At 37.5% G+C, this 123,790-nt stretch overlaps 2 protein-coding genes across 3 annotated transcripts; one reads left to right on the forward strand and one right to left on the reverse strand.

The window, feature by feature from the left end:
- Window positions 1-1,446: 1,446 nt before the first annotated feature.
- Window positions 1,447-96,969, reverse strand: BTAF1 (B-TFIID TATA-box binding protein associated factor 1). Of its 2 annotated transcripts, XM_030865075.2 has the most exons (38): window positions 96,668-96,969; window positions 84,506-84,629; window positions 81,054-81,168; window positions 79,178-79,324; window positions 72,899-73,062; window positions 70,044-70,180; window positions 67,616-67,745; window positions 67,271-67,339; window positions 66,090-66,179; window positions 65,300-65,395; window positions 65,024-65,200; window positions 64,184-64,324; window positions 63,243-63,367; window positions 60,416-60,536; window positions 40,926-41,030; window positions 39,665-39,814; window positions 39,203-39,345; window positions 38,763-38,937; window positions 37,220-37,423; window positions 31,568-31,994; window positions 30,417-30,607; window positions 28,543-28,696; window positions 28,014-28,123; window positions 26,428-26,629; window positions 24,894-25,042; window positions 17,628-17,780; window positions 17,278-17,399; window positions 17,021-17,188; window positions 15,005-15,082; window positions 14,744-14,873; window positions 12,440-12,581; window positions 12,169-12,299; window positions 10,188-10,313; window positions 8,585-8,737; window positions 6,546-6,757; window positions 5,134-5,293; window positions 4,577-4,747; window positions 1,447-3,068 (listed from the first exon to the last, which is right to left on the reverse strand). In XM_030865075.2, exons 1-38 carry the CDS (start codon window positions 96,679-96,681, stop codon window positions 2,925-2,927), a joined length of 5,550 nt encoding a protein of 1,849 aa, XP_030720935.1. In that variant the 5' UTR covers window positions 96,682-96,969; the 3' UTR covers window positions 1,447-2,924. The 2 variants fall into 2 exon arrangements, with proteins under 2 accessions (XP_030720935.1, XP_030720937.1); XM_030865077.2 differs by lacking the exons at window positions 79,178-79,324; window positions 81,054-81,168; window positions 84,506-84,629; window positions 96,668-96,969 and adding an exon at window positions 78,565-78,589 and having other exon boundaries at window positions 1,448-3,068.
- Window positions 96,970-103,860: 6,891 nt separating this feature from the next.
- On the forward strand, window positions 103,861-105,209 carry FGFBP3 (fibroblast growth factor binding protein 3). The gene is made up of 2 exons (XM_030865563.2): window positions 103,861-103,982; window positions 104,350-105,209. The coding sequence occupies exon 2, from the start codon at window positions 104,439-104,441 to the stop codon at window positions 105,207-105,209; it is 771 nt and encodes a 256-aa protein (XP_030721423.2). The 5' UTR covers window positions 103,861-103,982; window positions 104,350-104,438.
- The last annotated feature ends 18,581 nt before the right edge of the window (window positions 105,210-123,790 follow it).

Consider the following 123,790-nt stretch of genomic DNA (forward strand, 5'->3'; position numbering starts at 1 on the left):
TTTTTTAAAATAACTTTATTAAAGATTATTTAATTCTTGGCTGCACTGGGTCTTAGTTGCAGCACGCAGGATCTTCGCTGAGGCATGCAGGATCTTTCGTTGTGGCACGTGGGCTTTTTGTTGTGGCACGTGGGCTTCTCTCTAGTTGTGGCGTGCAGGCTCCAGGGCATATGGGCTCTGTAGTTGTGGCTCGTGGGTTCCAGAGCACGTGGGCTCTGTAGTTTGTGGCACGCAGGCTCTCTAGTTGTGGCGTGTGAGCTCAGTAGCTGTGGCGCGGGCCTAGTTGCCCCGTGGCATGTAGGATCTTAGTTCCCTGACCAGGGATCAAACCCTCGTCCCCTGCATTGTAAGGTGGTTTCTTTACCATTGGACCACCAGGGAAGTCCCTATTTGCAGTTTTGAAATAACGAATTTTCCTATTTGCATCTGCTGACTCTTCCTCCTGGTAGTTCATTGCCTCCTGTAGATTGTGTGTGTGTGAGTTTAATCTTAGAAGCTTTTCCCTGTGGCAATCCTAAGGGACCCTATCTGAAACTGTTCCTATAGGGCAGTTTTGTTTGCTTCTGCTAGGGTCCCAGAGTTGATATGTTATTTTCTTAATTTGTGGTTCTTATAGCTATACATTTAAAATAACCCAACCTTACTTACCTTTGGTACAGGTATTCTGGGATTCTGATTTCTCACAGATGACTTTGTGATTCTGGGCTCTTGGACAGTTCTACTAGTCCTGTTTCAATACGTGAACTCTTTGTGGCTTTATGGAGAGGATTAAGTTATAGCTCCACTTTCTCCTGTAAGCCTGAAACCATGGCTGCTGTCCCTACACAGATATCAGCCCCTATATTCTTCAACAGAACTTCACTGGTTTAAGGGAACTTACTAGAGACCGGTGGGAACCCTTTCTTTAAGCAGGAGGTAGTTTTTGATGTCTGACACTGATTTGTGTGACTAGCAAATATTTTGTTTATTGACACAACTCAAGTTTTTGCTTCGTAGATTCACACTGAGTACTCTGACACTTGATAACAGATGTTCCTGCAATCAGTTTCACTTAGAGTCCACTGATGCCAGCATGTGTTCTGGGAAATTAGGAGGTCTACCTTTAATCGGGAGGTATACGATTGTACTGGGATTAAATATTTGGAACAGATATGTGATGCAACGCTGTTACTTTTCTGTAATTTCTATTATGCTCTTATAGTCCCCCCGCTTTTGCCTCTGAGTGGTCACATTCTCAGACAGCTTCTCTGTGCTATGTACAGTGGATATTCTATATAAAGTCAAGAATTTCCTTTTTGTCTTCCACCAAATTTGACTATAAGTCCTAAATAATGAAAAAATAACCATTTAATTAGTAAGAAAAAAGATCTTGAGCATTTTTTGACCATATCTAAACTAATAATCTTTTGCTTTTTCTAGTGATCACTTCCTACAAATAACACACAGTTGCACATATTTTTACAGTTAAATCTTTTTTTATTCTCTTGTGGAATGCTATGTTTAATGTTACAGTATGGTTGTCAAAGCTACTGAAATGTGACACATATCCATGTCTAAATGCTGCAGAACAGTATAACTTTATTTTAACAAAAAGTTATTTTACAGCTGAGGTCTGATGGTTTTGAAACCAATGCCTATGTGTGTGTATGGCCAGCCACAAACCTGGGGGATGTTTATTTCCTGTACATGTATATACAAATATATCCCATACATATATATGCACACAGGCATGTATTAATTTATGTGTGAAATATATAAAATTATATACATACACATACATGCATATCTATATACATATACCCACCCTCACTATTGAGCTCACTTTTCTAACACTAATCAGCTTCATGCCCAATTACTGCTGCCCAGTATAACTACATGATTTTAGTGCCAATACCAAGCACCCTTTCGGATGCAGGATAGGTACATCTGTGCATATAGATATGTGTATTTATGTATGTTTGTGTGTATAAAGGAATCATTTCTCCCTTTTATGCTACAGTCATGCATTACTACGATAAACAGTCTTTTCACCATAGGTTTTGAAATTCTAAACAGTGTAAAATCTACTTCTGGAAAACTGTATAGGTTCATAGTTACAAAAAATATATATTTTATATATATATATGTGTATGTGTATATATATATATATATATATATATATATATATATACACACACACACGATTGAAACCTATTGAGTAGATATGTCCTCAGAATCTGGCTATATCCTAGCCCTTAGATAAATTAAAAGAACACCCTCTTAATAGGATGTTATGATAGCCTTAAATAGAACATTACCTGTATTTAGAATAGTTGATGTTTTAAAAGTTAACAAAATGATGTTAAAGATTTGAACAACACTATGCCTTTGCATTAAATATATAAAGGTTTCCACCAAAGGTTTGGTTCAATTAATTGTCTAAGATTTTCATGTTCCAAGAGTGACCAGTATTGTAGTCATTATTCTTAAAATTATGGCTCATTAAAGGCTTTTATACAAAAAAAAGCCCTAGTTTTAATCATTTATAAAAACAAGTTCTCTTTAAAAGGAAAAATGTACATGAACACTAACGTACTCATGGATATTATCCTGTACAAAGTGACTACTATGTAAAGATAGGAGGCTTGTTCCCAGTAAGAACACCTCATGGTAGCACATGTAAACCTGGTTTGGTTCCTCTGCTCTGCAGCTATTCAGCATGTAAAATTTAAACCATTTCACATTAACATTTAAATTTAATACAGTGCAAATGTTTGAGAATAACTTGTTTCCCCCCCAGTGAAACAAGAACCAGCGTTATGCTGAATATTCTTCAGATCTATTTACACATTGAGCTAAAAAGTTCACCATAAACTTTGAAATTTGCTGAATATCAGCAGAAATGTTACTGAACTAGCAGCAATTGCATTTACAATATCTGATAGTTATTTGAGAGAATGCATGAAATTTTCCAGGCTGTACTCTGAATCGTATTGCTCTTGATCCCACAGATCGCTCAGGTTTTCAAGAACTGATTTCATACTTGCTTTTCCAGAAGTAGAGGTGTCAGCTTTTTCTGCTTTGCCATCCTTAAGAAAAATTGGCAGAAAGATAAAATGAAAGATTAATTTCAGAAATTTTATTTTCCTTTAAAATATCATAGTTGTTTCTAACATTGCACTTTTTCAACAGAGTTAAATACTTCAAAATATGGGGAAGTTCGTGAACTCATAAAATAGCCTATTTTCCCACAGCCCTAATAATTTATCATTTTACGCTTTTTATTTGAGAAGAATTTTAAGAACATTGCAAAGAATTCACTGTTAACTGTGTCATTTGGCTTTGTCATTCTTCTCCCCTTGTGTGTGTTTATGTGTGTGTGTATGTGTATATATATATATATATATATACACACACACACCTGTGTATATGTTAGTATTAGATATATAAATTATCAGCCTTTCCCAAAACCATTTGAGAGTAGGTTGTGGATAGTATGCCCCTTTATCCCAAGAACAAGGACATTCTCTTACATAACCCAAGTACAAAGATCAAATTAAGGAAATTTAATATTGGTATATTAACATGATCTCATATGTAGGCCATATTCAAATTTTGCCAATAAGATCCTTTATGGCAGTCGTTCTTGCTTCCTTGGAACACCCCTTGAGCCCAGTTTCTGCTCACTGAAAGTCACCCATAAGAATATTCTTTCAAATGGAATAAAATACATTTGAAGCAAGCCATGTTTCTTTGAGCCTTTTTTTCTGGGTTACACAGATCCTGTTCTTTCAATCTCCCTTATGTGACATGATTGAAGAACTTTTCTCCATTCTGGCCATCTTTTGGGGATTCACTGATTTGTTACTGTTTGTTTAAAATGCAGCACCCAGAACCAGACAGTATTCTAAATGTGGCTTAACACACAGAGTCGAGTGGAACTACTTTCTCTCACATTTGGACACTATAATTCTGTTATTACAGCTAGTTTAATTGCATTATATAAGGCCATTTCTCACCCTAATTTATACTGAGTGTACAGCTGATTTTCTGAACCTACACAGGACTTTAAATCCAACCCTATTAGTTTTACATTATTAGACCAACCAATATTTCCAGCTGGTGCACCCTTTGATAATGGATTGTTATCTGATATATATTAGTTCCATCATCCACATTAACAACAACAGCTACTATTTATTATTTTCATAACTCTAGTAATATAGGCATTGTTATTCTGCCAAGGCTGAAGATGGTCAGAGAAGTTAATTTGCCTAAGGTCGCCAGTTAATAGGAGGCAGGGCAAGAAACACAGACCCAGGTCTAGCTGACTCCAGAAACAGCTGTCCTTTAGCAGGTAGGGACTAAGGAAAGAAAACCTGGGGAAGACACTGGAGACATCAATCAGAAAGTCAGACCTTCAAACATGCCCTAGTATCCTGGAGAGTTTTATCTGGACATCAAAAATTCCCTCAAAGGGTTGTCTAGGTGATACTGAAGTGAATGACTTTTGCTGCTCCTTTTAATACTTTTACCAAGCAGTCCCAGGAAGTCTGTGAATACATTAAAGATACAACAAATTGTATAAGTTCTTTACCTTATCAAGAGTAAACAGATCAAGGAGTTGATCTGTCCCCATACTCTGCAAACTAGAATTCTCTTGGCTAATAACAGTATTTGCTATGTTCATCTTGAATTTCTGCAAACCCATTATTTTCTCTTCCAACGTTCCTCTGGTTATCAATCGGTACACATTAACCACACGTTTCTGAATGAGAAAAAGAAGTTAAGCAACTGTAGCATGAATAAATGGGTAAGTAAGTTTTGAGATTTACCAAGTCAGAGGGCTTGCATACTTGTACTAAGTACTTAACTACCACTGAATTAGGATTGTGTTTTCTTTATCTGTGCCCATGACCTTAAAATGTTTGTAGACGATCACAGAATATTAGGAATGGACAGTTTCCCAGGTTTTCTTAGCCCAGGCACCTCACTTAGCGCATGAGGAAATGGTGCCACAAAATTAAGTGACTTGCCTAACGTCACAACCCTTACTAACGTAAGAGCAGGAACTTAAACCAAGGCTTCCTGTCTTTTGGGGGGAGTTATTTTTCCCAGTGCACAAGTTAACACTTGTGAGTGCTGACTTTTTACCTGCCCAATGCGATGGGCCCGGTCCATGGCTTGTAGATCACGCATGGGATTCCAGTCATGCTCCACAAATACCACTGTGTCAGCGCCTGTTAAGTTAAGCCCCAGGCCACCAACGTGAGTTGTAAGTAAGAGAACGTCTATGGATGGATCGTTGTTAAACCTAAAAACATAGATATTAAAAAATAAAATTAGTACATTTCTTCCTAAAGTTCAAGTAACAGAAACTGAACTGTTTAATAAAAATTAAAGAGCACAAATGAGAACACTGCTTTATAATCCACGACATAGACATTTCTGTGACCACCTGAGTTCAGACTATCTTCTTTTAATATACATAACATCTTTAGTAGTAGAAAGAAGGTATTCTAGAACATGTCAGAAATTTCATACCTAGCAATTAAGTCCAATTGCAAAATGGATACAAAAATGGAACACTAATTATAATTAAGACAAAACCCAACTATGAACATTTAACATATGGAGACAGAAGAGTGTAGAGAAAGGTTAGATCAGTCAGGGAAGGTAGAAGATTAGCGTGCTGAGGGTTGCTAAAATTGTACTAGTCCTAGAAGATATTGACAAAGGACATCTGGTAGCTTCTAGGAAAAAGAAAAACTAACATTACTAAGCTACCATTTATTACTCACTGAGTCAGGCAATGGGCTTTGTACTTTATATGCTTTATGTTATTTCTTACAATAGCTCTATAAGATATTATTATTGTTATTTGAGAGACTCTCAGGCTGTGTGGATAAGAAACAGGCCCAAGAGAACACTGCCTCAATGGTAGAGTCAGAGTCAAACCTGGGTTCAAAGTCCCTTCGTGGCTCTCTGTTTTGTGCCTAAAAATCTCTTAGGGATGCTCGTTAAAAATGCTCACTCTTGAAGTCAGCAGGCCTGGGACAGAACCTAGGAATATGCATTTTAAAAAATGAACCCCTGCGATTTCCAAAGCAGAGGGAGCAGACCACACGTAAGAAACACTGTACTCAGTGATTCTGCTTCCAAGCTAGGCCAGCTTCCAACTTGTTTTCAGCAGAGACAGAGGGATCAGGATAAAGAGCTTAGTTAAGCCACTTGTTTGCTTCCTCCTGCCCCAACTCCCATAAACAGATGAGGGGAAAGTAGTTATCTCTATTTTTTGTTGATGCCTTAAATTTCTTTCATGCCCTTAGGAGTGCTTTCCTAATACAGTCACACTTTTTTCCCCCTAACTAAACAAACTATTCAATTATATTTCTGCAGTTCTGTATTTTAAAAAGGTAAAGATTTAGTTGGGTTGAATTATACAAAAAAAACCCACATTTGCAAATATCTAGCCAAAGAAGATACTTCATGAGGCAAACTTCTATGTAAGTAATAATAATAAATTGACTATAACTTGATTTGTAAGATTTTTAGAAGCCACTTACCGTGAAACAATGGAATGCCTCTGACCAGGAGGTATGCTACCATCTAATCTCAAGTAAGTGACAGAGGGTAAGTGAGGTTTGAGAAGATCATGCTCTACTATATCAAGCATGCTTTTAAGCTGACAGAAGATCAGTATCCTGTGCTGGGCTACAACAGACTCTGTGCCACTCTCGGAAGTGCTGCCATTTCCCAAACCACAGTCCAACAGCAACTTGAAAAAAGAATCACTTGTTACACAGATGTCCAATAAAAGTAGGCAGTCAGTCTCACCAAAATAAATATTTCTCTTTGTGGTGAGAAAAGGTTAACTTACCTGTGACCTGAAAAGCAGATTAGCATTTGGGGCTCTCATTTATAACATTTTCTACACTAGCCCATGTGAAATCTAAAATCTTCATCCGTTATTTATTCTCAATAAAATTTAAGCCAGAATAACTACAAAAAGCTAAAACAATAAAGTCCAGGTTTTACAATAAGATCTTAATTTTTAAGGCTAGAAAAACTAAATGGTATTAACATTTACATTAACTTGAAATTGGTTCCTTTAATTTAACCTTTCCAAATTCCAGAATTTTTTAAAACTCCATTTTTAAAAGCTATACCAAGAGTGACATGAGCAAATGGCAGAGCAAGCAGTTCCTAGAAAAATTAATTCCAGTGATCCACACTGACACATATAATCAGGCTGTTCAAAGACAAAGACAAAAAGCGAAATCTTGACGACAGCAAGAGAAAAGTGACCACCCCACCACCACCACACGACCTGTGGGATCTTTGTCTCCCGACCAGGGATCAAACCCGGGCCCCGGCAGTGAAAGCGCCAAGTCCTAACCACTGGACTGCCAGGGAATTCCCAAAAGTGACTTCATGTAAAAGGGATTCTCAATGAGATGAACACCTCTTTTCTCATCAGACACCATGGAGGACATGACCAAGAAAGTTAAAAGACAATCTACAGAATGGGAGAAAGTATTTGCAAATCATGTATCTGATAAAGGCTTAATATCTAGAATATAAACTCCTAAAACTCAACCAAAAGACAACCCAATGAAAAAACAGTCAAAGGACTTAAACAGGCATTTCTCCAAAGAAGATATACAAATGTCCCAATAAGCACATGAAAAACAACATCATTAGTCAATAGGAATAGCAAATCAAATCAACAGTGTGATACCATTTCATACCTATTGTGATGGCTATACTTAAAAAAAAGGAAAATAAGTGTTGGTGAGGATGTAGGGAAATCAGAACCCTGGCACATAGCTTGGGAATGTAAATGTTGCAGCCACTGTGGAAAGCAGTTTGGCAGTTCCTGAAAAAGTTAAACATAGAATTGCTATATAATCCAGCAATTCCACTCTTAGGTCTAGTATCTAAAAGAACTAAAAAGAGGGACTCAAACAAGCCAATGTTCATTGCAGCATTATTCACAATAGCCAGAAGGTGGAAACAACCCAAGTGTCATCAACACATGACTGGATAAACAAAATGTACTGGTGGTGGTAATAACAACAACAACAAAGGACTATTATCCAGCCATAAAAATGAATGAAGTGCTGATATGTGCTCTAACATGAATGAACCTTGAAAATAAGTGAAATAAGCCGGCCACAAAAGAACAACAATATGGTGCCACGTACATGAAATATTTAGAACAGGCAAATGCATACAGACAGAAAGTAGATTCGAGGTTCCCTGGGGTTACAGAAAGGGGAGTGGGAAGTTATTGCTTAACAGGTACAGAGTTTCTATTTGGTTGATGGAAAAATTTTGGAAATAAATAGTGGTAATGGTTACATAACACTGTGAATGTTATTAATGCCATAGAATTCTACACTTAAAAATGGTTAAAACGGCATATACTATGTTATATATTTTACCACAATTTTTTAAAAAGCTGTATCAAAAATTTAACAAACCAAATTTTAAAATAAAAGAAATAGTAAACACCTCAGTAATCTTTTGGAAAAGCAAATTTACCTACTGTTACAGACCAAGAATGTACAACACACATCTAACACTTAGAAGACCTACTTACTTGTTTCAAAGCCGAGAGTTTAGGGGCATGCTGAATATCATGGAGAGAAGAATTCTGAACCGCAAGTTTCTCAGTAGTACTCTTGAACTCTGGGTGTTGAGGTGTTAAGACTAATGCTGGATGGTTGCACAGTTTACGCAGGTACTGTAATGCCTTTAAGAAAGGGGAAGAAAGTATACACAAGTCTCCTTCACGTGCCACAAATGTTCATGTCAGTATCTTTCCTATGCTAGTCCATCTATCTAAAATGCCTTTCTTCTCCTTCTCACTACTCCTCTGCTCATTCTTCAAGAAACAGTTCAAGTACCTCATCTGTGATGTCTTCATCTGTGTTTCTTACACGACTTGTATTTATTTTTGTGACAGCATTTATAACTTGTATAAATTGTACTGTTTATGTCTGTCTCCCCCACTAGACAATGAGCTTCTCGTGAAAGAATGTCTTATTTATTAGCTTCTAGCTAACTCTTTCCCACTCAAAGTGCCTGATAATGCTGATAGATGATTCTAGAACTAGACATCATTTTCTAAAGAAAGGTTTCTCAAACTTCAGTGGGTATAAAAACTTCTTGAGGACCTTATAAATCTGTAAATCTCTCCCCTCTACACAGTATTTTGATTCAACAGGTCTGGTGGTGGGAAAGGTAAGGTGGAACTAGGTGGTTGTGTTTCAAGTGGTTGTGTTTGAGAATCAGAACCCCCTCAGGTCTTTTTTTTTCTTTCTCTGATTCAGCCATACCCTTTGTCTTTTGTCATTTACTTGGCTTATAGTTTGGGTCTCAACTGTATCCGTAAGCACTATGACAGAAACTGTGGGAGAGGTATAAGCCTTCAAAATCACCTTTCCCCATTTCTATCTTTAAAACTGCTACAAGTATTTAATTTATTGGTGACAAGGGGGTTTGGAAAGTATTCTACAGTGGAATATTTCAAAAGGGAAAGAAAAAAAGTGAGTTGATACTCTTTTTTCTCAAGCACATCCATCACGTGTCTCAGGACTTCTGTGCTTTATGTATCCTCTGCCTGGAATCACTCCCCCCCTACACACATATCTGCATGCCTCAATCTTCCTTCAGATCTTCGCTCAAATGTCACCTTCTCAGTGACATCCCTGATCACTCTATTGAAAACCACAACCTACCGTGACTCCTATACTGTATAACCCCATACTTGCCTTTATTTTCTTTTACATGATATATATATTTTACTTACTTAATCAATTTTCACCTCTACAAGGGAAGGGGTCTGTTTTGTCCACTGCTTTAATTAACCCCTGAGGTTATAGAAAAATTACTGCCTTGTTGTAGATGTTCAAATATTTTTTGAATAGAAAATAAAAGTTTCTCTATTTTAAAACCCTTCTTTTAATGTAATATACAAACATATATTGTGGGTTTTACTTTAATTTTAATATTAAATTACTTATTAATTACTAATTATGAATAATGAAAATAAATTAAATTGGTACTTTTACCTATCTTCAAGAATGTATACACAATACCGAAAAAAACCAAATAAATCCGTATTTCAGTGTTCCATGTAAAAATTGCTGCACTGAAGAACATTGTTCAACAACATTTAAAAAGTGGACTGTAATATATACCTGGAATACATGGCCTGTAGCTTTAAGCTTTGGTTTTTCAGTTTCTTCAGAAAGTGCAGCTGAAGAAACTGTTTCATCAACATCACACTTGGCACGAGACTTAGCAAAATCCTCATAGAGCTGAACCTGTAAAATTCCCCCCATGAAAGCAATAAGTATAATTATTTTCAATTGTTCAAAACATAACTAGCGGGCTTCCCTGGTGGCGCAGTGGTTGACGGTCCACCTGCCGATGCAGGGGACACGGGTTCGTGCCCCGGTCCAGGAGGATCCCACATGCCGCGGAGCGGCTGGGCCCATCCGTGAGCCATGGCCGCTGAGCCTGCGCATCCGGAGCCTGTGCTCCGCAGCGGGAGAGGCCACAACGGTGAGGCCCGCGTACCGCAAAAAAAAAAACCAAAAATACCCCACATAACTAGCAAAGGCCAATAAAAGCAGTAATTTAAATCAGCCCTCATCAAAGAAGATAAATTATGATACCTATATTTCACTACTTGATTACAGATGATCCACTGCATCTTGGTAAATTCCTTTTAAATTACATTTAGAAAACAAGTTTAACACATTGTTTGGCTGCTAAAATATTTAAATAAATAGTCAAATAGTCCTAGACCCAATTTTTCCACTCTGTTCAAGAAGAGAAATACATTACCAATAAAAGAGAACTTTAACCTTTACAAGTAAATGAGGAAATCTTCCTTAAGTGAAGTTATGTGGTCAAGACCCTAATAGGTATATTTCAGAAGACCAAGTTTAAAAAAGGATACTAACTGCAGAACCCATACCAAGTTCAAAGTATTATCTTGAAGTCTGGGTTCCTGCCTTGTATATGCTAAAACAATGTGAAAGGGAAGAGAATCTAGAGTGCTAGAGAACAGAAGTCAGAGAATAAAAACCTACAGATGCAAAACGAACCCAAATGTCACTTCCCTCCCCAGCCCCCTTCCTCCAGACTGCTTAAGCATGTTTCATGAAGTGTTACAGTGCCACCCCCAGTATATCATCTCAGGTTTCTTCACATGGCACCTTCTCTTTATTATACTTAACTTTAAAAAGTCTTGATTTCCTTACCTCTAAAAATTTTTCCTTCAAGAAATATTAATCCAATTTTTACAAATGAGGGATGGAGGCTCAGAGAGATGAGGTAGATAATATAAATGATCACAGAGCTCTTAGCATCTAAATTAGTGTGCTGTCCACTAAACTCAGGTTGTATAGATAAATACTAAAAGGTTAAATGTCTATACACTGGAGGGAAAGAAGCAGTTTTCCAGGTATGTCTGTATATCTTTTTTTCATTTGACCATACTAAATCAACTCTAATACTGACAGACTGATGCTCACTAACCTAGAACACAAAGTAAACGTTCAAACAGAAAATTCTGCTTATAGGCCATATCTTACTAAGACAAGAGACAGTTTCCCCTTACAAAAATACTGCACAAGGAAAGGCATACAATAAATTCCTTTGATAATGGTCTCTATGTACGAAATCAGAACTGTGCAGAAGCCAATACTTATTTTGGAAATTTACTGGCAATACTTTAAAAGGGACAAGGTCCCACTTCCCAACTCAGCCCTGATGTATACACCTATAATGCTGCTGCAAGGATATGACATTATAGGCAGACTTCTTGCCCTTATAAAACACTGGCTTACTTCTGTATCATTTTAGCCTTCCAACTTTTTCAATTAACTAGACATATATAACAAAGCAATTATGATACTGGATTTTGTTTTAATGCTATATTCAAAATGCACATACCCAAATGTGTACTTACATATCCAAACAGATTCATTTAGGTTTTATCTACACCTGTTTGAAACTGAGTATTCCTGAAGTCTAAGGAAGTAGAAGCTAGATTAGAGTGACAAACCAAAGGCTAAATCCCCTTTATTCAATACTTTTGTGGCTTGTTCAAAACATTCCCCTAATAAACATACCACCACCAACCACAATTGCGATCACCAGATTCCTAACCTGGAGAGTACTAAGAGTACAGTAATAGTCTTGAATAATTTTGGGTGGTAGATCCTGCAAAACATCTTCTTTCATTCTTCTCAAAAGAAATGGCAGGACTTGGCGGTGCAGTGCATCCATCGCGAGAACACCTATTAATAAGAGAGTTAACTTAATTCTATTTATTATTATTATTAATTTCTCTTAATAATAAGATTAAATGGCTTCCCAAAAGTTAGATATAAATTATATTCACTTGCACAGAGTATATAACTGTATCTCTTTTTCATACCTGCTTCTTGTTCACGACTGGAGCTTCGAGCATCCCTACTTGCTAATATAGGTTTACCATATCGTGCAGCAAACTGGCGTTCAGTCCCCAAAAATCCTGGCATGAGGAAATCAAATAATGACCACAGCTCCAAAACGTTGTTCTGAATATAAGAAAGGAACACCAGTTATCTTGTGTACTAGGATTATTTCCTTATACTTAAAAATGGAACATTAATGAAAGCCCACTGTGATGACATAGATTATCACCACATTTTTGGGTATAAGTCTATATATACACATATTTTAAAGATTTTTTTGATGTGGACCACTTTTAAAGTCTTTATTGAATTTGTTACAATATTGCTTCTGTTTTCTGTTTTGGTTTTTTGGCCATGAGGCATGTGGGATCTTAGCTCCCCGACCAGGGATCAAACTCGCACCCCCTGCAAAGGCAAAGTCTTAACCACTGGACCGCCAGGGAAGTCTCTATAAGTCTATATTTTAATGTGTAAAATTTGGAGAAAATACTCTATCCTATTTGGAGGAAACTTTCAAGTCTCTTCCACCAGAATAAGCCTTGGTCCATGGTATTTAAATCCTACTGGTAGGTTCCATCAAGTAGTAAATAGAAGAGGAGAAAGATGAATACATGTCTGATTCTTTCAACTTTGAGACTCAGATTAGCAGCAAGATTTAAGAAATTTGGCCAATACCACCATTTCTTCAACACAGGAAAACCTAGAAGAGTTTGGTTATAGGTCAAGTCTACCCAGTATTTATGGGGCATGAGGAACAGGCACAGGTTCTTTCCAATTCTGTTGGAGTTTCATGAAAAAAGAAAAAAAGAAATCAACACTTTTTCATTTTAGATGCTTTCCCAGTATGTGTGGATCCTAAGGTACCATCCCATCTGTTTACCCCTTCCAGAAGGCCTCCTCACCAGGCTCAAGCAGTGGCTCACCATGCTGGGCTGCCATTCTATACTGAAACCCTTCTAATCCCACCTAGGCTCTGCCCCATGGCTCATGGGCTACCATGGCTGTTTGGTGCAGAAACCCACCCACCTTACAGCTTCAGAGCTAAACTGTTGAGGTGTGGAAGGGGAAAAGAGAGCCTTTAAGCAAACAAATACTTCTTTTGTTGTGAAAGCTATAATCAATTTTAAAATACTGTGAAGTTTCCATATAAGCAAAACAAATCTTGATATATCAAACCTAAAAAGTATGCCGCGGAGCAGCTGGGCCCGTGAGCCATGGCTGCTGGGCCTGCGCGTCCGGAGCCTGTGCTCTACAATGGGAGAGGCTGCAGCAGTGAGAGAGGCCCGTGTACCACACACACACAAAAAAACAAACCTAAAGAGTGATTTTTTCCTCTTATTTATTTATCTATCTATTTATCTATCTATTTATTTAGGCTGTGTCATGTGGCATGCAGGATCCTAGTTCCCAACCAGGGATCAAACCCATGCCCCCTTTACTGGGAGGGCAGAGTCTTAACCACTAGACAACCAGGAAAGTCCCTTTTTCCCTTTTAAATGTACTTTTTCTTACTTCCATTAAATTTTCATATGTTTGTAATTACGTTCTCTCTTGTGGTTATTAAAATCTGAAGTGTTTACTTAATAGACAAAACCATAATACTTTAGTAGTCAGTCCATCACCAAAAATAAATTTAAAAGAAAAGTAACAAATACATAAAGAACCACCATTTTTTTAAGAGTCAGAAGCAATCTTAGAGGTCACTTGGTGTCTACCCTCCTACCAACTGGAGAATGATGGAGGGTATCTTCCCATCAGACTTGGCTATCCAAGCTAGATGTGAACATTTGCAACCAATTCCTCTGGAAGATAAGAGAATCTCTCAAAAATATCTAAAGGCATCTACATACTCAGCCATCTCCTTCCTTTTCTAAGATAAACTGTTACAATCTCTTTCCTTCAATTGCTTCCTAATCTCAGGTATTCATACCTCTCCTATATGATGAGTCACCTCTGAATCATCTCTAGCTTTTCAATGTTAAATCAGATTGTATTATACTGCAGAAGGAAGATGGCCAATGTGGAAGACTTATGTCTTATGTTATAAGACTTATAAGACTTATGTTTACATAGCCTAAAATTACATTTTAAATATGAGATTTAAAACCTAGTTTGCTCACATACTGCTACATACCAAATGAACCATTATAAAAGCAAGATAATTATTGGAAATTATCATTCCTATAAACTAAAAAAACCTCTTTAATTCACTGTCAAATGCCAAGCCTTCTCGCCACATGGCAAATATTAAAAAAAAAAAAAAAAAAAAAAAGGTAAATAATTACCTGGATTGGTGTTCCAGAAAGAATAATCCTATAATTAGCAGTCAGTTGTTTTACTGCTTTTGACAATTTTGTTTTTCCATTTTTGATGACATGGCCTTCATCAAGAATACAGTAGTTAAATTTAATATTTCTGAAGAAAAACAAAAAATGTTAGCATCTTTTACTATATGTCAGGAACAATATGAAGTCTTTGAGGCAGGAAAATACTAAGTCTCTCTGAATTTGATACTAAGTCTTTCTTTAAGAAAGTTTAATTCTTACCTAAAGAAATCTATGTCGTTTCTCACAACATCATATGAAGCCACTATCAGATTGTGCCTTTTCACCTGATGCTGTAACCTGTATTTAAAAATACATAAGATTACAAAATGGGGAATCTGCAAAGTTTATAATATGCTTTCAAGGGGAAAACCACAGATGCCATTGTATAAAGTGCTTTCAATCTACCTACTAAGCCCAATATTCCCTTCTGCTTACTCTACATCCATGACCCTGATACCTGAAGGCCATTCTTCTTATGACTTGGCCTTGTTGCCCTAACTCAGTCTGATTAGAAAAGAGACAGGTACCTGACTCAAAATGTGGAGGTCATTTTAACTTTATTTGCCAACACCTCTTCCTTGGAGGCACTCACTATTCCTTCACCATTCCATGTTGTGCTGGGGGGTAGAGGGGGAGCTATCAATCACACATCCTCATAGTCACCAAAGAGATGAAGCATTTTAATCAGGTCAAGCCATTCACAATATTTTATCCCCTGACCACAAAGACTGGTTTGGGGGCATGACCCAGTCAAGGCCAGTCAGTCATCTCAAGTACTGATATATTCATGATGGGAGAGAAAAGATTTCTGTTTATTATAGTTGCCAAGCTAGGAGAATGCCCATGGTCATCTTACCTACCAACAGTAGACTGAAGTCCAGTAGAGATCAACAGAACAAGTTATACGTGGGGAAGAATAGTAAATTAGATGTACCTGAAGCAAGAATTCACCCCCTGAGATTCTCAATTTAATTAATGAATTTGCCATTTGCTTAAGCTAGTCTGAGCTGAGCTTCTACCACTTGTAAATGGATGAATTCTTTTACAATAAATTCTTTAAGAGTACAAGCTGTTGAGCTGCCTGTGTTCCAATCTTCATTTAATTAGCTGAGTGACCTTCTTCCCAGACCCCATGTCTTAGACTCCTCATCTGCAAACTGGGAATAATAGTACCCATACCTCATAAGGTAATTATGAGAATACACAATTTTACATAAATGTAAATAAAACTGCTTAGAATAATGCCTAGCCAGTAAGTGCTCAATATATGTTAGCTATTATTAACAGAAGGGCAGCAAATCTATGGACTAATCAGCAATCTATGACTATCCAAGCTTTAAAAGATGAACTGAAATCAGGGCTTTCCTCATGGCACGGTGGTTAAGAATCCGCTTGCCAATTCAGGAGACACGGGTTTGAGCCCTGGTCCGGGAAGATCCCACATGCCACAGAGCAACTAAGCCCGTGTGCCACAACTACTGAGCCTGCGCTGTAAAACCCGCGAGCCACAACTACTGAGCCCGTGTGCCACAACTACTGAAGCCTGTGCACCTACAGCCCATGTTCTGCAACAAGAGAAGCTACAGCAATGAGAAGCCCACGCACCACACCGAAGAGTAGCCCCTGCTCACCGCACCTAGAGAAAAGCCCGTGTGCAGCAACGAAGACCCAGTGTAGCCAAAAATAAATAAATAAATATATTTTAAAAAAAGATGAACTGAAATCAATGATATACCACTCTTCAACATTTGTATTTAGGAACAGAGATGTACTAGTCGATAGAAAGAAGGTAAAACTAATAGAACTCTAGTGTTTCTGTGGTATCAGGGCAACTAGAGCAAGCCACTGTGGACCAAAAAACATTTTTGAGGAGAGAGAAGAAGAAAGAGGGAGCACTTCGGGAAACTGAGTAGAAAATGAGGATACAACAGAAGCACCTAGAAGATACTATGATCAGAAGACTTCCAAGAAAGGCATAGAGAATGGTTTTGGTTCCTGACAGTTTCCTGGCTCCAAAACTTAGAAAGCCCAACTGATTGTTAACAATGGCTAAAGTCCTTGAATTTTGATGAGTCTCACTGATTATATCTTTATTATTCACTCACCTTTCTTAAATAAGTAAGTTCCTATGTCTGACAACCAAAAAAGCTAACTAGAATTCATTTTTAATCGATTTTATTCTTCCAAACTACTTAAAGCAAAAGATAAAACATTTTTTGGTTGTACAGTTCTTACCTTATTCTTTCAGTGGGAGGTCCAGTATAATGCAATGGATTGAGATATTCTCTGGAGCAAAATTTACCTACTTCATCCACCCAATGACCTGTTAATGTTGGCGGACAAACCACCAAGGAAGGAAGTGGCATACATTCTGCCAATTTTGATCTTGCATATTCCTGGGCCCTTTAGACAGCAAAACACAATGAATTAACCAGTTCGTTTAAACTGCTCAGCATCTGAAAGACTTCTTTTAAAATAACATTTAAAATTACCTGTGACAATGATCTCCTGCTAGAATGCAGATGGACTGTAAAGTTTTTCCTAAACCCATGTCATCACACAGAATTCCATGAAGCTTATACTTATTAAGAAATGCTAACCAGTTCACACCATCCTGAAAGGTTGGGAGAAAAAGAAAAATGATAAATGTGAACAGATCATAACAAATTTTTTCTTGTAAAGAACATGTTTACACAGACCAAAATATCTGTATTTTTACAGGCAATGAGAAATAAATGGGTATAAGACACTAGACAGAAGAACTGAATTACTATATCAATTTTTAAACTCTTTAAGGCACATTTACAAGGAATAGTCACTATTTATAAGTATAAAACTTTACCTGCTGATATTTTCTGAGTTCAGCATTGATTGGTACTGGAATCTTGTAATTTTCTAATTTTTTCCCATCTAACAATTGCTCCAAAAAGTGTCGTTCCTTGGCTTTCAACTGGATTAATTCTTCTGACATATTTGGAGGGTCTGGAATGCCTGCCTAAAATTGTTTTTTAAAGTGTATTAAAACTATTTGCTACTATTTATTAATTTTTCCATCCTCAGATTATGAAATCATTTCACATCTTATCAAAATACAAATGCAGAGATAACACAATATTGTAAACCAACTATACTTCAATTATAAAAAATACCAAAAATAAAACATATATATGTATATATATAAAAATGCAGAGAAAAAAGCAATTCAAAAATAGTATGATTTTAAAGACTGGAAAACAAATATTTAAGAATTTGACAGGTATTAAAAGTGCTATAATGAGACTACTAAATAAACACATTTGAGATATTTTAAAGAACACAGCTACAATTTATTTTTTCCAGTACCATGGCATTACTTGATGAAGAGGCAAATAAAATTGTACAGTTTATTTTAAGTGAAATCCTGTTACTGGAGCTTCTCAATTTTAGTGTTATGATACCCCAGGGTATTGGTTCTCAAAATGTGGTCTGCAGACCTCTCAGGATTTCTAAGACCTTTTCAAAGGGTTATTGACGTCAACTATTTCATAACAAAAGAAAGACATTACTTTTTTCACTGTGTTGACATTTGCTCTGATGCACAAAAATAATGGGCAAAACTGCCTGTGCCTCAGAAAGAATCAAGGCAATGTCACCAAGTGTACTGGTACTCACTGCAGTATTCCTCACAGCCATCCACCAGCTTTTTTTTTTTTTTAACTATATAATTTTTTTTTTGCTGTAGGTTTTTTTTTACATCTTTATTGAAGTATAATTGCTTTACAATGGTGTGTTAGTTTCTGCTTTATAACAAAGTGAATCAGTTATACATATACATATGTTCCCATATCTCTTCCCTCTTACGTCTCCCTCCCTCCCTCCCTCCCTATCCCACCCCTCTAGGTGGTCAACACCAGCTTTTTTTTAAAGTTGGTTTCACTTAAGAATGTCCTTGAGGGCTTCCCTGGTGGCGCAGTGGTTGAGAGTCCGCCTGCCAATGTGGGGGACACGGGTTCGTGCCCCGGTCCGTGGGCACGAGCGGCTGGGCCCGTGAGCCATGGCTGGGCCCGTGAGCGGCTGGGCCCGTGAGCCATGGCCGCTGAGCCTGCGCATCCGGAGCCCATGCTCCACAACGGGAGAGGCCACAACAGTGAGAGGCCCGCGTATCACAAAAAAAAAAAGAAAAAAGAAATGTAAAGTGAAAGTTAAGAAATGTAAAATTCTCAGAAAAGAACTTCAATTAAATTCAATTAAAATATAAGTTCCTTATAATACCAGAAATAGTATCAGGAGTGAGGTGTATACACTGAGTCTTAAGATGATTGCTTGTTATATTTTCAGAAGGTTTTTTTTTTTTTGTTGCGCTGCAGGGCTCGAGGGATCTTAGTTCCCCAACCAGGGATCAAACCTGTGCCCCCTGCAGTGGAAGCATGGAGTTCTAACCACTGGACCATCAGGGAATTCCCTCAAAAGGTTTTAGAATTAACAACTTTGTCAATTAAGATAGAAACTAACATTTTAACACATCTAATACCATAATGACAACCATCAAAATGAAGCCTTTCTGCACAGTGCTTTTTAAGTAACAAATCTTCAAACATTTATCCTCATGGACCTTTTAATAAATGACAACCAGATATAAGGCCATACAATAGGGACATTTCCTAACAACGATTAGGATTCATAAATACTGTTTAGTGCCAGGAACCCTTCCTTTGAGTATCTTCCTCACCCCAATTCCTATAAAAGCAGCAAGAGTTACTAATAGTGCAAGGAATTAAAGCTTCTATCAAAACCACTGGTTTATATTCCCTGAATCCTTGACTGAAAAGTACATGATTCTTCCTATGAAGATGGGACAGAGCAAATCAAGATAAAGTGAAACAGGAATTAACTTGCATGACATTCTTGTTTCTATTGCTGCATCTTCAAACTCATAGCATCTAATCTGCTATTAATCCTATCCAGTGTGTTTTTATTTGTAATTATATCTTTCAACTCAAGAAGTTCAATTTGGGTTGTTCTTATGTCTTCCATTTTGCTCCTCATCACACTCATGCTTTCCCTCTACCTTCTTGAACATATGGAGCATATTTTAATGTCCTTGTATACTAATTCTATTATCTGGGTCATTTCAGGGTCTGCTTCTATTGACTGACTTTTCTCCTGGTTAACTTTTTTTGGGGGGGCAGGATCTCAGTTCCCTGAGCAGGGATTGAAACCTGGCCATGGCAATGAAAGCCTGGAATCCTAACCACTAGGCCACCAGGGAACTCCCTCTGGCTAATTTTCTGATGGGTGCTAAACGTCCTAAGCTTTACGCTGTTGGGTGCTGAACTTTTGGGGGTTAAACAGTTTTTTCTTTTGGGGATATAGTTAAATTACCTGAAACCAATTTGATCCTTTTCAGGCTTGCTTTTAAGCTTTATTAAGGTGGGTTCAAATCAGTCTTCTGTCAAGGGTTAATTTGGCCCTGCTACTCAGGCAATATACTTCTAAGGACTGTACTCAGTGCCCTATATGGTAGGTCCTCTGACTCAGCTTGGGGGAAATACCTATTCTTGACCCTGTGTGAGCTCTGGGAATTGTTCCACCTACTCCTTTCTGATTTTTCCCCCCAGTCTCAAACATATTCTCATACATATGCCCAGATGAATGAATACTTAGCCTTTGTGTGGACCTCTGGAGCTTCCTCTCTGTGCAGCTACTTCCTCTCAGGTACTCTGCCTTGCAAATTCTACCCATCTTGTCCTCCCTGCACTCTGACTCTGCTAGCCTCTGTTTAGGTTTCACTTCCCTGTCCTATGGTCTGGAAACTCACTCCAGGCAGTAAGCTAGGGCATTTCATTTGTTCCCTTGTTGTTCAATGTCTGAAATCCATTGTTTGATTCATTTTGTCTGGTTTTCTACGTTAAGGTAGGAGGATAAATCTGTTTTATCATGGCTGGAAGCAAAATATGCATCACATCCTTGTAATTTTCACATCTATCAAAGGGAATCTTATCAATCTTTTCTCAATCTCTAAAGTTCAAAATCTCTTTTCTTTGCCAACTTGTTATCAAGTACTGTTATTCTCCCTTAAAAAAAAAGTAGTTTAGACTCTTTATCACCTCACAGTGGATCTGGGCTCTGGGGGCACTTACATTCTAATCCACATTCAAACAGCTATTAAACTGATTTTCCTAAAACACTGCTTTCATCATCTACTCCTTTGCTCAAAGAACACATGATGGTTTCTCATCACTCATTGATTTCAATGCCAAAAAAGACCAAGGGGACAAAGCATAATCAACTTAGTTTACAGATAAGATGATGCAAGGCCCAAAAGTTAAAGGATATGAATAAGACCTAGGAAGCAGAGGATGGAAACAATTCAGGAAATGTCACTTGGGTCTTTTGATACAGTAGTCTAGTATTTTTTTAGTCACGGTGGTTATTTTAACATATTGTGGAAAAAATATTCATGCAGAGAAATATATAAACAAAGGTACAGATCAATAAATTAGAAAACAAACAGCTCTCTAACTACTGCCTGATTAAGAAAACAGCCCTGATTTTTCACAGAACTGGAACAAAAAATTTTGCAATTTGTATGGAAACACAAAAGACCCCGAATAGCCAAAGCAATCTTGAGAACGAAAGAAGGAACTGGAGGAATCAGGCTCCCTGACTTCAGACTATACTACAAAGCAACAGTTATCAAGATGGTATGGTACTGGCACAAAAACAGAAAGATAGATCAATGGAACAGGATAGAAAGCCCAGAGATAAACCCATGCACATATGGACACCTTATCTTTGATAAAGGTGGCAGTAATGTACAGTGGAGAAAGGACAGCCTCTTCAATAAGTGGTGCTGGGAAAACTGGACAGGTACATGTAAAAGTATGAGATTAGATCACTCCCTAACACCATACACAAAAATAAGCTCAAAATGGATTGAAGACCTAAATGTAAGGCCAGAAACTATCAAACTCTTAGAGGAAAACATAGGCAGAACACTCTATGACATAAATCACAGCAAGATCCTTTCTGACCCACCTCCTAGAGTAATGGAAATAAAAACAAAAATAAACCAACGGGACCTAATGAAACTTCAAAGCTTTTGCACAGCAAAGGAAACCATAAACAAGACCAAAAGACAACCCTCAGAATGGGAGAAAATACTTGCAAATGAAGCAACTGACAAAGGATTCATCTCCAAAATTTACAAGCAGCTCATGCAGCTCAATAACAAGAAAACAAACAACCCAATCCAAAAATGGGCAGAAGACCTAAATAGACATTTCTCCAAAGAAGATATACAGACTGCCAACAAACACATGAAAGAATGCTCAACATCATTCATCATTAGAGAAATGCAAATCAAAACTACAATAAGATATCATCTCACACCAGTCAGAATGGCCATCATCAAAAAATCTAGAAACAATAAATGCTGGAGAGGGTGTGGAGAAAAGGGAACACTCTTGCACTGCTGGTGGGAATGTGAATTGGTTCAGCCACTATGGAGAACAGTATGGAGGTTCCTTAAAAAACTACAAATAGAACTACCATATGACCCAGCAATCCCACTACTGGGCATATACCCTGAGAAAACCAAAATTCAAAAAGAGTCATGTACCAAAATGTTCATTGCAGCTCTATTTACAATAGCCCGGAGATGGAAACAACCTAAGTGCCCATCATCGGATGAATGGATAAAGAAGATGTGGCACATATATACAATGGAATATTACTCAGCCATAAAAAGAAACGAAATTGAGCTATTTGTAATGAGGTGGATAGACCTAGAGTCTGTCATACAGAGTGAAGTAAGTCAGAAAGAAAAAGACAAATACCGTATGCTAGCACATATATATGGAATTTAAGAAAAAAAATGTCATGAAGAACCTAGGGGTAAAGCAGGAATAAAGACGCAGACCTCCTAGAGAACGGACTTGAGGTTATGGGGAGGGGTAAGGGTGAGCTGTGACAGGGCGAGAGAGAGTCATGGGCATATACACACTAACAAACGTAGTAAGGTAGATAGCTAGTGGGAAGCAGCCACATGGCACAGGGATATTGGCTCGGTGCTTTGTGACAGCCTGGAGGGGTGGGATAGGGAGGGTGGGAGGGAGGGAGACGCAGGAGGGAAGACATAAGGGAACATATGTTTATGTATGACTGATTCACTTTGTTATGGGGCAGAAACTAGCAGACCATTGTAAAGCTATTATACCCCAATAAAGATGTTAAAAAAAAAAAAAAAAGAAAAGAAAACAGCCCTGCCATCATCCTACAAGGTCCTGTAAGCTCCCCCCAGTGATAACCCACTCTCCTTTCCTCAAGAGGTAATCATCTTACTGATTTTTCATGGCAATTTCTTTTTTACCTTTCTTTATACCTTTATCACCTAAGTATGCATCCCATGTACTTTTGCCTATTTTTGAACGTCATAAAAATAGAATCTTACGTTAAGGATTCACTAATTGTCGTATGTATCTGTACTTTGTTCATTCTTATTGCAGTATAATAATCCACAGTTAACATACCTACTCTACAGATAATGAATATCTGAGTGGTTTTAAGACTACTATAAATAATGGTATAAATAATATTCTTGAAGGTGTGTCTTGGATGTATTCTGAATTTCTCTAGGATATATACCTAGCATAGATTTGATGGGTCATTAGGATGGGAATCTTCAACTTTACCAGATATAGCCAATTTTTTTTTTTTCAGAGAGGCTATCATCCAACTTACGCTCATATTTTGCTGGTGGAAATATAAAATGGTAGAGTTACTCTGGGAAAAATAGTTTGGCAGTTTCTTAAAAAGTTAAACATGATATGATCCAGTAATTCCACTCCTAAATATCTGCTCAAAAGAAATAAAAGCAGGGACTTCTCTGGCGGTCCAGTGGTTAACAATCCATGTTCTGGGGCTTCCCTGGTGACGCAGTGGTTAAGAATACACCTGTCAATGCAGGGGACAGAGGTTCGAGCCCTGGACCAGGGAGATCCCACATGCTGCAGAGCAACTAAGCCCGTGCACCACAACTACTGAAGCCTGTGTGCCTACAGCCTGTCCTCTGCAACAAGAGAAGCCACTGCAACAAGAAGCCCGTGCACCGCAACGAAGAGTAGCCCCTCACTTGCCGCAACTAAAGAAAGCCTGCGCGCAGCAACAAAGACCCAACGCAGCCAGAAATAAATAAATAAAACAAATAAATTAAAGGAAAGAAAGAAAAGCATACATCCACACAAAGACTTTATAAGTGCATAAAGTGCACGTTAATAGCAGCATTACTTATAATAGCCAAAAGCTGGTAATAAGCCAAACGTCCATCAACTGGTGAATGGATAAACAAAATGTGGTATCTCCATGAAATAGAGTATTATTGGCCAGTAATACTCTAAACACACCCAAAAGGATAACACATCTAAAAGGAGCTACTGACATACTACACCACGGATGAACTGCATATATACTTACTTCCTGAATTACAAAAATCCCATAAAAATATATAAGTGGCTAAGTGGAAGGGTCCTGGCTTTTCCCTTGCTTCAAGCCACTTCTGTTTCCCACACTGGCCACATATATTATTTCTGTAGCATGAATATACTCCAAAATTCTCCAACTTCAGCCTTCTAGTCTGCTTTCTCCATAATCCAACAGAGACATCATTTGCTTTTTACACTTTCAATTACCATCTTTCAAATTTACCTTTCACGTAAACTTCAGAACAGAGTCTTTACATAGATGTTACCAGGGATACTTAGGAACAATTCTATTTCTAGAATAGCATCAATGAATTATCATTCTTTTAGGAACCATAGTTTTTGTTTGTTTGTTTTTTAAATTTTTGGCCGTGTCGTGTGGCATGTGGGATCCTAGTTCCCCAATAGAACCCGTGCCCCCTGCAGTGGGGTCTTAACCACTAGACTGCCAGGGAAGTCCCAGAACCATAGTTTTATTTAAAACACTGTATTAAAAAAAAAATTACCCATTAAAGCATAAAATTCTTAACACTTATAACATAAACATATTCAAATCTTTTTTTAAACCTGACATGTTCTTTAAAAAGGGTTACAATTACTATGAAGTTACTGAAAACATTAAGTCCATAAACCAAGTATCTTCAACTTACCTCAAGTGGCATGAGTCTAATGAGTGTTGCAAAGCACTGTGTGGCCATGAATCTTACACTGTCCGTCTGATCACTCATTCTTCCCAACACAGGCACGACTAAAAGGACAATATATGGAACAATACCAACATCCAGTTGTTCCATTACACCTGAGTAAGTTATTAAGGAAATTTCCAACTGGTTCCAAGGTAGATGTTTTCACAAACTAAGACCATGATTTCTAAAACAGTTCCTCATTTTCTCACCTGTATTATGAAGAACTGACTGTCCCTCAAGGTCTATGATTCAACTATAACAGCATTTGTACAATGTTACTCCTTTGTGAACATTATGTAACTTTCTCATGATTAAGATAAAATGATGTTTTTCATCATTTTCATCATGAGGAAGGTTGGAGGTAACTTTATTAATAAGACTTTTTTCCATAGAGAAATTCCTACAAGTTTCTAGAATTCCCATACCAAAATTGAGTTACAATTGCAAGCAAGGGAGCACAACTCAGCGTCAAAGATTAATTCCAAATTTCCCACCAATATCTCAACAATCTTAAACTGGACATAGCAGGCCCAGTGAGTTCAGTCCTCCTGTAATCTTTAGCATTTCTGAGCCAGAGTTTCTAACTGATTTAATCTCCACCCGTCTTTCTTGCTCTTATACCGAAATATCTTTCGGGTTATTTCGAGAAAAGAATGTCAGTGGATGCCATACCCTTGGTAAAAGCTTGCTTGTAGGGCTTCCCTGGTGGCGCAGTGGTTGAGAGTGTGCCCGCCGATGCAGGGGACGCGGGTTCGTGCCCCGGACCGGGAAGATCCCACATGCCGTGGAGCGGCTGGGCCCGTGAGCCATGGCCGCTGAGCCTGCGCGTCCAGAGCCTGTGCTCCACAACAGGAGAGGTCTCAACAGTGAGAGGCCCGTGTACCGCAAAAAATGATAATAATAATAAATAAATAAGCTTGCCTGTATATTTCTAGTTATTTAGTATATACTTAGTCATTTTCTACCCAAGTAATGAACAAAGCGAACATAATGTTTATAAGAACTACCTATATCTGATTAATATGAAAAAAAATTGATTATAAACCAAATAAACAGATTAGTTACTAGATAAATAGTTCATGAGGTACATAAAATTTTTGCCTGTAAAAAGATCTCTTAAAATTAATAGTAATTCTTCAGACTTTCTGTGTGAATATTTTCATAATCAAATGTAAATATATTTATAATGTATTATAATGTAATAAAAATACACTTCAAAATAAAATCTAAAAAAGTAGGTTTCTTTTTGGAACAAGGCAGGTTATGTGCGTATTTGTTTTTGTTCTGTTTTGTTTTGTTTTTGCTGCACTGTGCAGCTTGCGGGATCTTAGTTCCCTGACCAGAGATCGAACCCATGCCCTCAGCAGTGAAAGCACGGAGTCCTAACCACTGGACCACCAGGGAATTCCCTGTGCACATTTGAATAAATTTTATTTTAGTCATCCTTAAATAAAATGAATATAATTTCTGAATAGTTTGTCAAAATAAAAAAGGATACAGGCAAGTGCTTCAATTGCACCCTCTTGTTTGATATTGTCATCAATTGCTCCCAGCCATGGAAGAACCTTCTCCAAAAAAATATTCATTGTTTCCATGGTACCTATTTTGCTCATGACGCCTATACAACGAGCAGCCATGTGCCTCACTGCAGTGCTGGGGTACTGAAGGCACATATAAAGATGAGGCAAATGCTGTACCAACTAAAAACAAAAAGTTTAAGATAATCAGAACACTCATTAGGGAATCTACTGTTCAAAATATAACTATAACGGCCCATACTCAGAGGTTCTCAATATTCTAAGTAACTCTAAATCCAGGAATATCTCCAATTACCTCAAACCATTACTGTCAAAACATCCTCAATAAAAATTTAAATCTAAGTTGTTATTATAATGCTTTTAAAAAGAATAGAAAGGTGCAGAACTTCTCCCCTGTTCAATATCCTCTTACGCATCAGGGAACACTCAATTCTTTCCAAAATTAGCAGGGAACGCATCAAAGGAACTTGCAAAAATCTCCTACTGAGGGTGGGAAAATGACACCACACATCATCAGCCCCCTCCCAATATGGCTTAGTTTTAGGTACGTACTTTTTTATTCACGGGGTTGAGTGATCTCGATTTTGTTCTGGGCACTATACTTTGGTAGGTATTTTCCACTTTAACTTCCTGGCTTACCGAAGGCAATAAGATCACAAGACCACAACATATCCCATTATTAAATGTCTGCTGCATGGAAGCCAGGATTAATGCTCATGAGATCCAGGTACTTGCTCAACAGACTAGCCTTACAGCTCAGCTGAATGCATGCTGTTGATCACGGAGGGTGAGCATATAAAGGATTCTGCCCTTCTTTACTAATGATAAATCCGCAAAATTTAACAAGAATATGCTTTATTACTATATAAACAGAAAAATTTCACTCTTCTCTACTCTCTCCTAGATTCTCCCTCTTATATTAGATGTGAATAGAGAATTGGAGATAGCACCCTTCACAATGTTATAAACTGCAGAGAGCTTCCTATTGCAGTTATACGGAAAGAGTAATACTTTCTTCAATGGAAAAACCAGACAATTAATTCTCTAGTCTATGTTCCTCCTCCCTCTGTTCCAATTTTTTGGTAAGAGATATTTTAACAGTCAAAAAATAAACCCAGGTTCTATCTTTGCCACTGACTAGTTTCATCTCTGAGAGGTAACTTCCTTCTACCATTACATTTATCTTGGAAAGAGGTTTTATTACCTGTACTCTTCCTTTCCTAGACTATATTGTTAAGATGGTATAGATGAATAGGGATGCGGCTTTCTTTCCTGTTTATACCTGGCTTCTGCGTCATCAGAGCCCTGTCCCTACTGCCCTGTATTCTAAGCTCCCAGAGTGGGTTTTCTATCATTCATGCACCCAGCTCTGCCTCAAAGCCCATAAGAGTTGAGTTGTCAGGAAAGAAGGAATCTAGATATAGCATATAAAAGAAAATGCAATTATAAGGGATGACATCAAAGTTGCACTTTTCATTCAAGCCTTAAGTCTAACAAGACTACTTGTTTTACTAGAGAAAAAACTACACTTGCATTAGTTAGTTACCAAGGGATGAAGCTCAGAATCCATTGACACTGCTGCTGTTTCAAAAACTTGCAGAGAATTCACCAGTTCTTGGGCAGGGCCATCTCCCTTTTCCAGGAGGGACTTTCCATCTATTAAAACATATTGATTTAAGTGCATATTACCTTGCAAATAATTCTTTAAAATCTAGAGCCCACAAAAAGTTTTAGCACTCCCCCAGGTACTGTGGGAGAGTCTATTTTGCTTTATAATGTAAAATGAAATACCATGTCCTTAATTTAACTGCTGAGGTACTACACCTAAAGCAACTAAAGGTGTTTAACATAATGATCCATTTCAAGTATCTGTTTCTAAATATGTAATAGAAAAAGTAAAAAGCAAAAAGTATGCAAAATGACATGAAAATAAATGTTTTTACCAACCTTCCATTTAAAAACTTACCAGCTGGCCTGGGATAAACAGGTATAGGCATTGTTATTTTATAAGGACATACGTAATGGATATATACTGAAATCTGTTTAAAATGCAACTCGGAAAAATATGTACACACCAAAATTATTTATGTCGATTGTATTCCTCAATGGACCAACCATAGCATCCCAGAGATGTGGCAACTTCACTGCCATTTCACCACCAAAATGCTTCACTATAGTTGTCAAGGCAAATTCAGCTCCTCTCCGTTGTACCAGGTAAGGCTTCTGGGCCTAAAATTAAATGTTAGTTGAAAACGAAATTTGAGAAAAAAGTATAATGCATTTGAAATGTTATTAAGATAATTTAAAAGTCACTACCTAAGAATTCACAGTGTTACCATTAACTAATTAAGCAATTACTGGACATATTTACCATAACTATAAACATTTCTCAATAATTAAACTTACATGGGCATAAAATCCCAAACTAGATTTTCACATCCAAAGTAAAATACTTTCGGGGGGTTGGAGATAAGGAATAGACAAATATGTGCTGTTTCTAGAGACAGTTCTAAGTAACATGTTTTTTTCTTCTCTCCACTCCAAAGAAACAGGTAGAGAGAGGAAAAGGAGATAAAATGATGGGCCCTTATTTATATTTGCTTAAGGGATAGAATATGAACATCTATTTAATTTAACCACAAGATTAATAACCTCTTACTTAGCAGTAATTTTTTTTTTTTTTTTTTTTTTGCGGTATGCGGGCCTCTCACTGTTGTGGCCTCTCCTGTTGCGGAGCACAGGCTCCGGACGTGCAGGCTCAGCGGCCATGGCCCACAGCCTCAGCCGCTCCGCGGCATGCGGGATCCTTCTGGACCGGGGCACGAACGCGTGTCCCCTGCATTGGCAGGCGGACTCTCAACCACTGCGCCACCAGGGAAGCCCAGTAATTTAATAATAATTAAATAGAAAAGAAACTGTCCCCCCAGAAAGATACATATATATTTTTAAATGAAGGAACTATGTAAACCATGTAAGTATAAATATTAAAACCACAGTAAATTTTTGATTAAAATTATGGGAAGAATATAGATAGTGAAAAAACCTTCATTCACAGAATATTTTAAAAGAAATATACACAATAAGCTAAGATTTTGGTTTAAAAAAAGAAACTTAAAATAGGCCTATACTTTATAGAAATATATTAAACACATGTCTTTTAGCATTGATAGTTTATTGCTGAACTCAGGTTAAGTTTCTATGTCTTGCAACCAAAAGAGCTACCTAGAGCATTCATTCCATTGTTAACAATGTGACTGTAAGATTTTCCAAAAGCAAACACTTTTTAAAATCATCTTTAAAGAAGACTGTACTGTAGAATAAGTAGACCAATGAAACAGAATAGAGAGCCCAAGGAGATCCTTATATATACAAAGCATGACATAAAACAGAGGTGCCATTATAAACCAGGGAGGAAAAGATTCAACGGTGGGATAAACTGGCTGTCCATGTGGGCAAATAAATTTAGATTCCTACCTCACATCACATAGTTAATAAATTGTGTTGACTAAAAGTTGACTAAGTTGACTAAAAGTCAGATAGGTAAAACTTTGACATGTATAAACTTATCCTCTGAATATCAACAGCAATTCCTGACATTCATAGGACTGAGAAAAGTTAGCTTTCACTATTACTTAACATCTCTGTAGTCACTGTTATAGGAATTAGTTTATATTCATGAATGACTTATGTACCCACTACTGAGAAGGTTTCTTGCCTAGAAGATAATCATCAAGTTAAGCTGGTAAAAATAATAAGAGGCATGAGAAATTTGAAGAAGTTTTCCGTTTTTCTGGACCCTGTTGCTGCAGTACTCCAAAAAGTTATTAGCCCCAGTTCTTTCACTTAAAAATATTAAAATAACAATTCTAGAAGCTGATAGACAATTTAGCTCTCAATCTGTAAGATACTTGTTTTAAAATCAGAGTATTCAAAGAAAAAAACTATTTACCTCATCAAGTTCAACAAGGATATTTCCACCACCTCCTGCAGGAAGATCTGCTATTTGAGCTTTTACTGCTTTGGGGGTAGGACCTCGCCTACTTGTGATAGCAAAAGCAGCTTTTTGATGCCTATAGAGTGTAATTATACCCCTGTGCTTGGTGACAGTATGATGCATTCCATCTTTTTCGGAGTTGGATCCTATTAAGGAAAAAAGTTAAATAACTTTTAAAGCATAATATAGGTGACCAAATGTTTCCTGCTCCAAAAGAGATACAACACATTTTAAAATTGTCTTTTAAGCCTCAATTTTTATAGGCCAATGGTATTTTCTTTAGACAATGAAATGGTAACAAAAATCAATAATTTATAACACTGAATGTTTTAATATTTGCATAGGACCATACTTAATACAACCAAATTTGCAGCATCATATTAACAAGAAATATTACATGCAAGAATGAATGTACCTTCAGTTAAAAGTACATTAATTCTTTAAAAATGAATGTTTCCAGGCATAAAAAGAAACATTAAAAAACAATGCAAGTAAGTTTTCTTTAAAAAAAAAAAAGTCCATAGTTACCATGAATTCAGAAACACCAACCACTGCAAAATATTGCTGCCTCACATAGCTCTCAGGGACAGGGATGGGGGGAATTTAGGACTAAGGTATGTGAAGAAACATTGGTCCTTGAGATTAGCCTACAAAGAGCAGTTACTTTCCATATAAATTTTCTGGATGAAAATAGAAAAGCTGTTTAAGCATTATTTGCTAAAGGTAACAGAGCCCACTTATCTCATAAGACATGTACTAAATTAGAGAAACCAGAATTTTACAGGAAGAACTTTTATTCACCACTGGATATAATTAAGTTTTCTAGCTCTGTTAACAGTAAACCCTATAATTATGGTCTTGAAAGAGAAGTTAAGGGTTAACACCTGTCTCATAGAATTCAGTCATTTTATATATCAGGTCTTTTATGAATAACTTATTTAAGTTAAGAGACTGTGATTTTATTAGCAATATGTGCAAATTCTCTCAAAATGGGAAAAAGCTCCACCATAAACTGGATTTGTGCTTAAATTATACCTGTAAGTGACTATAAACAAATTTAAATGGTTAATTCTTTCTCTACCCCAAATAAAACTTTAGATATATACCTTTAGAATTTTCCTGGCCACTTTGTGTTGGTACTGGACACGTGACAGAAGGAGTTAGATATGGGTCCACACAAAGTGAGCTACAGAGATTTTTAATAATTTTTGAATTGGGACAGGGCGTCCTTCTTGTGCACTGCTGAAGTAGTTTGGCTATGCACTGAGCCGTGTAGTTCTGCACTAGAGTATTCTCTTCTTTTTTAATTGTCTCCATTAATGGTTTTATAATAGGATTTAATTTCTCCGGAAGTTGCTGCAAGCTTACAACTGCACATGCAGCAAAAGTATGCACTCTCAACTGCAACACTTGCCACTCCTGGTTGGTCTCTGTAACTGTCATTTGGACCTGCTGTCGTTTACTATCTAACTGCTGTAACACTTGAGGATTTAAATCGAAAGATGATGTGACTTCATTAAAAACAGCAGTGACCTATTAAAAAAGAGAAATCAAAAATCATTAAGGACATCAACCCCAAATAGCCTGTAAACTCCTAAAGGGCAGACAACAAACTTTCTGTTTCAATTTTAAGTTCCATGATACCTAGTACTATTTTAGTATTCAGTAAACTAAATAAATGTCTAAAACCTTCCAAGTAAACTTTATTTTATTATTTATTTATTTATTTTTTTGTGGTACGCGGGCCTCTCACTGTTGTGGCCTCTCCCGTTGTGGAGCACAGGCTCCGGACGCGTAGGCTCAGTAGCCATGGCTCACGGGCCCAGCCGCTCCGCGGCATGTGGGATCCTCCCGGACCGGGGCACGAACCCACATCCCCTGCATCGGCAGGTGGACTCTCAACCACCGCGCCACCAGGGAAGCCCTAAACTTTATTTTAATCTGACTTAATTTAACATTAGTATTATATTGTTTAAGAAAGACAGTTTCTTGAGAGACTTATTATATCTAATAAGTTTGAGTGAAAAATCACACACAATACCCACACAGTACTTTGGTGAAATGAGAACGCTGTAAGCAAATATAAACCAACAGTTAAGAGAGGATGGTACAATAGTCATTAATTATTTAATTACCAAGAGCTGCTTAAAGCTGTAAGACTGTGGCATCAGACTACTTTACAAGCCCCGTTAAAAGACTGTTCAATACATCTTCTTAAAACAACTTTATGAGATATAATTCACATACAATACACTCATTTAAAGTGTACAATTCAATGGTTTTTATTATATTCAGAGTTGTACAACCATCACCACAATTTTAGAGCATTTTCATCACCCCCATGTAACCACTTATCTACTTTCTATCTTGATAGATTTGCCTATTCTGGACATTTCATATAGATGGACTAATATAATGTGTAATCTTTTGTGACTAGATTCTTTCATTTAGCATAATTCTTCCAAGGTTCACTGATGTTGTATCATGTATAATTACTTCATTCCTTTTTTTGCCAAATAATATTACACTATATGGATATATCAGTTGCATTTTTCCATTCATTAGTTGATGACTGGATGGGTTGGTTCCACCTTTTAGCTATTACGAATAATGTTGCTATGAACATTTATGTACAAGTTTCTGTGCACACATTTTTTAAATTACCATTTAAAGACTGTGATGGATTACATAACAAAAATAGTCTTCTTGTTTGATAGGTAACTGCAATCATAAAGAGGCTCCATAAATCCAATCTGATCAATGTTGGTCAGAAAAGCCTGTAACATTAAAGAACCTACCTTTTTTTTTAATGGAGAACCCAATTTTTCAGACTTAGAAATAATCAATTCCCTTATGGACAAGACTGATAATGCCAACCTCTATTATAAAAAGCAAAATAGGCACACAAATAAGATCTTCTTTTATCATTATAAAATACCAAAGACTTTAAATTGAGCTGTATCTGCTTCATCTTGATCTGTTCTCTACAAAGGAACATGATCACATACCACTTCTAGCTTATACTTTCCACTTTGCTTTGTCTATTTTATGTGTTCAAGCTTTGCATAAGATTATTTGAAACAGGTTTCATTACTAAAAGTTTAAAAACATTGTCCTAAATACACTATGCTTCTGTCAATTTTCAATGATTCTAGGCAATTTAGGAAAAGCTTTCCAATTACCCCAAATTCATTCACTCAACAAATATTTAATAAGTAATACTAAGAGATGAGTATCAATGTCTTCATACACTCAAAAAATGTTGAGAATAATGTGGGAGCCAGATACATAAGTAAACAAGACAATGTAACATGAAACTAAGGTAAGTGCAAGTTGCTGTGGTAGCACAAGGATAGCTTAACTCTTCTTAGAGGAGACAAAAGTAGAGAAGGCTTGCCAGAGGCAGTTAACACTTATGCTAGGTTCTTAAACAATGGATAAGTCTGGAGTTATGGGGACATCTTGGCAAACAGAGTGAGGTAGGGAGTGCAAAGTGAGGCACTGTCCAAGGAACTGACAACAGCTTACCACGGCCTGAGCACAAGGCGATGAAGGAATGTCAAGAGATGAACTTGGGATGAGCAGAGGCTGGAGGGCAGGGAATTTCTGGCAAAGGAAAGAGGAGCTCAGACACCAAAGTGAGAATGAGTGAAGCAAAGAAAGTGGGTGAGGGTGGTGTACTTCTGCAAGAGAATAACTAGGCTTAAGTGGAGGAAGTTTGAGAATAATGAGGAGAAAAGAGATGGGGAATTTAGAGAAGGTGTTGAAAGTAAGAAAAAAACTAAAATCAAGGAAAAAGAAAATCATGTTTTTAAGTAGGGGAGGGATGTGTTCGGAGTGGCACTAAGAATTTTATTAGTGTGGCACAGCATGCAGGATGGAATGAACCAGAGACTGCCTGCAGCCTTAGAGATGAGTCAGGACCTAGTCATAAAGTACTAAGGCCTTTGACTGGGCTGTGGTGATGGAAACAGAGAAAGGATAAACATATGAAACTTTCTGAAAGGAAATGTTAACAAGATTTGAGACGGTGCTTAAAAAGGGCTATTTTCTGTTAAAAAATAAATCCCAATTTTGGTTGTGTTAAGTTTGAAATGATAGTGAGATATCCAAGCAAAAATGCCTAATTGAAGAACATAAAAGATCAAGAGAAGATAGCACAGTACATGGTTAAGAACTAAATTGTGAGAATGGTGACAAAGGAAGACCTTCAGGAAACGCCTATATTTTGCAGGTAAGAATAAAATAGGGATGCAAAGAAAGTTACAAATAGCAGTGGCTCTTAGCCAAGGCCAAGACTAATCTTTTAAAATTGCTCTTCCCTCAAATATGCTCTTCTAGAGACTCTGATATCCCAGGTCAAAACCACTGGACTAAGGAAGCTGATGAAACAGAATAGGAGTTTCATTGGGGAGTGAGAGGTTTGTATAAGAAAAGCTTTAAGAGTCCATGTAATAGCTTTAGAAAGAAATGTCAGAAACAGTAAGAAGGGAACCCAGACCTTAAAGAAAATTTGAGGTTTTATTCCAGGAAGGCAAAATATGGGGGAGGGGAAGCAAAAAGGAGAAATTATAGAAAAACAACAATCAGAAAAACTCAGAAAAAAAATTGAAGCAATTTTAGCTTTTTTTCACAGGTGAGAACAAAAAAAATTTCAACTATATTATTTTTTCAATAAGAAAGGGGGATAAGAAATGAAGCACGCTCTTTCACAGCAATCAACACAAGTGAAGCAGCTGAGTTTCTGGTTCTTTAACTCATAAAAGGAAGAACTCATTTACACCACCTAACCTCAAAGACTTACTAAGTACAAAGATACAGTAATCAAGACACTGGTGCTAGCATAACAGACAAATAGACTGAACAAATAGAGCCCATATACAGACACACACTTACATTTCAATTAATTTTTGACAAAGGTGTCAAAGAAATTCCATGGCCAAAGAAAAATCTTTTCAATAAATGATGATAGAAAAATTAGGTATCTATATGAAAAACAAAACACAATCTCTACTTCACACTATATATAAACATAAATATGGATGACTGAACAAAAACTAAAACTACAATGCTTTATAAGAAAATGTGTGTGAATAACTTCACCACTTGGAGATAAGAAAAGGTACCTTAGGTCACAGAACACAATAACCATAAAAGAAAACAACTGATAAACTAGACTTCATCAAACTTAAAAATATCTGCTCATCCAAAGACACCATTAACAAAATGAAAAGGCAAGCCACACAGTGGGAGAAAATATTCGGAAAGCATCTATCTGACAAAGGATTGGTATCCAGGATATATAAAGAACTCCTACAACTCAATAATAAAAAGACAACCTAATTAAAAACAGACAAAAGATTTAAACAGACATTTCAGAAAGGAAGATCAACAAATGGCCAATAAGACATAAAAAAGTGTTAAACATACTAGTCATCAAGGAAACACAAGTTAAAACCACAATGACACTATCACACAACCACCAGAAAGGCAAAAATTACAAGGAGTGACCATCATCAAATGTTGGTGATGATGTAGAGCAGCCAGAACTCTCATATATTGCTGATTAGAAGGTAAAATGATACAGCCACTTTGGGAGAAGTGCAATTTTTTATAAAACTAAATAAACACCTCACCCTATGACCCAGCAATTCCACTCCTATGTATTTACCCAAGAGAAATGAAAATATGTCTTTAAAAAACTTGTACAAAAATGTTTATAGCAGCTCTGAGCTAAGAACTTGGAGTAGCCCAAATGTTCATCAAGCAGAGAAGGGCTTACACTAATTGTGGTATATTTATACAATGAAAGAAAACTCAGCAATAGAAAAGAATGAATTAGTGATACATATAACAACACGTATTTTACAAAACATCATGCTGAAAAAGATCCTTACACCAAACAGCACAGAGTGTATGATTCCATGTATATGAAATTCTAGAACAGGCAAAAGTAATCTATGGTGAAGGAAAAACCAGAACAATGGTTATTTGAGGGCAGGGGATTGACTGGGAAGTGTTATGGCACTGTCTGTATCTTGATAGAGGTTTGGGTTTCATAGGTATTTGCTTCTGTTAAAATTTATCATATGTTCCATTGGAGATTTGTACAATTCATAGTACATAAGTTTTACCTCAAAGAAGAACAAAAAAACATAAAAACTCAATTTTAGTTAATGACACAAAAAAAGAGAAAAAAACATAAAAACTGAATTTTAGTTTAAGTGTACTGTTATCTGTCTGTAACTTACTTAAAAATGCACCAAAAATTAAGAAGGATTAATGGTTGAATAGAGGGGTAGAGAGTTGCATATATATGTGATAAAGCAAATTTAGTAAAATGTTAACTGTGTAATCTAGTTGGTAAGTATATGAGACTTCATTGTGTAATTCTCTTATGTTTGAATATTTTCATTGTAAGTTGGCAAAAGGGAGGAGAAGTACTCAAGAACTTAGAGAATCAATTTTTTCTGTACTCTGCCAGTCTTAAGCAAAACTGAGAAGTGACGAAAATGTAACAGTTTTTTCTAATAAAGGTATATTGGTTTGTCAAAGCTGAGATAAAAAAAAAAATCCCTTCCCCATTCTCTTATTTCAAGAAAAGTCAATACAATGAAATAACCTTTCTAAAGGGTAGTGATGACAGGCTACCAAGCCATAAATAGATTCAACAAATTAGTGTTTTTGTGGTAAACATGACATGACAAAGTTCTTATCCTTATTTCATGCTCTAAAATTAAGGTTACTTCTTTACTCACCAGGTCATTAGCTTGATCAATTGTAAAAACATTGTTGTTTACTCTATTACCAACTTCAATATGTGCATCAGCTAATGATGAAATAAGCTGTTTACACTCATTCTGCATTCGTGTGAATGGAACGGCAATTTCATCATAATATAAATGTTCTGAAAGGATATCAAGTAAACGTGGCTGCACAGCTAGGGTAACAGCTCTACACTCCTAAAATATAACAGACAACAAATATTCAGGGCAAATATGTAAACATAATTCCAGAAATGCATAAATCTTCACTTGCAAACTACCAAGTCTAAATTTCTATTGATTTTGAACCTATATTCTCTTATCTCCCAGAACAACATAGTTATTAGTTGCACAGAGAAAAGGTATCACACCCAAACTACTCTAAAATTTTAATATGAATAACTATAGCACATGCACATGGAACTATTACAATTCCATTAAACTTTCCACTTAATTACTCTTACTTTATTCTGAATTTATTCCAAGTTTACATATATATTATATACCACAGATTTTAAAATATACAACTGTAAAAAGAAATCAGTCAGAAAAGAACACTTAGCATGCACTAAAAATGTTATTTAAAAACTCATTAGATTTCTTAACAGTTGAACCCATAGCTTCACATGCCATACTGTAGAAATGGATATATAATTTAAAGGCTACTTACCTGCCCCCAAATTTAACTAACCCTTCCCACTCTCTCTGGTTGTTGCCTGCCCCAACCAGAGGGGGAATGACCTCAGTGGTGAGCCATGAGGGGTTCTGTGGGATCTGGGTGATCAGCCTGGGCTTCACAGAGTAAGTCCAGAGAAGCTCTGTGAGGGTCCAGAAACCGAACTGTCAACACTTGCTGCTGAGTCTGAGAGGCACAAAAACACAGCATCACTGCCTCTCCAGCACACCGAGTCCTGCCTAAAAACAGATGAGCCTTGCTTCTTTCCAGAGGCAAAGCTGGGGTTTCAGTTGCAATAGAGCATGGCTCAATTACTTTTAGACACAGCTCTGACAAACTGCTAAGAGGCAGTAACAAGCAGCTCTCACAGCAAGTGCAGACAGTTAAATTTCCAGAATTCCAGTCAATGGAATAAACAAAGCCAGCAGGAAGTTTCTCTGATTTACAGAAGCAAGTCTTACACAAAATCATACGTCTTACTAGAAGTTAAAAATTAAAGGGGCTGTAAGGGAATGGCTTATTTGGAAACATAAAGATTTGGGTTTAAATGTGGAGATTTTATTCTTCCTGTGACCAAAAATCTGCCCTTGCTACTAGTCATAAAAATGGATTTCTATCACTCAAAGCCTCTTATCTTTTGTAGTTCTCAAGTACAAGACTGGGGGTTCTAAGAAAAAAGTCTAGGGTTAAAGGCAAATGAGAAACAATATTGCAATATAATTTGAATACTTTTCTATAAATGTTAGATCTTTATACAGAGAAAATTTTCACTTTTCTGTTTGTAAAATATAATGAAAATAATCCTAACAGCTAAGGAAACTGGTTTAAATTGTATTCATTTATTTTTGGGCAAAATCTTACCTTCTGTAAAGCAGCCCATTCACAGATTACCAAAGCTACACTAATTCTCTGTAAGGCAGATTTGGAGTTCAAATGGAAGAGTAGTAACTGGCCAAGGGATTCAGCTGGTTTAATTTCTTGGGTTACCACATTTACACCTGGATCACAAATACAACAACAAAGTGCTCCTAACAACCTAAGAGGGAGAAAAAAAGAAGTTACTACAGAATTGCTTGAAGTTTCCCCTATTGAAGCTATAACTTTTCCCAAGGAAGACATAACTCCTATCTTATCTTCATAAAGATATATAAATCTTACTTTTAAAACTTCAAAAAAATTAGAAACTTTTTCTTATGCTTTAATTTTTTTCCTACTCTGTAACTAGTGTGATGGAGGAAAGACTGACAGACACATCAGAGGAATCTTTTGGTTAAATGACTTTTGAGTTTATGTATACTTACTTGGCTGCCATCATTCTAGCCCGCATAACAACAAAATCCCTGGTGGCAGGGTCTTCCATGATGGTGTCTGCACCTGCAATGTACTCCTGAAGTACTTCTTTACTCTGGCTTTGGCCTTGACGCACCTTACCACCTGTTTTTTCCTAGAGGGAATAAGGGGGAAGAAAACAGTAATTAAAGATTAACCATTAAAATTTAGTAGACAACATCAAAAACACTCTCATTTGTTATAATCCCAGTAAAATACAGTTCTTTTCACAAAATTTTAATGGATAAAAATTGCTATGCATTTTGTCAAGGTTCTAATGATATAATTTTTCCTTATGTTACAATAATGGTATCATGCTTATAATAAAGCAATACAGATTTCTTACATGGTTACTGTATTAATAATTATGAGTTGAAAAAAAAATAATAATTATGAGTTGAACATACAAATACATTATGTCCCTCTACACTTACCTTGGCTCTAGCTTTTACTTCCAGCAGCATGTTTAAATCAATAGGTAAATGAGAAGGCTGCATCATTAAGCAAAGCCAAGCACCCATCCATGGACAAGCAGCTGCTACCACATACTGAACCGAAGCCTTGCTCAACAATTCCATCCAAACCTGCAGAATGAAAAGGGAACAAGAAAGTGAAATTTTTCTAGCAAGGCCTAAAAAAACCTAATACTTACTTTTAGGGATACTGAATCAAAAAAAAAAAAAAGTAGGAAATAGCACAGAGATTAATTTTAAAATTCAATATAGAGGCTTATTTTTAAATACTGTTTTTGGGTAGGTAGGTTCATATACTAAAAAAAAGTAATACACGAGAAAGTTTTTTAAAAAAGGAGTACAAAGTATTTTCCTCAGTATTTTATGAAAATCACTTAAAAAAAAAGATACCCATAAAAATAAGTTATCAAAATCTCAGTAAGTCTCTGAAATCCTTTGTATGTATCATAAAGCTCAATATGCAGTCCTATATTCAACACCGCTTCAATATATAATAGCGCCTATAAATAACCTCTGCTAAATTCAGAGGTAGTAATATCCTAGTATAAATTAAGAAAAGTATAAGTCTTGATTCATGATCTTACTCAATAAAGCACCTTTTTTGATGCCTAGCATTAAATGGGCTAGGGCCAGCATGTAGAAATAATACCAATGTTAACCCAAGGCTGTTAACAATGAGCCACCTCAGAGGTCAGTGATTCAAGACTAACTTAACAGGTTTTAAAGGTACAACAGTGCCATTTCCTCCCATAAATATTATTAAATACATCAAATGTCTATTCTCTAAAGGTTCCAACACATATGACCAATTTTGCTAAGTAATAAAAAAGTACAAGTCTAAACTATGACAATCAGACTCTATATATGACCAATAAATCCCAAAGATACTCTGCAGGATCAATAAGCATGCTGATAAACAGCAAAATGAGGGATGGAGAAAAGCAGCCTTTCCTTCATTTTATTTTCTGTATTGAGGCTACAAAGAAAGCGCTTAAAACGTTTGCCAGGCAGGTGACACAAGCAGCAGGGCTAACCAGGACTTTACTATATTCCATAAGAAGCCTATTTCCTTGTCTCATTTTGCAGATCTCCAGACTATTCAAATCTCTTGGATGATTTCTAATTTCTTAAAATCCCTGATCAACAACAGTACAGAGTTATGAAAATTTTTTTACATCTACCAAGATACTGGGAAAGGAGTACAGATATATTCACCATATACCTTGTGAATGAGGTCCAGAATTTCCTGGCTGCTTTCTAAAACACAAAACTGAAAAATGTGTCGAAGCATATCAGGAAGGATAGGTATAAGCCAAGATGAAGAGTTCTAAAAACAAAAACAAAATCAAAATTATAGCATATAATTCTTTGGTGTTAGCTTATTTAAAAAGCTGTAAGTCAAATAACAGAAGTACTACCATGAAAAGACTATGACTTCATCAATAATGTTCAACTGGTGATAAATTTTGACAAGATTCTGGAGCAACAATACCACATTTATTATCCCAATGGTTTGGAGAAGTTAAATGGCACACAATCGCTAGGAAGCTGGAGAAAGTCTGATTATGATTAACAACACTAAATTGTGCTTCTAATAAATTGAAATCATCCTCTATACGGGAGCAAGCTCTAACCAGCAACAACTCTTTGGTTACATTATATATCACTGCTCAGTCAGGGAAATTTGACAAATGATCAGATTACTGCTGCTGTGCTAAATAAACAGTTTAAGTTCTATGTGCTCACCATTAATGCAAGTAATGAACTGTAAGATGATATCCAACCTAGAAAATTCAACTTTGAGTTCACTACAAAATTAAGGCAACTGTTATTTTTTTGTGTGTGTATTTATTTTTGGCTGTGTTGGGTCTTCGTTTCTGTGTAAGGGCTTTCTCCAGTTGCGGCGAGCGGGGGCCACTCTTCATCGCGGTGTGCAGGTCCCTCACTGCCGCGACCTCTCCCGATGTGGAGCACAAGCTCCAGATGCGCAGGCTCAGCAGTTGTGGCTCACGGGCCTAGCCGCTCCGCGGCATGTGGGATCTTCCCGGACCGGGCACAAACCTGTGTCCCCTGCACTGGCAGGCGTATTCCCAACCACTGCACCACCAGGGAAGCCCCAAGGCCAATGTTTTTAATCTATTTTGGGTTAGGGACCCTTTGAAAATCTGGTGAAACTATATACAGAGGAGGAACCAAGATGGCGGAGTAGAAGGATGTGCTCTCACTCCCTCTTGCGAGAACACCAGAATCACAACTAGCTGCTGGACAATCATCGACAGGAAGACACTGGAACTCACCAAAAAAGATACCCCACATCCAAAGACAAAGGAGAAGCCACAATGAGATGGTAGGAGGGGTGCAATCACACTAAAATCAAATCCCATAACTGCTGGGTGGGTGACTCACAGACTGGAGAACACTTATACCACAGAAGTCCAGCCACTGGAGTGAAGGTTCTGAGCCCCACATCAGGCTTCCCAACCTGGGGGTCCAGCAACAGGAGGAGGAATTCCTAGAGAATCAGACTTTGAAGGCTAGTGGGAACTGATTGCAGGACTTCGACAGGACTGGGGGAAACAGAGACTCCACTCTTGGAGGACACACACAAAGTAGTGTGCGCATCGGGACCCAGGGGAAGGAGCAGTGACCCCAGGGGAGACTGATCTAGACCTACCTGCTAGTGTTGGAGGGTCTCCTGCAGAGGCGGGGGTTGGCTGTGGCTCACCATGGGGACAAGGACACTGGCAGCAGAAGTTCTAGGAAGTACTCCTTGGCATGAGCCCTCCCAGAGTCTGTCATTAGCCCCACCAAAGAGCCCAGGTAGGCTCCAGTGTTGGGTTGCCTTAGGCCAAACAACCAAGAGGGAGGGAACCCAGCCCCACCCATCAACAGTCAACGGGATTAAAGTTTTACTGAGCTCTGCCCACCAGAGCAACAGTCAGATCTACCCACCACCAGTCCCTCCCATCAAGGCTCTTACATAGCCTCATCTGCCAGAGGGCAGACAGCAGAAGCAAGAAGAGCTACAATCCTATAGCCTGTGGAACAGAAACCACATTCACAGAAAGATAGACAAGATGAAAAGGCAGAGGGCTATATACCAGATGAAGGAACAAGATAAAACCTCAGGAAAACAACTAAATGAAGTGGAGATAGGCAACGTTCTGGAGAAAGAATTCAGAATAATGATAGTGAAGATGATCCAGGACCTCAGAAAAAGAATGGAGGCAAAGATCGAGAAGATGCAAGAAATGTTTAATAAAGACCTAGAAGAATTAAAGAACAAATGAACAGAGATGAACAATACAATAACTGAAATGAAAACTACACTAGAAGGAATCAACAGGCAGAAGGACGGATAAGTGACCTGGAAGACAGAATGGTGGAATTCACTGATACGGAACAGACTGAAGAAAAAAGAATGAAAAGAAATGAAGACAGCCTAAGAGACCTCTGGGACAACATTAAACGCAACAACATTCGCATTATAGGGGTCCCAGAAGGAGAAGAGAGAGAGAAAGGACCTGAGAAAATATTTGAAGAGATTATAGTCAAAAACTTCCCTAACATGGGAAAGGAAACAGCCACCGAAGTCCAGGAAGCATAGAGAGTCCCATATAGGATAAACCCAAGGAGAAACACGCCGAGACACATAGTAATCAAATTGGCAAAAATTAAAGACAAAGAAAAATAACTGAAAGCAGCAAGGGAAGAACGACAAATAACATACAAGGAAACTCCCATAAGGTTAACAGCTGATTTCTCAGCAGAAACTCTACAAGCCAGAAGGGAGTAGCATGATATACTTAAAGTGATGAAAGGGAAGAACCTACAACCAAGATTACTCTACCCAGCAAGGATCTCATTCAGATTTGATGGAGAAATCAAAAGCTTTACAGACAAGCAAAAGCTAAGAAAATTCAGCACCACCAAACCAGCTCCACAACAAATGATAAAGGAACTTCTCTAAGTGGGAAACACAAAAGAAAAAAACCTACAAAAACAAACCCAAAACAATTAATAAAATGGTCATAGGAACATACATATCAATAATTACCTTAAACGTGAATGGATTAAATGCTCCAACCAAAAGACACAGGCTTGCTGAATGGATACAAAAACAAGACCCATATATATGCTGTCTACAAGAGCCCCACTTCAGAACTAAGGACACATACAGACTGAAAGTGAGGGGATGGAAAAAGATATTCCATGCAAATGAAAATCAAAAGAAAGCTGGAGTAGCTATACTCATATCAGATAAAATAGACTTTAAAATAAAGAATGTTACAAGAGACAAGGAATGAAACATAATGATCAAGGGATCAATCCAAGAAGAAGATATAACAATTATAAATATATATGCACCCAATACAGGAGCACCTCAATACATAAGGCAACTGCTAACAGCTCTAAAAGACGAAATCGACAGTAACACAATAATAGTGGGGGACTTTAACACCTCACTTACACCAATGGACAGATCATCCAAAATGAAAATAAATAAGGAAACATAAGCTTTAAATGACACAATAGACCAGATAGATTTAATTGATATTTATAGGACATTCCATCCAAAAACAGCAGATTACACTTTCTTCTCAAGTGCGCATGGAGCATTCTCCAGGATAGATCACATCTTGGGTCACAAATCAAGCCTCAGTAAATTTAAGAAAACTGAAATCATATCAAACATCTTTTCTGGCCACAACACTATGAGATTAGAAATAAATTACAGGGGAAAAAACGTAAAAAACACAAACATGTGAGGGCTAAACAATACGTTACTAAATAACCAAGAGGTGACTGAAGAAATCAGAGGAAATCAAAAAATACCTAGAGACAAATGACAATGAAAACACGATGATCCAAAACCTCTGGATACAGCAAATTCAGTTCTAAGAGGGAAGTTTATAGCTATACAAGCCTACCTCAAGAAACAAGAAAAATCTCAAGTAAACAATCTAACCTTACAACTAAAGGAGCTAGAGAAAGAAGAACAAACAAAACCCAAAGTTAGCAGAAGCAAAGAAATCATAAAGATCAGAGCAGAAATAAATGAAGTAGAAACAAAGAAAACAATAGCAAAGATCAATAAAACTAAAAGCTGGTTCTTTGAAAAGATAAACAAAATCGATAAACTATTAACCAGACTCATCAAGAAAAAGAGGGAGAGGACTCAAATCAATAAAATTAGAAATGAAAAAGGAGAAGTTACAACAGACACTGCAGAAATACAAAGCATCCTAAGAGACTACTACAAGCAACTCTATGCCAATAAAACGGACAACCTGGAAGAAATGGACAAATTCTTAGAAAGGCATAACCTTTCGAGACTGAACCAGGAAGAAACAGAAAATATGAACAGACCGATCACAAGTAATGAAATTGAAACTGATTAAAAATCTTCCAACAAACAAAAGGTCAGGACCAGATGGCTTCACAGGTGAATTCTATCAAACATTTAGAGAAGAGCTAACATCCATCCCTCTCAAACTCTTCCAAAAAATTGCAGAGGAAGGAACACTCCCAAACTCATTCTATGAGGCCACCATCAACCTGATACCAAAACCAGACAAAGATACTACAAAAAAAGAAAATTACAGACCAATATCACTGATGAATATAGATGCAAAATTACACAACAAAATACTAGCAAACAGAATCCAACAACACATTAAAAGGATCATACACCACGATCAAGTGCAATTTATGCCAGGGATGCAAGGATTCTTCAATATACTCAAATCAATCAATGTGATACACCATATTAACAAATTGAAGAAGAAAAAACATATCATCATCTCAATAGATGCAGAAAAAGCTTTTGACAAAATTCAACACCCAATTATGATTAAAAACTCTCCAGAAACTGGGCATAGAGGGAACCTACCTCAACATAATAAAGGCCATATATGACAAACCCACAGCAAACATCATTCTCAATGGTGAAAAACTGAAAGCATTTCCTCTAAGATCAGGAACTAGACAAGGATGTCCATTCTCACCACTATTATTCAACATAGTTTTGGAAGTCCTAGCCATGGCAATCAGAGAAGAAAAAGAAATACAAATTGGAAAAGAAGAAGTAAAACTGTCACTGTTTGCAGATGACATGATACTATATATAGAGAACCCTAAAAATGCCACCAGAAAACTACTAGAGCTAATCAATGAATTTGGTAAAGTTGCAGGATACAAAATTAATGCATAGAAATTTCTTGCATTCCTATACATTAATGATGAAAAATCTGAAAGAGAAATTAAGGAAACACTCCCATTTACCACTGCAACAAAAAGAATAAAATACCTAGGAATAAACCTACCTAGGGAGACAAAAGACCTGTATGCAGAAAACTGTAAGACACTGATGAAAGAAATTAAAGATGATACCAACAGATGGAGAGATATACCATGTTCTTGGATTGAAAGAACCAAAATTGTGAAAATGACTATACTACCCAAAGCAATCTACAGATTCAATGCAAACCCTAACAAATTACCAATGGCATTTTTTATGGAACTAGAACAAATTACCTTAAAATTTGTATGGAGACACAAAAGACCCTGCATAGCCAAAGCAGTCTTTAGGGAAAAAAACGGAGCTGGAGGGCTTCACTGGTGGCGCAGTGGTTGAGAGTCTGCCTGCTGATGCAGGGGACACGGGTTTGTGCCCCAGTCCGGGAAGATCCCACATGCCGCGGAGTGGCTAGGCCCGTGAGCCATAGCCGCTGAGCCTGCACGCCCGGAGCCTGTGCTCCGCAACGGGAGAGGCCACAACAGTGAGAGGCCCGCATACCACAAAAAAAACACAACAACAACAAAAAACAAACAAAAAAATGGAGCTGTAGGAATCTGACTCTGTGACTTCAGACTATACTACAAAGCTACAGTAATCAAGACAATATGGTACTGGCACAAAAACTGAAACAGATCAATGGAACAAGATAGAAAGCCCAGAGATAAACCCACCCACCTATGGTCAACTAATGTATGACAAAGGAGGCAAGGATATACAATGGAGAAAAGACAGTTTCTTCAATAAGTGGTGCTGGGAAAACTGGACAGCTACATGTAGAAGAATGAAATTAGAACACTCCCTAACACCACACACAAAAAGAAACTCAAAATGGATTCCAGACCTAAATGTAAGACCGGACACTATAAAACTCTTAGAGGAAAACATAGGAAGAACATTCTTTGACATAAATCAAGCAAGATCTTTTTTGTTCCACCTCCTAGAATAATGGAAGTAAAAACAAAAATAAACAAATGGGACCTAATGAAACATAAAAGATTTTGCACAGCCAAGGAAACTATAAACAAGATGAAAAGACAACCCTCAGAATGGGAGAAAATATTTGCAAATGAATCAATGGACAAAGGATTAATCTCCAAAATATATAAACAGCTCATGCAGCTCAATATTAAAGAAACAAACAACCCAATCCAAAAAGGGGCATAAGACCTAAATAGACATTTCTCCAAAGAAGGCATACAGATGGCCAAGAAGCACATGAAAAGCTGCTCAACATCACTAATTATTAGAGAAATGCAAATCAAAACTACAATGAGGTATCACCTCACACCAGTTAGAATGGGCATCATCAGAAAATCTACAAACAACAAATGCTGGAGAGGGTGTGGAGAAAAGGGAACCTTCTTGCACTGTTGGTGGGAATGTAAATTGATACAGCCACTATGGAGAACAGTATGGAGGTTCCTTAAAAAATTAAAAATGGAATTACCATATGATCCAGCAATCCCACTACTGGGCATATACCCAGAGAAAACCATAATTCAAAAAGACACATGCACCCCAATGTTCACTGCAGCACTATTTACAATAGCCAGGTCATAGAAGCAACCTAAATGCCCATCGACAGACGAATGGATAAAGAAGTTGTGGTACATACATACAATGGAATTACTCAGCCATAAAAAGGAACGAAATCGAGTCATTTGTTGAGACGTGAATGGATCTAGAGACTGTCATACAGAATGAAGTAAGTCAGAAAGAGAAAAACAAATATCGTACATTAACGCATGTATGTGGAACCTAGAAAAATGGTACAGATGAACCGGTTTGCAGGGCAGAAGTTGAGACACACATGTAGAGAACAGACGTATGGACACCAAGGGGTGAAAACCACGGTGGGGTGAGGATGGTGGTGTGCTGAATTGGGCGATTGGGATTGACATGTATACACTGATGTGTATAAAATTGATGAATAATAAGAACCTGCAGTATAAAAAAACAAACAAACAAAAAACAACTAATACTAAACTTTCTTTGGGTTATTTGTATGGACATATGTTAATATAAATTTTTCAGGCATTACTTGAATTTCTAAAAATCTTATATGTTCTGGTATAATGTTATAAGTCATAATTCTAGTTATTACTTTAAAATGTATATCTCAGAAATAACTAAATTTCCTTGTCAATTGCATTTTATGAACTTTCATCAAATCTTTAACCGTGGTCATTTTTAAGTCTTTTGTTATTTACAGACAGTTCTGGGTGTACTCTGATGCTTTTGCAAGTATGTTCCTATAAAAGGGTTTCGTCTTCAAGGATTCATGGAAAAGACTCTGACAAGTACAGGTTTCTGGTAATTGACTATACTGCTAAACTGGATGAATAAGCATTTTCAGGACTCTAATGGAAAACTGATGAACTCATAAAAGTGCTAACAAAAGATCAAGATAAAAAAAATTACATGGGACTGAGTGAACTGATGAGGATGATTATAATTTTTGTGACTTTCTGTTTGAATAAAAAAAAAAATCCCACAAGGACTCAGAGGCAAAAAATATACAAATCAATTTTCACTGTAAAGTAAAGGAGCTGTTACAGTGGAGGATTACTGGACTGAATGTCAATATTATGACATAGTATGAGTGTGTTTCATGTTTGGTAATTGCAATCATTGTTGCTTTTGTTGTGGTCATCCATTTACAATGCTTGATGTCAGTCTATTTATCTCTTGTAGAAATAAAATACAGTGTGTGTGTCTGTGAAAAGAAAAGTATGGAGAAAATAGACACTGATAATACAGATATCTTTGAAAAACAACAACAACAAAAAACTATACGCAACCTTTTCTGAGAAAAATACACTTATATACACACTTAGGTGTAACATTTTGCTTTCAGTTTCAGGGGGTTCAGGGATTTCCTTAAGCCCAGGTTTAGAACCTTAATCTAAGGAATTTCTCAGCAATTCAAAAGCCAACCCAAATCAAGCAATCAAATAGTGCTTAATTAAATATCTATTGTGTGCCTAAAATTCTAAGAAAAGGAATCTCACATGTTGTCTATTGTTCAAAATTAAAAGCTTGTTGAGAGCTAAAAATTCTATTAACTAGTTCACAGTACTTAACACTACCTCCTTCCACAATTTTTTTTTTTTAAAGCAAAAACTGTGTTGTCTGGAAGAGACTGAAGAGAAATTTGAAAAATTTAACTGAAATTCCAGAAAGCGAGAAGATCTAGGGATAATGTATAACTCAGAAAGCGACCTATAATTTTCTAGCCAGTGGAAAACTAACAACCCTGGTCCTATCTTTTTAATATGTTTCTCAAAATGGTTTGAAAGAAGTTTAAAACAGACTGCAAAATCAACAGCTGGGGGAGCCTACTCACTGATTTGCTATGCCTTAACTACTTTCCATTGAAAGGGAAAGGGAAATTGGAAAGAAGAAAAGTTCTCTTTCTTTTCTCAGCAGAGAGAATTAGGGACAATCTTAACAGAATTAGGAAAGCTGTAACAGCAATAACCAAATAATTTGATATTACTCTCCCATAATTTCTTCTCATTTCTCCCCACCATATTTACCAACTCTCTTAATTCTCCCCTAACCCCATCACTGGAAATCCAAATAGTTGCTTGTAGATCCCAAAGCCACACCTATAGAGGAAGAGTTTTCCCCTATATTTACAAACAATGAATATAATATAAATTGTAGTAGCCTTCTCAGGCTATAATCTTTCTTACTGTAGTAAATTCTACTTTATAATTATTAAAAACGACCAGGGGAAGAAAGGGATGAAAGAGCACAGGGTAGAGTATTTTTAGGGTAGAGAAACTATTCTGTATGATACAATAATGACGGAGAGATGTCACATTTGTCAAATTCAGCACAATGAACGTGCAACATCAAGGGTGAAGCCTAGGGAATTCCCTGGCAGTCCAGTGGTTAGGACTCCGCACTTTCACCGCCAAGGGCCAGGGTTCAATCCCTGGTTGGGAAACTAAGATCCTGCAAGCTGCGTGGCGCAGCCAAAAAAAAATAGTGAAGCCTAATATAAACTATGGACTAGCTGATAATGATAATGTCAACGTTCGTTTACTGACGGTAACAAATGTACCATTCTGGTGTGAGATGCTGATGGTAGGAGAAGGTGTGTTTGGGGGAGGGTAGGGGGTATATGGATGGGCACTCTGTTTAATTTTGCTCTAAAAAGTGAAGTCAATAAATAAACAGAAAAATAAAATTTAAAAAATAGAGAGGGCTTCCCTGGTGGCGCAGTGGTTGAGAATCTGCCTGCTAATGCAGGGGACACGGGTTCGAGCCCTGGTCTCGGAAGATCCCACATGCCGCGGAGCAACTAGGCCCGTGAGCCACAACTACTGAGCCTGCGCCTCTGGAGCCTGTGCTCCGCAACAAGAGAGGCCACAATAGTGAGAGGCCCGCGCGCCACGATGAAGAGTGGCCCCCACTTGCGACAACTACAGAAAGCCCTCGCACAAAAAAGAAGACCCAACGCAGCCAAAAATAAATAAATAAATCAATTTTAAAAAATAAATTAAAAAAATAAAGGGAAACCAAAAACCTAACCAAACAAAAAAAACCCGACCCAGCATACGCAGATCACCATCATCACAGGAACCAGTATTTTAAAAAACACATATTCTCCAGTAGCAAAACATAAAGTCTGCCTAGAAGAAAATACAAGATACAAAATACAAGTTGGGAAAACAGCCATAGGCCAAATTCAGTCCATCTAAACAACTGTGCAAGCATCTCCTTTTAGATATGGTTGCAAAAAGTTACATGCTTTAGCTCACTATTAGTATTTTCTCAAAATATCACTAAGTACAATTTGGCCCATCCAGAGTCAACTTGCCTCTTGCAAATCTGAAAGTTCGTCCACCTGCTTTCATTAATTTTGTGCCTGTCTTCCAGTAGACAATGATTTAGGCAGGTAACCTAATGTTGTTTTTATTTATAGTTTATTAAATTGGTTGGGGAGTAGGGTACAGTGAGGGGTGTAGTACTTTCAGTCTTTCAGACATTATCCACCTTGGGATTTTCCATTCCAAAATTTTAAAAAATAGTCAATAGACTTCTAGTATGCTACTAACTAGGAGTCTACTAGTCAAAAATTTCCCTCCTAATCTTAGGCAAAGTCTGGAAAGTTCTGATGACTTTAGTATTAGTCTAGCAGAGTGCAATCTAAAATACAGAAAAATTCCTACCACAGACTGTTTACTTCACCAGGTTTAAATCAACTATAACCTGGACTACTACAACTCAAGTTATAAGTAAATTCATGTTTTAAGAGGGCTTTTAAAAATATTCTTTTGTTTTGTGTTAAATAATTAATATGATATTAGCGCTAGCGCTTTATGTTAGTGCTAAATGTGGTCCCCAACATTTCTATAGTGAGGGTCAGATGGAGGGGAGGGCATTTATGGGAATTACTCAGGGGAATGAAGGACAGTTATTTAATTTGATGAGAATGGGGCAGTCTCTTTCCAGCTCCTTTATTCAGATTGGTGTTCCCTCCTGTGTTCTGCCTTCATGGAACTAATAAGGAAAGCTGATGACAAACAAAAATAAGCCTATCAGACACGTCACTGTACCAGAAAATCAAGGTTAAACTTCTAGCCATCTATACTCCCTTACACTCTATCCTTCAGCCAGACCAATTTCCTTTCACTTCCTCTTTAGTGCCGTCATGCTCACTCCTACTCCCAGAGTTTAACACATGTTCCTTCCTCTGTTACCCTGCTCTTCACCTGGTTAAATTCCACTCATCCTTCAGGTCTCAGTTTCAACTTCACTTTTAGCTAGTGGGGATCCAGTAGCACTGTCTTCTTCCCCTACCAGATACTTACCTCATTATGTATTGATAGTTTTATGAAATGACCATTATATAATTATAAGGGCTTGTCTAGTTGTCTTCTCCTGTCTTGCTTAGTTTCCTGTCTTAAGTTCAACAGAAGGGCAGAGACCTTGTCTCTTACCAATAAGTATCTAGAAAATTGTAGGCACACGGTTGGCACTAAAATATCTGTTGAATAAATCTACCTTGCTTAGGGGAATGGTCCAAAGTCACAGGGAATAGTTGGTAATATGCAAAATTTTCCACAACTGTAGTTGGCAATAAATCCCTAACTGGCAAAATTGGCATCTTAGGTGGGATAAGATCTTGCCAGTACCATTTTGCTATGCCCCCTCTTTTATCTTCCCCCAAGCACACCCACAAAGTGGGCAGATGTGGAAAAAAAAGCAGCGATCTGATTATCATTACCATGAACACCTGATTCCTGCCTGCAGGCAAATGCATCATCATTTCTATCTCCATATCAAATGATCTGGGGTTGCAGGGAAGAAAATCTGGAAAGAAGCTACAACAAAGTGATGAATCATACTGAATTCTGTGTTCTTCCACTAATTTGGTCTGAAATCCTATTTTGGCCCACTGCCAAAAACAAACCCAATTCTATATATAGACAATTTATAATGCTTTGTTTTATTTATAAGTCCAACCAATATTTATTGAAAGTCAACTAAATATATAAAATTTGCTCTCCTCTTCTCATACCTTTATAAAACCTGGTCAATACCTAATTATGCTAATGTTCTCAAATGCCAAAGTCTTAGTCAGCTCTATTCTTTTGGTCTTTCTTTCCTTCTCTACATATGCATATGTTAAATTTTTCTTACATCCTGGACTAAATATGCCCCAGATTCCAACTCAATCTCATGTATGTCTTCATGCTAAATATAAGCGTCATGCTAATGTTTGCCTTTCAAACAAAAATCAATACTGTATGTATTGAAATTCTGGATTGACTCACAAAGTGACTGATGCAAATGGAATGGAAAAGTTGACCCAGTCAACAAAACATGGCTAAACTAGAGATTAATGTCCAGAAGCATATTTTCCTAGATCGTGAATTCGAGTTCTGGTTAAAACAGATAGTGGTTATCAAGACTAATTAATCTAGACATTCCAGTAAAGTAGTTCGCTGATAGACATATACATTCATAGATAAACTCGCATAAATAAATAGTCTATAGAAAGGAAAAACAAGTAATGACTCATATGAGAATAGAATCTAAAAAAGAGTGAATATATGGGTATGTATAACTGATTCACTTTGCTGTACAGCAGAAACTAACACAACATTGTAAATCAACTATACTCTAATAAAAAATAATTTTTTAAAAAAAGGAAAAGCAAGTGATCAATTACTTCACTTTGTCAAGCTCCTAGTTCAGCAAAAAAAAAAGTTACATCTTGATTTTAAGTCATTACCAAATGAAATTAATTTGGTTTGCTTAAGAGTTCTTATTTCATACTCCCTGAGAAGCCAGGCTTGCCAATACTTTCATATGTTAACAACAGAGATAAAGGCACGGGGATTAAACAATTTATTTTCACAGATGCCAAGGTATGTCACATGGAAGTGTAAAAGAAATGAGATTTCCCTGGTAGTCCAGTGGTTAGAACTCTGCGCTTCCACTGCCGGGGGCCCGGATTTGATCAGTCATCAGGGAACTAAGATCCCGCAAGCTGCATGGTACAGCCAAATAAATAAATAAAAGAAATGAGAGTTTATTATTTCATAAATAACTGTATTAACTGTGATTCTACACAAAAACATTTTAGAGATGAGCATATCTGCATATGCACTTTTCTTTTCCCATCTTTACTGGAGTATAACTGCTTTACAATGTTGTGTTAGTTTCTGCTGTACAACAAAAGTGAACCAGCTGTATGTATACATACATCCCCATACCCCCTCCCTCTTGAGCCTCCCTCCCACCTCCTTATCCCACCCCTCTAGGTCGTCACAAAGCATCGAGCTGATCTCCCTGTGCTATGTATACACACTTATGATCGGATAAATTTTAAGATTTAGGATATCTTTCTTATAAAGTCTTCTGGTTTTACAAAGCAAAACGAAACACAAGATTACTAAAGATAATCAAAATACTTCCAATGGAACAGAGGCATCAGTCTTTATGAGGTACTGATGCACTGAGCTACAGTGAGGTTTGGCCACACCAAATTACCTTGGAATTATTGAGGGGAATAGGTTGAGAAACTAGGAACTGAAACCAAAACAGAGCTAACTGGTAAATTAGCTCTGAAGTTTTTTTCACTTTGGACTTAAGGTGACTTCATATTCAGAAATGGGAAGGTAATTCAAGAGACACATTCCATTTTGTCTTCTAAAACTAGAAGCTGAAGTCAGCAAGAATTGGATCTAAATCTGAGTTGAGTCGCTTACTATGAGATGTGTAGCTGTGAGCTTGGGAAGGTTTCTTAATTTTTGATCATCAGTTCCCTCATCTGCAAAATAGGAATGGCAATAGCCACCCCATTTATAGTGCTTACTGAAATTCACAGCATAAAGTTAAGCTCTCAATAATAGCCTGGATTATTATTACTAAAATTACATATCATTCTTACACCCTAGAATACAAATAAGATTTTGAAATTGTTAGGAAAGATTTCCAAGAAGTGTAAGTGTTAATTATTATTGTTATGTCTGTACTATTAATAATTTGTATTTGTACAGAATTAAGGCACTTTCATATACATTATCTTACTTGGTCAATATATTACTCTGAAAAAGGATCAATAGAGATTATCACCAGAGGGTTAAATAAACTTGATCAAGGTCATAAAGCTAACAAATGGTAGAGCTAAGGTTAGAACCCAGATTCTCTGTTTAGTTAAGGGATCTTTTCATTAAACCACTGAAGAGGAAACAACAGTGATAGAATGCAGCTCAGAAAAAAGTAAGGCAAGCTATATGAAGGTATATTTTATTGTCACAACAGGCCTAACATCTGTAGTCCAAATTCCCTGGAGCCAAATATGTTTTAAAATTCAGAATATTTTCAAATTTTAGAACAATAATGAGGTTGTATATACCATATGTTATGTAATATCCTCAATAGAGTCTGAGGCAGCATCTGAATAAAATATATTAATATTTCTGCAGCAAAATTTGTGAATAGGCACATTAAGTAGGATAAAGACTTATTCAGAATGGTCAGGTTTTTCTGCCAAATAAGTAGTTTTATAAGTTGACCCAACTTACAAAAGTGCTGGATTTCAAAATTGCTGGTAAGAGACCATGGGCTTGCATTACAAGAGTCTGTGCATAGCTATTAATCAATCTATAATAACTATCAGGTAATGCCATGGGAGGAACACAATAACAGATAAAAGCATCATACATGGTTTACTCTGCTATCTTCTCAGAAAGCAAATAATGTTGCCAAAATCACAAGATTAACCATAACCATTAAATAAATGCTCTTCACTGCATAATGACTTTATTTAAATAATGTTTTAGATAAAGAAAAATCATAGTGAGTTGTATAAGTCAGAATAACTTTATGGCCCTAGAAATCTGACCTGTTTCCTGAAGGAAAGTTACAGTGAGGAAGAAACGAAGCGAATATTTAGGAGAGAAAATGTGTGTGTGGCTGGGGGCAGGTAGTGTTGGTGATGAGCCATGTACAAAGATACTCTCATCAAAAGAACGTAACATGGTTACAACTGCGATATAGGGGTAGACGTGGACAATATTAGGGAATAGCAGAGGAAAAGGCTGACAAGAGCCAAATAACAGAAGAACAAGAAAGACAGGAATTTAATTCTAATGTAGTAGGCAATGACAAATTACTAACAAGTTTGCAAGTAAATGAGGCTATGGTCCCCCAAATTATCCTGAGACTTAACACAAATTCTCCCCTTTTAGAAATACTATGACTGTGTAGAAACTAAATATACAAAGACTGATTCCAAACCTTAAAGAGCCAACTATTAGGGAAAGGACAATAATATTTTTTTATAAATATACAGAAGAAAGAAAATGGGTAAATTAGAAAATAGGTGATGTTCTAAGGGGGTTACCATTTATTCTTTATATTTTTCATGAAAAAAACTTGAAGCAAGTAAGAATTATAACAAATGCCAAGTGTGGCTAGTGGATAGATGAATGTTGTTTTATAATTCCCTCTTTTTTCTATTTAAATAATTTCCCAAAATTAAAAAAATGAAAAAGAGGTGGTGGTAGTAAAAAAAGTAATCTGAAAGGGTTTGGCTTTATAGTATTATTTTGGGAAAAAACAGAACAAAAAATCAAACAAAATAGTAAAGGATATATGTGGGGGCCAAAAAGTGGAATGTACTAAGAGTGGGTGATATGCACCATAACTATAGCCTCCAATGGTGAGGCTACTAGAGAGCAAGGCTCAGGGCAGTGACGAAGCACAAAATAATCTACATGCATCAATATTAAGTTTCACTGACAGCAATGCTTTCAGTAAAAAGACACTCTGAAGATACAGGATAGATAGTAACAATGGGAAATTTCATTAGTGACACCATTAAAATTTTTTTAAGAAGAGAAAAAGAAGAGGCATAGATAACAAACACAAAAGGACATAGGAAATACAATAAACATTAAAACCTAGAAAAATAAAGGATTATGCACATATCAGAATAACTGGACGGAAGATATGGAAGCAGGATAGATTTAAATGTCTAAAAGGAGGAGACTCTTTGGAAAAGCTCTTTTGTTCAATACAGTCTGTATAACTTGCCTAATTTGAAACTGACATATTTTTCAGAAAAATGAGATGCTTATAGAAGTATGTATTAAAGATACTAGATGTTAAATAGGAAGAAGTAAGGGAAGATGACTTTTTTTAACCTTATCACCCAAATCCTCCTGATCTTTCAGCACTTAGTCTAGCCTTCAATGCTGCTTCCTGACACCTATCATATTCTGGTCTTCCATTATTTATTTGCAGAGGTTTATTAAACTTATTACGTAAGAGTCTTATCACAATCATATCATAAATTTTTTCAAAGTAAGAACCATGTAGGATTTTTTTCTTATTGATAATTTCCCGTAACACCCTGCACTGAATTTTATATAAATTTATTTAACAAATATTGAGGGCCTATGCATAAGTGATGGCTGACGTACCACAAATCACATACAAACACAATAGAGTTCTGGTATAAGAAATGACAGTCATCATCATCAATCTTCTACACATGCTAAGGCCAAAGCATTCATTTACAAGCCAGTAAAGGCAAATTCAAATTTGGTCAAAGGACCTAAATAAATAAATAAATAAAGCCCCGAATAAAAAGAAATCAACATCACAGAACACCGTAGAGATGTTTTCACAACCACATAATTTTAATAGCCAATATCAACAATCATTGAGGACTTCCCTGGTGGCGCAGTGGTTAAGTATCTGCCTGCCAATGCGGGGGACACGGGTTTGAGCCCTGGTCCAGGAATACCCCACATGCTGCGGAGCAACTAAGCCCATGCACCACAACCACTGAGCCCACGCGCATAGAGCCTGTGCTGCGCAACAAGAGAAGCCACCGCAATGAGAAGCCCGTGCACTGCAACCAAGAGTAGCCCCCACTTGCCTCAACTAGGGAAAGCCTGTACGTAGCAACGAAGACCCAACGCAGCCAAAAATAAATAATAAATTTATTAAAAAAACAAACCAATCACTGAAGGGCTAAAACAATTTTGAAGGGGATTTGGAGCAATTTTGGGATCAAAAAATTTTGAAACATGAGAGGAGGAGCCAGATTTTAAGATGGACAAAAGTGAGAAATCACAATTGACAGCTGAGAGAGGAAAAAAAAAAAAAAACACCTAGGAAAAAGCAACTGAAAAAGAAGCAGTGCGACTCATGTATCTCAATATTCCCACGGTATACCATAATAAGCAAGCACACTATTGACCAATAAATCATCTTGGTGACTCATTCATCAAAAAATATTAACTTATGGGCTTCCCTGGTGGCGCAGTGGTTGAGAGTCCGCCTGCCGATGCAGGGGACACGGGTTCGTGCCCCGGTCCGGAAGGACCCCACATGCCGCGGAGCAGCTGGGCCCATGAGCCATGGCCGCTGAGCCTGCGCGTCCGGAGCCTGTGCTCCGCAACGGGAGAGGCCACAGCAGTGAGAGGCCCGCGTACCGCAAAAAAAAAAATTAACTTATGTTTAATATACTTTAAGACGATAACCAGGTTTGTCAATGATTTTAATGGGTAACTATTTTTGGTGGCAAAAAAGTATGTTTCAACTATTTAGAAAACTGATTTATATGAAATACCTGATTTCCTAATAATGTAAATAAAGTTGACATTATTAAGAAATAATGCCACAAAAGTTAAGTTTAAAAGAGACTGCAGGTGGCTTAGTCACCTTATAAAGAACAGAAAGGCTTAAAAGAACAATGAGGAACTCATATACAAAATATACAAAGAAATCTTAAAATTCAACAGTAAGAAAACAACCCAATTTAAAAATGGGGAAAAGATCTGAACACTTCATTAAAGAAGAAATATAGATGGTAAAAAGCATATGAAAAGATGTTTAACATCATATATCATTAGGGAACTGCAAATTAAAACTATAGTGAGATACCACTACACACTTATCAGAAAGGCTAAAAGCCACAACACTGACAACATCAAATGCTGGGAGATGATGTAGAGGAACACAAACTCTCACACTGCTGGTGGAAATGTAAACTGGTGCAGCCACTTTTGGAAGACACTTTCTTATAAAATTAAACATACTCTTACTATATGATCCAGCAATTGTGCTCCTTGGTATTTCACTGAAAACTATGCCCACACAAAAACCTACACGTGAATGTTTAAAACTTTGTTCATAATGGTCCAAACAGAAAGAAACAAAAATATCCTTCAATAGGTGAATATATGAACTGTGTTACATCCATACAATGGAACATTATTCAGTGATTAAAAAAAATGAGCTATCAAGTCACAAAAAAACATGGAGGAACCTTAATTCTGTATTGCTAAATGAAAAAAAGCCTCTCTTAAAAGGCTACTTACTACATGACTCCAACTATATGACATTCTGCAAAAGGCAAAACCATGAAGACAGTAAAAGGATCAGTGGTTGCTAAGGCTCTGAAGGGAGGAAAAGTAGAAATGCATAGATGGGCCACAGGCATTTTTTAGGGCAGTGAAACTATTCTCTATGTTACTCTAATGGTGGACACATAACACCGTACATTTATCAAACCCCATAGAATCTACAATACAAAGAGTGAACCCTAATGTAAACTGTAGACTTTGTTAATAATATATCAATATTGGTTTATCAACTGTAACGAATGTACTACACTAATGCAAGATCTTAGCTAAAGGGGAAACTGTGTGCATATGGGTAGGGGCATATGGGAACTATGTACTTTTTGCTCTTTTTCTATAAACTTAAAACTGCTCCAAACAACAACAACAACAACAACAACAACATGAAGGAAAGAAATTTGATAACTTCAAGAGGTCTACCGAAAGTGAATTTAAGAATATTTACATCAAAAACATTTAGGCAAAACTCACAAAAGTAAAACAAAAATGAAGTGAAAACTCAGAACAACCCATGCCGGTTTTGTCATATGAACCCATGCCTGATCAACTAAGGATTATAAAACAGACCTGATAGTTTTTCCTTAGAAGACTGTGATTAGACAAAAAAGATAATGTAAAACGAAACTTTACAAACATTGATTCATGGTAGTGCAACACAACATCATGTTGTAGATTAAAGTAGGTCTACATGGAATATTCCTAATTCACATATGAATGCATGGTTAGTGAACACAAAAGAGACATTTACCCCTACGATATTGTCTAAAAAATTAATCACTGCTTTTTGAAGACCACCGTCTCAAACTGCACTATCTATAAATAACAGCATGATAGACGAATAGATTCCTTATGGTGTTTCCCTAAATTCTAGTATTTTGTTTGACCTTTAGGGCTATTTTTAAAATAGGAATGTGAAGCCTTTTACAGACAGGGCAAGGACTCCTCAGCTCATTAACAGATTGCATTCACACAGTGATATTACCTGAAGGTTCTCTGTAGGCATTTCATTGTGTTATTCCTGAAGTATAATATCCTTTGAAATATCATGCTCTTAAGATTGAGTAATCCTTAAGAGAAGGTAAGTGCCTAGCAATTTTATTATCAGTCTTTAGAGTCATACCGCAGAGCTTCAAATGTAGACTTCTAACCTGGGATGAGTTTTGCCAATCATCCAACTGTCAACCACACAGAGCAAGAAAAGAATAAACAACAAGTCTCTGACAGGAAGGGAATATTCAATCAATCTTTCATTCGACAAATACTCACTGAGGGCCATCCATGTGTTAAGCAATATTCCAAGTGCTGGGAATACAACCTACAACAAAATATTAAAATATTTCTGCCCTTATGGTGATTACATTCTTATGTGTCTACAGAGTCACCATACAATTTTACTAGGCCTAGCATTCTCCTGATCTTTATGTGAAGCAAGGGTAACCTGGTGATCATATTTATTTTACAAAATTAATTTATATAAATTTCAAGATTACTATGGTTATTAGTTCTTACCTGGTCTTGAGTTGATAATAAAGTGAACAGAGTTTCCAATGCTGCTCTTCGAACTGATGATATAGTGTGATGCAAAAAAGGCCAGACTCGTGGAACTAAAACTGTGAGTGACTGTTGAATACTAATAAAGAAGACACAAATTAATCTTACTCATTCTCAGTTGAAGCTCTATTGATACATTATCTAAGTATCAATTCCTTGTGGACCTAGCATCATTTTTGATGAATAAATTCTAAAAAGACAATACAATTTTCATATGAACATTCGCTTAACACCCTCATTCAAAACCGTTATTATATAGTACCAGTACAGACAGAGCAAATGCAGTCATAAAGAAGAGGAGAAATATTAACATTAGGTTGTTCTATGGCACTAATGCCATGAATTAACCTTTATCAAATTAGAACTTTCCAATATAACTGCACTTATTCTCAGTCTGTTCTTACTCAGGAAAATGGGGGCATGTATCTTAGCTGGTAGTCAGCCTACACAAAATCAGGATTGCTAATCCTTACTACTTTCCCATGGCTAACCCCAATGGGTAACCAATAGGTGCACATAACTTACAACCCCCTTTGGGGCCATCTCTATCACATATCAAAAGAAACAAGAGATGGTATGGTAGTAGATTTGAAATTTGTTATCCTGATCTAGCATTACTAAGTTAGGAAAATTCAAATTATCTTCCTTCTCACAGATTAGATTTTTTTTTTTTTTTGCTGTACGCGGGCCTCTCATTGCTGTGGCCTCTCCCATTGCGGAGCACAGGCTCTGGACACGCAGGCTCAGCGGCCATGGCTCACGGGCCCAGCTGCTCCGCGGCATGTGGGATCTTCCCGGACCAGGGCACGAACCCGTGTCCCCTGCATCGGCAGGCGGACTCCCAACCACTGCGCCACCAGGGAAGCCCCTCACAGATTAGATTTTAAATGGGAAAGCAAGCAAAGCCACGTGTAGGCTAACAACTTGCACTAAGATTCCTGTCACATCCGTGAGTCATTTATAAAAGTTACCTCAAATTAGGAAATTATTTATAACTAGCACTTGAAATATATACCTCTGTAGAAAAAGAAATGAGGAAAAAAGAATATGTCATTGTAACTATTTATCTGTTCTTTTAGTTCCTCTCAGGAGGTCCATCTTTTAATGCTATTTTCATTACTTGCAGGTTTGTATGAACATCACTTCTTAAATTTATTTACACATTTAGTAAATTTACTTATAAAATTATAACTTAAAACACATGCACACACGGACATAAAACAGTCAAATATGTATTATAAAAGCATTATAACAGGTCTTGTTAATAGTGTAACTGTTCATGCTCCAAATACATGCTGCATTTCTTCTTACATAAGCTGGAAAGTATCTGCCAAATATCAAAACATATGAAGCAAATTTTCTAAGGCAATTTTGAAAAAAAAATCAAAAACTACATTATTTCTCATTGAATTAACAGAATTTTCACTATATTCTTTCATTTTTGTTTACATTATCTAGCTTTCCAGACACTGTCCACTTGATTACTTTTTTTTAAAAGTCCAAAGTCTTTATTTAGGGCCGGTGCCAACAAACTAAGGCTCACAGTTCAAATTCACTCTACTTGGTTTTTTTAAATAAAGTTTTATTGGATCGCAGGCATGTTCATTCCTTTATGTATTATCTATGACTACTTTTGTGCTACAATGGCAGAGTTGAGTAGTTTTGACAGAGATCATATGGCCCACAAAGCCAAAACATCACTATCTGGGCAGAAAAAGTTTGCCAACCCCTGATATAGAGTAATTAAGAACTCTTGCATTTTGAAGCTTGAGAAGGGCTTTCATATAGATTAACTGATTTAATCCCTATACCAATGAAAGCATCTGAAAATTAGGAAACGCCATATATGCACTACCACTTCAACTTTTTTCTTCATTTTATAGGCATTTATTTTGCTACTCCAATTTGTGAGCTGTCCTACTAGCCTAAATTTAACATTGAAGGACTATCAGCAGGTCAGTATTATTTGAAACATTTTTCACACATTGATGATTTTCATTGGAAACAGACGCACTCACAGAACCAGAAATCATTTATAATCATAACCACATAAACATTCATTGAACACTCTCACTAGGCTAAGAAGAATAACTTTCTCATCTGTGCTTTTTTTTTTTTAAGTTGCATACGATTTTCTTCTCTATCTCCAAGGATACTATTAATAGAAAATAATATTCAGGAGCCAGTCTAAAAGGTAGGGAATACATTAATTAGCTGAGCTTCATTTCAAATATCAGGATAGGAAAATAAACAACACTTTAAATTTTTGGTTTATGTTTTGGCTTCACCCAGACTCTGACTTTGGACATTATATTACATTATTATGTATTCCCTTCCTGATGACTGATTACTGAAATCAAGAACAAGAGTTGAAGTGAACATCACAAAGAAAAAGTTTACAGAGTAGCAAATTTTGGAAAAAGTAAAACTGATGTTCAACAGTAATTCTATTAACTAAATGTCACAAAGGCTAAAATTCCATAGTCTCGGGCTAGAGGTGAAAATAATATGTAATAATTGTATTTCTAAAGTTAACTATTACAGGATGAACAAATCGAAGAATTATATAAATAAACTAACCCAAGAATATGACCTAAGTTCCTGCCCCAAAAGAGCTGGTGGCTAGACAGTCAAGAAGAAAAGTCCTCCTGGAAATAACTGTCTTTGGCATCCCCAACTTACCGTACTGTTCTAAACGGTGCTAGGCTATTGTATTTTTAGGCTTAATTATCTGGAAATGTATGTAAACACTTTTTACTTTATTCCACTGAATAGAAATAATTACCTGCATTGTTGAACCTGAGGATAAGTTAACAAGGATGAAAGAAGAGTCATAATACTATTTGTTGAAGCTGTTAGATCATCTAGTTCCAGAAGAGCATCCCATAATGTATTTATAATGAAGGGTACCTGTAAGATTAGTTATCAAGAAAAGTTATTAATTTTGCAAGAAATATTCCCGAGTCATGCCAAATTGTATCTCAGGAGTCACTACTGATTCAACAACATATACAATCCCAATGACCCTGGATAATGCCAGTTTTGAGCAAAGTTAAGAAGCCTTTAACAATTCTCTACCCCTCCTTTTAATGCCACTCAACTCTACTTTGGCACTGCCCTTTCTAATGAGGCTCATAATGGGATGGAGAATTCAGGAAATAAGTTATCCAATACTCTATTTTATGTAAAAAACTAAACTTTGAAACCAATACAGTGTAGACACACATGTCAGGACTCTCTGAGTAAAGTAATTTAATATATTTAATACATTCCTAATCATCATGGAAGGACAAATTTAGTTTCTGAGCTTTCAAAGTACTGCTTGCCACACTCCCAAATACATGTGTTCCAGTTTTGATAATTCAAAAGGAAGTCAGATAGATCTTAAAAGAGGCATTTCAAAGATGAAACCAGATTAAAAAACCAAAAGCCAAAACCAAAATCAAAACAAACAAAAATCTCATATTCCTAAAAACCGGGAATGAAATGAAGAAGGGATGGTTGCTTCCTTCTCAAGGAAGTTCCCTACATATTCTGTACATGAAAGGGAAAGATAAATAGACACAGTTCACTCTTCCCAAGGATAATATATAATCGAGATTCCATGCATCAGAGGGTTATTTGTCATAAGAAAAGTGGAGAATGGCGAAAAAAGTCTGTTTTTCCTAACATGCTACACCTCAAATGTAAACAGGCTCTACATGAAGAAAATGCAAAAATATTTACTTTTTGTGTCTGAAGATACACAAGGCTTTCTACCACAGGTACTAATGATGCTGCAGCAACAGCTCTCACATCGTCATCAAGATCCTGGAGTCCTTCAATTATTCTAGTTAAAACTTTAGGCAATAAAGTATTAATTACATCCTGTAAAAGAGTAGATCAAAACAGATTAATTTTCTATAGTACAATTATTGTGCTTAAACATCTTTTATTAAATTTACATATGGAAGCACAAATTCCAATATTTATTTAAAAAGAATCATGTAAATGGAAACGAAAAATAACATCAACAGATGCCTATGTAACTAATCTCATTTCAAAAAGAACACAACAGTATCAAGTACTTCATTATTCATTGTGACTTGAAACATCAGAACATGTTTTCAAGGCGGGACTATGAATTCCCAGTGTGAATACACACACATACACACCCCTGTGCTAGAACCTTAACTTCTATTTCTCATTCAACACCACTGACAAACAAAGGGAATACGAGAGAAGAAGGAAAGAAAGCCATCTCTTCCTGCTTCTCATTACTCCAAACTACCCTCTTTTCAATCGCCCCAATAAAGGCAGCTCCCAGAGGCTACTCCTGTGATCATACACTAGGAATCTCGCCGAGAACTGGTCTTGCTATGAAACAGAAACAGGTTTCCAAGCCTATCTTTTAATTTGTTCTTATTAGCATCACCTATCTCTATGATACTACCTCAACAAGGCAAATCTTGAAGGACTGGCTTACCTGTAACACTAAGAATCTAGGGCCAATTCATTTAATTAATGAAAATAACTAAGAGGGGGAAAAAACTCTCCCATACATGCTTCAAAAACTGAAGTGTTTACCTGACGAACTGCCAAAGCATATTTTATTCCTAGCAGACCACCATGTCTAACTTCCCATTGTTCTTGTGTAAGTAATTTAAGCAGCACGTCCACAGTCTTATGAACTCCTGTTTCATTCATGTGTTTTAACACCACACCTAATGTCTGAGCACAAGTTTCACGAACTGGTGCCACAACCTACAAATGAGAAAGTAAGATAACTCACATTTGCAAAAAAACTTATTTTGTAAGAATCTGAAATTTGATTGGGTAAAGCCTCCCTTAGGCGATACTTACTTCATCAGAAACAAAGTCTCCAAATCTGTCTAATGCAAACACACAAAGGAGTCTAATAACCAAGTCTTCCAACCACTCTTGATGCTGTTGAATCATCTGTTAAAATGATCACTTTTTAATAACGTATTAAAACATATTAAGGGAAACATATTAGGTCCAAAAACTAAAACTAAACTATTATACTATAGTAAACTGAAACAAAATACTGGGACAGATTATTTTAGCTGTAGGAACAATAACCAAAATATGGAATAGTCCCAATTACTATCTTTAATATTAACCACATTCTCTTCCATGATTATTAGATATACTGTACCAAAATCTTTAAAATTCATGAATTCTATTATTTTACTTGCACTCCAAGAGAAATTAAGAAACCACTTAAGGCTGCTCTGATATTAATTATATCTATCATGTATCTATTATCTAGCCTATTACCAGTGTCTCCATTTTAACACCATATTACTTACTGACCTTTAAACTATCCTTTCATTCACCTTACTCTACATTCTAATCCCTTATATCCTGCTCAAATACTAATGCTTCTACATATTTTTCCACTCAATATCTCCAGACATATCTTTCCCTTGAACTCATTCTTCCTGTCTATAAATAATATAAATAAACCTCTTCCTAACGTTTTTATCTTTTTCCTTATGTTCACCTTTCCATGTTTCTTATTATTTACCTCTCATTTCTGCTTCATGGCTCTGTTACTTCCCTGTCTTGGAAAAAGAGGCCACCTACTGAAACTTGGTGATAATTATTGATTTTCTACACTTACACTTACCTCTTCTAAAGTGCTGTCTCCCATTTTACCACCACTTTTCCCATGAGCTTTAAGGATTTCCCTAAGTCCAGTGCCTGCACCATGTCGAACCTAGTAAGAACCAAGAAGCAAATATCAGAGGTTAAATGCTTAAGAAACAGTGTTTACCTTTGCTTCAGTATGAAAAAGGGATATTAGATTTTTAAGAAATTGGAACTAAGCAGTACTTCACAAGAATGTGTTTTTCTTCTATTGTCCAAGAAGAATTACATATATTTATTTCACAATTTTGATTATGTGGAATTTTTTTAAAAATCAAGGCAAGAAAACAGCTATTCTAAATTCCTTCTGAGATATTAATCCACCTGGCTGTCACTCCTCTAACCTCTACTTGCATTCAGCATCATCCACAGGAAAGGAGAGACAAGCATCATATAATGTTCTTTATAGCGCAAACACCAATATTTTAGAAATAAATACATCAATACTAAGTTCCAAAGCTACCAGTGTTAAGCATCAAAGGAAGACAATTCAAATAAAATGTCTCATGACTAATACTTTACTGTAGCCCTGTAGCCTTCTGCAGCGTCATCTGGAAGGGAGGAAACATGCCACTGACACTGCACCCACTTATTCAAGACCCCATTTAAGACTTGAATAGCTTTAAATAGAAGTACATCAAGGAGCAGAAAGAGTGCTAAAGGGTATTCCAAAACAGTGTTTTAAAATTACTCAGAGGCCAAATGAAGTGAGACAGAATCGTTTGAGACTACCAACCCTCAATTTCAACCAGAGGAACTTCACGTTCATCTCTTTTACATGAGACCTGTTCAAGATTTTCTTTGAAGAAATATTTCTGAGCCTAAGCTACTGCTTGGAAACTACTAGTCTTAATCAAAATTGTGCACTTCCAGATGAAATTTTTACTGTCTGGAAGACATGCAACTCTTTATATCATAGCTAAAAGAATGAAAAGAAATGAACAATTCACCGAAGAAATATGTCAAAAGGGGTATAAAAGGTGAAAATCAGTCTAAAGCTTTCTATTTAAGAGGCGAGTGATATGAAGTGCCCTGACCAGTGGTTCTGAGAAGGATACAGGGCAACAACAGGAACTCTGACAAAACAGATTGTGCTTGACATGGTTCTTATCATTAGCCAAGAAAATAGAGCTGAGAGAAACTGTAATGAAGAAATCCTACCTCCCAGGAGGGATTAAAAAGGTCATTGCAAAGTTCTTCGCAAAAGCTTTCCAAAGGCCATTCATTTGTCTGAATAAGAAAAACAGAATTACTACTAATTTAAAAGATCTATCTTATGCTAATAATTTAAGTAATACGGTGTATTTATTTGTAGGACTAATAATAATAGTCAGGCTTTTAAATTTTTAAATAATTAACAATTTTTACTAATGAAGTAAAGATACTTAGATTTTTAATAATAAAAGTTCTCTCAAGTGACACATTATTATATACCATCTACTAACACATTAGCATGAAAAAATTATAAATAATTTCAAAGGACATTTTATGGCATTTCAATAGTACCTCTTCAATTAAGGCAGAACTGTCTGGAATATTATCAATCAGGACTTTGGAATCATTTGCAGACTGATTAATAACAACATTGGCTATTTTTCGTCTCTTTTCTTCTGGTTCCCCATCAGTGCTATCATTGCTAAAAAAAAAAGTCACCATTTAAAAAAAGTGAATAAAGGATAATGTTAACCACAATGAATGTAAGAGAATCTATCATTTTAACAAATGTTTTGCCATTTTCTGCTTATATGGTTTACTTACAATTTCATGTATCAAATAACTAAGATTAACTGCTTAAAAATGTTTGAGCAAACTTTATCCTACTACTCTTACTGATAAATGTAAAAAGGTCAAAGACGTCTTGCTTTCAGACTGGATCTCAAATTTAACAATGTATTCTTTTTTCCCCTTCTCTCTACAACCAGCTCCTCTCCTTTTTATTTTAAACTCTTTTGGCCTAACAACCTAAATCTGGCCCAGCATAACTTTTTTTTTAGGCTTTTGTACCCTGAAAAAAACTAATATACTGAGCAACACACTATAATCGTACTAGTTCTTGAAAAATATAGAGATAAGACTATTAGAAGATGAAAAATGTGTGCAGAAAATTTGAGGAAAATTTTATGACTAAAAGAACAAAAACAGAGGCTAGACTAATAACAAAATATTACAAAGGAGAAGACAAGTAACTGCTTTATTGAATTATTAACAGAAAGAAAGAATTAGCATTGTTAAGGTATACACAGCATTATTTTCTATAGATATCCACCAGGCCCCACCTTCCACCTTAATAGTGCAATCTTGGCCAACCATTTTTTCTGTAGGTGATGAAAGAAATCGGAGACTATTATTATTCTAATTATTTCTAATTCAATCTAGTCACACTGGTTGGTCATTTTACTGTCTTTGAACTTGTTAAGCATGTTTCTACTTCCAGGCTTTTGTCCTTGCTATTCCCTCTATTTGGAATGTCTTTTTAAGATGTTCCCAGGGCTGGCTAGCATCCTCACTTCTTTCATATCTTTACTGAAAAGTAACCTCTGTGAATCTCTCCCTGACCATCCTATCTAAAATTTAAAACACCCTCCCCACAATACATTTCACTTGTTTGTTCCTTGCTTTACCTCTTTTTTCCTTATTAACCCTTACCATTAAAATAATTATTTATCTTATTCCTCATCTATCTTTCCCTCTAGAATGTAAGCTCCACGAAGACAGGAGTTCCTACCTATTTTATTCACTACTGTATCATGAGAGCGTAGAACAGTATCTGGCACATAAAAAGTATTTAATAAAGATCTGTGTAATGAATGAGTCATGGGCTCTGAAAAATAAGGTCTATTATTTCCAATATTCAGATATTTGGGTAAAAGTCTTAAATGAATAGAAGTCAGTAAAAACACTTACTAGGTTACTACACGATCCTAATGAGCTGTTAACTTAAAAAAAAAAAACCTGTAGTTAACAAGATCAATAAAGATTTTATACTTAAAAAAAAACTCCAAGTAAAAATTTATACCAAGTAGATGTTTATTGTTTACCCCACCATATGCCTAGCTTTTAAATAAACGCTGTAAACACTTAACTTTTTAGCTTTATATGAATGGAAAGAATAACAAAAAGTTCTGTTATCTGCAACAAAAGCTTATTTTCATAGGATCTCATGTGTTTATGAATTGCACCATTTCCTCAAACATTTCTTGGACACCATTAAAGATTCTGATTTAAGAGTTAAGTGGGGCCCAAGAATCTACATTTTAACAAGCTTCTCAAAATGTTTATGAAGGGGGTTGTTTTGAACCACTCCTTGAGAAATGCTACTCCAAGCCACACAGGTATCATTTTTATGAACTCATTAAGAAAGTGAGGACAGTGATTTTACCCCCAGAGTTCTTTCCTACAACAGAATTAGGTAAACAAGCCTGGATTATTACCCACTATTTGGATTAGCCCCCAGCCAGGGAACAGGTGATATAATACCCAGTTTATAAATGTAGTATTCTTAACTTGTAGTCCTCAGGCCATCTCTCTGACTTCATTCTCTACTACTCTTGCTTCTGTCTATTCATCCCAGTCATACAGCCTTTCTTTCTGTTTCTTGAATATTCCATGATTAAGGCATTTACACTTGGTTCCTGCTACCTGGAATGCACTCCCCTTGGAAGATCTTCAATCCTCATTCAGGGCTCATAATTATTAAGAAAAAAAAATGTGCATACGTAGATTTTTCTGGGAAAGTTGTCCTAGTCCCTAGGACAACTAATAATAGTCCCTAGTCTACTAATAATAGTAAATACTCTCTGACAATTGAGAAAGACAATCCAAATGGTACTCCACAGCCAAAGACAATGTCATCAAAATGTTTTTAGAAATCAAGCAGACCCAGATTTAAGCTAACCAACATTACTGTTTTAAATAAGCAGAAAAAGATTATTACCTCTTCTCATTAGTTTCCACTGCATCCCTGGATCTCTGTTTTGCAAATAACTTGGCCATTCTTTTAGCTTTGTTCTTTTGTCTATTGCTCATTCCTGTTCGAAACTCTGAGTCAATCAATTCAGCTGCCTGGAGAGTCTAAAAGAATAAAAGAATTCTGAATTTGAACTTCTTAAGTTAGAATATATACCCATAGTCTCAGCCTCAGAAGAGGACTAAAGTCTGTAAATTTCACTATACACAAATTGATTACATTCTTCTTTGACAGCTTCATGCTATTCTGCTGTATGACTGTACCATAATTTCACTCTCTTCTTCCTTCTCCCCTATTCTTTCAATTGCCAGGAAATGCTCATTTGCCACAGATAAGGCAAAAATGTGTGATCTTGACCCCAGTGAGGGCTTTGAAGAGGTGAGACTTCAAAATAACCATACTAGGACTTCCCTGGTGGCATAGTGGTTAAGAATCCGCCTGCCAATGCAGGGGACATGGGTTTGATCCCTGGTCCGGGAATATCCCACATGCCCGTGGGGCAACTAAGCATGTGAGACACAACTACTGAAGCCCACGTGCATAGAGCCCATGCTCTGCAACAACAGAAGCACCGCAATGAGAAGCCCACGCACCACAAAGAAGAGTAGCCCCTGCTCGCCACAGCTAGAGAAAGGCCGCATACAGCAACAAAGACCCAACACAGGCAAAAACAAAATAAAAACCATACTACCATCCAAAAGTTATAATAAAGAATGTCAATTTTTAAACAATGATAATCATCTTCTACTGAAAAAAATAAAAATAACTATAGCCATATAGTTTTAGTAACTGGGCCAGCGTCCTATAGTTAACTTAGCCTATATGTTTTTTCCCTCTTAATCACTCACTGCATACTGTTTTTGATCTCTTTTGCATTCATGGGAGACATTATTAAGGATGTGAACAAAAATGCTTTGAGTGCAAGACTAAAAATCCTTTCTGCCCTTAACCAATTAAGATTCAATTGAAATTTACACTTCTACAACCAATTAGGCTCACTGGTGTGGGTGCCCTGCTACAGACTTGGTCCAGGGACCACTGGCATATACACAAGGCAATGCAGCAGTGATGACCCTATGGCAACAACTAACCTCAGCAACTCTTCCCAAAGGTCCGCGACATCTAAAGCAACCAAACTTGGATCCTGCAAACCTCAAATTTGCTGCTGCCATCCCATATCCAACTATTCTGTCTATAGCCCATTTTCTCTAATACACCTACCCATTCATTTCCCTACACCATGTCGAAATACCACACTGTGATCACATTACTACATTTTTGTTTTCCTTTATTTTATTCTATTGTCTTCCTTATTTTTTAAAATTTTACTTATTTATTTATTCATTTATTTTTGGCTGCATTGGGTCTTTGTTGCTGCACGCAGGCTTTCTCTAGCTGTGGTGAGTGGGGGCTACTCTTCGTTGCAGTGCATGGGCTTCTCATTGCAGTGGCTTCTCTTGTTGCAGAGCACGGGCTCTAGGTGCGTGGGCTTCAGTAGCTGTGGCACATGGGCTCAGTAGGTGTGGCTGATGGGCTCTAGAGTGCAGGCTCAGTAGCTGTGGCGCACGGGCTTAGCTGCTATGCGGCTTGTGGGATCTTCCCAGACCAGGGCTCAAACCCGTGTCCCCTGCATTGGCAGGCGGATTCCTAACCACTGCACCACCAGAAAAGTCCTGTCTTCTTTATTTATATCTTATGCATCCCTTTGTACCCCATTTCTTTCTATTACTTCCTGGTTGTTATTATATTTTCTGCCTCTGTACTCTTCTTTTTCCCTCCAGAATCTGCCTTTTTTGCCCCCTTGCCGGCAAAAGTTCCATCATCACATACCCCTCAATGCCAAAAAATTTAGTTTATAAATTCTAATGGTTTAGAGGGCAACTGGTATAAAGGCAAATAGAACCCTTCTCCTCTTAAGCAAAGGGAAAGGCCAAGGGAATGAGAAGATATGGGTTTCATGTAAAGCAGGAATTCTTAATGGGACCCACAGATCCCTAAAAGGATATTGCAGGGGCAGGAGGAAAGAGCACTAAACTCCCTGAAAGGTAATATCTCAAATGTATGTGAATTTTTCTGAGGAGAGAGCCACAGCTTTTACTGGAGCTTAAAAAGAGTTTATGGTATAAAAAAAAGAAGCATACAGGCATCCATTGGGAACTGGAAAAACAGAGGAACAGGAAAAATACAGAGCAAAATTATGGTACAGCCATATAAATAGCATGAAGCTGTCAAAAAAGAATGTGATCAATCTGTATATACTGATATATGAAGCCATATGAAGTGAGACAAGGTGAACATGGCTTAAAAGAACTTATGTATACAGAGAAAATTTCAGGAAAAATGCACAAATAACTTAAAAAGCGTTGCTTCCTATTGTGTGCCCTTCTGCATTGTTTGAAAGTTTTCACCATGTTTGTTACTTTCTCAAATAAAAGAATCATAGCTGTAAAGATTTCTAGTATCATCATATCTGACTATGATAGCCCTTACTATCTCCCACCCTCTGAAATATTTTTTTGTGCTTCATTGAAGAACAAAGAAAGAGCAATTGATGCAACTAGGATTTTTCAACACCAGTGTCTCCTAAAAGATGTACCATACCTTTTATCTAATAGTCCAATGTCTATGAGGTAGGTGGCAACTTCTGTCTCCTTAGAATCTATCACTAGAAATCCAACTTATGAAGACACTAAATTATGGTGACGCTAAGCAACAATGAGTAGAATTAAAAAACGCATTTTTTTAAATTCCAATTGCATAGCAAAATAAAGCAAACCCCCTGTATTATTACTTGCAATCAACCAACCAGAGGTTTTACCTACAGGTTGTTTGTTTACAAGTGCTGCTGAAGTTGGGGTATAATCCAAATCTTCATCATTAAAGAGTTCTTCAGTGCTCATTCCAATAGCTTCTCCCATATTAAGGCCAAGTTTCTTCTGTAATAGTTTTCGTTGGCGTGCTATCCTCTCTTTAGGATCCACTTCACCTTTAAACAAAGAAGAAATACATTTTCTTCAAATCAGTTAAGCAGTTTTCTAATACATGAAGATCAGACTCGATTAAAATTTTAAAAAAAATTAACCATTAGAATACCTCTCTTGATAATAAAACAAACCACACTCACAATCTCTGAACATGTCATAAACTTTATTACCTAATAGAGTAAATATTTTACTGGATCTTGGAAAACAGTGTTCTAGCTAACAAAACACTCTAGCTAACGCAACACTCTAGCTAACAAAAATTCACTGAGATTACCCCATTGCCCTACTGTCAATTATCAAGTATATATATAATGAGATCTATTCCTATGAAAATAAACCAATCTTATTATTTTATAGCTAATCTCATACATTCTCTGAGAGCTCTAACCAGGCTTTAAAAAAAAAATCTAGATTTTATTTTACAGAAAAAGATCTCAACAAATACATGCTTATTCCAAGTGTGGCCTTTATGTATTCTGAGATGACACAGTCCTGATAGCCCAAATAACAAAGACAAAGGCATAAAAGTAGATTTTGAATGTCCCAAGAAAAATCTCTCAATATTTCAGTGGAAAATAGATCAAAAGGTATCATTTTAAAAATAAAAATTTGGGCTTAAACTAGCTAAGTTGCAAGAGATGATTCTATAATGATTAACTTCCAATAATAGCTGATTAAGTTCTTATTGAACTACTCCTCCACAGATAACAAATTCTAGCTAAAATATAATAAACAACCACCTGAAGGCACTGGAAAGAGATCAAACGTAGGCATATACTTGGAGGAGTTATCAATACCTGGAAGAAGGACATGGCATTAGGTGAGTTTCCCATTTTTGAATGTTTTTAGCCTAAAGGTAGACCCAGTCCGTGGTACGTAGGGCAGCCACGCCCTACATTTAAAAGTTGTGTAAAAACCCAGTCTGTCTGTTGCAGAATTAGAGGAGAGTCAGAGATCACTATAGCCACTGGGAAGTAGAGAGAAAAAACCCAGAAAGGAGAGAACCAGAGAGAAAGTCCAAATTCTGTAAACTCAGCCAAATCTCTGGCTGACCTCTGAACTATGCATGCACAGGGCAGACTCCAAACAGTCCAACTAAAGCTAAAAATTGAATTGGGATTTGAGTTGTTGCCCAGTACAAAGGAGACTGAGTTTGAGTTTCACCAAATTAAATGCTTATTAAAACAAGTAAGCAAAAACAACTAACTAAACCAAACAAATCAAAACATTCTTTGGAAGAATATAACAGAATTCAGCCTGTGGTATAAACATTTATAATGTGAGGAATACAATCCAAAATTAACTGACATACAAAGAATCAAGAAAATGTAACCCATTCCCAAAAGGAAGACAATTAATGGAGATCAACACTGAGACGACCCAGATGTTGGAAGTGGAAGACAAGATTTTTTAAGCAGCTAATATAACAATGCTAAATGTAAAGGAGGATATTGTCACAATGATGAAAAGATAGAATACCTCATTAGAGAAACAGAAACTATTAAAAAAAAATAGAATCATACACTTGCAAAGGGTAAATTATAATAGTTTTATAAGTGAATTCAAAGATAAAGCTATACAAAGTTCCCTCATCTAAAGAAAGGGAGGGGTGGGGCTTCCCTGGTGGCACAGTGGTTGAGAATCTGCCTGCTAATGCAGGGGACATGGGTTCAAGCCCTGGTCTGGGAGGATCCTACATGCCGCAGAGCAACTAGGCCCGTGAGCCACAACTACTGAGCCTGCGCGTCTGGAGCCTGTGCTCCGCAACGAGAGGCCGCGAAAGTGAGAGGCCAGCGCACCGCGATGAAGAGTGGCCCCCACTTGCCACAACTAGAGACAGCCCTCGCACAGAAACAAAGACCCAACACAGCAAAATAAATAAATTAATTAATAAACTCCTACCCCCAACATCTTCTTAAAATAAAATTTAAAAAAAGAACAGGGAGGGGAAGAAAACGATTTAAAGAAACAAACAACTTGTATATAAAATTAAGAAAATAACTCTACTAACAATAACATCAAAAGTAAAACTTAAAACTTATATTCTGAAAACTACAAAATACTAGTGAAAAAAATTAAAGATCTAAACAAATGGAAAAACATTCCATGTTCACAGATCATAATACCTCATAGTAAGACAGTAATACTTCTCAAATTGATATACTGATTCAAAACAATTCCTATCAAAATATCAGCTGGCTTTCTGCAGACACTGACAAACTGATCCTGTAATTCATATAGAAATGCAAGAGACTGAGAATATCCAAAATAATCCTGAAAAAGAACAACAAAGTTGAAGGCTCATACTTCTTGATTTTATTTTTTTATTTTTTAAATTTTTATTTATTTAGTCAGTTAGTTTCTGCTTTATAACAAAGTGAATCAGCTATACATATACATATATCCCCATATCTCTTCCCTCTTGCGTCTCCCTCCCTCCCACCCTCCTTCTTGATTTTAAAAATTACCAGAAAGCAATGGTGACCAAGACAAAGAGGTACTGGCCTAAAGAAAGACATCAATTGAATAGAACTGAGAGTCCAGTAATAAAACTATATGTCTACCGCCAACTGGTTTTCATGAAGGGTGCAAAGAAAATTCAGTGGGGAAAGAAGAATCTTTTCAACAAATGGTGTTGAGACAACAGGATAGCCACATGTAAAGAATGATGTTGGATCCTTAACCTCACAACATACAAAAATGAACTCAAAACAGATCAAATACCTAAGAGTAAGAGTTATAGCTATAAAACTCTTAGAGAAAACACAGGGGTAAATGACCCTAGATTTGGCAATAGCTTCTTACATATGACATCAAAAAGCTCGAGAAACAAAAGAAAAAGATAAATTGGACTTCTTAAAAATGTTTATGCTTCAAAGGTTACCATCAGGAAAGTGAAAAGATGCACAGAATAGGAGGAAATATTTGTAAATCACATATCAGATAAGAGATTTGTACAAAGAATATATAAAGACCTCTTATATCTCATTAATAAAAGAACAAATATCCCACTTAAGAATGGGCAAAGGACCTGAATAGACAGGTCTCCAAAGATACAGAAATGGTCAATAAACACATGAAAATATGTTCAACATCATTAGTCATCAGAAAAATGCAAATCAAAACTACAATGAGATATCACTTCACAGTCACTGGTATGGATATAGTCAAAGTCAGTTAATAACAAGCAAGCGTTGGCAAGGATGTGGAGAGATCGGAATCCTTGTATCCTGCTAGAGGAATGTGAAATGGTGAAGCCAGTTTGGAGAACAGTCTGGCAGTTCCTCGAATGGTAAAACATAGTTACCATATGACCCACCAAGTCCACTCTTATGTATCTACATAGGAGAAATGAAAACATACACCCACACAAAAATCTGTACATGAACATTTATTGGCAGCATTATGCATAATAGCCAAAAGAGTGGAAACAACCCAAATGTCTTCAGCCTATGAATGAATAAACAAAATGTGATATTCATACAATGGAATGTTATTCAGCCAGAAAATAAAATAACTTCACACCTACCAATATGGCTACTGCCAAAAAAGCCAGAAAATAACAAGCGTTGACAAGGTTATGTGGAGAAGATGGAAACCTCATAGATTGTTGATGGGAATGTAAAATGGAACAGCCACCATGGAACTGCCAGTATGGCAGTTCTAAAAAAAAAATCAAAAACAGAATTACCATATGATCCTATAATTCCAATTCTTGGCATAAATCCAAAAGAACTGGAAGCAGGAATTCAAACAGATATTTGTACACCCACGTACATAGCAGCATTATTCACAATAAGCAAAAGGTAGAAGCAACCCAAGTGTCCACTGATGGATGAATGGATAAACAAAATGTGGTATAAACATACACTGGAATATTATTCAGCCCTAAAACAGAAGGAAATTCTGACACATACAACAACATAGGTAAACATGAAAGATTATGTTAAGTGAAATAAGTCGGTCACGAAAGGACAAATATTATATGATTCCATGTATATGAAGTACCTCGAGTAGTCAAATTCAGAGACAGAAAGTAAAACAGTGGTTGCCAGGGAGTGAGGGGGAAAAGGAATGGAATTGCTGTTTAATGGGTATAAAGTTTCGGTTTTGCAAGATGAAAAGAGTTCTGGAGATTGGCTGTACAACAATATGAATGTACTTAATACTACTGAACTGTACAGTTAAAAATGATTAAGATGGTAAATTTTATGTTATCTATATTCTATCACAATTTAAAAACTGATACACCCTGTAACAGTAGTAACTACTACTTACAAAAAAAATGAAAACAGTACTAATATATATACTACAATATGGATAAATCTTGGAAATATTCTGCTAAGTAAAAAGAAGCCAGTCACAAAAGACTACATATTATATGATTCAATTTATATGAAATGTCCATAGTAGGCAAATCTATAGCTACAGGAAGTAAATTAATGGTCCTTAGGGATGGGAAGAGAAGGGAAGGATGTAGGGTGGTTGCTAAAGGATACAGGATTTCTTCTTGAGACAATGTTCTAAAATTAACTACACACAATTGTGAATCTACTAAAAGCCACTGAATTGGACACTTTTAAAATGGGGATTTCTATCGTATATGAATTATATCTCTCTAAAGCTACATTAAAAAAAAAAATTTAAGGCTACTCTACCCAGAGGGAAAAACACTAGGCATCCAAAATGAAGGCTGCTGGATTATAAGTTTAGTACACTTACAAAGAGCCTAAAATTGGTCCTCTCATTCCAGGGAAAGTACTATTGGGGAAAATAACCAACTGCAAAGGAAACGCAGACTGGCACCTATGCAAATCATAATATGTGTAATTTATAAATATGTAGAGACCAACACAGATGAGCAGATATTTAAAGAAAACCTAATTAGAGGGTTTTAATGAGCACTCTTCAGCATGCTATGACTTATCAGCATTAAAAATTGAATTCCAAGAAAACTGGGGTTCCCAATCCTGCTTACATATCAGTCACCTGTGGGGCTTTTTCTTTTAATATACAATTTCCCAAAACTCTCCACAGATCTATTAAATCAGAATCTTTAAGATACGACCCAAACACGTACTTTTTTTTAAGTGACAAAAGTGACACTGACTTTTATCCTTAGATAAGGGCCAATGATCTCTCATCATGTCCATGGGTACACTAGTAAGATTAGTAAACTTACTAATTAGTAAACTTAGAGATAACTTTTTCAAATTGGAAAGTTTCTGAAGACTTCTACCTCCCTTATTAAAAAAAAAAAACTGTGCTTTTCTGGAACCTAAGCAAGTTCTCCTCTTAATTCTCTCCATAAATAATGACACTAGATCTTTCAATACAAAGTATATTAGGAAAGAAGAAATGGGTATTTGACATTTTTTTAAATAAACAAATTGAAGATCATTTCATTAACTTAGACAGATATGCTTTGACTAATAATAAATTAGCAACAAAACAAAACACTGTTCTGTTTTGGTTTTAGTCAAAAAAGCAACTTATTTACTTACAGAAATCCATTAAAAACATCAAGGTTTTTTCCACTCAAGGCATCAATCTTGAATGGCCAAAACATTTATTTATATCCAGATGGATTCTGTAAGTTTAAAGATAATGGGACAATTACCTATCTAAGACTTATTTTTCATTTTTAGTTTTTGCTTTGGTCATCAGCCTAAGTAGATCCAATTATATAAATGTTTAAAACATATGATAAAAAGGAAACTATCATAGCCTCTTAAATTTCCAGAATTGTGAAAACATTACCACAATCTGTACTAATCCTAGCTTTTAAAATCTATTCAACTGAAGCTCTTGGGTACCACTTTACAATTTCTATATTGAAATACTGAAATATTAATATGTATCTATTAATGGTGCATATATATATATAGTACATATTCAACTAAGGGAAGAAAAATATTCCTATAGTAGCTTTAGACAAAGTGCTTCTGGTTACCTTCCCCACCTGCATGCCCCACACCTCAAACTGAAAACTTCAGTGAATTTGCATTTCATGACATCTGTTAGATTTTGCATGACTGATAACATAGCACGCCAAGTAACAAACTGGTCTGAATGCATGCATTTCAGACTTTTTTCTGTAGGACTACTACTACATACCTGATTTTTCATCTTGTACTTCAAATTCTGCACCAGCAGATCCCAAAAGTGATGCCCCATGTTGTAATAATCTACATATATCAAATCTGTCAAAATTCAATCGATCTGTAGTAGATGAATCTTCCATAGCACCTTCTGAAGTAGTTTCTAGATGAGGTTTAAAAACATTTGATTATATAGCCAAAGTATAGAACGAAAGAAAATAGCATCACTTCAGGGGGAGCAGGGGGGAGGGTATTTTAAGAAAAGTAAAATGTGGAAGAAGTAGAAAAGCTATTGTGAATTTACTTATGATCAACTATTATTTATGAAAAAATTATTTAGTAGGTGGCTCCCTTACTACAAAGTATCAGAATGTCAGTGGGTGTGTGTAAAACTTTTTGACTATGAAAGCACAATGTCATATGAAGAAATGCATCCCCATGTTGAAATACGTATGTTAAAAATCGTGCAATCTGTTAAACAGTTAAAAAATACCAAGGTAGTTTATTATAGTGATAAATTGGAAGATAAACATATTCATAGAATGTATTCATAAATAAAACTAGTGAGCATCATCATTCCCTATACCTGAGGAATATCTAGGACATAAAGGAAGTACTCAATCAATAGGACTCTTTTCTCATAATATAAAGCAAATTACAATCTCCTGGCAAATTGCTAAAATTAAATATCCAACTGGGGTCTAAAACTATCTATAAAATGTTCTGTATTCCCCCAAAAAGGTTATGGCATTGTAAATTTTTAAATGTACTGTAATTGTTCACTGACTTAATAGTTCGTTTAACTGGCATTTGCATATAATTCATCTGTAAACTAAAGTATAATTGCTAAACTGAAAGGGAACTGCTATGAATATCTTAAAGTTTTCTAATGATAACAAGTAACCTTACTATATATTTTAATGCTACTGTAACTACTTTAAAGTTTTTTGGGGGATTCTCTGGTGGTCCAGTGGTTAGGATTCCACGCTTTCACTCCAGGGGTTGTGAATTCAATCCCTGGTCAGGGAACTAAGATCCCACAAGCTGCGCAGCAAGGACAAAAAAATTTTTTTTTAAAAATGTGTTTTGAAAAGAATTTGATTAATAGGCTGGAATGGAAAAGGTTCTTTTCTAAAACAAGTTATAAATTCTTCTGGTTATATATTTCTTTTGATGAGAGAAGACAAATTAACACAATCCCTCAAAATAATAGGTGAGGCAAATTAAAGCAAAAATTTTAGACGAGCTAAGACATATGATAAAAGTCATGTTATCAAAGTGACTTGAAAACGAAATGCATTTGTACCATATTAAATTCTCACTTAATTAAAATGTATACATTTATCTATTTGTAAAAGCATACATTCATTTTTAAATGTCATATATAATAGGCAGTCAGAAAACAAGTAATTTCCACTAAAAGACATCTAAAAGACACATAAAAAAAACTAAACACTGACCCCTCCAAATATCCACACATAATCGTGCTTAAATTTAGTAAACAATTACACTATTTTCCCAGCAACAAGAATAAATAGACTGTTTCAAATATTTACATTGTATTGATTTCTTTTTTTAGAACATTAATCCTTGAGGGAAGTAATAATCTCTAAATCAAGCATACTGTAGAATAATTTAAAATATATGTGAGATAATGCAACTATACTCCAATAAAAATTAATTTAAAAAATAAAGAAAAATAAATAAAACATATGAGAAAACATTGTTTGTCTAGTATGTTTTTTAAAACATGGTGAAAAATCACAGTATTCATTATTATTTCCTGACAAGACTGCACCTAAAAAGCATGAAAATTAAGTCTTTAAAAGTGAAATTACTAAAATATAAAATGTGTAGTTTTTACTGCAACCGACTTTTCCACTTAAAAGCACCTTGTTTGGTTCTTGGCATTGGATTCCATTCAGGTACATTTTTCACTATAGCTTCAACAGCTTGTCCTGCTGCAATCCGAGTATCCCAATTTGTACTCCTTAAATATATCAACACCTTAAAAAATTAAAAATTAAATAGTTATATAACAAAAAATATTGTTTTTTCAAAGTGGCCAAAACAGAATGCTTAAGTGCATTTTAAAAATAACATAGTTTTTAACATAGTAAAAAGCAAAGTGCATATTATTCATTAAGTCCCATTACTTAATACAAGAGTTATAAAACTAGTAGAAAAGATGAGTTCAGCAAGAGAGCAAGATGTAACATCAATATACAAAAATCAGCTGTATTTCTGTACACTTTCAACAATCTGAAAATGAAATTAAGAAAATAATCTCATTTATAATAGTATCAAAAAGTATAAAATACTTAATAAATTTAACAAAAAAAGTACAAGACTTGTATATTGAAGACTACAAAAAAATTCAAAATACTACTGAAAGAAATTAAATAAGACCTAAATAAACATCTCATGTTCATGGACTGGAAGACTTAATATCGTTAAGATAGTAATACCCCCTAAATTGAATACAGACTCAATACAATTCCTATCAAAATCCCAGCTGGCTTTTTTTCAGAAATTGACAAGTTAATCCTAAAATTTATATGGAAATGTAAGGGACCCATAATCACCGAAAGAATCTTGAAAAAGAATAATAAAGTTGGCAGCCTCACACTTCTTGATTTCAAAACTTACTACAAAGCAACAATAATCAAGATAGCATTGTACTGGCAGAAGGACAGATACATAGATCAATGGAATAGAATTTAGAGTCCAAAAATAATACTATGTGTCTATGGTCAACAGATTTCAACAACAGTGCCAAGACAATTCAATGGGAAAAAAGGGGTTTTTTCAGCAAATGGTACTAGAGCAACAAAATAATGACTTAAAATCCCTACCTCACACAAGACACAAAAACTAACTCAAAATAGACCAGAAGCCTAAAAATAAGAGCTAAAACTATAAAACTGTTAGAAGAAAACATGGGGATAAACCTTTGTAAACTTGGGTTAGGCAAAGGTTTCTTAGATATGATCTCAAGAGCACACAAGTGATGTATTTAAAAAAAGAAAAAAAAGATAAATTCGGCTTCACTGAAATTAATAACTTTTGTGCTTCAAAGGATACCATCAAGAAAGTGAAAAGACAATCCACAGACTAGAAGAACATATTTGCAAACCCCATACCTGATAAGGGGCTTGTATCTAAAATATATAAAGAACTCCTACACCTCATTAATAAAAGAACACATATCCCACTTAAAAATGGGCAAAGAATCTGAACAGACAGGTCTCCAAAGAAGATATAGAAATGGTCAATAAAAAAATGAAAAGATGTTCAATGTCATTAGTCATCAGAAAAATGCAAATCAAAACTACAATATCACTTCATACTCACTGGTACGGATATAAACAAAGTCAGTTAATAGTTAAGTGTTGGCGAGTATGTGGAGAAATCCAACCTCTCATACATGCTGTTGGGAATGTAATATGGTGGAGCCAGTTTGGAAAGCAGTCTGGCAGTTCCTCATAAAGTTAAATAAACACAGTTACCATATGACCCAGCAATTCTGCTCTCTGGTATACACCCACGTATGAAAACATACATCCACACAAAAACTTGCACACAAATTTTCATAGCAGCTTTATTCATAACAGGCCAAAAAGTGGAAACAACCAAAATGTCCATCAACTGATGAAGAGATAAATAAAATGTGCTACATCCATACAGCATTATCCATATCCATACAATGGAACAATATTTGGCGATAAAAAAGAATGAAAAACAAAACATGCTACAATATGAATGAACCCTAAAAATAATACTTTAAGTGAAAAAACCAATCACAAAAGGTCACACATTTATATAAAATGTTCAAAATCAGCAAATCTATAGACAGAGGGTAGATTAGGGGTTGCCTAGGACTGGCTATGGGAGGGGGAGTGATGGAGAGTGACTGGTAATAGGCATGAAGTTTCTTTTAGGGGTGATAGAAATGTTTTAAAATTAGATTGTGGTGATGGTTGCACATATCTGTGAATATGCTAAAAATCACTGAATTGTACACTTTATCTGGGTGAATTGTACGGTATGTAAATTATATTTCAATAAAGCTGTTTTTAAAAAAATAAAACCAAAGGCAATAGGAAAACACGAGGGCAGAGAGGGCATAGGAGGTCAGAAGGTGCTAAAAACAAACTTTGCCTCTTTTGGAATTACTTGATGGCAGCCATATGGTGGGGTCTGAGTTAAGAAGACCAGAACTAACTTGGAAGTCTGGAAACCTTTTCTCAGTTCAGCACAAGTTAGTCTTGTTCATTGTTTCCAGTTTCAGCTCATTCAGTCCTCCATCTCTTCCCTTGGGATGAAAATAAATGGGTATACCTCTCTATCCCCACACCTTTCACATGAGTATGGTATTGCCTCATACGCACCCTTCTCCATTCTGAGAATATGGAGCCTGTAGATGTCAAATCACTACCTCTTCATCGACATCTTGGTTAGAAAGTTCTGATAGTATCTAAGTGGGGAGTGCATTGGAATGAGAATCGCTGTTAGCCCCTATGATAGGAACAATAGAGTGCAGGTTTGTGTATGATGACAAAGGGCTTAGAACTCCTACTCATAGGAAGCAGGGAGGGACAAATCAGAATGAAAGGATGAGATAAGACTGGTGGGAACAGGGATATATTGAGTCTTCCAATATCTGGGCTATCATAGTGCTTCCCACCTTATCCTCTATCCACCGCTCCCACCCCCCTAAACACAGATACAAAGCACTCCTGTTTTTACTTTGCATGCCAGAGAATTAAATACATGGAATTTGCTACTTACTATCATACAGTCACACTTCTACAAGCCCACAGAGTTCAGTAAAAATAAAGCATTGCTTAGGGAAAGAACATGGGCTAGGATTAGGAAAATACTTATCCACCAAAGCAGAAAGGCTCCACTTTCAAAGAGCTAATAACTAAGAATGTAACAACTAGCTTCTCATATATTTCCACCATTACCCATGAGTACTCATCCATTTGAAGACTGCCAACTAGTATAATTATTAGCTGCTAAGAACAAGTCAGACCACTAAAAAACTAGATTAACAACTTACTTTGCTACCAAATTGGATCAGATTCAAATTTGTGCCACAGGCCAAAGGTTCTATATTGCCAAACAAACTTGATGCAAAAAACAAAATATTTTAAACCTTGTGACAAACAAAAATAGCAAAAATTTTAAAATATCTGGAGAAATATTGAGATATTTAATGGAATTTGAAGACCACAAAGTGTCACTAATAAGACAATTTCTTTCTCTACTTTTATGTTCCTGCCCATGGATAAATTTCTACAATTGTATTATACTAAAAGAAAAAAAAAAGAGTTCTTACTTTAGATAAGAGATTATTTAGCTCGTGGGGATGAAGCTTCACCACTTCTCCAAGTTGCTGTGCAGCAGCTTTTCTTGTAACTGGAGTAGTGCCAGTATCCAGTAAGATAAAAAGACGATCAAGCCTAAAATAACAAAAATATAATGCTTATTCTGAAATGTTTCTTCATATGTATAAGTCTGAGTCAGTAAATGTACATATTAAGCACCTATGAAGAAAGATTTATGGTAGGGTCCCAGGAGATAATCTAACCTCTACTCTTAAGGAACTTGCTATGGAGGTGGAGTGAAAGGGTAAGGCAAACACACAACTAGAATATAGGGTCCAATACAAGTATTGTACATGCATGGATACATACAATAAGACACATGTCAGAAAAGACATACAAAGTGCTTTGAGGAGTGGGAATGGAGGCAACAAACACTACATCCCCAACTGTATAATACTGAGAAGACTTTCTAAAAGAAATGGTGTATGAGCTGGACCTTAATGGTAGAAAAAAATTTCAATACTGGTGATGAGGTGGTAAAAAGGAAAAGGGGGAGATACATCTGGAAGAGGGAATAAGAAGAGAACAGCAATAAAAGGAGACTATATTTAGGGCAGTGAGTAAAACAGCCTGGTTGTAATTCAGGGTACACTTAAGAGAACAGTGGAAGATACAGCTAATATCGTGGAGACCCTTGAATTACAGCTCAGCCATGAAAGTCTTGGGTCAAGAAAGTGATGGGACTGGAGCTACGCTTTAGAGAGATTAGTCTGGCAGCAGTGTGAAGCATGAAGTAAAATGGAAGGAAACTTTCAGAGAACTTTCACACCTGAACTACAATCTAAGACTAGAAAGAAGTTGGGGAAAACGCTGCAGAAGTAAAACACCACGGTATAGTAATTCCATGAAATGTCAAGGAAATGAAAGGATTCTGAGACTCTGAATTTTAGAAATGAAGATATCATTAAAAGATATGGGAATAACTAGTGGAAGAAATGTTATTGAGAAAAGATGACAAGTTTATTAGTGGCAGGGACAGGAAAGCTGGGGGAGACCAAAAAGGATAGTTGAAATAGAGATCTGACGTTCAGGAGAAATTTGAGACGAAAGGTATATAGATATATGAGTCATTCGTATAGAAGTGACAGATACAGCAATAAGATCTCTGAGGAAAGAGCTTGTAAAGATAAATAGCATAATGGGACAAATTCCAGAGCCACAGCCCCATGATTCAAATCCCAGTTCTGCCACTTATCCAACGAACAGTTTGGAATAAAACCACAATGCCTTATACCTGGAATAAGTGGGGAGAAATGGAAAACTGTGTCCCTTGTTTCTGAGATACAGAAAAATCCTAAGATTTTAAAAAGGCAAAGAAACCAGTAACTACCACCAGCAGTCCACATGGTAGAAGATCTAGCCCTTCCACCACAGTACTCATCAGGTTCAATGAGGCAAATGGATGCCACAGATAATAAAAGGAAGGCGGCTTCATATCCAGAATAAATGGGTACTTCAAACAAGATGAAGGGTGAAAAGGTGCAAGGTTATATTAATTGTGCCCAATCCTATATGAGGGGAGATTTAGAGAATACACCTTTAAATGTCATCTAATGAGGAAAGGAAAGCAAGCAAGGTCCCAAAGTTAAGCATGAGCATTAAGTATTAATAAACTGCAGAGAGACTCGTATTTTACTTCTGGGATTATTTTTCTTTCACAAAGAGCTAAAAACTTAGAAAGCAAAGCTCTAAAAACCTTTTACGAGAAAATATAAAGCTATAAGGGGGCAAATGAAATAAGCAGGGTTTTTCCTTTTCTTACTTTTTCTTTTCGAAGGGGTAGTATTTATAAAACTAGCCAGTCACTGATAAGCACAAAATCACTGTAACTGGTAAAATATATATATATATATAACTAAAATAGATCTTTTTCAGTCAAGAAGGCTAAGGGTACTATGAAAACTTTTCAACTGCTTCAGAACAAAACACTAAGAGGTGAGGTTCAAATTTTACAGTTAAGGGTATGTATAAGAAGGACATGTTTCAAGAAAAATATCTGAGGTAATTAAAGCCAGCGAAATAAAGGGGAAAAAAAGAGTAATACAACACATTTTTTGCTTCCAATATACTGAATGGCACACAGAGTGATTTTACAGAAATTATTTCTAAAAAACATGCAAAAATCAATTTATTTTATACACTGTGCATAGACACACCCCACCTTTTGACACAATATTTCTCCTTATCCATTCAAGGCTATCTAAATACTTGTCTTTACCCATTCATTCTTCAGGCCTTGCTACAGGATTTGATGAACAGTGACTCACAGATAATGGGACAAAAGGGAGAAAAAAAAATTTTCTGACAGCTGGTTTTCTTAAAGTTCTAACACTAAGTCAGACCCCAAATCCCTTCCCCATAAAATGACTTCCCTTATACATCCCATACATAACCCTAAGAATGCTCTGACGTATTTTCATCTTTATAACTGATTGTGATGTTAAAGTTACTGAAACTCTCTGAACCTTCACAACAAATAAATGCCTATTTCCATGACTCTGATTTTGAATGCCTCTGCTCAATGAAATTTGCAAAAAGAAATTTTAAATAATCTATAAACAACTTTCTATCAAGGTAAATATTCATGTTAAATCTATATTCTATGGCAGGCAAAATTATCAAAGATTAAATGTTTTATTATAAAAATTATGTCTTAGGTCAAATTTATGCAACAGTGGACTTATATTTGCATATGATGCATGCATTCTTTATAACAATATCGGGCTCTCTTGTATGTGTACAGTTCACATAAACCCAGGACTTTCTTACAGGAAAGCAGTGGTAAAATGGAAAAACAAACTAGACTGGAAGTTAGGAGACAAAGCACTACTTTTGTCACTTGTTAGAAGACTTAGAGAAGCTCACTTAACTTTGCTTAACCTCTTATTTTGTAGGGTTAAACTAGATTTAGCCATATTTTATAGCTTCACATCATTGTACTTGTTTTAATAGGTTTTTCTTCCCTTATATACCACAGTGTTTGTCATATCTTTGACTTATTTGATGCAAAGTTCCCTAGACTGCACCTCTGGAAAGACTTAAACTACTTCATAATTCCCTTTTTTTTTTTTTGGCTATGCTGGGTCTTCGTTGCTTCACACGGGCTTTCTCTAGTTGCGGCAAGCAGGGCTACTCTTCGTTGTGGTGCGTGGGCACCTCATTGCAGTGGCTTCTCTTGTTGCAGAGCAAGAGCTCTAGGCACACAGGCTTCAGTAGTCATGGTGCGCGGGCTCAGTAGTTGCAGCACACGGGCTTAGTTGTCCTGCAGCATGTGGGATCTTCCGGACCAGGGATCGAACCCGTGTCCCCTGCATTGGCAGACGGATTCTTAACCACTGGACCACCAGGGAAGTCCCCATAATCCCTTTTTTGATGATGGAGTTTCTGCTTTTGTGACTAAAAGCAAAGCTGGCTGCAAAATGAACACTCTAAGGAAGTGACAATACTAACCTGTTTATAAATCCATGTGTAAAAAGTTAAAATAAAATTGATAGTTTTCCCCAATCATTTCCACTTTCCTCAAGTCCCAGTTGCCATTCCCTATTCCCTAAAAAGGAATGGACTGAGTAGATCTCTAGATTATGGAACAAGAACTATCTTGTTCTCTACTCATTACCTCTAAAGGTCTTTACACTTATCTTCTTTCAATTTCAGATGAAAAGACAATCCTCACTCTTCTTCAAGACTTACATAAAGTCCCGCTATTTTTTTTTTTACCAACTCCTTCTACCCTCATTCAATTATCCTTTCTCCAATATTTTAAATCACTGCCTTAGTAATCTATTCCCTTCTATCTTCAAATATCCAGAGGTCCATCTTTAATGAGAAGATAAACTGCTTGACTTCCATCTTCTAGAACACTTTCTTTTTGCTGCCAAGCATCTTGAACAAGTGCTTAAAATCACTTCTTTTATCTCCTCACCATACCCAACTTAATCCCTATAAATCAAGTTTCTATCCTTCTTTACGACTAAAATAGCACACCTGAAGGTCACCAAAGAACTTCTAAGCTCTAAATCTCATGTTGTTGTGTTTTTTTGTAAATACAATTTTCATGAATCTTCTATGACATGTGATTTCAGCAAGTACCCCATTCTTAAAATATTTTCCTTCCGAAGTTTTCACAACATTCTGTTACCCTGTTCTTCTCTGAACTCTTAATTCTTCCTGTGGTTTCCCTACTCTTTAACACTCTTAATATGAACATTCTCCTAGATTCAATCCTTGGCTGCCCATCTCTCACCCATTTCTCCTGTAGGAAACTGTAATTTGTTTAAACTATAACACAGTAAAAATAATCCCCAAACCTAGCCCATTTGGGAGCTCCAGTGCCACACTTTCAACTGCCTGATGAGCATAACTCAATACTAATGTGATCTCATTGCTAAATTTACTTCCTAAAGCACTCTTTGATCAAATTATTACCTTACTCTAAAACTTTCAATGGCTCACCCTTACCTACCAGATAGCAATCAAAAACAAAAAAGTATCTCCCAAACAGGGTCCATTTTGGTTTCCACAATTTTGTCTACCCTGTTTCCGCTACTTGGAATGCCTTTCTTGGTCCAATTCTTCAGCTAGCTCCCACCCATCAAGGTTCAGTTCAAGTCCTTTACCTTCTTGAAACCATCTCAGACTACTATACTATTATATCCTCTTCTAAAATCCACAGGGATTCTCATCTTAAATAACCATTTTGGCATTTATTATGCATTTTTTGGCATTATACATTAATTTGTCACATGTTGTCTTATGCTCGTTAGGCTTCACCTTCTTCAATGATTCTTTTTTGTCCCCCACAATACTATGCACAGTATCTTTGCACAGTAGTCAAATATTTGTTGAATACTTGGTATTTACTATAATTAAAATTATAGATAAAGAAAAGTTCAAGTTTCTTGGGACAGGTTTAAGCACCATTTTTAAGCAAAGAAAGAGGGTGTTATATTACAATATTTTTTGCTTCCTTCAAGAAATATCCTTAATCTGTCATAGCTATATTACATAAAAACAAGTTATAAAAATAACAGAAGTGATGCTAAGGCAATGAATGTTTCAGTAAGTGAAAAGATGAACACAGCAGTACTTTAGCAATCTGAACATCACGGCAGTTACACTTGCTCCAAAGAGCAAGCCAAAGAGCAAGCGGAAAAAGACCACACAGTAGGCACTGTATTCCTTCAATAATTTCTACCCTTCCTAAACTTTCCTTTAGTCCTCTGCTACCCAGCTTCATTAGAACCATATCCTGCTCAAAGACCTTCGACTCCTCTCTAAACTAATGCTGACTCTGCCTCACAACCACACAGTTCCTCCTGCTTTCTTCGAAGTCTTTTATCCCAATGCCATGTCATGTCAGCTCTGCTCCCTCACCAGCCAACTGCCCTGAGGGTAGCAGATCAGCTCACCCTCTCATCCAATTCCAGGCTTGTTTATTCTCACATCTCCCACCTTTTGATAGCCAAATTTGCCTCCCTGAATAGAGGAATGGGGACCCAAGAATGCTTCTTTAGTCCTCTTGACTCAAAGCCCCTTTTGGAGTTCTCCATTCCTCTCTCCAGGACAACAGATTAGATGCCACACAAAAGGAAGAACAAAGGGATGTGCAGACCAGGATCTCACAAGAGGGCAATCTGACCTGTTACTCCAAGATAGCCAGCTATGAGGCAAGCAGGGTAAGCATCAGCGCCAGGCCACAATGGAAAAGGCTGGTATAATGAACTGGTAGGGGACAGGAAAGGGCATGAGACAGAGTCAGTATTATGTTGGAGGGCAGACAGGGCCCTTGATGAGGGAGAGGTCTGAAGGCTAGGTGATCAAAAGAAAAACGAAGTTAAAAGAAGGGCTGATTGAGGGAACACAGTACTTACCACGATACTTCTTTTGGCTAAACCTTATGTTGCATAACAGCTAATAGAAAAAAATGACATTCTTCATTCGCCGAAGGATAGACAGATGGAGGAGAAAGAGGTAACAGATGTCAAGCCAAATGGAAGGCACCAAAGACTGTAGACGAATAATTTTAATAAAACATAAGGCAATTATATTTGACAGTATCCACTGGTTATGAATCTACTGATGATGATAATCTGGCCCATTTTCAATTTGGATTTTAATTCACAGAAATAACTATAAAAGATATGATTCATGTTTATTTTACAAACCTGTGATTTCAGAAAACTGCTCTAAAGACTGCCTAGAGGGAAGAGGGAATGGGAAGACGTGTGTGGGATTAAGAGACACAAACTACTATGTACAAAATAAATAAGCAACAAGGATACATTGTACAGCACATAATAACTTTAAATGATGTATAATCTATAAAATACTGAATCACGACATTGTACCCCTGAAACCAATATAATGTTGAAAATTAATTATACTTCAATTTAAAAAAAAATGTTGTTAAAAAAAAAAGACTGCCTAGAAAAAGGAAAGTACGTGGGAGTTTGTAGAGGTTATGCTGGCAACTGTGATCTAACTTCAGCTGTTCCCATTATGATAATTCATAAAGTAAAAATATAAAAAGAAATCATATGCATTTTGAACTATAAAATGTGTCCTAGATTACTACTTCATCATTAATAAACATATATATATTGCATTTCCACTCCTAAGCCATTTGAGGATGAAAAAAAAGTATAAGATATAACTTCCTCAATCTACTTCCAATCTCAATATTCTCAGAATAAATTTAATCACTCTGAAAATTTATGGAAGGTCTACTGGCAGAATACTTCACGCAGATGGCTTTGTAATCTTAACTAAAAGGGATTGGTCAGTGAAGTTTGTCCATTTTGTCATACATTTTTACATTTACTATTTGAAGTTTTACTTTTCTGTGTTACTTAGGGAATAAGAAAATAAATAGATGATATGAACACTGTACTTAGTCCTACATAATATCATTAAGCAAGGAAGTTATGGTCAAAAGAAACAACTTCCAAGAAATTGTCTAGACTGATGTTTTAAAATGTATGCCTTCTAGTTCCTACTGTGGGTTATTTGAAACTATGTTAATGTTATGTTTTTTAAACAAGAAAGTAGATTAATTTGAAATACCACATAGGACACTAAGAACAAATATGAAGATGTGAAACCACACCAAAGCCAGGTGCAAGGGCAGGTGTGGCTAGATAATTTACATTCCCCCCACTCCCACTCTAGAACACAAACAAACTCCATGAGAATGGGAACTCCATTTTTGTTCTTTGCTGTATCTCCAGCACCTAGAACATAAAAAGCACTCTGTAAATACTTGTTAAATGAGTGCTGAAAAAGGACAACCAAGTTGCGTTATGTCCTTCAGGCCATATTTTTTTCTAATCTCCACCTCTTGCATGACTTTATCTTAAAGACAAAATCTAGGTTTTGCAGGAAAAATATCTGTGGTTTTAAAACTTCACTTGAAATTATACACTTTAAAACGGTGAATTTTGTTATGTGTATAGTACTTTGAGAAATAAACTAAAACAGGGAGGAATTTACCACAGGGATTAAAATGGATACACTTATATAATGCCTCCTCCACCTTTCCTAGCTTTTTGTCCCTACATTTTTTAAATAACAAAATATTTGATACATTACAATTTACAACAGTGCCTTCTGTCAATCTTATAATGGATAGAAATTAGCAATGATGGAGGAATAGGCCTAGCAAACATAAGCAACCTGTGCTGTCCTATAGGTAAGATTATTTTACCATTTTCCCTGTCAAGAGCAAGGACCCACTGTAATTTGCCCCCGCATCATGAAACCTTTTACTTGGCAGAACAGGCCATTGAAACAGTGTTTCTCTGAAGTATCAGCAATGCACAGAGAGAATTATCAAAACTGAGCAAAGTTCTGCTCACATGTAGCAATTTGTTTCTTCCAGAAGAGGGTATGTTCCCTTTTTTCCCCTGAATCTTTTCTGAACACTGCATCATTTTTAAATGCAAAGAATATGTGTCACAGACTTACGGCACGACTTCTAAAACAGTCAAGTCATAATTACCGTCTCGACATTTTAGACATGAACTTTACAGCAGAGATCACTCAGGAAAAATTCTCTATATTTTTACATTTTCTCTATATGATCAAGGAAAAACTAAGTTCATAATAGCTAATCAATGTATAACAACAGTCAATCAATTGTGGAATAAACAGGCAAAGGTATCAAAAACAATCTTTTTAAAAAATCTGTATTAAGCCATGGAACCCAACATCATCACACATTTTACCTACACCTTCTGTAATGAGCATAAGTTTTAACAATCCCTCTAAGGTTGCCTTTACTATTGGTGACTCAACCCCAACTAGATGACAGATAACACAGGGAGAGAGACTCTTGTGAGCCTCTACAAAACAGTATTCAAAGATTTAACAATTATAATTCAAACTGTTTGCAAATAACACTGAAAGCCTGTAATATATACTAATTTGTTTTTTTGCTGAGGTTGATTTTATGGGAGCAAGTCAAGTAGCTAGTGAGTGAGCTTGGCTGACCTTCCAGTATTCACATCTTAAGGGCAACATTGTTCTCCTACATGTGTATGCTCTCTTTTATTTAGGGTCTAAAGGAGTCATACATTTTTCAGTAGTATTTCACTGCATTTTACAGAGAATTTCAAATGCTATAATTGTATTTGCAATTTTAGAGAGTCACAAAGGTTTTTTTTTGGGGGGGGTGTTTGTTTGTGGCAAGATTTAACTCATCCATGGATCAAGAGTTGACCATACATTTCATGATCTGCTACATTCTTATAATTCAAAGTACATTAAAACTAGGCCTTTATAAAACTAAGTGGGGTCTAAAAATTTTGATTACACAAAATGCAGGGTTACATTATATCCAATTTGCATTATAAAAGACCATGCTACATAAACTTATAAAACTAGTTCTGGGGCTTCCCTGGTGGCGCAGTGGTTGAGAGTCCGCCTGTCGATGCAGGGGACACGGGATCGTGCCCCAGTCTGGGAAGATCCCACATGCCGCAGAGCGGCTGGGCCCGTGAGCCATGGCCACTGAGTCTGCACATCCGGAGCCTGTGCTCCGCAACGGGAGAGGCCAAAACAGTGAGAGGCCCGCATACTGCAAAAAAAACAAACAAACAAAAAAAAACTAGTTCTGACAATGTTTATTATATTTTTAAAATTATAATTCTGGCTAATAGTCAAAGCTATAAAGTTTTTCTCCCTCAGGGAAAACTGTAAAACTCAGAAGCACTCATTGAAAAACACCAGAAATACCCTACTATATATAAATTACAGAAAAATCATGAGAGGAATTAAAACAAGAAACAAAAGCACTCTTTTATTCCTTTTTTAAAAAATATATTGAGCACCTACCAGGAACGAGGCACTCTCCTGAAGATAGAAAGATCAAAGACATTCCCTTCTCTCACAGAACTGATGCTCAAGCAGGGGAGAGAACAATTAAACAATCACTTACAAAGTATGATAAATATGACTGATAGGAGTACACATTGGTGCAAAGAGCTCAGATGAAGGAAAACCAGAGAAGGTCTCCCAAACAAAGTGACATATGTATAGGCTTAGGGTTTAGACCTAAAAACTAAGGTTGGAATTAGCCAGACTTGGGGGGAAGGGGGGAGGTAGGAAAAATGTTCCAGAGAAAAAGACTTGGAGGTGAGAACAAAGATTCAGAATGAAGGGGAGTGGAGAAGAGAGAGAGAGAGAGATGCAGAGAACCTGAGACAAGATGAAGCTTAAAAAGGTAAAGTAGGAACCAGATCACAAATGATCTGTTAAGATGTGTTGGTTACGGAATGTGGCCTTTATCTTAAGGCAACAGAAAACTAAAGGGTTTTTAGCAGAAAAAAAGGCCATATTAAAATTAGCATATTAGCAAACAATAATATAACTGAAATGAAGAATAAATTAGAAAGAGATGCCATGGGAGGCAGGAAGAGCAGAGTGGCTGCCGTTACAGGTGTCTCGGATTAGAGATGATGGTGGTATGGAGGAGGACTGTGGTAATTAGTATGGAAAGAAAAAGACTGGCCAGAGAAAGATTAGAAAGGTTGAACTGACAAGATTGGATGTGGGGACTAGCTAGACTGGGGGAAAGGAAGGGAGAGCAAAGTCAAATATTATTCCTAGATTTCTGGATCTTGCAATCTGAACTTAATATTTCCCTTCTATTGGAAATACTTACAAGGTTCTAAAAACATTACAGTTTCTTTTCAGTTACACACATTGATATAAACAGTGCAAAAAATATTTTAGATTTGGTTCTAGCAAATATGATTTTTATCTCTTGAACCATCTTCCACCTTTTCTACAATAAAGTATTAAAATGAGTCTGTATTCCACACCAAAAGGAAATTTAGTTAATAAAGACAGGTGCTCAGTGCATGGAGAAGACCAGCTTGAAATTAAAAGTTTGCTATCCAAAGTGAACCCTCAGATGAAAAAGTCAAGGACTGACAGTATCCCCAAACCAGAAAGTGTCTCAAAAGTGTTTTCTGTGAACCTATTATATTACCAAAATAAGCACAGGACTAGCTCTTTCATAAAACCATGACAGGCTTTCTTTTTACAGCAGAATTTGATAGAATTTTGGCAAGCTAAATAAAAAAGATCTATAGAAAAAAAGAGCACCACCCTTTGAAATCCAATGTCAAGAACAAAAAGCACTTGCTTTCAAAACTCACTCATTCATTCAGAAGTTTAGGTGCTCTAAACTTCTGTAAATAGATTAACATTGGCCAAGGAGATTAGGCGCTCTTTAATCTTTCATTTTGTCTCTATAAAACTATAACCAATACTGTGAACATATACCGTCTACTCAGGAACGAAATTTCAAGAGCTACTCATTCCCTTAAACGTTTTACCACCTTATAAACAGAATACCATATTAAGTTTGTATATCAATGTATTTATAATGTATGTATTTATATAGTCATATGGGGGTAACAAATTAGATGGTACACCTTTCTGCCTTTGCAAAAATTGAAAATACTACTTGTATACTCTCGAGGCGATTTTACATATCACAAAATAAGAATTTCCTCACATTGAACGGATTCAACTAATCTATGAAATAAAAATTAGATGCCCCACTACAGGTATCTTAGGACCCCTTTCACCCAACTCCCATGGGTTTCTCCCATGAACTCTTTTATCAGTTATCTAGGGAATCTGTGAGGGATGGGTTATCATTTCATTTGCAAAACAGGAATGTGTTAACTATGAAAAATGAACAAAAACTATGTTTTCTGAACTATCATCATTTTCCCCTTTCAGTCTATGTGGCAGAAGGACCCATTTCTCACGAAAACTAACAGTAAACTTGGCGAATCCTGACTGCTATCAGAGGGACTATCCCCTACTTACACACACACATGTCCACTAACTTCAAGCCTCTGACAAAATGTACTCTCCCCACTCTCTCATATTGGAGGAAAGGAGAACTTTCCTTCTATAGCTATACAAATAAATGTCTTGCTGGCCTTTCTACAGTTTCCTATCGATGGGCATCGCTTCAAACTAGTTTAAGACTCGCGATACATCTTTCACGCCTTAGGTGAGGAAGATGATGCTAATACAATAATTTGCTAAAGATTACAATGCTGACGACTGAATGTGTACTGTCAAACAAAGCGAAGAATTATACTGTAATGTAAGGAAAAAGTCCTCAGGAAAGAACATATCCCTAAAGCCGTAAACGCAAAATTTTAACATAATTAGAAGGCCACGTAGATAATATTAACTCAAAATCTCCCTGACTTCGACAGTTGCTACCAAGTTTTCCCGTGAAACGGAGGTTAGGGATCGGCCTTAAAATGCTCAGAAAGAGAAGAGACTCTCCCAGAACTGAAAGGGGGAAGAGAAACCAGAGAAGAGAAACATGGTGAGGAAAGAGAAAAACCAGCCCTAACGCGCCAAAGGGTCTATTCAACAACAAAAAAGACATTTTTGAACCGATTTACGAGGGGTAACCCGAGCCCAAACCCCCGCAGACCGAGGGGCGAACCGCGGAGTCTGGGGAGGAAGGCACCCGAGCCCAGTGACAATAGGAACCGTTCCTTTCTAGGAGTGGGGGCTCCGAGAGGAGACCGTGCCTCGCCGGGCCGCCTTCCCGTCCGCTCGGGAGAAGCTAGACCCACCTGGAAACCGCCATGGCCGGGCGCCGGCGGTTCGGAGCTCCCCGCGAGCGACGCGCCGCGCTACCGACGCGCTAGTTTCCAGGGAGCGGAGCGGCGCAGGCCCAGGCCACGGAGCAGATAGGAGCGGCCGGTGCAGCGCAGGATGTCCCGGCGCGGGCCCTCGGGCATCTGCCCCGCCGCCTACCAGAGCTCGTCCCTGCCGCGGCCCGGGAGCAGGGGTCTGAGACGTCGGCGGAGGCAGCACTCCTCCGACCCGCACGACTTCAAACCGGGTGCCCCCAACCCCGCTCTTTGCTGACGCAGGCGTCGGCACGCCGGACTGAGCGTCAGCGCGCCGGAAGTGACGCCAGCTCACCGCCAGGGGCTCCGCTCCGCCGCTGAGTAGGAGTATGAGCCCTTACGGCCTGGCGGCGCGCGCCGCCAAAAAAAGCTGTCTTTGCTCATCTGGAGGGGGTCGGTAGTCTTCATACGAGACGAGAGAGGAGAAATGAGTCCACTTATTTTCTAGGGAAGGAAAAGAAGCGATCTAGCCAAGGTTCTGGGAGTTAAAACCTTTGCTTCTGATTCCTCACTGCCCCGATCCCCATCTCACCAGACTGCTTCTAGAGAAAGCAGAATCCACAGGACCATAGCATGCTCTAGTCCAGGTGGCGATGCCAGTGGGAGGGGTGAAATCCAGAAAGATCTGCAACGGCACTGAAGACACGACTCGAATGTTTGCCATTTATCTGCCATATGTTCTGCCTAGGTATTGGAGGGAAGGTATTCTGTCAACCATTTTGCCATGTTTGATTTCTTAATTGCTTGTGTTGTTGGTACCATGATTTTCTCAACCATATTTGAAAACTCTCAGCCATTTATTTATGTATTTATTTATTTGCTTATGTGGCTGTTCAGTCGCTTAATTTATTAGGCTTTTAAACATTCTTCTGTCACCTAGTGCAGGCCCTTATCACCTTAAACTTGATTTTTATGAGAGTAGTCAAAGTAATATTTCTCCAGCTTCAACTGAGTCCATCTTAAAGGCCTCCAGCAGATTAATCTTCATGAAACTCTGCTTTCACCGTGTCACTCCTCTGCTTATAAAACTTATCCATTGGCTTCTTATTATCTGTGGAGGCTTTGCCTCAACCCTGAGTCTTTTTCATCTATAAAATGAGGCTAATGAGAAGTACTATAGAAATAAAATGAGGTCATGTATCTAGAAAAGCTTACAAGAGTTTATAAAGCATAAAGGGAAAGAAACTAACTTAAGAACCTATGTGTTAGGCATTTGGCATGCATTATCTCATATAATTTGTAGGCCAACCCTGTAAAGTAAGTTTTAATCTTCATTTACAGGTGAGAAAACTAAGCTCAGGAAGGTTAAGTAATTTGCCCAAGATCCAAGCTACTAATAATATTTACTGTTCATTCTTAAACAAATATTAATTTGGCCCCTGCTTTATGCCAGACACTGTGCTCAGCACCGTTTTATACTATTAGACAATATCTGATTAAGCTGATGTTCACATGTCTTCATATTTCACAGCCTCCTCCCACCTGCCTTCTCAGTTCATCTAACACCACTGAAACTAACAAGCAGGTACATTTACTGATTGTACACTACATTCATTTATTCAGCCAAAATTAAGTACCTACCACATGCTAAACTCTATACTAGAGATTAGGGCTTCTAAAGAAACCAAAAACAGATAAGGTGCCCACTCTAGTTGAACTTACATTCTAATGGGAGGAAAGAGAGCAAACAGATAAACAAGAAAATATCATGTTTGTATGCTATGGAAAGCAGAATGATGGGATAGAGAGGGTGATTAGAGACCCCAGACTGGGTGATTAGGGGGAAACAAAGAAGGAGCTTAATCTGAGGCCTGAAGGACAAGAGGGAGCCAGCTATGTGAAAACCTGGGGAGCCTTCCAGATAGGGGATACATCTAGTGTAAAAACCTAAGAGAAGCTGGCTATCTTGGGAGACAAGATGGGAGAGGTAGAAAGGGGCCATTGTAAGGTATTTGGATTTTAGTCAAGCAATAGGAAGTCATAGGAGGGTTTTAAACATGTGAGTAAAATGATCTGATATACATTTTAAAAAATCTTACTCTTTAGTATCCAAGAGGTAATTAGATATATAGTTCTAAAGAACATATAGAAGAGAAGAAAAGGCTGGTGTTACAGATTGGTAAGGCATAGTGTAATAATCAAATATATTGAAGTCAGACTGACTTGTTTTTAAATCCTTCCTCACCACACTCAACAGTTGTGTGTCCAGGGAGTTGTATAACCTTTCTAAGCTTCAATTGCTTCTGGGAAATGGGGACAATAATAGCACCTTATAGGGTTGTGGTAAGGATATAATGAATATAAAGCATTTAACCCAGTGACTGAAACTTCAAGCACTCAAAAACATTATTAACTACATTGAGTGTTCTTTTTGTTAACTATGCAACCTTAAGCAAATGACTTACCTTCTATGTCTCAATTTCCTCAGCTATGAAATGGGGATAATATTAGTACTGGTACACAACCCTTATCTGAGACCCTGGCTAGAGATGGTTTTCTGAATTTAGAATTTTTTAGATTTTGAAAGGTAATCCAGTGCATATTATGTCACACCCTAGCAGCTTCTAGGGCAGCACCCCATGGTCAAGTACATTTATAGTTCTGCAGCAAAACATAGGAATAGCCATACTAAGAGGACTAAATAAGAAACTCTAAATAGATGCATGGCAGTTTAGGTCAGGTTTTGCTGCCAGACGCATTTTTTTTAAAGTATCATTCAGACCTTTTTCAATTCCAGAATTGTAAATAATGGATCATGAACCTGTACTTTGTAAAGTTGTTGTAAGGAGCAAATGAGTTGATACATGATACACTTAAGAAATACTAAGTGCTAAATAAATTGTAGCTATTATTTTTTTTTTTTATCACCAGAAAGGTGGCTTCAAAAATCAATGGCAGGACTTCCCTGGTGGTGCAGTGGTTAAGAATCCGCCTGCCAATGCAGGAGACACGGGTTCGAGCCCTGGTCCGGGAAGATCCCACATGCCGTGGAGCAACTAAGCCCGTGCGCCACAACTACTGAACGTGCGCTGTAGAGCCCATGAGCCACAACTACTGAGCCTGCGCTCTAGAGCCCGCGAACCACAACCACTGAGCCTGTGTGCCACAGCTACTGAAGCCTGCGCGCCTACAGCCTGTGCTCCACAACAAGAGAAGCCACCACAATGAGAAGTCCGTGCACTGCAACGAAGAGTAGCCCCTGTTCGCTGCAACTAGAGAAAGCCCACACACAGCAACAAAGACCCAACACAGACAAAGAAAAAAAAAAACTATACCCAGTAGGGTGGCTATTATAAAGCGCACGCGCGCGCACGCAAGAGAGCAAACAAAAAAAGTAAATAACGGGCTTCTCTGGTGGCACAGTGGTTAAGAATCCACCTGCCAATGCAGGGGACATGGGTTTGAGCCCTGGTCCGGGAAGATCCCACATGCCGTTGAGCAACTAAGCCCATGCGCCACAACTACTAAGCCTGTGCCCTAGAGCCCAAGAGCCACAACTACTGATCCCGCGTGCCACAACTACTGAAGCCTACGCACCTAGAGCTCATGCTCCGCAAGGAGAGAAGCCACCTCAATGAGAAGCCTATACAACACAACGATGAGTAGCCCCCACTCGCCACAACTAGAGAAAGCCCATACGCAGCAACAAAGACCCAACGCAGCCAAAGATAAATAAATTATATTTTTAAAAAAGTAAATAACAAGTATTGGCAAGGATCTGGAGAAATTGGGACCCTTGTGCACTGTTGGTTGGAATGTAAAATGGTGCAGCCACTATGGGAAACAGTATGGAGTTTCCTCAAAAAGTTAAAAATAAAATTAGCATACGATCCAGCAATTCCACTTTTGGGTATGTGCCCAAAAGAACTGAAAGCAGCCGCGGAGCAACTAAACCTGTGCGCCACAACTACTGAGCCTGCACTCTAGAGCCCACGAGCCACAACTACTGAGCCCACGTGCCACAACTACTGAAGCCCATGTGCCTAGAGCCCATGCTCCACAACAAGAGAAGCCACCGCAATGAGAAGCCTGCGCACTGCAACAAAGAGTAGCCCCCGCTTGCTGCAACTAGAGAAAGCCTGTGCACAGCAACAGAGACTCAACGCAGCCAAAAATAAAACAATAAATAATAAAAATAAATTAATTATTTAAAAAAACTGAAAGCAGAAACTCAAATATTTATACACACATATTCATAGCAGCATTATTCAAAATAGCCAAAAGGTAGAAGCAACCCAAGTGTTCATCAACCGATGGATGCATAAACAAACTGCACTATACATACAATGGATTATTATTCAGCCTTAAAAAGGAAGGAAAATTTGACACATGCTACAACATAGATGAGACTTGAAGAAGTTATACTAAGTGAAATAAGCTGGTCACAAAAGGACAAATACTGTATGATTCCACTTATATGAGGTAACCAGAGTAGTCCATTCATGGAGACAAAAAGTAGAATGGTGGTTGCCAGGGGGTGGAGGAAGGTAGGAATGAGGAATTATTGTTTAATGGGTACAGAGTTTCAGTTTTGGAAGAAGAAAAAAGTTCTGGAGCTGGATGGTGGTGATGGTTGCACAACCATGTGTGAATGTACTTAATGTCACTGAATTGTATACCTAAAATGGTTAAAATGGTAAATTTGGGGGTGGGATGAATTGGGAGATTGGGATTGAAATCTATACACTACTGATACTATGTATAAAATAGATAACTAATGAGAACTTACTGTATAGCCCAGGGAACTCTACTCAGTGCTCTGTGGTGACCTAAATGGGAAGGAAATCCAAAAAAGAGGGGATATGTGTATACGTATAGCTGATTCACTTTGCTGTACAGCAGAAACTAACACAACATTGTAAATCAACTATACTCCAATAAAAGTTAATTTTAAAAACAAAATACAAAAAAGAAAAAAATGGTACAATTTATTTTATGTGTATTTAACCACAACTTATAAAAAGTAACTTCTAGTAAGACGTTACCCCTTTCTGACATGGCATAGCACATCTGTGTGCCCTTATGTTTGTTTTGGGGGCAATGTTTCTGACAGAAAGCATGGTCTCGAATGTCTCCTTTAATAATTACGACTTTCCAGTAGCAAACTTTTTCACTGTAATTAGTGAAAAATGTCACTAGATGTCACTCTTTAGCTGAAAAACTATTCCAATTTGGTTCAGTAGCCGATAGCTATAAGTAATTCCAGAGCATCAGATAAAAGCCTGTATATAGTGCTTTGCTCATACAAATACGGTTTTCTGGGAAAGAGAAGGTTTCCATCTGTGAAATGTATTAATAAGCTACTCTGTTCATGAAATTTATGTTAATGTTTATTAACTTCATTGGTACTAATTGTTTTTCACTATAAATTGAGTTTGTGTAATTAAGACATAACTAACTTTGTAAGTGATAGTGAAACACAAAGCTGAAATGTAAAGATCATTTATCATTGAAAGTCAGGTGGCTTTACCACTAAATGATGTGTGACATTGGGTAAGTCCTTTAATCTCTCTGATTTCACCAGAGTAGTAGAAACATCCTTTCTTAGGTCAATATACACTACCGTATATTTGCTCTGTGCTAAAACATATTTAAGTACACTCTAATTCTAAAATATTTCGGGTTTTATAGTAGTAATCAAATTGTAACTGTTGAAATACAATACCAATGGGAGTTCAGTAACAGAAAATACTGCCCACAAGAAGACATTAGGAAATATAATGAGACTTCTTGATGTCCTGAGGGAGTATTTTAGGAAAATACTTGTATTAAACAATTATAGTCAGAGGTATAAACTCTTGAAATAAAAAAGACCACATTTACTACTGAGAACAGTTTTTAAAAGATAATGGAATATCCTAAAGTGTAAAAGAAAAATTGCTTTGTTTACCTGTAAAATTCTTAAGATTCAAGAACACATTGATTCTTAAAGATAAACCATTTGAATTGGTAATATTACACTATAATCAAAATAATTTTTTAAACTTCTAATTTTTGTAAGAAGTTTGTAATTGAGTTATAATACCTAAAAACAATCAAAAGACCAAATTCTCACCGCTGGATGAAATGCTGGACATTATAATGCATCAGTAAATGAGGATATTACATTTTTATTAGTAGTAACAGTTAATTAGGATTAAGAGTATTAGGATGAGAAAAACTATCAGAAATGGTAGGTAAAAATATAGAACTCAGAATGATATAAAAAATAGAGTGTAAATCGTGCCCAGTTAAGGATATTGACAGTTGTTTTGTTTAATTTCATTATATTTAACTCTTAAAACTTAGATCTTTCTGTTTAACTTTTATATTCACATGATTAAATATGTAAAAGGAGAGGGGGTGTAGTAGCTAAAGGGTACAGATTTGCTTTTTGTGGTGATGAAAGTGTTCTAAGATTAACTGTGGTGATAGTTGCGCGTATGTGTGAATATATAAAAAACCATTGAATTTTACATTTTAAATGGGTGAATTGTATGGTATATGAACTATATCTCAATAAAAAGTAGGTGAAGGAAGCACTATTCAAGGTTTTTTTCTAATACTGCAAATATAGTTATGAATGCCTATTTTTAAAAGAGCATTGAAAACAAGTGGTTTGCGGGGGAGGGATAAATTAGGAGTATGGGATTAACAGATGCACACTACCATACATAAAATAGATACACAAAGATTTACTGTGGAGCACAGGGAACTATATTTAGTATCTTGTAATAAACCATAATGGAAAAGAATTTTTAAAAAAGGAATATAGATATATCATATATATGTATAACTGAGTTACTTTGGTGTATATCTGAAACTAACACAATACTGTAAATCAACTATAATTCAATTAAAATAAATAAATAAAATTCAAGTAAAATATGTAAAAGGAAAGAAAAGAATGATTTGTTAAAATTCGCGTGATTATTTTAAACACTGGAAGCAAAAAAGATTTATATTTCATGTTACATTGCCACTTCTATCATACATCTGTGTGTCTGTGTGTCCGTGTGTGTGTGTGTGTGTGTGTGTGTGTGTGTGTGTGTGTGTGTGTGTGTGTGTGTGTGTGTGTGTGTGTGTGTGTGTGGCACGGTGGTGGGAAGTCTCCCAGGGAAAGAGAGAGAGAAGTCTGGGAGGGGCATAGTCGGGGAGGCCTGTTCCGTTCCATCGATAACACGTTCATTCACTGGAAGCCGGCTAAAACAGACTAATCCTTCTTGCAGTCATTCCCTCTATCTTAACAAGGCTCCGCCACCTCGCCCAGAACTCGGTAAGTTCAAAGTGCAGTAAAAGTGCGTTTTTCCAAAGAATAATCTGAAATGACATTGTAGATAATTTACTGGAGGGTGGAGAAGGGAGGGGGTGGAGGAAGGGGTGGAGGTGGTAATTATCAGGCATCGCTTTGCTATCATATTTGCAATGGGGAGAAAAACCTCAATGCGCAAATAGTTTCAAAAAGATTAGACAGTAATTGGCTTTTTCCCAGGAAACCTCTTCAGAGGGGCCACTCGCAAACTGCTGCTGCCCACTGAAAACCGAGGCCCAGAAAGTCTGGGGTGGAAGATTGGCAGGTGCCTGTGCTTGGGCCAAGGGCTGCGCCCGACTCAGTCAGTAGCCGTCTCTGCCTCTGTCCCCAGGTCTAAGGGATGCTGCTATCCTGGCCCTGCTACCACTGAAGCGCTCAGGGGTACCTGGAAAGCCGACCTGAGTGCAGACACCACGAGCCATGAGTCCTCTGAGGCTGCGAGCGTCTCTCTCGTTGCTGCTGCTGCTGGGTGGCTACCTCCTCGAGGGCGCCGGGAGAAACCAGGGGGCGGTCGGCAGCGCGGTCGAGTCAGCCCCGGGCCCCGCGGGCGGCTCCTCCGGTCGCTTCGTCAGCCCCGAGCGGCATGCTTGCAGCTGGCATCTCCTGCCGCCCGCCCCAGGGCCCGCGGCGGGCAGCGAGCTGGCGCTGCGCTGCCAGGGCCCGGACGGGGCGCGCCACCAGTGTGCCTACCGCGGGGAGCCGGGGCGCTGCCCGATCTATGCCGCCAGCCGCTCGCACTACTGGAAGCAGGTGCTGGGTGGGCTGCGCAGGAAGCGGCGGCCCTGCCACGACCCCGCGCCGCTCAAGGCCCGCCTGTGCGCGGGCAAGAAGGGCCAGGGCGCGGAGCTGCGCCTGGTGCCCCATGCATCCCCATTCGTCAGCCCTACTGGGGCGGGCTTTCCCCGGGATCCCAAGCTCCGGGCCAGGAGCCGGGGGCAGCCCCGAGAGACCGCGCGCAACCCCACCGTAGGGGCCCCGCCTCCCTCGAACGCGCCGCCCAAAGGGAAGCCCTCTGAGAAGAAGACCAAAGGAGGCAAGAGAAAGGCTGCATGGAACTCAGACGAGGAGCGATCTCTGGGGACCCGGCCCGATCCCGACGAGCTGGACGAGAACACGAAGCTCACGGAGACCTACTGTGCTGAGAAGTGGCATTCCCTCTGCAACTTCTTTGTCAATTTCTGGAATGGCTGAGGGTGCGGGCCTGGGGAGGGAAGGGGAGAGGGAGGGAGGGGATCTGTGCGCAGCCCGGGAGGGGAAGCTAAGGGTATCCTAGGCCACAAGATACTGGATACAGAGTGGGGAAGAGTCCAGGTTCTAGAATGGGTCTGGGGGGTGGAGGTGGGGCTTGGGATGAGAGTATAAAGGCTATGGAGAGTCTGAGACAGCAGGGAAGTTAAAATTTATAAAGAGTCGACCCTGTTTAAGAGCAGAAGAACTAGTAGAAACAGAAGTAGGCATACCATAAATGTGTAAAAACTGTAGACTGGGGAGAGAGACGGGTACAGAGAGAGGCTGAAAAAATGAGTGGGAAAAGTTGACTAAAATGATGTGACTCTCGTGTGGGAAGCAGGATACATTGTACACTGTTTAACGCATTTCTATTAAAATATACTCATGAGCAGCTGATAACCTGAGCCAGGTTGAATTTTCAGTGCCATCTCACCTACTCAGCTGACAAGATTACCAACTTTTTTTCTCTTTAGGAATTAGTATGAACTTGGGTGCTCTCTCCTGCCATAGATGATCCCTATAGGGGATCAATGGATCTGAAGCCATTCAGAGCTCAAAACTGACTCCAGTGAAAATGTTTTCAGCATGATTGCCTTTGAATTCTTTTAGAAGTGCTGCTTTTAAACAGAGTGATGCCTAGTGTTCTGAAACTGTCCTATTAACCTTCCAAATTCAGAAGTGAATTATAAGAGTTGAGTGCTCCAGTAGGTTTTAAAAAACAATTCTCTTTGTATTTGATCGTATTTTTTAAAAAAGCTAAAATGTAAGTACATATCTCAGAGTCATTTGGACCATTATGGAAGTCATCTCTCTGTCTCATGTAATTAATTGTTAACATATTTCATTTTAAATAAGATGAAATGATAGACTTTGCATGTGTTAGGTGCTCAATAAAAACTGTACGGCTAGATTTAAAGAACTGGCAGGACAATGGAAATTTTGACTGCATTTGATCTAGTTCTGAGTATACCTTGAAGTTAGTTCCTAAAAACATCTTGAATTGTTGGGGAAAGACAAGAACAAGTCTGCATAAGGGAAAAATCACAAACTGACAAACCCTGGGTCCTATCATTGCTCTGTTTGGCCTGCATGCAGTTCTCTCATTTTTCCACTCTTCCTCCCTCCCTCCCAATTGGGATTTGTTGCTAGCATTTAAAAATTAGATAATTTCATATAAAAAGCCAGATTTCTGAATTCTCTTGTAAAATTAGATCTAATGACATTGGACACATCTTTCCACATTGCAACAACTGGCTGATGCTGAATATTGGCTGACCTCTTTAGAGTAGATATATTTTCTTGGGTTTTCCCACTGCTGCTGCACGTCTTATAAATTGACTTTATTCATTTATATTACAGGGCTGAACCCATGAGACATTTAAGCCACCACCAGATATAAGTGTTTTTGGCTGACCTTCTGTTTTTCTCACCTCCTCTCCTTTAAAATAATGGTAAATGCAACAATCTTACAGATACTGAAGATCTCCTGAACTTTTTCCTCCTTGACCAGCCCCTAGAAAATGTAAACTATCTTTTACCTATTCTGTACATTCTTCACACAATTGGCAAAACATTCAGATTGACCATAGTTTCATGCCACGTTTATGAATCACATTCTGAGTAACATTGACCATTAGATAAAATTCATCTTGGCCAAGGAAAGGAAGCTCAGAGTAGCTTGAGACCACCCCCTAAAGATAGGATTGCAAGGTTTGAGGGATCTTAATTCCCCGACCAGGGAACGAACTTGGCCCCCCTGCAGTAGACTGCCAGGGAATTATCCAAAGGGATTCAGTCTTACAGGGCACTTACACAAAATGGTGATCAGAAACTCTCCATCTCCACTGGGAGCCACATAAAAAGAAATAAGCAAGAAATGTGTAGTTGTAGAAGGGAGAATTATCTGATGAGGAGAACAAAATACAGCGCTCGTATCCCTGACGCGTAAGCAAGAGGGTATGTGTGATGTCCTTCGATGACAGCGACTTGAAAGGAGATGAGAATGTTTCTGGTCTTGGAGGCTTGGGGACAACAGCTGCCCTCCCAGCTCCATGGTTTTCTTACAACTTCAAAGAGCATCTCTCCTTACTTCCTGCCCGAGGCTTACAGCTGCAGAGCTTTGATGAACTTACCCCAAGTTTGTCCCTCCTGTGACCTCTGGCTCACCACATTCAAACTCTTCCCCATTTCAATTTTTAAAAGCAGGCATAAAAGCAGACCAAAGCCTTCCTTTCCCTTTTGTAAAGCAAGACAGCTGCTTCAGCCATATTAAAATTATTAGGTGGTCATTATATACAGACAACAGCAGTTAGAAAAAGATAATGTAAGGTGCCATTAATAATAGCAATCCAATTCAATAAACTCAATAAAAATATACAAGAGCTATGTGAAGAACACAGAAATACTTCTGAGGGCAGAACAGAAAGACTTGAGTAAATGAAAACATGCGTGGATTATGATTATGATTATGATTAAAGAAGCCTTAACATTTAAAAATGTCAATCTGTAAATAATCTATACATTTAAACATGATAACAACAGACTACCAAAAGGATTTTTTGGTGCGAGAATTGGGCAAACTGATTCTAAAATTCCAAAGGAAAACCAAAACGAATTTGGGGACTGGAGGGGTGCAGGGTTGTATGTTTCAGAGAGAGAGAAAAAAAGGATGCTTTCATTGAGGTTAAGGGTACAATTTGAAATGGTTAAATACAGAATCTCCCGAAGGACTGCTGGCAGCACAGTGCAAAACAATGTAAATGATGTGAGTGGACTGTTTCTAGGTAACCACAGGGACTCTCCATAGAAGGCCAGAAGCTTCCAACCAGCGCTTCGGTTGACTGTTGCCGCCTCTGAGCTGGGTGGTCATGTGATCGTGGCGGGGCTGAGGACCCTAAACCTTTGATCCATATGTTCTTTTGTTCCCAGGCATAACGATCACAATGAGAACGACTCTTCTCCAAATCGAGACAGGGAGAGGGCCCTTATGCATTGATTTTAAGATGTGGGGAGAGAGGTGAAGGGAAGATGGCCAGTGTGGGATCCCCAGGAGGGTGAGATGTCACAGTTTATGTTTAATCATGTGTTAGTATTCCTTGGGAGTGCCACAGGATGAAATGTTTGCCAGCATTTAGAGGTAGCTCTTTACCTTCTCTCTTTTCTCCCTTCCTATTATTACTTAAGGCTTGGGAGGGCTCTCGATTAAATTTTAAAAAAGCAAAGCAAAAGAACACACACACACCATACACACACACACACACACACACAGAGGATTGGAGTATTTTGAAAACTTACTGCCTGCAGTATGCCCAGAGGAAAGAAGTTGATTAGGACAGTCACGTCTTTCATTCCTTAGCTCACACCAGCAGTCTCCACCATGTGGGTATGCAACCAGCTTCTCAGATGGGTTTGGATGTTCCTGCAAAACCCTGTTAAAATCCACAACATAAACCCTCAGGAAAATCTGGAGGGTGAAATCACTTTGAGTAACTGTGAATGGCTGGCACCTACACTGTTACAAAAACTTTGAGTCACCGAGAATGAAGAACCTCAGTGTAAGAGGACAGCACGTATGCCTAGAAGCAGGTGGGCTGCCTTAGGAAGGCTGGGGGCAGATTTAAGGCTGGAGAGCTCAAGTTATTTGCAGGAGGGATAATTAGCCTCATGAGACCAGCTGGTAGGATGTAAGAGGGGATGGGCCAGAAGGGGCCTCGACTGAGCCCCTTTGACTGCAGCCTCGAAATTTGGCTACTGTTTAATGGTAAATTTGTTCAAAATAGTAGAGGAGGCCTTCTCTTTTAACAGTCATGAAGTTTCATTTGCCGTTAAAAAATAATAATAACTATTGTTTAATGTCAATGATCTTCTTGAATTTTGAAAATAACTTAGAAAACCATTTAGACATGACTGGTGTGTTATTTTGGTAACGAATGCAGTTTCACAAAATTCTATATCAATAACATAAAAGTCCCTTTGTTTACGATTCTGTTGTTTATCTCAAAGTTTGCCATTAGATCCTAATTGAAATTCATAGACTTCCTGGTCCTTGTTAAATATTGAAAGTGAGAGCTCAGATCTAAGAGTGAGAAGGGTTAATGAGCTTGTGAACTTGTGTTGGTGGCCTGTTCCCAAGTCTGAACTCTGCATGTGTTGGGGAATAATGGCTGCTTATTAACCTCCCAGGCGGAACAGCTGGTGGGGATCAAAGGCACACTGCACTACATGGTGTTGCTCAAACTGACTTCCCACCTAACCCCCAGGAAACGTGCCAGGTCCCCAGGGAGGGGTGGGTTGCACTAAACCCAGGAGCACATTGAAAGAAGGTCTGTCCCACTAGAGTCTCTCTGGAAATGTACCAGGGGACCCCTTGGGAGTAAGGGATTGATTCTCAGAGCTATAGAAATAGGGGTGGGAATACTACGATTATTTAGGCAGAGACATCACTCCAAGTCGCATTTCCCTCTTTAGGTCCTCCTCCAATATTTGCAGGGCCTGTGGCAAGAGTTCCAGTGGAGGGAAGTCCACATACGGTATGTCTAAATATTAAATAATAGTAATGCAAGCTAATGAATATAGTCTATCCTCCTATCTTGGCTATACCTTTGAACAACAGAATTTTAAATATATACGTATGAAAACTATAATTTTTATACGATTGAAAGTGGTAAAATGTCAAAGACAATGAAATTTAATGATCATGGTGCGTGTTTGGGGTCCTCTTGATGGGCCGGTGAACGATGGATGAATAATAGTGACCTATATAATTCACAAGTTATTACATTGTAATTTTTTGTCTTCATTTCAGCAAAATTGCTAATTATGCTGTCTGGATTATAACGGCAAGATTTGTGCCAGAAATGCCCAATTACATAATAATTTTTGAGTCATCTTAGTTGTTAGGTGGCTTTTTATTCATTTCGATTTTGAGAAACTTCATTCTGCTGAGGCAGTAGCAACTGAATTTGTCAATGAATTTCTTAGATTCAGAAATGAACCCGAAATTTTATAAATCACATTCAAGCACTGGTGTTGGAATTGCAAATGATAATTAACATTATTACAGAAAGTAGCATAAAATATTTAATGTATTTGTAAAACATTTTAATTTAATCCTATAAATTGCTATCACTTATACTTCAGTGTTTCATCTCTTAAAGCAATATCTAGAACCATTCAATATTAAATTCAAAGTTTCCAATTTGTTCAAATCTCTCTTCAGTTGACAGGATACCTTGCTCTACAAAGGCCAGAAAATAGGCTCTATTGAAATTAGTTTAGAATCAATTATGAATAAATCTTTTCCTTCAAAGTCATGCAAACATCCTTTTCCATTTTGATTTCCTTATGTTTTATTAGAATGTCACTTTTGTTCATATGTCACATGCGGTTTCATTCAATTTAAATAACCACTTTTCACTAAAATTAAAAAAGTATTTTTAATTTTTTTAAAAGTGAAATAGGCAATCTTGAATCTATATGTTGTTCTTATAAGCTTTTGATAACCTTATTAATAGCAAGTGATATACCAAAAATAAGTACGGAGAGAGCACATTTTAAATTAATTTCATTTTCTATCACCAACTACAATTTGTTCTTCATTTGAAGATCTGTTTCACTTAACTCATCTCACACATGTTCTGTCTTATCTAGCTTAAGTCCCATTGCTTTAGCACCATTTCATAGGCTCTCACATTGTGTGTCAGAAAGGTCAATTTTAATGTGTACTTCATCAAGATGTGACATCTCTGGGCAGATCCAGAAAATAGAGCATATAATCTTTGAATTGTTCCAAAGAATGCCATTGCTACTAGCACAGTTGAGACCCTGTCTCCTGAAATAAAGTCAAACTATGCACTGCACTGCCCAATATAGCAGCTATTAGACACATGAGGTTCTGAGCATTTGAAATGTGGCTAGTCTGAATTGAGATGGGCTGAGAGTATAAAATACATACTGGGTCTCAAAAGCTTGGTACCCCTCCCCCTACAACACAAAAATGTAAGATGTTACATGAAAAAATTTTATAATATTGCTTGCATGTGGAAGTGATATTTTAGAGATATTAGGTAGGTTGAAGAAAGTAAATTATTAAAATTACTTTTACCTGTTTCTTTTTATGTTTTTTCATATAACTACTTGAAAATTTTAAATCACATATATGTGGGACTTCCCTGGCGGTCCAGTAGTTAAGACTCCATGCTTCCACTGCAGGGGGCACGGGTTCGATCCCAGTTGGGGAACTGAGATCCTGCATGCCACATGGTGAGGCAAAAAAACCCCTTAAATTAAAAAATAAATCACGTATGTGACTGGCATTATATTTCTATTGGACAGTGCTGGTGTAGAACACCAAGAATGCTTCTGGATTTTTGTCCAAAATTCTGGTTTGCACATCTTTCCCTTAACCAAGATGGTATAGGCCTATTTTATTTATTTATTTAGTCCTCTTGGAGCGGCATGCGGTGGGAGAGGTGGGGGGGGGTGGATTTTAGTTCCCTGACCTGGGATTGAACCCACATCCCCTGCAGTGGAAGCATGGAGTCTTAACCACTGGACCGCCAGGGAAGTCCCCAACAACCTTTTAAATCAATACCTACAGTTGACATTTTATTTTCGTTTCTTCAATTCTTGAGTGAAAACCTGTGCTTTTTACAACAGGTGTGAAACTAATGAAACATTAGTTTGGACTGTTCTGGCTATAACTTTTGAAATCATTTTAATCAAATCCAGAAATCTGCTGTTATTTTCTGTAAATGTTGTGCTGTTAGTGTCATGAAAAATATCATGTCTAGCTGAATACTGGATATGTATTATTATTTTATGACTATTATGTGGATGTTTTATATTGGTGTTTAGTTGTCCTTGTGAAATAATATTTTTTTAACATCTTTATTGGAGTATAATTGCTTTACAATGTTGTGTTAGTTTCTGCTGTATAACAAAGTGAATCAGCTATTGAAATACTATTAATTGTTTATTCAGCTTTTTTTTTTTTTCAGTTCTAGGGTTTGCATGTCTGTGTGTGTCTGTTTTTTTAATGCACAAGTGACAGTCATGTTCTTCTAATAGAGCATCTAAATGTGTCCTTTCACAAGTCCCTCCATTGGTCAAAGCTAATTATGACATGATTGTGAAACATGTAAGAGGAGCTACAGAATACTTTGCATTTGTGCTTAGAATTTAAAAGTCAGTTTCTCCATCTGAAGAAATTTTTATGTACAATGAAATATTAAACTTGGATAATCATTTACTTGAACTTAACCTGTTTTGGGGGGTAGCGCTAGGAACATCCTCATGCTGGAAGGATGTGAGGGCCATTTTCCAGGATCCTAACCCCCCAAAATCGTTCCAGAGGTCTCCTCTTTTTCATCTGGCTTGCCGATTTCATGGCCTATATTTTAAATGTAATTTTCTTTATCAGCTAATAGTCCAGAGTAGCATTTGAAGTTTTTGATTTGTGATTTAAAAGGAATAATTCTTTTAAATTTTTCATTGCTTTGATTAGTCACTACTTCTCCACTTAGTAAAGACTTTGGAGGCGCAGAGACCTTCATCTACTTATTCGAGCTGTAGATTTGATGAGAGTAATTTTCTAGCCGGATTTCATTGTTTTGAAAAGTAGTTAAATATTCATTAAAGAATTTCTAATGTAATATTTGCACATTTTATATGGTCATGTCCTACAGTTTAGGGTTTAAAAAATAAACAGATCACTCTGAAAATGTTCTGTTTCCTTTTTCCCTTCAGCTTTTTTTCTGCTATGAGTTCCATTTGGATATTTTCTATTACAATCTTGACTAGTACTCATTCTCAGTGATCTAAGGGATTAAAAAATAAAGTGTAATATGGATAAACAACAAGGTCCTACTGTATAGCACAGGGAACTATATTCAAGATCCATATTGCACTGTAGGTCACAGTGCACAAATTTAAACTCCAGAAATATGCCAGGGAGGCTGAAAATAATAAAAACAATAATAATATATAACAAAATTACTATAAAAAGAAAAAACATAACTAGATGCAATGCATGAAACTTTATTGGATTCTGGATTTTTTTAAAAAAAATCTAGTTAGGGCTTCCCTGGTGGCGCAGTGGTTCAGAGTCCGCCTGCTGAAGCAGGGGACACGGGTTCGTGCCCCGGTCCGGGAAGATCCCACATGCCGCGGAGCGGCTGGGCCCGTGAGCCATGGCCGTTGAGCCTGCGCGTCCGGAGCCTGTGCTCCGCAACGGGAGAGGCCACAACAGTGAGAGGCCCACATACCGGAAAAAAAAAAAAAAAAAAAAAAAAAATCTAGTTAAAAGGCATTTTGGGAAAAACTGAGAACATTTAAATATGGTCTATATTTTAAATGATATTTAAGCAGAGTTAATTATCCGAGGTGTGATAACAGTATTGTGTTTATGAAGAAAAACGTCCTTATGCCTAGTTCCTGCATGTGAATTATTTCAGGGCAAACTGTTATGAGATGCGCAGTTTTCTTGTAATTCAGGAGAAAGAAATCTCTCTATGCAGATATATGATAAAGCTAAATTGCAAAATGCTAACAAGTGGTGGACGTAGATGAAGGGTAGAGGAATATTCATCTGTCTTATTGTATTACATTTTCAACTTTTCTGTAGCTTTGAATATTTCCTAAATAGAAAGTCTGAAGAAAAACTAACTGGAAACTGATCACGCCTCTACTTAGGAATATAATAAAGTTACAGAGAGAGTAAGAGAGACAGAGCCATTGCCTTGCTGGCTTCTCTCCTGTGGGCTCTGTGCAATGGAAGCTTCCCAGGCCCCACGATTACCTTAAAATGTTTTCTACATTATTTGAATTGTAGTGAGAAAATGTGGTCCTGAGGAATGTAACCGTGGTGATTAAATGTAAGATTGAAAAAAAAAAAAAAAAAAAGACAACACTAAAAGAGCCACGGGGCTTTCCTGGTGGCGCAGTGGTTGAGAGTCCGCCTGCCGATGCAGGGGGCACGGGTTCGTGCCCCGGTCCGGGAAGATCCCACATGCCACGGAGCGGCTGGGCCCGTGAGCCATGGCCGCTGAGTCTGCGCGTCCGGAGCCTGTGCTGCGCAACGGGAGAGGCCACAACAGTGAGAGGCCCGCGTACCGCAAAAAAAAAAAAAAAGAGCCACGAACACAAGTATATTTTAGAGGAAAATGAATTTGGCAAGCCAAAGCACTGCGCGCGGTGCTCGGGAGCGGGAGGTGCTCCGCGACCCGGGTGATGTTTTGTGCGTCCGGTGGTGCTCCGCGCGCCGGGTGATGCTCCACCGCGGGCGCACACAGGGTTAACTGCAGGCCGAGGGGCCCGCGCATCCTCTGCCCGCCCACATTCCGCCGCTGAATGGAGGCGATGGCCTGATGCCGGTGGGGTGATGTCGCGGCTCCGCATCCAAGCTTCCCACTGGCCAAGCTCGCGCCCCTCCGGGGCCGACCCTGCGCTCTGCAGTCACGTTACCTTCCCCACCATTCACGCGGCCCGACGGGGGTTACAAAGCGGGACATTAAGAAGTCTATGGACGTCGTCGCAGAATCTAGAAATGATGGGCTAGGAACGTGGAGACAATTACCGTGATTCTTAAGGCCCCCGTCGTCGACTAGCCTAGTAATCTGACCCCTTTCGTGATGTGACAGGGGGCCTGTGTTTGCAGATCTGTTCCTTTGTCTGAATTTTGGAAATAAAGCGTGGTACAACTTGAGAAATGTGTGTGTGCGTGTGCGCACGCCCTTTCATTAAATCCCTATGAATCAAACAAAAAAGAGACACTTTTCCTGATTTGCCCTTGTCTAATCTTATAAAGCACCTCTCATAAAATATAAACTTTTTTTTAAATAATAGAACTGGGTTTTAAGTTTATAGAAACCTAAATGAAAAGAATATATTATTTTCATAAATAATGCTCCACCAAATCTAATAATTTATTCTTCTTTCTGTAAAAACCATATTTTAAAAATAGCTTCAGCTGGCAATATTTCCTAAACTATTTTATAAAATATATAAAACATAAAATAATGTAAATCCTTTATTTTTATCACCTATCCAATTACCATGAAAATTAGAGAAAGTGTGATTAAGTGGGCAATACAAAATGACATTATCACCAGAAAAAGTAAATTGGCATGTACAGAATGAGTAAAAGGAAATGTCCAATAGAAAATTAAATCACTCCTTTAACTAGTACTTAGAGAACCCACAATGCCCCAGGCCCCAGGGATTCAAGGGTGTGTGGAACACCGGTCTTGCCCTCCAGAATCTCCCAGTATTCCTGAGGAAGAGCGTTGATTGAGGTGGCCAGTATTATGAAAGAGTGAGTACCAGGTGCTGCAGGAGCCCAGGGTGCTGCAGGGACACCCGACTGGGTCAGGGTCATGGGTGTGTGTGGAGGTGTCAGAGAGGGGGAATCAGGAAGCCTTCCTGAAGGAAGAAATACTGAGCTGAAACCTGAGAAAAGTAGTTAGGCCAGGGGTTCCCTAACTTCGTGGACATTGGAATCACCTGGGGAGCTTTTTAAAATCCCTGTGGCCCAGGTCACACTCCCGTACATCAGAATGTCTGGGGGTGAGAGCCTGGCAACAGCGTTTTTTAAAAGTATTTTAAGGGACTTCCCTGGTGGTCCAGTGGGTATGACTCCGTGCTCCCAATGCAGGGAGCCCGCGTTTGTTCCCTGGTAGGGGAACCAGATCCTGCATGCATGCCACAACTAAGAAGTCCTCATGCTGCAACTAAAAATCCCACATGCCTCCAGGAAGATCCCGCGTGCCGCAACTAAGACCGGGCGCAGCCAAATAAATAAATGTTAAAAAAAATTATTTTAAAACCCAGGTAATCCCAATGTATAGCAAAGTTGGGGGAATTACTAAAGCAAAGGGAGGGAAGCTGATGTTTTTTCGTTTTCTGAAGGAAAACATTTGCTCAGCAGGCATGTAGTAGTTGCTAGTCATTGTTCTTGTTTCCATCTTCTCCTCTGCGCTGCCTGCCTCTAGGACACATTCAGGAAATGTCTATTGAAGTTGGAGAAAAAGCGAATCAAAATCCGGATGTATAAGAAAACCAGGCCCTCCTAAGGAATGCCGGTGGACTAACTGGGGTCTGAAACTTACAATGGCAGGTCCTTCCTTAAAGAGAAGGTAAAATGCAACATTTTGAAACTGGGGAAAAAATGCTGTAATTGTCGCTTCATAGGCAACAGCTAAAGGACTATCGTTTCTATCTTGAAAATGGCTCCCCCCTCTTTATTAAAAAAAGCACAACATCTGCCAAAATTATTAATAATCACATTAAGTAGATTAATCATGAACAGCCTAAGGAGGAGGCCACTCGAAAGAATATTCCTTTAAGTAAGTGTAGGCAAGCTGTGCCTACAGTTAAACCACTTAAACCACCCACAGAGCTCATGAAAAATACAGATTTCTGGACCACACTCGGATCTTCCGAAAGTGACCATCTGGGGCAGCACCGGGGAGACTATTTTTAACCTGCAGACTGCCCAAGCGATTCTGGTAAGAATCACGTTTGGTAACTTGTTACCCAGACAAGACCCAGGAGTGTTTCACTTTGATTCGTGGTTCCTATGAGCTCTTGGGTCTAGTGTTTCCTTGGCCTTGCACCGACTAGCCCTGTGTGCTGCTGGACAGGTCAGATGTCTACCTACTGCCTCCTTCCCCCGAAGTCCTCCCAGTGGTTCTTCTGGAATGCCTAGCGTGTCCACTCTTTAGGAAGTTCTTCAGGTTTGGGTGGTGTGGTGATAACATGCACAGGTGTTATCTGGAGGAGCTGGTTAAACACTCTGCTGTCAACTTAGGACACTAGCTGTCCTGAGAAGGTGGATGAGGGTCCCGGCATGAGGAGAGGAGGATGTGGACCTTGCTTGGGAGACCCTCGTTCTGTTCCTGCACCTACCAGTTGGGTGGACTTAAATAAGTTGTTCAAACTCTCTTGGCCTCACTACCCTCTTCTGAAATCCAAGAAGGTATATCAGATCCAAATCCTTATTTCTAACAATATGTTATGCTGGAGACCAATGTGTAGAACAGGGGAAGTCTGATATGACAGGTGTCCACCAGGACTTAGAAAGTCAGAGAGTGCAGAGCACACGTGAGGCTTCATTTGAAGTTTTACCTCCTTGAATCACCCTTCTTCCCTGATACCATGGCTCACAGAGATGGAGATGCAAATAAAACCAACTCCCAAATCACACACGTCTTAAAAACAGATGTAACCTCTAAGAGTTTTTTCAACGGTGTGAGAATCTCAGACTTGAGCTAAACTGCCTTCTAGCTGGATGAGAAAAGAAATTAAAAAAAAGAATGATTACAACTGCAGCACACTGGAGTAGGATTAGAAAATTCTAAATTCCTCAATTTGGATTGAGGGAACACGATACTGACTTAGAAGTATCTTGGAGAAATGCTGTAGAGAGAAAAGCAAGCAAGGTGTCTTGTGTACTACTATTTGTGTTAAAAAAGAAAAGAGAAACAAGGAACCCATATACATATATGGAAAAGTGATAATGCTGGTTACTTCAATGAAGGGAACTGGGTGGCAGGGAGTGGTTTGGGAGAGAGGCTTGCTCTTCATGCTATACCTTTTCTTACCTTTTGATTTTCACTATGTGCATTTTACTTTTTTAAACTACCCTTGGACATCCCCCATCACTCCCTTTGACCCTTTGACCTGCAATTCCACTTCTGGGAATTGATCAAACAGGTATACTCACATTCAAAACATGACATGACCATATAGTTGTTCACTGAAGCTTTTTTTTTTTTTTTTTTTTTGGTAATGGCAAATGTTTGAAACGTTGTCAATATCCACCAGTAGGAGACTGGTAAAACAGATTGTGGCACACCTACAAAATGAAAAGCCATGCATTGTGCATATTAGTACACCGAGGATGCTCTCAATGTACTGACATGCAGAGATGCACAAGATACATTGTTGAGTGAAAATAGGAAGACGCACAACAGTGTGTATAATATGAATTTTAAAAGGGGGTTAAAATGTATACATACATATATACATTCATATTTGCTTGTGTATGTATTAAAATCTCTGGTAGGGTACACTAGAGACAAATAATAGCATTTACCTAACGTGGGAGAATTGGGTGACGGGAATGGGGATAAAAGAGAGATTTTATTGAATATCTTTTTATACTTTAATATTTTTGAACCATGTAAATATAATACCTACTCAAATTAAATAAATAATGTTTTAAAACAAACATATAAAAATTACACTTTGGCTTCACCCTCCTTTATACCAGCATGGCCATTATGGCTTTGCTTCAGGGCCAGAACAACACACTCTTTTAAAGAAGCCAGTCCTCGGGCCTCCCTTCATCCTTTCAAATAGCGACTTGCAGAAAATCCAAAGCAGCATCTCTTCCCTCTAGCTTCCTAGTCTTCAGAACTGTTCCATGCTAGCATTAATCCCCCCTTTTTCTTATCTGTCTCCCTTACTCGTCTCATCAATCTTCCCTGGGCCTGTAGCCACCAGAGCTCTGATTTACAGCACAACTTCGTGCTTGGAATTAAAGGAAAGCAGAAGCACAGCTCTGAACACGGGGGTGTCCCAACAGCTCCCTAGGGTTGGCCAACTCCTGTCTCTGTTGCAAGCTCGTAACTGGCACCACATCTCAATGTCCTCACACAGCTGACGTCCCCAGGTCCTTCAAGGGATAAATAATTGCCTTTCACACTAAATCAGTCATTTCAAACTCAAGGCTAGCTGAGCCTGCCCCCAACCCTTGGTAAACCCCCCACATACCCTGGTCACCCATCATGTGCTTATCTTTACCTGCTTCCTCCAGTTACCTCCAAGCTTGGCAAAAACTGGTTCTCAGAGCCTCCAGCATCCTCCCAAAAGCCACTCAGGCCTTGAATCAATGAACTCCCAAGGATATCACTGCATTCATTTCAAACATGTGTCCACGGCACTGGGCAGGATGCTGGAAGACAGTCACGAACAAGACTGACATGGTCCCTGTCTACGTGGAGCCAGTAGCCCAGTTGGAAAGGCAACTGAACAAGGGATCAAATAGTGCAGCTCTCAACTCCGGCTGCACATTAGAATTTCTTGGGATCTTTTTTAAAAATGCCAATATTCTTGTATTGTCCCCTCTTGGCAAACTGAATCAGAATCTGGAAGCGAGGACCGTGCAGCATTTTTTAAACTTCCCAGGTGATTCTAATGGCAACCAGGACTGAGAACCCCTAACACAAGAGTTACACAACTTCCTACTTGATAATACAATCTAAATGACTCCTAGATGACAGTCCTTAATTGAATCATAAAAATGGAATGTATTTTCTATAGATACAAGGCTAGGAACTAGGGCACTGTTCTGAAACCCCATTTCATACCACAAACAACACTTTAATCCTGAAATAAATGACAAGAAGCCTGAATACATGCTTTAAAAAATATCCAGTGGCAGGCATACAATATCAAAACATGCCATAGAGTGATCAGGGCTTATCCACGAGACAGGATGGAATACCTTGGTGGTAAGAGTCCTGGGGAATCAAGAAGTATTTTCCAAACTTCTTAAATCACAGGGTTTTCTCATAGCCTCCATCCATTCCTTAGAGGGTTCCAGTGGAATTTCAACTACACAGATAACCGTCTAGTCATTTCTTGTCTCTATGACTGGGGGCCCAAGTGTGTGCTTCTATGATGATGATGATTCTTCAGTCAGTGGGCCTCACAGTGCAGAGTTATCACTCCTCCCACACCCTCTCTAGTGGGCAGCTCTGAAGATTTCAGAAGGCAGGTGAAGGACTATGCATAAGGATTTTCCTTTAAACTTTATTTGGGGGTGTGGGGAATAATGCTTTTATTATCTCTACTGGGGTCTAATCAGACCAAAAGAAAAAATAACAACACATGGGAATTAGTGTCAGAACAATGAAATACATACAGCTGACAAATATATATATATATATATATTTTTTAAATTAATTAATTATATTTTGGCTGTATTGGGTCTTCGTTGCTGCGCGCAGGCTTTCTCTAGTTGCGGCGAGTGGGGGCTACTCTTCGTTGCGGTGAGCGGGCTTCTCATTGCGGTGGCTTCTCTTGTTGTGGAGCACGGGCTCTAGGCGCGTGGGCTTCAGTAGTTGTGGCACGAGGGCTCAGTACTTGTGGCTCACGGGCTCCAGAGTGCAGGCTCAGTAGCTGTGGCGCACAGGCTTAGCTGCTCTGCATCATGTGGGATCTACCCAGACCAGGGCTCGAACCCGTGTCCCCTGCACTGGCAGGCAGATTCTCAACCACTGCGCGACCAGGGAAGTCCCCAGCTGACAAATATTTAACCCCCATTTTTCTCATCTATAAAATGGGCATCATTATAGATAAAACCTCATAGGTCTGCTACGAAAATTAATGGTTATCATTTAGGTAAGGAGTCTGATATGTAACACTACACGGTAGGTGGTATTTGTTTCTTTTAATGTCTGAAAAGGAAGGCTGGAAAATGCTGTTTTATGATTTACAGATTTACAAATGAATCTACAAAGGGGTTACACCAATACACATTCCCACCAGCAGTTTAAAAAAATACTCATTTTTAGCACCTCCACCACAGAGTATCATTCTTAAAAAAAAAAAGTTGCCAATTTGATAGATAAAATTGGTATAAGTTATTTTAACTTTCATTCATCTTATTAGTTCTAGTGTTGAACTTTTTTCCTGTCATATTTCTGATCTATTTTGTATTTCTTTTTTGGTATCTATGTATTTATTACATTTTAAATTTAAAAATGTAATCACATCTCAATCTTTTGATTTACAACTTTTGCTTTTATGCTTCTTCATCTTGAGATTATATAAATAGTCACCTTTATCATCTTTTAGTTCTATTTAAAAAAATATTTGACTTTTAGATCCACATGGAATTTATTTTAGACTATGATGTAAAGATTTAACTTTAATTTTTCCTAAACAATTAATTACTTCTATTAGGAACACTTATATAATTCATTCTTTCCCTATTGATTGGAAATACCATTTTTATTCTCTTTCAATAACTTTCACTGTCCCTTCTTATAATAATAGCACATATTTTAATTATTATAGCCTTGTAGTATGTTTTAGAATCAGGTAGTGCAAATTCGGGGGGAGAGTCTTGATACTGCATCTTGCTTGTGTGTCACACACTTGTTCATGCACATTGTCCCCTGAATTAAAACATACTACTTTGGGTAATGCAACCTAAGTTGAGATACTTTATATGGTAGAACAGGATGCAGTGATTAAAAAGAAGCTTTTCCAAAAGGAGATATTTAGCAACATGGGAAAATGCTCTGCATATAATATTAAAAGATTCAGGTTAAACAATATGATCTGGCTTTGTTACAACCAACAAATTTCCTGTCTATATGCATAGAAAACAGATTGTAAATAAATACACAAAATTGTTAATGGTAAGCTGTTTCTAAGTAATGGGATGATGGGTGATTTTTACTTAGCTGTATCTTTCAGCCTTTCCCAGATTTTCTGCAGTGAATGTTCTTTACTGTTATAAGCACAACAATCAGTAATTAATATTACTGAAATGGATGTTTTAAGGCCCACCCCCAGTACTTGTCAGGACGGTTGGAGGAGTCAATCCCACCCCAGAGAAGAGACTGGCTCTTTCTCTCCAGAGGGAGTCATGGACAGGTATTCAGCCCTGAAAGAGTTCAGTCCTTTTGACTGAGAGATGCTGCCATTAGAACATGTTAAATGCCAAATAACATCATCTGGAATCTCCTGGTGACCCTCTGTGTTGCCAGCTGGGAGAGGGCTGTGGGTGTCACCTCCTGCTCTCCCTCTCCAAACCCCACCCAGGAGGGCTGGGAAGACACAAAGATGGTGTGCTCCATCAGGGTGGTATACAAATGCTGGCATATCTCCGACCTTCTAATTCTATCAGGAATGCTTAGGGTGTGAATTTGACCATCTTTCTCAGCTCATAAATCTACTTGGGGGCACAGCTGAGCTGTCAGACGCCATCAAGCAAAGCTCCTTCTGAGGTTGGCAGTTTGAGTAAAACAGCCAGGATCATGCCTCAGTAAAGTTCAGTAAAGAGCTTTGTATGTGGGGGCCTGGCAAGCAGCTTCTCACATTTTGATACAATAGAACAAAACAGTGGGAAATGTGAATGTCTGATTATCTGGACTGGTGGTCTCCCCTATGCCCCGCCTGCCCACTGAGCCATGGATCTTTATTCATTCACAATTCTTTGCATGCAGATGGATCTACCTTATTCCCAAACAACTGCTTGCAGAGAATCCCGTCAGATTGGTTTATTTAATCCCTGTCTATAAATACAAATTGCCTACATTCGCTTCCACTGGAATCTGCTAGCCTTTTTATAATGAAATCTACTAAACTTCAGGCAGGTCATTTCTGCCTAGATTAATTCTCCCTTTATTCAGTGGTCAGAACAGAAACATTCTCCTCTTTCTGGGACAGAACACTCCCCCAGAAGAGTTCCCACTATTTCCTCCTGACAAAAATGTAGGGTTGAAACTATCAAAAGAAATCAGTTTCCACCTCTAGATTACAGCTCCATCCCGAATCCATCTGTTCCTCCAATTGTTCAGTTTACAACTCAGCTGATTAGAAGTTCTAAGTAAAAGCATACGTTCCAGCATCTGCGTCAAAAGGGGAGGCACTGAGGCAGGCAGTTAGATTTTCATCAACTTCCTTTTCGGGTCAAGCCTCCAAGCATGGTAGTGCAGTTTTCTGCCTTTAGAGTCATGAAGCTCCTCTGACAGATTCTGCACATCGATTGAGGTGAGGAGGAGTGCTGGCTCCAGGACAGGCACGCGGCCGTTAATTCCCCTGATCTGAGACTGGACGTCCCAGGAAAGACCTACCCACCCTGAATCTCCATATGGTAGAGGCAACCAGTGACACTCCCAAAGAGCCTATATGAAAGACTCCTGTCTCCCCAGGGCTGATTTACTGCTCGCTAAGAGCACAGCACCACTTAGGAGGGCTGAGAAACACAGGCAAAAGGGAATCGGAAAAGACTTACCAGCCTTGGCTTTGGGGAAGTTTCTAACTCTGGAGCTCCAGTTCCCTTCATGTGGGATTATCTGGTTTATGATGCAGGCATTTAATACATGGTAATTGTGATTACTGATCCAACTGATAGTGAATTGAGAACTGTGATTATTGATATTACCGGTAGTGAATTTAAAAAATGATAGCTATGATTATTGGTGTTACTGCTGGTAGTGGATTTGATATAAACAACTTTTTACTGTTGCTGCTGGTAATGCCAGTACTAACCATTTCTCCATATAATGGTGAGTAGACTTTAAAAGGACAGAGTGAAGATCATATAAGCCCACTCACTCACTTAACAATTGTTTATCGAGCACCACCTATGTGCCAGACACTGTTCCAGGCACTGGGGCTACATCAGCGGAATCCACCCTTGTGAAGTTTACCTTTTACTGTGGAGAGACCGAGAATAAATATGTTAATTATATGAATTTAGAACTTTTTAGTTTAATAGGGAAAAATAGAGCAGGGTAGGGAGG

Source organism: Globicephala melas, chromosome 16 (assembly GCF_963455315.2).
Source record: "Globicephala melas chromosome 16, mGloMel1.2, whole genome shotgun sequence".
In the NCBI taxonomy this organism is placed as follows: domain Eukaryota; kingdom Metazoa; phylum Chordata; class Mammalia; order Artiodactyla; family Delphinidae; genus Globicephala; species Globicephala melas.

Coding starts and splice junctions, on each gene's coding strand:
- BTAF1 (XM_030865075.2), bottom strand. Junction 65,201..65,299: donor GAGACTTTGTTTCTGATGAA/GTAAGTATCGCC, acceptor TCTCATTTGTAG/GTTGTGGCACCAGTTCGTGA. Junction 4,748..5,133: donor GGGCCCATCGCATTGGGCAG/GTAAAAAGTCAG, acceptor TTTCTCATTCAG/AAACGTGTGGTTAATGTGTA.
- FGFBP3 (XM_030865563.2), top strand. CDS start 104,439: ATGAGTCCTCTGAGGCTGCGAGCGTCTCTCTCGTTGCTGCTGCTGCTG.